This window comes from Hippopotamus amphibius, chromosome 3 (assembly GCF_030028045.1).
Source record: "Hippopotamus amphibius kiboko isolate mHipAmp2 chromosome 3, mHipAmp2.hap2, whole genome shotgun sequence".
NCBI classification, from domain to species: Eukaryota; Metazoa; Chordata; class Mammalia; order Artiodactyla; family Hippopotamidae; genus Hippopotamus; species Hippopotamus amphibius.
The window spans coordinates 154,099,242-154,217,851 of record NC_080188.1 but is presented as its reverse complement, the minus strand read 5'-3'; the positions used below and the strand labels follow the sequence as shown (position 1 = coordinate 154,217,851).

The window sequence follows — 118,610 nt, the reverse complement described above, 5'->3', positions numbered from 1 at the left end:
TCTTTCAGTTTGCTTTAGAGACGGATGGAACATGTTACTCTTCCCCGTGGATGGCTCTCAATCTCTGGGCACTTGACATGACCACTACCAGAGGGTGGGGCCTGGGAATGGGAGGTAGGACAGCGGGGAAGAAGGGGGCAGAGAGGGGTGAGAGCAATTTATTTTTCAGAGCCTCTCCTGGGTTCAAAGCCAGCCATGAAAAGCACAGACTTGCAGCATTCTGAACTTGTGCACAAGCCTAGCTACTCTTTATTACACTGTGAGAGAATTTGGGCATGGGATCCATAATGGGTCTGTCTGCACTTGGACTATTTGAATTTTCTTTTTAGGCTCAGCCTGCTTTTCAGATTTGCTTGCTCAGTAGTGCCTGACTGACACCATCATAGGCCTCTACCAGCAGAGCAGAGCAGGGCAGCACTGTCTGCAGCCACCAGGGCCTGTCAGCACGCAGCATGCCTTCTCCCAGAGGGTGTGCGTAGTTTGGTTTTGGATTACCACATCACACTCATTGCTGCTGCACTTTTTGCTGTAACTGCTTGTGATTTGACTGCAACACAAGTTTGGCCAGGAGATGGCAGCACACCTTAAGTAGTTGATGTGTTTGTGATTGAGTCTTAAAGGAAAAGCTAAAGTTGAATCTCTGGTTCTCAGCCTCCCCTACACAATAGTCATCTAATGTAGATAAGCCTCTTACACTAGTGAAACTCTCCACTAACGCCAGCCATCCTTCACAGCTAAATATATTATCTCATCTTTATGCATGTACCCTATATTCTCCTACCATAAAGTTCAGAATGACTGAGTTCTCTTCCTCTCTTATTATTATTTTGGAGAAAATAGTTTGTGGTATACACATTTTTAGATTGGGTATGCTTTTTCAAGAACACAGTCCTCAGCAGGCTTGTCCTTTAAGCAGAGCAACTGGGGTGGCCTTCCTGGCCTTCCAAACGCCTGTTTGGGGGGTTGCTCAGAGGGGATAGGCCAAGTTTCTGAACGTTATTAAATTCAACTTCAGAGTGTCTATCTTTAACAGGTCTCCAAGGAGTCCACAAAGTGCTAATTGAATAGCCTCCTTTCAGTATGTAGTTATCACAGGTGGCCATGTACTGGTTGAGACCTCTTAGGACACTTCTAGGATGGCCTGTTCCTTAGTATATTCTAAAGGTAGCAGTTCAAATCAGTGGGAAAATAGACTGTTTAATAAAACTGGCTATCCATCTGAGGAAAAATTAGACTCAAATCATCATGCAAAAAAAGGTATACCAAAGATCTAAATGTGAGAAAAAAAGGCGGTAAAGGAACTAGATAACAGCACACACATTATTTACCATTTGCTCGGCGCTATTCTAAATGCTTTATGTAGATTCACTAACTTAATCCTCACTACAACCCCATTTTACTGATGTGAAAACTAAGGCACAGAGAGATTAAGGGTCATGCAACTGATACATGCCAGAACTGCGATTTAAAACTAAGAAGTCCAGCGCTAGAACCTCTGCTTCTACAGAGGACCACCTCCCTGTGCTGTCTCTAGGAGAAAATGTATGTAACTATGTTCATTTATAAGGTGTGAGGCAGGAAGAACTTTCTTGAATGTGATCAGGAACCCAGAAGCCATAAGGAAAAAAAATGATAGAAATTATATAAAGAACATACATAAGAGCCAAAATTGACTAACAACCAATTTGGAGGAAATTGCAATATATAACTGATAAAAAGTGCATATTCCTAATAATATGAAGAAATCAATCAAAAAAATCTAAAAGCAAATTGGTTAATAAATATTTGAAAAAAGATGTTCATCCACAGTAACAGTCAGGGAAATGCATATGAAAACCAAGAAGATATTTCATCTATCAAATTACTAAAAATAAATATTAAAAACCTATTCATAAGTGTGGAGGATGAGCACCGCCTATGTTGTTGGGAAGTGGATACAGCTGCAAAAGGGCAATTTGGCAGTAAATATTATTAAAAAATGTTAGTGTATGTATCCCTTGCTCCAGAAATGACTTTTAGGGAGTCCCTACCTATAGAAATATTTGCACACGTGTGCAAAGCTATGTAAGTATAAGGGTGTTTATTGCATCATTATTTGTAATACTAAAAAGTTGGAGGCAGTGTTAATATCTGACAACAGGGGAAGGTTAAATGCTGGTGCTCATACCATGGAATGCTATGCAGCCACTAAAAGGAATGGTGTAGATTTCTCTGTACTGACAAGAAAAGATATTTATACTATGTCACCAGGTAAAAAAAAAAAAATTTATATAAGAATATATTTAGTATGACCCCTTTTTTGGTAAAAATTCCTTCCATTCTCCAAAAACCCAAAATTATCTAGAGATCTAGTCCATCTCTCCCTACATATGTATGGAAAAAAGTTTGCAAGGGTGTATATCAAAATGATAACAGTGGTTTTCCTAGGGAGAGAACTTCCAACTTTTAGTGTATTGAGTTTCTGTTACTGTATTGTTCATCTGCTATGAACATCTTTTTTTTTTTTGTAATTTAAGAAAATGAATAAAATGGCTAATTTAGGATAAAGGGAATATGTACTGGAAAGACATTAGGGGCTCACAAAATCAACAAGGAACTGTAAGTTCAGGCTCATAGAATCAGCGGGTTGGAACCAGAGCAACTCTTCATCATAGCTGTGAAGAACCATTTTCTCTCCTGACACGTCCACAGCCAGGGAGGATTTTCTCAACCGGCCCAGCACAGGCCCCAGGCCCATCTCCTAGCTAAACTGGTTCTGAACTGGAAGGCTCTCTCCCCTCCAGATTCCATGGTGGGAGGCAAGCGCCTAGATTTGTCTGCTCACTAAAACCCCATTCAATGGAGGAGAAGTAATTCCTGAACGGTAATCAAAGAACAGTTAGAAAAGGGACCTAGATTCAGAACAGGCTCCAGGTGACAGATGTCCACTATAGTTCACCTCTTGGGCTGCTTGACGTCCACATCCACCCTTCTGGTATCCGCATCCACCCTTCTGGTACTACTGGGAGGCAGACGTCTCCTTCCACCACTCCTTGTGGAAAGAGATTTATAGTTTGGAGCCTGTGCCTGGAGGGGAAACAACTGGGTCTCTGGCAAATTCATTTTTAAATCTCTGAACGTTTTTTCATTGTAAAAAGACCCCCTTGGCTTCTATTTCCTTTCTTCCCTCTGCCTTGTTTTCTTAGCATGGCCTCCCAATGGGACCAATCATAAAGACACTCAAATATCTAGCCATGTGCTAAATCAGAGGCTTTTTTTTTTAATTGAAGTATAGTTCATTTACAGTGTTGTGTTATTTTTCTGTTGTACAGCAAAGTGATTCAGTTATACATATGTGTATTCTTTTTTTCATATTCTTTTCCATTATACTTCATTACAAGATATTGAATATAGTTCCCTGTGTTATACAGCAGGACCGTGTTGTTTATTTTATATATAGTAGTTTGTATCTGCTCAGAGGCTATGTGTGGAATCCAGGAACTGAGAAGGTGAAAGGATGAGGCAAGTGCCAGGCTCAATGTGAAGCCACAGGCTCTGAAAATTAAGGGAACTGCACCTGGTTCCAAGCTGGCAACGTAGAGAAACAATGCAGTTAGTCTGAGACATTCTACTGAGCAGGATTTGCTTACAATTTTTAAAAACTATTACTTACTATTTGATACCTGCAAAAAAGCATATGGAGCATCCTTGTAAATTTGTGGATCAGAACGTTACCATGGGCTCAAAGCCCCTCTGTGCTCTTCCCAGATGCCAGTCCCCTGCCTCTCCTACCTCAAGGTTCCTATTGTGCTTATCATTCTCCTGCTTAAAAAAAATTTTTTTTCCCAAATACATATGTACCCTAAACAATATATAATTTGGTTTTGCATGTTCTTGAGCTTTAAAAAAAATGGTATTACCTGTATTTAACCTTCTGTAACTTTTTATTTTCACTCATGTTTTATACAAGCTAATTTACTGTCATTGTAGTACATCCATTTTCACTGAAGTGTATTATTCTGATGTGCAGTTGAGCCATTTGCTTTTTCTCAGAGAGCCAACATTTGGTTTGGTTGTTTTCCCATGTACCTCTGTTTTCTATTTCATTAATTTCTGCTCTTGTCTTAATTATCTTTGTTCTTCTTTTAGGGTTATTCAATTGTCCATTTTACCCCTATCTTCTTAAGTTGGATGCTTAGCTTTTGGATTTTCAGTCTTTCTTCTTTTCTAATGTAAACAGTTATGCTCAGAATTTCCCCTTAAATACAACTATTGCTGCATCCCATAAATTTTAATATGTAACATTTTCGTTATTATTCAGTTTTAAGTGTTTTCTAATTGCCATTGTGATTTCTGCTTTGCCCTGAGTTTTACATAGGCATGTTTTAAATTTCTAAGTGTGAGGATAAATTCCTTTATGTTTTTGTTAATGATTTTTAATAATTACGTTGTGGGTAGAGAGCATGGTCTGCATGATGCCAGTTTTTAAAAGTTTGTGGGAACTTGCTTTATGCAGAAGCTCATGGTGAATTTTTAATAAATGTTTTATGTGAGCATGAAAATGATCAGTATTTTCGTTACTTTTTAATGATGCATTGCTGGAAGTCCATTTTCCCCTTTGAGACTGTAAACAACACGAGGGCGCTGCTGTTCTGTGTTGTTCAGTGTCAGGCACACAACAGGGATTAGCGGAATGCTTTCTCCTTGCCCCTCCAAATCCACTCTTCTGCCTCTCCACCCAGCTCTGTGGATCACATCTTTTTCTTTGGGGTTTCCAGTTGGATTCAGCTACACCAGTGGGAGTTTGGAGGCTGGCAGGAGAGAGAGATTGGGAAATTTTTCACCCTAGCTCACTTCCAGCTGGGCTAGGTTAGCAATGGCGGCCTGCTTCCTGAAGGTCACAGCTCCTGATGGCTCTTGCCAGTAGCTACAGCTCTGGCAGTGTAGCTTCCACTAACCACTCTTCCCTTTACCCCATCAAGCCTAGGAGCTTCCGACTATTATTAGTCTTAGGATGCTTTGCTGGTTTCCCATAACCCTGCTTATATCTTTTAAACAGCCCCTTCATTAAACATTATTACTTCAGTTCCCCCTTTTGAGTATGCCATCTCTTTCCTGACACCATCGTGATTGATAGAATGGCATAATGAATATCTGCTGAATGCATTATGTGAAAACATCATGCACAAATTTGCACGGAGCAAGAGAGAACTTGGCATTTGGGGAAATTGAGAGTTCAATGATGCTGACGAGTAGAGTGCAAAGGGGCACTGGAGAGATAGAAAGCTAGAAAGATCGGCAGGAACCCGATCATGAAGGACCCTGTAGGTCGTGAGTCATGTTTCTATAGGCTTAGTTTCCTGAGAAGCAGACTCTGAGATTGATACTTACATGCAGGAAGTTATTGGGGAGATCTCTAGACTGCTTAGGATTGACACCTTAGGGAAGCGAAGGAAGCAAGAACAAGCAGAGGAGAATCCGAAGTGCAATGAAGCTGCAAAGGAGACGCCAGCCAATCCTTGGGGAGCTGTGGACCTGAAAGAACACTTCAAAACTGTCCTACCAGGACTCCCTTGGTGGTGCAGTTGTTAAGCGTGTGCATGCCATTGTGGGGGACATGGGTTCGATCCCTGGTTCAGGGGGATCCCACATGCCGCAGAGCAACTGAGCCTGCGCTCTAGAGCTTGCAAGCCACAACTACTGAGCCTGAGTGCTGCAACTACTGAAGCCCTTGTGCCTAGAGCCTGTGCTCCACAATGAGAAGCCACTGCACTGAGAGGCCCACACACTGCAACGAAGAGTAGCCCCTGCTCACAGCAACTAAAGAAAGCCGATGTGCAGCAACAAAGATGCAACACAGCCAAAAATAAATAAATAAATAACTTTATTAGAACAAACAAAACAAACAAAAAACTGTCCTACCTTGAGGCTGCAGAGAAGAAGTCCATAGTCTCTGCCACTTTAAATGTCAAACAGCACTTAGGAGAGGGCATAACCCATGTCCCTGGCCCCAACGCTGGAGCCAGAGCTGGCAGACCTTGAAGCCTGGATTCTTCAGCAGACAGTTAAACTTTTTTCTCCTCCAGCTTCTGGTGCTGGAAACAACTCTAGATATGCTTCATCATTTAGCATCATGAAGACCTAGAAAGTAGAATTAGAAGCTGGGAAAAAGATCTCTGCTTTTTCCTCTTTTCTTTCCTAAGAGAGGTTATCCCTGGGTAGCAGCTCAGGAGGCTTTCACAGACAGACTTAGAACTGGAAAGACTTTTTAAAGCACCCCATTTAAGCCCCTCTCTTACAGCAGAGGACACTGTGATCCAGAGAGGAAAGGATGCCACACAGCTAGTTAGAGGCGAGGACAAGACTAACACCCATGTCCCTCATCCCCAGGCCAGTTTTTCTTTCTCAATTATTCCCTTGGCCCTCTGAGCTGAAAGGAGGCTAGCAGATGGGCTCCTTCATCTCTTCCAGCCATGGGGTCTGGTATGGGACCCTCATCCAATGTCAGGCACCAGGAAGGAGTCTGTGGCACTGATGTCATCAGCCCCATAGGCCTGGGATGCTTGGATGTGAGAATAGCTTAAGAAGAGCTTGCTGAACCAGAAGCTGAGGTGAGGGATGCAGGTCAGGGCAGGTAAGGGCAGAGGCAGCCTGAGGATGTTACCAAGTGCTCATGAATCGAGGGCTGGGCGGTGGGGCACCAGCTGGGCCAGGGTTTCCCTGAGGGGCAACTTTTCCCTCCCCAGACACAGGGGAGGAGGACCTTTGGATGGACAACACTGCATGCTGGATCCGGAAAAGCCAACTGCAGCAGGAAGAGAAGGGCCTGGCAGAGCAGAGAATGAGGGCTCTGGGCAGCTGGAGAAGGTATCCATTTGTCTTTGGTGGGCCTGGTGAAATGAGCTAGGTTGGAGACAATCTCAGAAGTAAGGCTGGCCCAAGGAAGTGGAAGATTTGTGTCATTTGTGGCTTTCAGTTGTCAGCTGTTGGCTGCAGGTCTTGGACTTCTTCAGCTTGTAGTCAGGAGAGCTTGTGTTCAGGAGAGCTCTGTGTGCTGTTTCTGGTGTGTGTGGTCCTAACAGATGTTTCTGAGTAATGCAGGAGGATCAGTAAGTCATAGGCGTATTCCATGGGCCAAGCGACTGGATAAGAGAGACAACGATTTTCAGGTCAGCATTCAGATAGAGGAAAAGCGTGGGCAGAGACAAGGTGGATGCTGTCCCTGGTGCTGGAACCCTGGCGGGGAAGAGATTGGGGTAGACGTGAACGTGCAGGTCAAGCCTGTGACGGCCTTTCCTTCCCTCCCCCCTTGAACCCGTTATGGTCTAGACTTGCAGGGCCTGACCCTGGAACCTACCATTGTGTCCTCTGAATACAGAAGCCCCTGACCCTCGTGCTCAAGGATGAGGGGAGGAGAGGGGGAGTGACTGGTGTACTGATGTGATTAAGTGGTGAGTCTAAGTGGTCACTACCTCTTTCCCTTCCCTAAACTGTGAACCTGGTAGGCAGAAAGGGCAGACCGCCAATACTGTGGGAGGATGAGAGCATGGGTGACAGAGCAGTGACACTGCAGGGTAGGAGTGGGCAGATGGGCCGGGAAGGTGTGGTGTCTAGTAGGGAGCTCAAGCCGCTCATTCTTGGAGGCTCAGTGGGACAGTAAGGTGGAGGCTTTCTGAGAGATGCTCATCCCTGTGTTTTACCCCCTCCCTGGCCACATACAACAAGGAACTTGAGCAAGAGGAGTGCGTTCTTTCCACCGGCCCAGGCCTAGCGGCCTACATGCCCTAGTTTGTACTCAAGTATATTACCATCCAGGAAACATGCAGTTCCTGGTGAGGAGCCCCTGGCTGCCTACCCACATTCTAGAATTGGGAGAATATACCTGTCTCCTTGGGGTGAAGTGCTGATTCAGCTGAAAGACATCTAGTGTTCGCCACTGTGCTTGGGGCACAGTGGAATAAGTTGCAGCCCTTATTAGTCTCTAATTTATAGGAAGAGCATGGCCTTGGGGCCAGACACATCTGAATTCAAATTCAAACTCTGCTAATTAGCCAGGCTATGTGTCTGGGCAAGTCATTTCTATTCTTAGAGCCTCAGCACCTCATGTGCTAACAGTGATGTCAGTGGCTATGTTTTGCAGAATTATTGTGAGGTTGTGAGGACTGGTGATATAATATATGAAGAGTTGTTTAGTGGGCATGTGTATGTAGGGAATATATTTATATATAGAGAAAGATAAAGTGGGAGAGGACTTCCCTGGCGCACAGTGATTAAGAATCCGCCTGCCGGGGCTTCGTAGGTGGCACAGTGGTTGAGAATCCACCTGCCAATGCAGGGGACACGGGTTCGATCCCTGCTCCAGGAAGATGCCACATGCCATGGAGCAACTAAGCCGGTGTGCCACAACTACTGAGCCTGTGCTTTAGAGCCCGTGAGCCACAACTATTGAGCCCATGTGCTGCAACTACTGAAGCCCATGCACCTAAAGCTGGTGCTCCGCAACAAGAGAAGCCACAGAAACAAGGAGCCCGTGCACCACAATGAAGAGTAGCCCCCACTCACCGCAACTAAAAAGAAAGCCCGCGCACAGCAAAAAAGACCCAACACAGCGAATAAAATAAATAAATAAATAAATTTATTAAAAAAAGAAAAAAAAAGAATCTGCCTGCCAATCCAGGGGACACAGGTTCGAGCCTTGGTCCGGGAAGATCCCACACACTGCGGAGCAACGAAGCCCGTGTGCCACAACTACTGAGCCTGTGCTCTAGAGCCTGTGAGCCACAAACTACTGAAGCCTGCGCACCTAGAGCCCGTGATCCACAGCAAGAGAAGCCACGGCAATGAGAAGTCTGCACAGCCCAACGAAGAATAGCTCCCACTCGCCACAACTAGAGAGAAGACCCAATGCAGCCAATAAATAAATAAACAAACAAATAAATAAATAAATTTAAAGAAAAGAAAGGATAAAGTGGGAAAGAGATCAAGTGAGCCTGTGGCTGGCCCTGCTTACATTTTTTGCCCTCCTCATCTTTCCTTCACTCTTTTCCCTCTGATCTCTTCTCTTCTCTCACTCTTTCTGTTTCAAGTGATTTTCAAGAAGCCAAAGTAGGAGGAGAAGAAAAATCACAAGGAGGAGAAGGAAGGGTGGTATAGACTGAAAATCTGCTGCATTTCCTTGACTACAACCAAGGCAAGATCGGCTCCAAGGAGCAGAAGCCACTGTGATATTGGTGGGCCTGTTAAAGAAAAAACTATTCAGTGACACTTGTTAAAGACTTCGTTCTGGACCACTGTGACAGACATAGGGCCACTGCAGCGGGATTTTTACAGTAGGGGAGAGAGATTAGGCTCAACTCCAAAGATAGCATGGGCATGGGGGAATTTACAGCCAAGGAGCAAAGTGGGGGTCAGCGGATGGAAAACTGCTAACTGGAAACAAGGGGATAGGAGGAATTCTGGCTAAACTGACCTAACAGGATCCTTGCTAAAAACAAGGCCAGGGTGATGAGACATCACCTGGGGGGTGGTGGAGGGTGAGGAACCTGATCAGGTATCGAGGGTGATCAGATATCGAGGGTGATCAGATATCGAGGGTGTGGATTCTGATTAAACTAAATTAGCAGGGTTCTTGTTAAAACTAGATTTTGCAAGGAAGTGCACAGATGGGTCTAGGAGAAGGTTCAGGAGGCTGACTAATGTTTGGTCAAGCAAAGAATCTTTGTCAGGCCCCATTCAGGTAGATTTGAGGACTGTATCTGTTGAAGGATGGTAGGCTTCCTGGGGAGGCCTCTGTCCCTCACGCTGCAGGCTGGGGCCATCAGGCTAAAGAGAAGTCCCCGTGAGGGAGAAAAGGAGCCTCCCCTTCCCCTATCAGAAGTATGCTTCACAGAGAACACAAACATCTGAAAAAGGTGGGCAGGGCTGGAGGAAGCCAGTGAGGGCAGCAGAAGAGGAGGGAGGAGGCAGCCGAGGGCAGGATGGAGAGGGCAGGTGTGTCAATAGGCAGCCCTGCTGCCCCGTTGATCCCGCGTAGAGACCCTGGAGCAAATCTTCTCACTTCAAGATAACTGAAGGGGAGCTGGGGCTATAGAAACAGCTGGAAAAGGCCTGCAGGCTAAGGCAGCTACAGCAGCTCAAAGACAATGGTGAGAAGGTGACCAGGCACCTCAAGGCTGGACACTGCGCTGGACATTGGTTGGGACACTGAAGGCTAGATGCTTTGTTCACAGGTGTATCTGTGGTACCTTCCAGTATTTGAGCCCACACTGGGCTCATGTGTCATTTGGATTCTTTTCCATTTATTTTATTTATGTCTTGTGGCTTTTGTTTTCCTAGCATCATCTTATTAACAGATTTCCAGGTTTCTATAGCATCTTCACAGTTGAAATCTTAATGTGACCTCTCCTCCCTTCCCCCCTCCCTCCTCCTTTCCCTCTCTCCATCCCATCCCACCCCCCTTCTTTCCTTCCTTCCTTCTTTCTTTTCTCCCATATTAGTGAGTTACTACTACATTCCAGGCCCTGTTCTTGACGCTGGGGATACAATGGAGAATAAGAAAGTCCCTCTTGGAACTTATTTTCCAATGATGGTTGATATAAAATAGCATATAAAAACATAAGAGAATAAGTTAATATCAGAAAAAGGTAAGTGCATGGAAAACAAGATGAAAGACAATAAAATGAGAGGGGACATTTTAAATTAGGTGGTAAGGAAATAACTATGAAGAATAACTCTATGACATTTGAGCAGAAAAATGAATAATAAAATTTAATGAGCTATACAAAGTTGGAGGGCTAGAGAGAGGGCAAGGGAGACTGGATGTTCTAGGCAGTAGGAGCAGCAAAAGCTCTAAATGGGAACAAACTTGGCATGTTTATGAAGCTAGACAGTCAAGGGGGCTGAAGCCCAGAAAGTAAGGGAGAGAGTTTCACGCTGAGATAGGAGAGGAAGTTAGAATTGGTTTATAATGGGCTGTGATGGCCAGGGTAGGGATTTTAGAATTTAGATTTTATTGTTAGTGAGTAAGAAAACACTGGAGCAGAGGAATGATATATTTAACTTATGCAATGAAAAGTAGACAAGTGAGTCATAGAGGAGCCATAGAAGAAACAGAGAGATGTGCTGAAGGATGGTAGTGATACAGCAGAGATGGAGACTAGATGGATTCAGGTTAGATTTTGGAGACAGAGCTAACACAATTTGCTTGTATAATTTGGAAGTGGGCATGTTGAGGAAGGGAGCACTGAGAATGATTCCTAGGTTTTGGCTTGGGCAACTGAGTCCCTGATGGTGCCATTTCCTGAGATGAGAGAGATGGGAAAGGAGCAAGTTTCACAAAGAACTCAAGACTTCTGGTTTCTAGTATGGTTTGTAAGGAGCTTGAAAGTGGCCACTCCATCCGAACAACAAGTAAAACACTGACCAGAGTCAAAAGTCAATAGATCCATCAGAGAAGTGAGCTCACAGAGCAAACCACTGCCCCTAAAGTTGGAGAGACAGGCCAATACAGAGAAGCACAACTTACCGGAGCAGAAATCTGCAGGAACCAGTGCCAGGATATGAAAACCTGAACTGTAATTGATGAATAGCTGGAGGCTCAGTGAGGACAAGAGCTAGAAACTCCAGGGGAACCCGGTCGTAGGGGACCCCCACACTTTTGTGAGTTTTACCTCCAGTAGCTTGGCCATTTGTCACAGTAAATATTGAAGAAAAATTCCCACTTGCTTCCAGCAGGGGGAGAGGAAAAGGAACCACCTCTCTCGCCGGTGTAGACATTCCTGAAGGAAGTGCAGGCCTGGTGTAATCTTCTGTTTGGACAGAGTGAAAGAGAACATGCAGAAGGACTCCGGCCCCCTAGTGCCTTTATACTGGATTGGCTTTGGCCATGCAGCACTGGTTGCTTCCGGTGGGATCACTGGCTATGTAAAAGCAGGCAGTGTCCTGTCCCTGGCTGCCAGGCTCCTCTTTGGTGGATTAGCAGGCCTGGGTGCCTATCAGCTGTCTCAGGATCCAAGGAACATTTGGGTTTTCTTAGTTACATCTGGAACCCTGGCTGGCATTACCGGAACGAGATTCTACCGCTCTGGAAAATTTATGCCTGCAGGCTTAATTGCAGGTGCCAGTTTGCTGATGGTCGCCAAATTTGGAATTAGTACATTGGGTAAACCCCATCAGTAGTAGTCATGGCCCAGCTTGGACTCATGAAGAATTTCTAAATTTCCACTATTTTTAACATATTAAGATAAATAAGTACAGCATTTTCACATATACTGACATTTTACTTAAAACAAAAACAAAAAACCAACACTGAACTTTGCAGAGAAAAAAATCAGTCATTATCATCACAACCCTAAAGAGATGGGTCGAATGTCACACAAGAGCTTCTTCCTACAGTTTGATTCCTGTATGTTGGTGTTATCTGTTCTTTCTGAATTTATAGGTAAAATCTCCAGGAATAAAATGTAAGGTGTCACCACTGGGGGCCCCTGAAACCCCATGCCCTACTCAGAGGAAAAGTGTGAAAAAGATCTCTTAATGAGATTTAGGCTATCTGTTGTTTTGTTTATCTTAGAGCACAGACCTACTTTGAAATTATGTTAAATCAAGTAAAATAAAGTTGACTGTAAGTTAAAAAAAAAAAAAGATCTTCAGAGAGAAGGAAAATGATATAGGTCAGAAGCTCAGACCTATAGCATAAAAAAAAAGAGCACCAGAGGAGGAATAGTGAAGTTAAATAAAAAGCCTTATTTGTCTTATTCTTAACTGATCTCACAATAACAGTTTCTTCAAAATATTAATACCAATAATTTATTCCTATGTACGTATAAATATATGTATGTATAAATATATGTATATATAATTTATATGTTTATGTATAATTGAAATAAATGACAGCAATGGTATAAGGAATGGGAGGAAGGAATAAGGATTATTTTGCTATTATAAGGTACTTGTATTACCCATGAAGCAGTGCAGTTGACCCAAGGGTTAGAGGTGCTGATTCTCCACGCAGTGGAAAATCCGCATATAACTTTACAGTCTGCCCTCCATATATACACAGGTCCCCATCCATGGATTCAATCACTGTGGATCATGTAGTACTGTAGTATGTATTTGTTGAAAAAAATCTCCATATAAATGGACAGTTCAAACCCGTGTTGTTCAAAGGTCAACTGTATAGTGTTATTTGAAGGTGGACTCAGATTAGTTATAAACATAGATTGCAAACTCTAGGAAAACCACTAAAAAATTTTTTTTTAAGAAATATAACTGACATGCTAAAAAAAGGAAGGAAAATGGAATAATATAAAATGTTCATTTAAAGCCACAAAAGGCAGAAAAAAGAGTGAAGACAAAAATAGGAACAAAGAACAAAGGCAACAAATAGAAAACTGTAACAAATTAGGTAGATATTAATCCAACTATACTTTAATAGTATAGTTGGATTAATACACTATAAATATCAGTGATCTAAATATACTTTAGATATCAGTGATCTAAATATACCAATTAAAAGACAGATATTGTCAAAATGGATCCAAAAAAAAAAAAAAACCCAACTACATGTTGTCTACAAGAAACCCACTTTAAGTATAAAGACACATATAGTTTAAAAGTAAATAAATGGAGAAAGATATATACCATGCTAATAATAATTCTTGTCTACAAGAAACCCACTTTAAGTATATATAGACACATATAGTTTTAAAGTAAATAGATGGAGAAAGATATACCATGCTAATACTAATCAGAGAAAGCAAGAGTAGCTATTTTAATTTCAGATAAGCAGATTTCAGAGCAAAGGAAGTTATCAGATATAAAGAGGGACATTCCATAATGACACTAGGGTAAACTCTCCAAGAAAACATAATAAAATACCCAAGGCAAAACCAGATAGAACTGCGAGGAGAAATAGATGAACCTGCTATTATAGTTGGAGACTTCAATACCCCGCTATGAGAAATGGACAGATCCAGCAGGCAGAAAATCAGTAAGAACACAGTTGAACTCAACAGCATATAAATCAACTAGACACAACTGACATCTGTAGACTACTTCATCCAACAACAGCAGAATACATATTCTTCTCAAGCTCACAGGGAACATTTGTCAAGATAGACCACATTCTGGGCCGTAAAACACTCCTTAACAAATTGAAAAGAATAGAAATCATACGTTTACTCTTGGACCACGATGGAATTAAAACTAGAAATCAATAACAGAAAGGTAGCTGGAAAATCCTCAAATACTCAGAGATTAATCAACACACTTCTAAATAACACATGGGTCAAAGAAGAAACCTCAAGGGAAATTTTAAAATATTTTGAACTGAGAAAATATGATTTATCAAAATTTGTGAGATACAGCAATAGCAATTGTCATGGTTGATTTTACATGTCAACTTCACTGGGTCAAGGGGTGCCCAGATAGCTGGTGAAACACTATTCCTGGATGTATCTATTAGGGTGTTTCTGGAATAGATTAGCATTTGAATTGGGAACTGAGTAAAGCAGATGGACCTCCCCAAAGTGGGTGAGCATCATCCAATCTATTGAGGCTCTGAATAGAACAAAAAGGCAGAAGAAGGGTGAATTCACTGTTTAAGCTGGGATAGCCATCTTCTCCTGCCCTCAGACATTGGAGCTCCTGGTTCGCAGGCCTTCAGGCTCAGACCAGGACTTACCCCATGGCCCCCACCCAGTTCTCAGGCCTTTGGACTCAGACTGAATTACACTACCAGCTTTCCTGGTTCTCTAGCTTGCAGATAGCAGACTGTGGGACTTCTTGGTCTCCCTAATCATGTGAACCAATTCCTATAATAAATCTCTCTAAAAATATATGTTCTGTTTGTCTGGAGAACTCTGACTAGTACAGCAGTGCTTAGAGGAAAATTCATAGCATTAAATGCATATATCAGAAAAGAAAGGGGCTTCCTAGGTGGCGCAGTGGTTAAGAATCCGCCTGACAATGCAGAGGTCATGGGTTCGATCCCAGCTCCAGGAAGATCCCACATGCCACAGAGCAACTAAGCCCGTGTGCCAAAAAAAAAAAAAAAAAGAAAAGAAAAGAAAAGAAAAAGGATCTAAAATCAGTCATCTAAGCCACCTTAAGAAGCTAGAAAAAGAAGAGCAAATTAACTTCAAAGTAAGCAGAAGGAAAGAAATATAAAAATAATCAGAAATAAATTACATTGAAAACAGGAAATCAACAAAACCAAAAGCTGGTTCTTTGAAAAAATCAGTAAAATTGATAAGCTTCTAAGAAAAGAAGAGAGAAGGCACAAATTACTAATATCAGAAATGAAAGAGGGGACATAACTACAGATCACATGGACATTAAAAAGATAATAGGGACTTCCCTAGTGGCTAAGTCTCCATGCTCCCAATGCAGGGGGCCTGGCTTTGATCCCTGGCCAGGGAACTAGATCCCACATGCTGCAACTAAAGACCTGGCATAGCCAAATAAATAAATATTTTTAAAAATATATACAAGGACAATAAAGGAATATTATGAACAACTCTATGCCCAGAAATCTAATGCTGATGAAATGGACCAATTCCTTGAAAGACACACTTTGCTAAAGCTCACACAAGAAAAAATAGATAATCTAAATAGGCCTGTATTTATTAAAGAAATTGAATCAATAATCAATAACCTTTCAAAGCAGCAAGCACCGTGCTCAGATTGGTTCACTGGTGAATTCTGTTAGACATTTAAAATGGAAGAAATTATATCAATTTTCTACAGTCTTTTCTCAGAGACAGAAGCAGAGGGAATGCTTCCCAACTTATTCTACAAGGGCATTTCCATAATACCAAAACCAGACAAAGACATTACAAGCAAAGAAGACTACAGATCAATATTTCTCATGGACATAGATGCAAAAATTGTCCACAAAATATTAGCACCAACAATGTCTATAAAGAATTATAGAATTATACCATGATTTGGTGGGGTTTATCCCAGATGTTCAAGGCTGGTTCAACACTCAAAAATCAATTAATGTACAGTCATCCCTCAGTATCCATGGAGTACCAGTGCCAGGATTTACTATGGGCATAAGAACCCTCAGTTGCACAAGTCCCATAGTTGATCCTCTGTATCCATGGGTTCCACATCTGTGGATTCAATCAACAGCATATGGTTGTATTAAGTTTTCAATCTGTGGTTGGTTGAATCCGCAAATGCGGAACCCACGGATATCAAGGGTCAACTGTATATTTATCGAAAAAAATCCGTGTATAAGTGAACCCATGTAGTTTGAAAGCATGTTGTTCAGAAGTCAACTGCAATCTATCACATCAACAGCCTAACAAAGAAAAATCACATGATCATATCAATAGATGTAGGAAAGCATTTGACAAAACCCAACATCCATTTATGATAAAAACTCTCAGCAAACTAAAAGTAGACAGGAACTTCCTCAACTTGATATAGAATAGCTACGAAAATTCTACACTTAACATCATTCTTAATGGTGAGAAACTAGAAGCTTTCTCATTAAGATCAGGAACAAGGCAAAGAAGTGCCCTCTTACCATTCCTTTTCAACATCACACTGGAAGTCCTAGCTAATGCAATAAGAGAAGAATAGGAAGTAAGTATACATATTAGGAAGGAAGAAATAAAACTGTCTCTTTTTGCAGATGACCTGATTGTCTATGTAGAAAATCTGAAAGAATTGCCGAAGACCTCCTGGAACTGATAAGTGACTGTAGCAAGGTTATAGGCTACAAGGTTAATAAACAAAAATCAAATGCTTTCCTATACATCAGCAATGAACAAGTGAAAAATGAAATATATATATCTAACAAAATATGTACAAGTTCTATATGAGGAAAACTATAAAACTCTGATGAAAGAAATCAAAGCAGAACTAAATAAATGGAAAGATACTTTATGTTTATGGGTAGGAAGACTCAATATTATCAAGATGTCAGTTCTTCCCAACTTACTCTACAGATTCAAGGCATTCCCAATCAAAATCCCAGCAAGTTATTTTGTGGATATGGACAAATTGATTCTAAAGTTTATATGGAGAGGCAGAAGACCCAAAACCACCAACACAGTATTGAAGGAAAAGAACAAGGTCAGGGGATTGACACTACCTGACTTCAAGACTTACTATAAAGGTACAATAATCAAGACAGTGTTATGAAAGAAAAGATAAATAGACCCATGTGAATATAGTCAACTGATCTTTGAAAAGAAGCAAAGGCAATACAATGGAGAAAAGATAGTCTTTTCAACAAATGGTACTGGAACATCTGGACATCCACAAGCAAAAAAAAAAAATGAATTTAGATTCAGACCTTATAATTTCACAAAAGTTAACTCAAAATGGATCACAGAACTAAATGTAAAATGTAAAATTATAAAATTCCTGGAATATAACATTTTCATAGGAGAAAATTTAGATGACCTTGGGTGTGGTGATGACTTTTAGATACACCACCAAAGGCATGATCCATGAAAAAAAGAGAACTCTTAAAACTCAACCTGATCACAAAATAGGCAAAAGATCTGAACAGACACCTCACCAAAGAAGATATACAGATGGCAAATAAGCATATGAAAAGATGCACCACATCATACGTCATCAGGGAAATGAAAACTACAACAGTCATAGATACCACTAGGCACCAGAAAACTGACACCACCAAATGCTGATGAGGATATGGAGCAACAGGAACTCTCATCCACTGCTGGTGGGAATGCAAAATGGTATAGTCACTTTGGAAGACAGGTTGGTGGTTTCTGACAAAAATAAAAATATTCTTACCATACAGACCAGTAATCATGCTCCTTGGTATTTATCCAAAGGAACTGAGAACTTAGGTTCACAGAGATGTTTACAGGAGGTTCACTGATAATTGCTAAAACTTGGAAGCAACCAAGATGTCCTTCAGTAGGTGAGTGGATAAATAAATACTGCCTGATACATCCAGACAATGGAATATTATTTAGCACTAAAATGAAATGAGCTGTCAAGCCATGAAAAGACATGGAGGGAACCTAAACACATATTACTAGGTAAAAGAAGCCCACATGAAAAGACTACACACTGTATGATTCCAACTCTGTGATACTCTGGGAAAGGCAAAACTGTGGAGACATTACAAAGATTGTGTTTGCCAGGGGCTGGGAGGAGAGCAAGATGAATGGAGCACAGAGGATTTTTACAGCAAAACTACTCTGATACTATAATGATGCACACACGTCATTATATATTTGTCAAAACCCATAGAATAGTAAGGCCAGACACTATAAAACTCCTAGAACACTCTATGACACACATCAAAGCAAGATCCTTTTTGACCCACCTCCTAGAATGATGGAAATAAAATCAAGAGTAAACAAATGGGACCTAATGAAACAAAAGCTTTTGCACAGCAAAAGAAACAAGACAAGAAGGCAACCCTTAGAATGGGAGAAAATACTTGCCAAAGAAGCAATGGACAAAGGATTAATCTCCAAATTATATAAGCAGCTCATGCAGCTTAATACCAAAAAAGCAAATAACCCAATCCACAAATGCGCAGAAGACCTAAATAGACATTTCTCCAAAGAAGACATGCAGATGGCTAACAAACACAAGAAAAGATGCTCAACATCACTAATCATTAGAGAAATGCAAGTCAAAGCCACAATGAGGTATCACCTCACACCAGTCAGAATGGCCATCATCAAAACATCTAGAAACAATAAATGTTGGAGAGGGTGTGGAGAAAAGGGAACTCTCCTGCACTGTTGGTGGGAATGTAAGCTGATACAGCCACTATGGAAAACAGTTTGGAGATTCCTTAAAAAACTAAAAATGGAACTACCATATGACCCAGTAATCCCACTAATGGGCATATGCACAGAGAAAACCATAATCCAAAAAGAAACATGTACCATAATGTTCATTGCAGCACTATTTACAATAGCCAGGACATGGAAGCAACCTAAATGTCCATCGACAGATGAATGGATAAAGAAGATGTGGCATATATACACAACGGAATATTACTGAGCCATAAAAAGGAATGAAATGGAGCTATATGTAATGAGGTGGATAGACCTAGAGTCTGTCATCCAGAGTGAAGTAAGCCAGAAAGAGAAAAACAAATACAGTATGCTAACTCATATATATGGAATCTGAAGAAATGGTACTGATGAACCCAGTGACAGGGCAAGAGTGGAGATACAGATGTAGAGAATGGACTTGAGGACATGGGGCTGAGGTGGGGGGCAAAGGGGAAGTTGGGACGAAGTGAGAGAGTAGCATAGATATATTTACACTACCAACTGTAAAATAGATAGCTAGTGGGAAGTTGCCGTATAACAAAGGGAGATCAACTTGATGCTGGGTGATGCCTTAGAGGGCCAGGACAGGGAGCGGGGGAGGGAGTCGCGAGAGGGAGGGGATATGGGGATATATGTATAAATACAGCTGATTGACTTTGGTGTACCTCAAAAACTGGTACAAGAGTGTAAAGCAAATATATTCCAATAAAGAGCTTAAAAAAAAAAACCCCTAGAATATACAACCCAGGAGTGAAGCCTAAGGTAAACTATGGACTTTGAGTGATAATGAGGTATCATTGTATGTTTATCAATTATAACAAAAGTTACCACTCTGATGGGGATGTTTATAATGGGGGAGGCTATGCATGTGTCAGGTCAAGGGGTATTTGGGAAATTTCTGTACCTTTTCTTCAATATTGCTGTGAACTTAAAACTGCTTTTTAAAAAGTGTATTAGAAATTAATAAAGAGGGCTTCCTAGGTGGCGCAGTGGTTGAGAATCCACCTGCCAGTGCAGGGGACACAGGTTCGATCCCTGCTCCAGGAAGATCCCACATGCTGCGGATCAACTAAGCCCGTGCGCCACAACTATTGAGCCTGCGCTTTAGAGCCCATGAGCCACAACTATTGAGCCCATGTGCTGCAACTACTGAAGCTCACACGCCTAGAGCCCGTGCTCCACAACAAGAGAAGCCAAGGAATCTGCACACCACAACGAAGAATAGCCCCCACTCACCGCAACTAAAAAAATGAAGAAAGCCTGCGCACAGCAAAAAAGACCCAACACAGCCAATAAAATAAATAAATAAATAAATTTATTAAAAAAAATAATAAAGATATTCACTTCTGACTTAAAAAGAAACTTGGTTCTGGCTTGGTATGAGGTGGACTTCAGATTCTGTTTACAGAGCACTGAGGGTGGAGGTATTGGGGAATAAAATTTCTTCTTCCTCCTATAAAGATTTATTGCCAAACAAAACAGTTGTTCTCTTTTTTGAAGCACCCATAGCTTGAACCCTGACTTCTATGACAAGTTATCTAACTTTCCTTGGAAAAAAAAAAAAGGCCCTGTCAAACTAGGGGGTAGAGAGGGTAAATGGGGAAAAAAACCACATCGAAAACCCCTTCAGATTTTTGTCTAATATTCTTTTTTTTAATTAATTAATTTATTGGCTGTGTTGGGTCTTTGTTGCTGTGCGCGGGCTTTCTTTAGTTGTGGTGAGCAAGGGCTACTCTTCGTTGTGGTGCGTGGGCTCCTCATTGCCATGGCTTCTCTTGTTGTGGAGCACGGGCTCTAGGCTTGTGGGCTTCAGTAGTTGCGGCACATGGGCTCAATAGTTGTGGCTCACAGGCTCTAAAGTGCAGGCTCAATAGTTGTGGTGCACGGGCTTAGTTGCTCTGTGGCATGTGGCATCTTCCTGGAGCAGGGCTCGAACCCGTGTCCCCTACATTGGCAGGCAGATTCTTAACCACTGCGCCACCTAGGAAGTCCCTAAAGACGTTTTTTTGAATTTCACAAGTTTTTCTACTGACGTCTTTTTCTTTTTCTAGGATCCTGCCCAGGATCCCACATTACATTTAGTTATTTCTCCTTGCGCAGTCTGTAAAAGCTTCTTAGTCTTTCCTTGTCTTTCATGACTGACTTTTTTGAAGAGTACCGGTCAGTTATTTTGTCAAATGTCCCTCGATTTGAATTTGTCTGATGTTTTAGCATAACCAGACTGAATATTACAGGTATGATGTGTGTCCTCAGTGAATTACATCACAGGTTCATGATGTTATGTGATGATGCTGACATGTATCACTTAAGGTGATTTCTAGTGGGTTTCTCACTGTAAAATTACTATCTTTTCCTTTGTAGTTAACAAATATCTTGTGGGAGATATTTTGAGACTATGCAAATTGTTTCTTCTCAAACTTCTGCCCACTAATTTTAGCACTCATTAAAGGAACTTGTCTGCAACAATTACTAGTGTTTACCTAATGGTGATATTTTCTATAGTTCTTTTTGTCTTTAGGCTTATGGTATCCAATCAAGATGCTGTTTCCCAGAACTCAGGTTAATTCTTTTCTTCCCATCCTTTTTAGTGTAGTTAAGTTATAGCTTTATAATAGGTTCATTTGTTAGTATTTTTATTCCATTTGGGTTCTCTCCATACCCTACTTGGTTTTAGTCGTTTGTCTATTTTTGGGGTATGTGATACACCACTGTAGTTCTAAGGGTCAGCGTGATACAAAAATGTATGCTATCACTACCTCCTCATTTCCTGTCACCCCATTCTCATTTACCCCCTTTTCCACTCTTTCACACCTGTTCCCTGTAGGTAACCAGTCTCCTTAGTTTCTGATTTATCTTTTCTGTATTTCTTTTGCACAAATGAGCAAATGCAGTATGTTCTCTTACATTCCTTTCTTTCTTAGGGCAGCATTCTATAGAAAAATCTTTTGTGCTTTGCATTTTTCTTTTAGCGGTATGTCTTGGCAACCACTTTATATCAGTTCACAGAGTTCTGCCTCATTTTTTAAAATACTTGCTGAGTATGTCATTGTATAATATACCATAAATGTATGAACACTTAGGTTGTTTCCAATATTTTGCAATGAATACAGTGTATGTGTATTTTTCCATTGTTGGAGGTATATATTCAAGTGAATATCACAGATCTTCCTTCCCTTCCAATTCTTCTTTTCTCCAGGGAACTGAGAGCTGTGCTGGTGTTACTGTCCATAGAATGTGTTCTTTCTTAGCTCTACCTTTGAAGTCTGTAATCTCTGACAATAAGCACAGATTGTGGTCAAGAGTACACTTTCTGATAAAGTCTTCACTCCCTGTCTCAGCCAATAATTTGGGTGGCACCCCCAGCCCTGTACTACAGTAGTGGTTTTCAACCTTGTCTGAACATGAGAATCACCTAGGAGCTTTTAAATATACCACGCTAGGAATGCGCTAGGTAGATTCTGCAATTAACGCAGGATCTCTGGGACTCAGGCACCTATATTATTTTGAAGCATCCCAGAAATTCCAATGTGTGGCTAAAGGTGAGAACCACTGCTTATATCCTTGAAATGTTACAATAATCTCTTGGCCCTCACTTGATTTTTAGTTGGAGAAGAGGTAAATACCTGCTGGCCTAATTTCAGGAGGATCTGTAAAAGTCTGTAAAGAGATGGAAGATCAGCATAGCTAAAAAGAAGTTCTTTCTCACATAGACTCTGAATGACAGGTACAAGCTGCTTCAGGGCGAGAAGGAAGAATATTAAATTTCCCTTTCTCCCCTTCAAAACACAAATCTGGGTACCTTCCTTTGTAGCTGATAGTATTAATAAGACTTTGTAGGGAATTCCCTGGCGGTCCAGCGGCTGTGATGAGGAAGATTTGAAATCTATAGTTTGAGGCCTGCTATGTGAACCCTGCCTGTTAATAATTACATAGAAATGATTGAATAAGTATAAAATGTACTGTTCCTGCCTCTGCTCACCTTTGTCTGAACTCCCGCATGCTGTAACCCCTAGCAATTCCTGCGTCCTGTAACCACCTGTAATTTATAGAAACTGTGTAACTGAACAGTTAGTGCCAACTGTAACTATATGTCTTAATCTATAAAAGGAGAAAACTGGCCTGAAACTGGTGCCCAGAATTTTTGGAGTGTTAGCTCATCTGGGTCTGCTGGCTCAATAAACCTGAGTTCTCCAACTGTCTGAGTGTGGTGCTTGGTTTCTCGTGGGATCAATTTCTGCAACAGTTGGGACTTCGAGTTTCCACTGCAGGGGGCATAGCTTTGATCCCTGGATGGGGAACTAGGATCCTGCAAGCTGCGCAGTGCAGCAAAAAAAGAAAAAAAAAAGAAAAAAAGATTTTGTAAAACTAAAGTCTACCAACAACACTGTTTTTCATCAAATCAAAGCTACCATAAGTTATAAGACACATGACTATCTTATCTTAGTTATTCTTAGAACTAAGAAACAAAGCCACTGCTAACTAATTATGAGATATAATCAATGTAAGATATATCCCTATTTCAGAGATTTTTAAGTGTGGAAAAGAGTACATATTAGAATTGATGAAATATGATAGCTCTTTAGCCTAGACTTCTTCTTTGAACTCCACGCCTGTAGGATCACTTGAATTTCTCACAGGTTCCTTAAAGCTAACGTGCTTCTGTGGAGTACTCTTCATCTATGTTACCAAAGCTATTCCTTTTCCTGCATTCTCTACTGTGGCAAATGGGACCACCAAACCAGAAACACGGAAGTCACACCCGCCTCCTGACCTTCTAATACTTTCCAAGTGCAAAAGGTCTTTTCCAGTTTGTCACTTCTGTCTGGTATCGCTCCCTTGAATGTGTTGCCTTCTCTTTTTTCCCTCTGCTGTGGCTTTGAGTAGGTCTTCCTCATCTCTACAAGATTACTACAGTAATCTCCTAACTGCTTTCCACCCCTCTAATCAATCCCTACTCCACACTGCCCTTGCTTTCTTTCTTAAACATTAATCTGATCATACTATTCCTTGCTTAAAAATCCTACAAGATGAATACTCCATCCAAAACACAGGCAAAAGATATGAACAGGACACCTCACAGAAGAGAAAAACACACATTTATACATATGAAGAGCTGATCATCCTTATCAGGAAATAAATGTAATAATGACATTTTTTCACCTACCCAAATGGCAGGGTTTGAGAGAACTGATAATAACAGAATGATTACAAAGGTGTGCAGAAATACTCCCACACACCATTGTTGGTAGTACAATATTTTGGATGACATTTTGGCAATGTTTTGGATATGTGAAGGAATGCAAACTGCCTTTTAAAAACCAAAATTCAACCGAGCAGATTTGAAGGTCTAATTGGCATTATTAAACGAGATGGACAGCATCCCGTCTAGTAAACAGAAGGGCACTCTGAGGGACTGTACAAAATGGAAGCTTTTTATAGGAAGAAGGGTAGTAAGGGATCTATTAGCAAAAGAAAAGAAAGGATTATTTTTAGGCCTAGAAACCTTCTTTCTGGGAGGAAGGGAATGGCAAAGGCATTATCATGCAGATTGCCCCTTCTGGGGGGTGTTGGGGGTGGGGCAGAGGTGGAGAGGGCCCAGGAGACAGATTACCTCATTGGTGCTGACCAGAAAATTCCAGACTAGCTGATAAAGATTACATTTCTGGTGAAGGTTAAAACTGGATTTAGATCAGGTATGAGATCTAGATTTGGTATCATGGGCTTCAGCACAAGTGCCGCCATTTGGGGCCTGTGGTTTTCTCTTTAACATGCCTAATTTCTCTGAGCCTCAATTACTGCAACTAGATCAAATGGAGCCAATAGTTACCCTGAGGGTCTCAAGGAAGTGAGATAATTTAGGGGAAAATAATAATAACTAACATTTACTGGGCACTTGCTATTCTAAGTATTTCACATGTGTTCACTCATTTAACCTTCACGATAATTCTGTAAACATCGCCCCCAATTTATATATAAGAAAACTGAGATACAGAGGATAAAATACTGTCCATTGGGTGAAGTTAGAACTACGAGAGGAGATGGGATTACTGGCATTAAATCCACATAAGAGAATCTAGCTCCAGTCCTATTTTTTGCAACCAGCCTAAGCCCATCTTTCCTTTTTGTGATAGCTCTTTGCATCCACAGTCAAAACTTATTTATATAGAATTTGTCCATTCGTTAGTTACATCAGCTGGCCTTCTCTAGTTGCTTTGGGTATCTCATCTCAGTTCTGTCTGACTGAGTTCCAGGGAACTCAATCACCTCCCGTTCCAATTCCTTTCCAGTGTCCTGATCAACGCTGGGTACATGGTAAATCCTCAGATAACTGCTATCGGACATTTCTGTGGGATCGATGACGTACCTTTACAAACGTGAAATAATCATCACGAGATTGAGACAGATACACGATAACTAGCCTACGTAAAGCGTGAGTACCGCCTTGACGACAACAGCCGCGCTCCACATCAGAGCTCGCGGGCGGACCTTTCCCGCTGTGCTACTTCAATGGGACTCGGCCGGAACCTTTCCTGCAGCATCTGAGGCAGCCAGCCGGCACAATGCCGCTGAACACACAACACGGAAAGGGTTAGAAGTCTAAGTGTATGCCTAAACTCCCTAGCTCATTTACATGATCCGCTAGGAAACAGCCCCAAATTCTTGCACTCTAAAAAAAACTCAGTAACGACAGCATTTTTATCCCTTAAAAAAATATCACAATCAAATGATTCCGAGAGAGTTTGTTCTTCTTTTTGGTTAGGCATATATGTGGACAGCACACTTGAAACGAACAAGGAAGGGGAGGGAAGAAAGCGGAAGCCGCGGGGTCTTCTAAACCAGAAAGTCTCCGGAGCTTGCGCCAGGCTGTTTGCGGCGTCCCCAACTTAGACGCAGGTTTTGGAAGCGGGCGAGGGAGAGGGTGTTGTTGCTGGAGCTGAGACCAGACGGCCAGAGTCCTCAGGGATGAACCTCGAGTTGCTGGGTGAGAAGGAGTGTGGCTGCGTCTTAGAGAACTCTTTGGTTCTGGAAAGGAGGGAAGCTAGGCGGAGAGGACTCAGGCTGCAACATTAGGGACACAGTTCTAGATGGATCTTTGGGCGCCTTGATTTGGAGCAGCAGCAGGGGGAGGAAGCCTAGCTTCTGCCCGAGCAGAATGCATTGCTTTTCCCGAGACCACTTTGCAGTTCAGTTGTGGAGCGATAGGGACAGATAGTTTGTTTCGATTACAAGGATCACAGGTGCTGAAGTAGCCCAGAGCAAGCAGGACCAGAGTTATTGAGGAAGGAATCTGAGAAAGTGAGGCTTGAGGTAAAGCTTTGAACACTTGTCAGGGTTTTGGGTGAAACATGGGGTTTTGTAGAAACATGGGGTGCCTAAGGAGGAAAACTTGTTTATCTTCTAGTAGAAATCCCTCATTGAATAAATGAAAAAAGACTCAGAGGATACTGACTTGAAGGTTCTAAGAAAGTAAATGGTATAGTTGGCACTGGAATCCAGTTGCCTTGACTCTATTTTAGGTCTTTACCAAGGACGCTGTGTAAAATAATGAGAGGTGAACTACAAGGCAATTTCCTTTTGTCACCTTCTCTTTGATTCATTTCCTCCTTACCCTTTACCCAAGTTGTTTATAAACTGAAGGTCCTTCTGGGTTTTCGTTAGGTAATGTTTAGCATCATAATCTAAGGCTATCTGAGGCTTTAAAGAACTTCTAAGCTACTTGCTGTCTTCAGTGGTTATGCTTCTCTTTAAAAAAAAACTCAGAAGGTATATTGGCAGTCCTAAGGACTATAAAGCTATTTAAGGAATGGTCTTTGCTCTTAAGGAGCTTTTTGTTAAGCATGGAGAATAAAGTGATTGTGTAAGTAGCCATAATATATTGCAGAACATAGGCCAGCCTTAAAGAGTCTTTACTAAGGGCTAAGAACTTTTAGAAGAGGGAGTGAATATCTTTGGGGCAGGGGAAGAAAGGTAATCAGAAAAGACAAAAAATAAAATAAAATAAAAAAACCTGTGGAGGATTTGGAGTTTTGAGCGGATATTTAAGATTGGTAAAGTACTGATAGACTGAGATATGACGATACTGGGAGGAGTGCTTATTAAGAATATGTTTGAGCTGAGACTCCTAAAGATATTTTCCGGCTTGGCCAGGTTGTGAGTATTGTGAATAAAGAGAAGGCCAAGAGGTGGGGTTGGTGCTGTCTGCTCTGTGGAGGTTCTTGAATGCCCAACTGAAAAGTTGTGCTTTTTAAGCAGAGTAGGGCAGATCCATTGAAGGGTTTTGACCTGGTAACTCAATCAGAGCTATGATTTTTTTTTTTTTTTAAAGATTTATCTGAAAATAGTGTGTAGTTGAGTGTTCCAGTTTTGAGGGCTAGAGTAGATGAGGGATAAAGAAGGTCTGAACTAGAATAGGAAGAATAGAAAGAAAAAACATTGAGAAGGTAGAGCTGACAACCTGGAAATTGCATATCATGGTGGTGGTGCTGCTGGTGGCAGGGAAGAGAGTGAAGTGAAAAATGATGGGAACAATAGTGGTGCCATTTATAAATACTTAAGGACATTTGGAAAAGACAGCATTGGGTATGTTGAGTGTGGACCTGTGGTTCAGGAGATGAGTTTGAATTTATGATAGACAGTTGTAATCCTCCTACAGGTGGCCTAATCAAAACCTTGTAAAGAGACTATAAGGCCCAGGGAGAAAGTGGGAGGGGAAGAAAAGAAAACTGCTGAGGACAGAATCCTGGACAATAATCTATATTTAGGGGATAAGAGGAGGAATAAATGATAATATATCAGCTAACAGTTACCTAGTACTTACTATGAGCTAGGCCTGTTTTCAAGTGCTTTTCATGTATTTCTTTTCTGCCATTTTGTAGAGGTAGAGGAGAATACAGGTTCGTGTGGTGTCTTCTATAGAAGCAGTTGTAGAGCAGTTGAGGCCAAGAGCTGAGAAAGGGCTCTTCTACTTAGTCCTTGGGCAACTGGGGGCTCCCTAGCAACTTGAACAGAAGCTGGATTACAGTGATTTTAGGAAGATGTGGGAGATGGAATGGAGGCACAGGGTTGATTCTTATTTTTAAAAACTTCAGGATGAAGGAAAGGTGATAGATAGGCTCATACCTTGAAAGAAAGAGCAGAGTCATGGGAAAGATTTTTCTTATATGATGCAGAAGATTCATGCGGGTAAAACTTAGGAAGGAATATTTGGGATTGGGAGGTTAGACAATTTAAAAGAAGGCTGGCTGGATTCAGAAGATGTAAATCTTTGTGGGAATGACTCTGAGTTTTACAGCAAGAAAGTTAATTATTGCAGATAGAAAGGAGAAAGGAACAGAAGTGATGTAATCGTGGGAGCATACTGTAGTAAAGCATATCTGGCCAGATAAAGGAAAGGAATGATAATGTGTTCTTAATGTGGACACTCAAATACTTTTACCTTTGCAGCCACTTTCTGAGCCCTTGCTGTGTATTAGACAATATGCACTGGAGATAAAAGTTAAATAAGAGTTTTTCAAACTTACTTTTACTACAACTCACAGTAAGAAATATATTTTCTATCACAACCCATTGTATATACATACACATGTAAGTTTCTCAAAATGATAGTAATTGTTGTTAGGCTCCGCATCCTCTGATATCTTCTGATCTATTAAAAAACTTGTATGGCTCGCTGAATGATTTATCCATTTATGGTGGATTGGGCCCTCATGTTTGATAAACACTGAAATAAGATACAGCTTTTGCCCTGGATAAATACCTAGAACTAGGAGGAAAGGGGCATAATCAAATAACTGTATAATATGGAACCACAATAAATGGTGGGAATCCCATTACAGGAATCCAGCTGAAAGAGCAATGAATTCTGCATTGTTGGCGTTGGTAGTAGAATTTGGGGATGGATGATTTTATAGAGACAGTGCCATTTAGCCCAGATAGTAAACTTGGAGTAGGATTTTTCCAGAGGGACAAATGGAGAAGGTAATTACCAGTGCAGAGAACAGTAGGGGCAAATGTTCTGAGGCATTAACATGTGATATATATTCGGGAAATATATGGTTAGTTTACGGCTGGTTAGTTACAGATGGTTAGTTTACAGCTGGTGCTTAGGGTGGATTATGCAAGGTTCTGTCCCAGGTGCTAATGGGGCGTTAGGCAGACATAAAATGGAAAATACTGTTTGGGGCCAGATTATTGCTTTTTAAAATTATCCTTAGGAGTTTAGCATATTGTTTAGCAAGGGAGATTTTTGCGCGGGTAAATGACGTGATGAGATTTGGAGCTTAGAAAGTTGGCTATAGCAGCTTTGTTAAGGATTGATGAGGGAGGCCAAACTGGAGCCAAGGAAATGTAGTAGTTATGGTAGCGATGGCATCAGATTGGGGTGGGGTAGGATCAGTTATCTAGCCACCTGCAAGTTGCATTTCTCTAAAAAGAAATGCTGCTGACTGTGTCATCACCTGTTAGATTGAGGAAGCAGAGTGGAAACTGCTGCTCTGGACCTGTTACGGTAGGGAGGAATTGGATGGCAAGTCAAAATACTTTCACTGGGAGAAAAGGACCATGAAATTTTAGAGCTCATGATAGCCAGGTTTTTAAGGAGGTGGATGTTCAGCAATTTAGAGAATAGATACTATCCCATGTCATCAGACTGGGAGAAAGAGGTTTTCAGAGACCTAGAAAGCTAAAAGGCAGTTTGGAGAAAGAATCCTAACTGGAAAATAAGGAGGAGGCACCTGAGGGAACTGGTGTGCTTGCACTGAAAGCAGTCTAAACTCAGATTACAAAAAGGCACGTACAGAAGAAGGACACATTGCTGAAGGTGAATATGTGAGGGTGGCACCAGCTTTTCAGAATAGTGTCAGGAAAGCTAATGTGATCAAAGGCCAAGGTGGTAAAAATGAGGCGACTAGAAAGGGTTTTTAACATTATATGGAGTGTGAAGAGCAAAGAAGTTTCCTGGTTGGTTGGGCTGGATGGTGTAATACCAAAATTATTCATTCAACACTCAACAAATATCTTTCGTGTGCCTACTCTGGGTTTTTATAATTTATAGGCAGAGGAAGTGGAATGTTTAACTTCTTATTTTTCTTTTGCCTTCTTTGGGGAAAAGGATGTTTTTTTGTTTTTTGGGGTTTTTTCTTGGAACAAAGTGATCATTGGTTATTGCCAAGAAACATCCTCAATAGGTAGAGATTTTAGGTAGGTCATTTAGCTCACTTCTCTCGGTCGAATTTTATTCCTTGGTTTTGAAGGAGCTTGTATGTGAAATAATGTTGGTGATCTGTTAGATCTGGGGAGAGAAAAGACATGCTGAAAGAAAGGAGATGGACAAAACTTGGACTTTTCAATAAAAGGCAGGTGTGTTTTGTAAATCATAGACTGGTAGCCTTGAGGTCAAATTCAGGCAAGGTTATAAAGGCTTTCTAGTGTGATTAGAGTTAAGGGTAGGGTTTCTCGGTCAGGTTCCAGTTTTGCCAGTTTTTAACTGTGTTAGTTTGGGAAATAACTTAACCTTTAATCCTGGCTTTCTTTATCTGTGAAATAGAATGTGATAGTACTCACTTAATGGTGAATCGAGGGGATTGAATGAGTCAATATATGTAGAAGACCTTAGTAAGGAGTCTGACACGTAAGCATTCAGTAAGTGCAAGCTGCTAATGATAAATGCAGATCTGAGCACTTCAAGAAATGATAAGCCAGCATGAGTTTAAGTCTAGAAAACTCAAAGTTCTTTAATTTCATCCTTTTTTTAAAAAAAATAAGTTTATTTATTTATTTATTGGCTGTGTTGGGTCTTCGTTGCTGCACATGGGCTTTCTCTAGTTGAGGCAAGCAGGGGCTACTCTTCATTGTGGTGTGCCTGCTCCTCATTGCAGTGACTTCTCTTGTTGCAGAGCACGGGCTCTAGGCACGTGGGCTTCAGTAGTTGTGGCACACAGGCTCAGTAGTTGTGGCTCACGGGCTTAGTTGCTCCGCAGCATGTGGGATCTTCCTGGAGCAGGGATCGAACCCGTGTCCCCTGCATTGGCAGGCGGATTCTCAACCACTGTACCACCTAGGAAGTCCCTAATTTCATGCTTTTCAGATTAACATATACAGTATGTACTTATCACAACAGTGGAAACAATGCAAATATACTACAGAAGAAATTGCCTTTTTCCCCTCTCCGAATGGTAACTGTCTGGAGTTTATCCTTTTATACCCTTTTCTTGCTCATATGAATATAATTAAATACATTTGTAAAGGCTTTTTTTTTTTGCTTTTTACAGAAACAGAACTTTTTTATACTCGTTTTTTTGCAACTTGCTTTCTTCACTTAATGCTGTGAGATACTATTCCTACACATTAGGAAATAACAGAACAAATGGTTTTTAATGCATTCATGTAGATACACACTCATGATATCAAATTTTAACTATAAATGCTTTTTTATTTTTCATTTTTATTTTTATTATTGACTGTGCCATGTGGCTTATGGGATCTTAGTTCCCTGACCAGGGATTGAACCCATGCCCCCTGCATGGAAGTGCAGAGTCCTAACTACTAGACTGCCAGGGAATTCCCTATAAATGCTTTTTTTTAAAAAGTGGTCTTTTTCCCCTTTCCTCCTCCATTCTTTGTTGATAATTCCGTGTATTGCCTTCCTTATTTTTCTCTGTGCCTGTATGTATGTGTGTATATATGCATGTTAACAAAAAATTGGATTATATTATATATGCTTTGTGTCTTGCTTTTTTACACTTAAATGACACCAATAAAAATTTCTAAGAGAATTAGTGTCATTTATCCGTATTTGAATACAACAATTTATTCACCCATTGCACTAATAATGGGCATTTACCTTGTTTCCAGTTGAGGGGGTGGGGGTTCTTTTGTTTTTTTGCCACCAAAAACAATACTTTAAATACTCTTGTATTTATGTCCCATTGTTGTGTTTACATTTATGGAGATCAGATTTACAATTGTAGGATTACTGAGATGAGGACTGTGTATATTTTTGCTTTTAATAGATGCTGTCAGATTCCTTTTCCAAACAGCTGTAACAGTTCCCATTTTTATAGGCAGTGTGTGAAATACCCCTTTACCCACATTCCCCCCCAGCAGGTGTTCTCTCTCTAAATTTTCCTGTCTGGTGGATGAAAGTGGTATCTCAGTTTTCATCTGATTTACATTTCTGTGAATTTGATGTTTTCCTTTGTCTAGAGGCCATCTGATTTTGTTCTTCTGTGACTTGTTTATTAATATTCTTTATTTTTCTTTTTGATTATTTTTCCTTATCGATGCATGGACTTACTTTATAGTATAGATGTCAATCCTTTTTTTTTAAAAAATAGATTTATTTATTTATCTATTTTTGGCTGTGTTGGGTCTTTATTGCTGGGTGCAGGCTTTTCTCTGGTTGTGGCGAGTGGAGGGGCTACTCTTCATTGTGGTGTATGGGCTTCTTATTGTGGCGGCTTATTTTGTTGTGGAGCACAGGCTCTAGGTGCATGGGCTTCAGTAGTTGTGGCACTCAGGCTCAGTAGTTGTGGCACTTGGGCTCAGTAGTTGTGGCACTTGAGCTCAGTAGTTGTGGCTCGTGGGCTCTAGTGTGCAGGCTCAGTAGTTGTGGCTCTCGGGCTTAGTTGCTCCGCAGCATGTGGGATCTTCCCGGCCCAGGGATGAAACCTCTGTCCCCTGAATTGGCAGACAGATTCTTAACCACTGCGCCACCAGGGAAGCCCTATATTCAGTGTTTAAACCAATTACAGTAAAACCTTGGTTTGCGAGCATAATTCGTTCTGGAAACATGCTTGTAATCTGAAGCACTTGTATATCAAAGCCAATTTCCCCATAAGAAATAATGGAAACTCAGATGATTTGTTCCACAACCCAAAAACAGTCATATAAAGATGATTACAATACAGTAATATAGTACAAAATAGTAAAGAAAACACAAAGTATAAATAAAAGTAAACAAATAACCTGCACTTACCTTTTAAAACCTTCGTAGCTCGTGTGAGAGAGACGAGAGAGAAGGGTTATTGTGTAGGAGGACTTTCACTGTCACTGACAGAATCGCTGCTACCTATTGGCTCAATAAATTTTTTTCCTTTCATGTGACTTTAACAAAGAACCTATCCAATGACACTTGCTTTTGCCTCCTTTTGAGGATTTCGCGGAAATGTGACATTGCATTGTCTTTAAACAGATTCATCGCTTGCACTGCTACAGCCTTATTCGGGTGGTGCTTTTCTACAAAATTTTGCACTGTTTCCCACGTTTTACACATCTCCCTAATCTCATCTGAAGTGAGGGGTTCCTCCACCTTTTTCTCCTCCGGCTCTGCAGACGAGATCTCCTCCCTATCCTCTTGCTGTTGCCTGCGATGCAGATCCATCAGTTCATCGGTGGTCAGCTCCATTGGCTCAGTTGTGATCATGTGATGTTCGGCGTCACGTACTACTGGTATTGCAAGACATCATTCATTTATCAAGTTAAAATTTATTAGAGATGTTTGGTCATCTTTCGGAACACTCACAGAACAAGTTACTTGGAATCCAAGGTTTTACTTGTATTTCATTTTTTTATTCCATTGGCTGGAACCTCCAAGAGTAATATTAACTAATAACAGTGATATGTCCTTTTCTAGTTGCTGATACTAATTGAAAGGGTTTTAATATTTCATCTTTTAGCATGATAATTGTGTTTTTGGTTAAGTTTTTATCATTTATTGTAGTCTTTTATCAGATGTGGCTATTATCAGGATGAGCTATTGAGTTTTAACAAATTTTTTTTCAGCATCTACTCATAGGATTGTATGGCTGTTAAACATTCTTGACCGAGGATATACATTATAGTGCATTGTGCTATTGTTTGTTTCTTTGGAACGAGTCTGGAGTAGGCCTGTTTTTTTTGTTTTGTCCCTCCCCCGCCTTCTATACCTTATGCCTTCTTATATGGTAGAATAATAAACTCCAGATTTTTTGTGTTTAGAATTTGATTATAGTTATTTATCACTGCTGGAAATTACTTTTAATTTCTGCAGAATCTAGAGGTGAAATACCCTGTACTATTTATGTTCTTAAGTGAAAGAGACTCTTGTTTTCTTTTTTGTACCACCTGTATTAGATTTTGGTATCAGCCTTGTTGGCTTTATAAAACACTAATACATATTTATTTGTGTTCAGAAATAGCTTGAATAACATAGTAATTATCTGTGCCTTTAGATTTAGGAGAAATTGCTCATAAAACCATATGGGTCTGCTGTCTTTTTTTTTTTAATTAAACAGTTAAAAAATTTAAATGGTAGATCTTTAATAATAATAATCTTTCAATGTGTTCTTTCCATTGATCCAGTCAAGGATTTTTCTTCTGTAATCAGTTTTGGAAATGTGTCTTTTGCTGTAAAAGTCATTCATGTTTTTTGAATTATCAAGTGTATTATGAAGTTAAATCCAACTAGGGTTTATTTCTCTTTGGCAGCTACTTTTGGGCATCTTTTTCCCCCTTTCGTGGTCTTTAAAATCAAGCCTAAGAATCTAATTGTAACAAAATGTTAAATGGTGGGAGGAGGAGAATGTAAAAGTGGCCTTGAGCATCTGGAGGAAGTGGCCTTGTGCTACTGTAATCCTCCTTGACGGCATTCTTGCTCAGGCTCTTCAGCCAAAGTGGCCCAGCTAAGCTTAGTCTTTTTTATCCTTCACTTTCTCTTTGTGTTCCTTTGAATTCCTTCTTATAATCATTTTAAGTAGGATGACCCTCAAAAAAAGGAAAAAAAAAACCCCCACCTAAAGCATAAAACAAAAATACAAAATCAGGGGTAATCTGTGTTGCAGGATAATCGTGCATTAAAATAGTCCCAGGATTCTGAATTCTCTTAGAATCTTTTGTTGTTGTTTTGGCCGGGCTGCACATCATGCAGGATCTCTCTTCCTCACACTTCCTCAGTGAGGGATCCAGCCCATACCCCCTGCAGTGGAAGCATGGAGCCCTAACCATTGGACTGCCAGGGAATTCCTCTCAGAATCTTAAGTATGGCTTTCCCTTTTCTGAACACAGCAAGTCACACTCTTCTCCTTCCTGAGTACTTCATATTTTTAGGTGGTGGTTTTTTGTTTGTTTTGTTTTTATAATAATTTTTAAATGAATACTCCTTTTCTCTCAATCATGTGAATATAGATCTATATTATTGCTTTGGAAAGATGTGTAGGCTATTTTGTTAATAATACCTATTATTATAATACATATATTAAATATAATAACATGTATTTATTTAGAAAACAAACTAAACCTTAAATATGTTAATGTTTGTATAAACATAGAGAAATATATGGAAGCTTTTACCGTGGTCAGTGGGTTGCAGGGACGAAACTATCATTTTTTAATTACACATATCTGTATTACTTACATGTATTAGTTAAGTAATTTTTAAAAGTTTCTTTCAGAAAAACCTATCTTGATCTGGTTTCAGCTTTTCGTTTCATTCTTATCTGTAATGTTTGAATGCAATCAGACACTGAAGTCTGCTACACATTAGATAAATCAAAATAATTGCCTTTTTTGAAGGGGGCAATTATTCACCTTTATGTTCATCTTTCTTTTAGTTTTCTTAGTTCTAGGGCCTGTGTTTCTTTTGATTGGTTTTAATGTTTTCACTGTTTAGATTTCTATTAATTTTTTTTTCTTTAAGGACTTTTATTGGGATACAGTTGACATACAATAAACTGCACATATTTAAAGTGTACAATTTGATATTTTTTTCTTATTAGTAATGTATATATGGCAATCCCAATCTCCCAGTTCATCCCACCCTAACCCTCCCTGCTTTCCCTGCTTGGTGTCCATATGTTTGTTCTCTACATCTATGTCTCTATTTCTGCCTTGCAAACTGGTTGATTTGTACCATTTTTCTATATTCCGCATATATGTGTTAATATACGATATTTGTTTTCCTCATTCTGACTCACTTCACTCTGTATGACAGTCTCTAGGTCCATCCATGTCTCTACAAAGGTTCATTCTTCTTTACAGCTAAGTAATATTCCATTGTATATATGTACCACATCTTCTTTATCCATTCATCTGTTGATAGACATTTAGGTTGCTTCCTTTGTCCTGGCTATTGTAGATAGTGCTGCAGTGAACATTGGGGTGCATGTGTCTTTTTGAATTATGGTGTTCTCTGGGTATATGCCCAATAGTGGGATTGCTGGGTCATATGGTAACTCTGTGTTTAGTTTTTCAAGGAACCTCCATACCGTTCTCCATAGTGGCTATATCAATTTACATTACCACCAACAGTGCAAGAGAGTTCCTTTTTCTCCACACCCTCTCCAGCATTTACTGTTTGTAGATTTTCTGATGATGCCCATTCTAACTGGTGTGAGGTGGTAGATACCTCATTGTAGTTTTGATTTGCATTTCTGTAATAACTAGTGATGTTGAGCAGCTTTTCATGTGCCTCTTGGCCATCCGTATGTCTTCTTTGGAGAAATGCTTACTTAGATCTTCTGCCCATTTTTTGATTGGGTTGTTTGTTTTTTTGATATTCAGCTGCATGAGCTGTTTATATATTTTGGAGATTAATCCTTTGTTGATTCGTTTCTATTAATTTTTATAAAGGACAAATATAATAAAATTGGTTTTCAGATTTTTAAAAAATCAGACGTCTTTTTTAAAAATTTGAAGTACAGTTGATTTACAATATTCTGTTAGTTTCAGGTGTATGACATAGTGATTCAGTATTTTTATAGATTATACTCCATTTAAAAAAAAAAGATTTATTTATTTATTTATTTATTTATTTATTTATTTATTTATTTACGGCTGTGTTGGGTCTTTGTTGCTGCACAGGGCTCTCTGTAGTTGTGGAGAGCAGGGCTACTTTTTGTTGCAATGCATGGGCTTCTCATTGCAGTGGCTTCTCTTGTTGCAGAGCACAGGCTCTAGGTGTGTGCGGGCTTCAGTAGTTGCAGCTCGTGGGCTTGGTAGTTGTGCTCACAGGCTCTTATTTCACTAAGTATAATACCCTCCAGGTCCATCCATGTCAGTGCAAATTGCAAAATTTTATTCTTTTTTTATGACTGAGAAATATCTTATTATCTATATAAATAGTCATGTGTGTATATATATGTAGTATATATATGTACATACATACATACATAAGCACACAGTCTGTATCTTCTTTACCAATTCACCTGTTGATGGACACTTAGGTTGTTTCCATATCTTGGCTGTTGTAATTAATGCTGCTCTGAATGTTAGGATACATGTATCTTTTTGAGTTAGTATTTTCATTTCATTTTCTTATGTTACAGCCTAAATGTTATTATTAGGAAGGGAAATGAACACTGTTGGCTGCTGTTAATAACAAAGGTTTTAAGAGAGTAGTTAGGATTTAAGATAATTTGATTTGATTTTTTAAAGTTTGCTACATAAAAATAACCATAAAAACACTCATTACATGTTGACATTTATAACATTTTTATGAAGAATAACCATTTTCTAAAATGAAAAATATTTAGTGAGAAGAGTGGCATTGTTTTGCATTTTTAAAAATCTATTTTTTAATATTTATTTATTTGGCTGTACTGGGTCTTAGTTGTGGCATGGGGGAACTGTAGTTGCGGCATGTGGGATCTAGTTCCCTGACCAGGGATTGATCCTGGAACCCCTGCATTGGGAGCAAGGAGTCTTAGCCACTGGACCACCAGGAAAGTACCACAGATCTCTTTACTGTTTGCCTAAATAGAAGTTGGCTGGATTCTGCATTCACACTGTTTCAGTATCACAGCTCATATAGCCTCAGGAGAACTCATCTGTAAACTTATGAGACAATGAGAGTAAAAAGGCAAATACTGTCTTGGTGTGATAATGAAAATAAGTGTGACCTCATGGAGTCCCTGAAAGGGTGCCAGTTCCCCATCCACACTTTGCAAGCCACTGCTCTGCCCTGTCTGTGAACTAGGATTCCTCCTATGTTGCACATGTTCCATCAATTCTTGTTCTTTTCTTTGTTGCAGAGTCCTTTGGGCAGAATTATCCAGAGGTAAGAGTATAGTATTGTGATTTTAGAAACTTGGTAACTCACTAGCTTTTATGTTTGAGTGGGAACCATATTTTCATGTTTTGTTTTGTTTTTTTTCTTGACAATGGAAGTATTTAGTGTGATGATCTTTTGCTATGAAAAGGAACTAAGTGTTTAATTTTGAGCAGGGGGGATGTAGATAGGCAATATTGGCTGGAAATCTCAACATAATGTAAATCTTGCAGTTCATTTCCCTTTAAATTAAAAAAAGACTTTGAAGCGTTTTTTCACGAACAGTACTATCACCTGTACGTAAATTTTTTTTCTGTGTGCTTCTATAATTTTGATCAGTGTTTTTACATAGTAATCATCGATATGTATGCTGTAAGTGTGCTTTACCTTTTTAAATGTAAAAATACTTTGTAATACTTGGAGTGTGTTTAGTGTAGTCGTGATTATTTTAATATTTATGATATTACGTTAATATAAATTTATTTGACTTTCCTAATGTTACACAGGGGTTTTGTTTTAGATTATTTTTCTTGGAATAAATTTCAAGAAACTATGATTACTTGATCAATAAGATGACTCTTTTAGTGAATCCTGTTTTATTTTGCCTAATTGCCTTCCAGAGAGTTTGTATGAAGTTACAATGGTAATGTGAGGGATTGGTCACATCTGTTTCTTAAAAATTGTCTGTTAGGTTTTATAAATATTTCTCCATTTTGGCTAGTTTAATGGATATAAGAGCACACATAGAGATTATTTTGGTATACATCATAATTTAAATTCAAGGGAAGTATCATAGATGTTAGAGAAAGTTTAAGAAATAATTTGGATACCTGGGTATTACTATCTATATTCTTATGTTCATTTTAATCTTTAGGAAGCTGATGGAACTTTGGATTGTATCAGCATGGCCCTGACTTGCACCTTTAACAGGTGGGGCACACTGCTTGCAGTTGGCTGTAATGATGGCCGAATTGTCATCTGGGATTTCTTGACAAGAGGCATTGCTAAAATAATTAGTGCGCACATTCATCCAGTCTGTTCTTTATGGTAAGGAATTTTAAAGTTAATGTATTAAATATGAACTAAATTGGGGGGGGGGGGATGGTGACGGTGTAATTGCCAGTCTCATTAGATAAATTTTAATATTTAGAGTTTTAAATATTCGGCCATTAGAAACATTTCTCATAGCTTACGGAGACCCTGAACCCATGCTGTCTTTGAACACCTTTGTGGGGAGAAATTCATTGAAGTATGGCTCTGTATCAGGCTCTGTCTGAGAATATTTTAGTACTGAAATGAGACATTTACTGATTGTAGCTATAATATATTTGTGATATTGACCTGTCATTTAGAATTAAAAAATCTTGGTTAGGAGGGCAGCTTGGATGTCAAAGTGTCCAGCCTTCTCCATATTCTTGAATTATAGCAGTTTTAGTGATCACACACATGCCTGTTCCTTCATTGAATTGTAGTTATTAAGGCTTTCTATCAAATATACTGAGCTGAAATCTGCTATTATATAAATTCCCATTGATTTCATTCTTATTCTCAGGGACTGTTTGTTTCAGAAAATTTTATTTTGGGGCAGCACTTCTTTTAAATGAACTTGGGACCAAAAACAACTAATCAGATCTAGATTTATTAAACTAGCATATTTCCTTTTGTCTAAATACAAGCAGCAGTGGTATTGTAAAGCACTGGATTGGGAGGAGGCCTGAATCCCAGTCTAGGTTTGGCCACTAATGAACTGCCGGCTTTGGCCAAAACTTTAATATGCAAAATGAGAGAACTGGCCTGTTTGACTTCTTAAGTCCCTTCCAGTACCTTTGCATTCTATTTCTTTTTTATTGTTGTGCTCTTGCAATAAAGATTTAAGTAGATACATAATTTTTATCAGCTTTATTAAGATATATATATAATTCACATACTGAAAAATCCACACAATTAAAATGTACATTTCACTGTTTTTATATATTCAGAGTTGTGCAACAATCATCACAATCTAATTTTAGAACTCCTACCACTAAAAATATACATATATTTTTATTATAAAATAATAATTTAGAAAATTATGGAAAATACAGCAAAGTAGAAAGAAGATAGAAGACTTTCTCCCATAGTCTTCCCACCCAGATATTACTACTGTAAATATTTCAATTTGTTACTACATATCATTTTTAAAAAGCATAGTTTGTAAGTGTGATATGTATTGTTTTATATTTTGCTCTTTTCCTCTGTAACACTGACCAGACATTTTCCTGCTTGTGTAGCCTTTAAAAACTTTTTTTTAAATGGCTAAATATCTTCTGATAGCTAAACCATAATTTACTTAACCATTTATTGTTTCTCTGCTATGTAATGTTGTCATTGTCTTTGCATGTAAAGTTTTTCTCTCATAATCATTCCTTCAGCAAACATTGAACATGAATTATGTACCAGATACTGTATTAGGCATTTAGAATTAGGGTTAGGGTTTGGGGGACACAAAAACAAGGAGAAATTCTTGATTAGTAGGGGGAGGTGCACATGCATGCAGGTACATGTGCTAAAGCTTTGTAGGTCCAATGTAAGAACTGTATTTGAGATTTAGTGGAGGCAAAGGTGCAAAAGAGGAAATGATCAATTGTATTGGAGAAGAATAGTGGTCAGAAAAGGCTTCAAAGATGAGGTAATTTCTAACCTCAAACCTGTAAGATGAGTAGATATTTGCCAGTTGTATTCCAGTTAGGAAGCCCTGCATAGGCAAAAGCACATCAGCCTGAAACAATCATGGTAAGATGAGGAAGTGCAGTAGTTTAGATTAGCTGGATTGTGGTATTGGAGATGTGATATGGCAGCAGCCAAACTAAACGGAGGTCCTCATGGAGCACGTTATGTGCTACACGGTGAATTTGAGCTTTATCCTGTAGGTACTGGAAAGCCATTAAAAGATTTTAGGGAGGAAGGTGACACAATGAGCTTTTTATTTTAGAAAGATCTCTAGAACAGCATGTAGGAGAGATTGAAGGGGACAGTGAATGAAGATAGGAGGATTGCAGTGGCCTAGGCTGGAGATGATGAAGATGGGTGCAGTAGGAATGGAACTGAATGGTACTGATGTGACAAATGGTAGAAATAAGAGCTCTTAGGCATTAATTAGATAAGGGGTATAAGTGAAGTAGAGAAGTTAAGATGATCCTCGGGTTTCCTGCCTGGATGAAGATGTTAATATAAGATCTGAGGGGGATATGGTGAATTTGATATCACGGTTGTGTGTCTCCTGTTGTATTTTATTGCAAATAGTTGTTTTATGAGTATCTTCTCTGGAACATGGTAAGTGCTGTGATACATGAACCTTGTCTGCCGTTTTACAGCTATATTCCCAGCTTCTAGCATTATACGTGGTATGTAGTAGGCATTCAGGTACTTGTTGGATGCCCAGTAGGCGTTTGATCTGTGTTTTTTCATTATTGTAGACTTCCAAAAGTATGTTACTGCTAGGTCAAAGGGTTTGAACAATGAGAGATTTTCCCCCTTTCCCCCAGCATTTTAAACCTTTTTATCACAAAACTTGGTTATTAAGAACTTTAAAACATTCAGACAGTATATGAGTATATAGAGTAAAAAATGAAAACCCTTCGTCTAGTCCTTGAGATAGCTAGCATTAGAATGTGGAATATATCTTTTATCTGTAAGATACATATGTACCTCAGCATATATAAAAATATACATACATATATACACATGTATGTTTTTCTAAAAAATGGAGACATACTATATATTTTATAGCTTGCTTTTCCACTTGATATATAGTGGATGCTCTTCTGTTTTAATATATGTGTGTGCACATATGATATATACAGTATTGTTTAGTATGTATGCATCTTAATTATTTAACTGTTCCCTAATTTGGGGTTTATGTAAGTATACTTATACATGAGAGTTATGATCAGTAGTTACATGCATTTTGCATTTTTCTTTGATCCAGCCTCATTTAGGATACAACTTTATGTATTATTTTAATTGTTTATTTGAACACATTAGGGACTAAGAAAATTTCACCAAAAGTTTTAGGTAGGCATAATTGCTGTCTTCAGCTATTAAAGAACTGACATGTGCAAGACAGAAAAATTGACCTAAGGAGAAGAAGCAGGACTAGTAGGTAGTGAACGGAATTTATAGGGAAACAAATGTGAACTTGGAATAGAGACGAGCTCCCAAGCAGAGGTGCCCATGGATGGGATGGACTGCCCAGGAAGAAGTTACCAGTGGGACTGGCCCTGCTTGGGCTTGCTGCCACTTCATAGGGATGCTGCAGAAGATATTCAAGCACTGGATAGGGGCCATAGGTAGGACAAAATGATGTTTAAGGCTCTGAAATATTAGACTTAGTAAAGATCCGTCTGTCTTTTGGAAAGAACAGTATTGTCGGATGTGAGAATGTATAAGAATCCCTAGTTCTTGAACTTACAGAATTTGGAATTGAAGAATATAGTGTTCATTTTCATGGGAAAACCCCTCTTAGTTTCACCTCTGATTATAATTTAATTTCTAAAAATAGATTTCCCTCTATTATAACAGAAATACAAGTGTGCAATGAAAGAAAAAGTTATTAAAGTGCAGAGGGTTTAAAGGAAACATGGAATCATAGTTAACATTCTATTCTATAGTCAGATTGTGCTAAAATGCTTAGGAGAACAGCAGCAGAAGCTGTCCTTTGTTTCTTCACATTCCCGATATTCCAGTATTGTCCCATTCCCAGTGTACTTCCATTCTTTTGGTTTGTTTCTCTTCATATTTGTCTTCATATTTCTAAAGTACTTATGCATATTACTCCTTAGTTTGTTAATTTCAAGAACTTATCCGTGACTTATTACAGTGTGTCTGAGTTTTACCTCACCCTTTTACCCTCCTATCATCTACTGAAATTGGGTGGACCATAGGCTTTTTTGTTATCAACCCTCAAGTTGCAGCATCTGTAGGCATCTTCTTTTTTAGGTGCACCTTCTCCAGAAGGATCCTCTAATTGACTGGGAGTATTCTAGAGGTGGTGGGAGAGGGGCATCTGAGTCCTTTGTGTGCAGACTTGAGCTTAGTCCCTCCACATTCATTTCCTCAGTTTACTCCTGCCTTCCTCTGCTGTGAGTTCCAAGTCTGGGAATATATTTGTCTTGCCTCTAATATAAAGAATGGTTTTTGAGCACTTACTGTTTTGGACCAAGACTTTTATATGTATCAATTTTAATTCTCTCAACAGTCTGCAGGTAGATACTATTATTATTTCCATATTATACATGAGAAAATTGAAGCTCAGAAAGGCTGTATAACTTGCCCAAGGCCACACAGCTAGAAGGTGGTAATGTCTAGGCTTGAGCATAAATCTGACTTGAGCCTGTGTTCTTAACCATGGAACTATGTTGCTTCTTGTAAGTTCCTCAGTAGCAACTCCTTTTCATTGCAAAATTTGAATAAAGGCTGATTCTAGGTTTCTTTTTCTGTTTGTCTCTTCTGTTTTTCATTTCTCTGTTTTCTTTTTTTGCCTCCTGTGGGTTACTTGAACTATTTTTAGAATTCCATTTTGATTTATCTATAGTATTTTTGAGTGTATTTCTTTGTATAGCTTTTTAATGGTTGTTAGGTATTACATTGTATATACATAACTTAGTCTACTGGTGTTGACATTTTACTAGTTTAAGTGAAGTATAGAAACCTTCCCTTTATATCCCTTTACCCTCCCTTGTTTATAATATAATTGTCTTAAACATTCTTCTATATATATTGATACCTACATAAGACAGTGTTGTAATTTTGCTTCAAATATCAAAACTTGAGGAAAAAGTATTTAATTTTTTAAACTCTTTTCATTATTCTTTCTTCCTGATGTTCTAAGATTCTTTTATTGTTTCCCTTCTGCTTAGAGAACTTCCTTGAGCCATTCTTTTAGGGTAGGTCTGCTAGTGACAAATGTCTTGATTTACCCCTTTGTTCCTGACAGTTATTCTCTTTGAATGTAGAATTGGGGATGACAGTACTTTTCTTCCAGTACTTGAAAAACGTGTCACTTTCTTTTGGCCTTCATAGTTTCTGATGTGAAATCTACTGTCATGTGATTGTTGTTCCCTGTAGGTAAGGTGTCATTCCTCTTGTGCTTTCAAGATTTCTTTTTCTTTAGTTTTCAGAAGTTTGTGTCTTGGAGTGGATTTCTTTGAGCTCATCCTGTTTGAGCTTTGCTCAGCTTCTTGAATCTGTATGTTTTATATTTTTTACCAAATTTGGGAAATTTTCAGCCTTTATTTCTTCAAATACCTTTAAGCCTCACTCTCTTCTCTCCTTCCAGGACTCTGATGCCATGGATATTAGGTATTAGGTGATTTGTTATAGTCCCACAGGTCCCTGAAGCTTTGTTTGTTTTTTTCATTCCATTTTTTCCCTATTGTTCAGAATGGGAATTTTTTATTCTCTCTTCTAGTTTACTGATTCTTTCCTCTTTTCCATTGGCTGCTGAACCTATCTTTTGAGTTTTTTATTTCAGTTTTTATATTTTTCAGTTCTAAAATTCCCATTTAGTTCTTTTTTTCTATATCTTCTTTTCTTTGCTGAGACTTTTTTTTTTCCATTTGTTTCAAGCATGTCTGTAACTGCTTGTTGAAGCATTTTAATGATGGCTGTGTTGGAATCCTTGTTGGGTAATTCTAACACCTGTGTCCTCTGTGTGTTAGTATCTGTTGATTGTCCTTTCCTAGTCCTTTGGCTCTTCTGGAGACTTCTTTTGTGTGTGTGCACGTTGGCGCTGCTGAGGTGTTGGCGTCTCCATCACCTGGTCCAGGATATATGAGGCAAAAAGAAAATCTAAGGACCTTACTGCTGTGTTGTTCCTAAATCCTATCATCCCTAGTCAGTGTGTCTTCTCTTTACCTTTTTATGTTTGTTTTCTGTGTAATGTTCAGGATGTTTAACTGTACTTAGCAGGAGGAATTCATTCCTTTCTTAATTCTTTTCTTAATTATTTTAAATAACAGATATCTATCTGTACTGTTTCATTTATAATATGATGGTGCTACTTCGGGGACAACTTCAGAAAGCTCAACTACTCTTCCTCCTCCCCACAAAGGGAAGAAAACCTTTTTTTTTTTTTGTTAAATCAGCACTTAAGGGGCAGCTGATTTTATACTCTTCTAGAAGGTTGGAGTCTCTCTTTTTCCATTGAGCCACTTGTTCTGTTATCTTGAACTGTTAAGAGCTTCTTTTACTAAATACGAAGGTGTCATGAAAACATTCTTATTTATTGCTTAGTTAGGAAAGCTTGTTGTGGATTTGAGTATATGTTTAAAAAATAAAGAAGAAGAAACATTGGTGACCCATGCAGTTAGGGCAATAAGTGTGACTCATGCATTTTTATCTGTAAGGGTGGTATGATATACTTCACTTAGAATATGTGCTAAGTTACCGTTTTTTCCTTCTCAGCTGGAGTCGAGATGGTCATAAGCTCGTGAGCGCTTCCACTGATAACATAGTGTCACAGTGGGATGTCCTTTCAGGCGACTGCGACCAGAGGTTTCGATTCCCTTCACCCATCTTAAAAGTCCAGTATCACCCGCGAGATCAGTATGTTTAATCTGTGCTATCCTCTCTGGGGAGGGCCTAAATCTCTGTGGATTGTATCCAGGCTCATGCCAATTCCAGTGTAAAGTTTTAGGAGGCAAAAGCACACGTCTCTTCAGACCTCTTCTATATAAAATCATCTTTCTGTTTAGGTTGGGTCTACTAAATAGATTTTAAAGAGACTGTTGTTGTAGTATATAATTAAAAACTGGCCTATATTAAGACTTTAGAAATGGACAAAGGTAGAAATAAATATAATAACTGTTCTTGACCTTGGTTTTCCCCCAATTACTTGAATTTCTTTCGTAGGGGAAACAGTTCATTGTGAAAACTATATTTAAGAAAAAGAGTAACCTATCATTCCGTTACTGAGATATAACTATTTTCATTTCTCTAGGTTCTTTTTCAGTCAAGTTCTCTTTAATTATAAAGCTTATTGTATAGTGCTTTAAAACTCACAAAGCACTTAGTAGCTCACAAAACATTTGTCTCTATTAGATGTACACAAATATGTATTTTTATTGATACATAGTTTTAATTGGTATCTTGCGTTTTCACTTTATTTCATACATATTTTACCAGTTTGCTACATCTTCATATTTATTTTTAATGATTACATTTTATTTTGTCAAGTAGGATCTCATAACTTTACTCAGTCATTTCCCTATTATTAGAAATTTAGAGTTTAAGCTTTTTCACTATTTTAAATATGCTTGGGCTGGGCGTGTTGATGAGGTAGTGGATAGGAATTATGGAAAAGGGCAGAGAGTCAGCCTTCTGATACCATAGCAACAGCCAATGTACTATTCATATTTTTAAACAGGAACAAGGTTCTCGTGTGTCCCATGAAATCTGCTCCTGTCATGTTGACCCTTTCAGATTCCAAACATGTTGTTCTGCCCGTAGACGATGACTCCGATTTGAACGTGGTTGCATCTTTTGATAGGCGAGGAGAATATATCTATACAGGAAATGCAAAAGGCAAGGTAAGCCTAGAAGCTTAGAAGCTGGTGAAATAAGCATCAGTCATCCTGTGCATTAGCTCATTTCATGTTTACTTGTTCTCCTTTCTTTGAAATTTCTTTTATTCCTGGACTGAGCATGCCTCCTACCTGTGGCAAATACAGCCTGTTCTTTTCTCATGCCTTAATAATTTCTGTTCTTTGGATTTAGAGCAGTCGGAGGTTATTTGACCTAGAAAAGGATGGAGCGCCTTTACTGAATGCTAGTAATGAAAGGCCATCGCTAAATTATAAAATTTAAAAATCATATCATCAATGGAATACTGATGATAAAGGGTCTGATATCTTGGTCTGCAAATATTGTATAATTTAGGCTCGCTTAATGGTATAGTTTTGTGTAGTAAGAGGTCGAGTTAGGTGAGCTTTAGGGTCCTTTTCAAGCATGTTAGAGTTGGAGTTCCATTGTACTTTGGTTTCTTTGTTTGTTTTGTTTTGTTTGTTTTGTTTTTTTTGACTGGATCATATAGGCTAGTACAATTTCATGGCTACTTTAGAAAATGGCAGGTTTTTTTTTTTTTATTGTGGTAAAATGTACTCAACGTAAAATTTACCATCTTCACCATTCTTAAGTGTACAATTCAGTGGTATAAAGTACATTCACATTGTTGTGCAATCATCACCACCATTTATCTCCAGAGCTCTTTTCGTCTTGCACTCACTTTGTACTTACTAAATAATAACTTGCTATTTCCTACTCCCTTTCAGCCCCTGGAAACCATCATTCTACTTTCTATCTCTATGAATTTGGCTACTTTAGTACCTATATAAGTGGACTCATCCGGTACTTGTGTTTTTTTTTGTAACTGGCTTGTTTCACTTAGCATAATGTCCTTAAGATTCATTTACGTTGTTGCATGTGTCAGAATTTCCTTCCTTTTCAAGTCTGAATAATATTCCATTGTATGTATGTGTCACATTTTGTTTATCTGTTCATGGATACTTGGGTTGCTTCCACTTTTTGATTCTGTGGATAATGTTAAACATTATCTTTTAAGATTAGGTTAAGACACTGTCCTTTACTTGAAGAGGTAAAAGGCAATAGCAGTTGATCAAGTTGAATACATGGGAATAGAGATTTTTATATTTTCATCCAGCCTTTGCCCAGTTTTAGAAACAGAAACCGGATCTAATTACTGTAAGTGATCAGAATACTTACTATTTTTCTCTTTTGAACTTTAGATTTTGGTCCTAAAAACAGATTCTCAGGATCTTGTTGCTTCCTTCAGAGTAACAACTGGAACAAGTAATACCACGGCCATTAAATCAATAGAGTTTGCCCGGAAGGGGAGGTAAGTGAGACCTGTCTTTTTAGGGAGAGTTTTAAAAGGGAGTAGAATGCAAAAATACATTGGGATTCACAGTTTTTGTGTATGTTAGACTCAAATTTTTAAAAAGTTTACTTAAAAAGTGGTTCTAGAAACTGTCACTATCTGGTTCTTAAGTTTATAAAATTTACTGCGTTGAGCCAGCAGTCATATCTTATCTGGAGGTTAATAGGCAATTCCTTTTCAGAAAAGATGTCTGAGTGGTCTGTGCATAGAACCAAAATGCCTGGCACGTGATAAGCACTGGGTAAAGATGAGCTTTTTATATTATAATCAGAATGGATGTCACAGAATTCACATAGTAACTGAATATGCACTTTACTTACATGAAACCCGTTTATTTACCCTTTTAATTTCAGATGTTTTTCTGATAAGTTTTGTTACCCAGCTAGAAGTAGATTTGCGTATCAGCAGAAACAAGAAGAAAGTAGATTGTCAGTAAGAGAAGTAACAGTCATGCTATTTTGTATGGGAACCACCATGCATACTTAGAGGACATTCATGTTCAAATTCTCTTGAAGTAAAAGAAAGTTAGTGAAGTTTGTAAGAAGGTGGTAGAATAACTTATGTTTTAGACAGGTTTCCAACACTTTCAGTGTTATCACAGTAAAAAATTGGGCAGTCCAAAATGGTATATTTAGTTTATTAACTCATTAAGAAGAATATATTGTATGGAAAACAGGCCAGAGAAATGAAGTATTTATATATATTTAACTGTAAGCTTGTGAATTCAGGAAACTGGTTTCAATTTAGAGGTTTTTGGATTTTAGTCAAATGCTGATGATTAGTTTGTGCATATAGGGTTCCGGGATTACACAGGAAGTATAAAGCATTTTCTCACTTCACATTATATTTTGGCTTGGAAGGTGACAAGTAGACACATAGGTAGTCTAGTCTATTACTTAGATTTTCACTCAGTCTTGGCCTGATTTGTTAGTTGTCTTATGGTACTGTTCTGAGTAAACTGGTAGTCATGGAAAATGTTAACAGGACCAGATTTCTGACCTCTGGTGTTAATATTTTTATCCTTTCTGTAGTTGCTTTTTAATTAACACAGCAGATCGAATAATCAGAGTTTATGATGGTAGAGAAATCTTAACCTGTGGAAGAGATGGAGAGCCTGAACCCATGCAGAAATTGCAGGACTTGGTGAATAGGTATGTATCACAACTGAGAAGAATACGTGCTAATTCATGACCTGGGGTCAGGTTCCAGTTCTCCTTGGGTACTTTCTTTGTCTTTTAGGACCCCATGGAAGAAATGCTGTTTCTCTGGGGATGGGGAATACATAGTGGCAGGGTCAGCCCGGCAGCATGCCCTGTACATCTGGGAGAAGAGCATCGGCAACCTGGTGAAGATTCTCCATGGGACGAGAGGAGAACTTCTCTTGGATGTAGCTGTGAGTAGGATGAGAGGTTGCTATTGTTCCTTATGTAATACAGAAAATCTTCAATTCATTCCTAGACCTGATTTTTCTTTGCTTCATTAAAATTTAGTGGCATCCTGTTCGACCCATCATAGCATCTATTTCTAGTGGAGTGGTATCTATCTGGGCACAAAATCAAGTAGTAAGTATTTTTCTGGTTTACCTGCTTTGAAACTATATAGATACCCTTTCTTTTTATCAAAGAACTTTACAAAGAGTAAGCCCCAAATTACCTTATATACTTTCTTTTCCATATGATTCTTCTAACCTAATTAAATAGTTCAGTGCATCTAGTTTTGCTTTATTTTAGTGGGAAGGTCTTGGTCCAAAGCCAATTTACCAGCCGTTTTCAGGGAGAAAATTTAGTGCACTTCCTGGTACATTTTTCTAATGCTTATCTGAGATAGAGTTTTCGTGTGCTTTTCTTATTTTCAGCACAGTTAGCTTTTGTTTTACATCTTGCTTTTATTTTGAACACCTTTAATTATATTTGTAATCAGTGTGCTCATAAGAAAATTCAACATTTTACCTCAGAATTAAAAAGATTAAAGAAGGCCGTTCTTTATGAAAGAACTACAGTTAATAACATGGAATGTTTAAGATAAGAAATTGGAACTTCCCTGGAGGTCCAGTGGTTAAGACTCCTCACTTCCACTACAGGGGGTGTGGGTTTGATCCCTGGTTGTGGAGCTAAGATCCTGCATGCCTCGTGGTGCAGCCAAAAAGTTAAAAAAAAAAAAGAAAGAAAGAAATGCCTTAAGGTAGTAAAACTGTAGATACCTAGTTTTTATTATCTGCCAGATTTGATCTCAGAATTTTGAGTCTCTTTTATGCTCAAGCCTTTTATTTATATCATTAATGTCTAGGTTACAGACTGTTGCTTTCTCATATGGTTAAGTAGTGTATTTTGTTTGTGGCTTAGGAAAATTGGAGTGCATTTGCACCAGACTTCAAAGAATTGGATGAAAATGTAGAATATGAAGAAAGGGAATCAGAGTTTGATATTGAAGATGAAGATAAGAGTGAGCCTGAACAGACAGGTAATATTTCTCAATTGCGGATAGTATTTCCCAAAGCAAAAAAAAAATGTCTTACTCAGTAGTCATTCTTAATTTGTATTGAAAATCCATTTCAGCGCTTAGTCTGATTTTTTTTCTAAGCTTTCACAGTTTTGACTGTTTTTAGAATCTTTATTTGTAAGGCATTGACTCAGGGCTTACATGAGCATTACTAGGGCCCAAGCAGCTCTCTTAACGTTTCAGTTGCGTTTCCTGACTAATTGCAGATGATAAAATTAGGATTTGCATGCAGCACCTAGCAAAGCCACCCACACATGCTGGGTGCTCAGCTGCTGTTGGGTATTGTCACTCCTTTGTCAGTAAGATGAAGGTAAAGAGCATGGGCTCTGGAGTCAGACGGGCTTGGGCAAAATACTGATTCCCTAAACCTGAACTTCCTTATCTGTAGAATAGGCATAATAATAGTACCTGCCTTTTAGGGTTGTGGGGAATAAATGCAATTCATGTAAAGGGCTCACTGTAGTGTCTGGGCCGTAATGAGCATTCAGATGTTCTCTTCTACGATGATTATGACCATGGTCGCTGTTATTTTTATCTCTTGGCTTCTGACCTTCCAGATAGGAAGCTCCTGGAGAATAAAGGTGTCGCTTTATAACCCCCTAGTGTCCGAACACAGGGCTTTACGTCCAGCTGGGTCTGTGTGTGAATGCTTAGGGAGCCCAGTTGGCACTGGCAGTTGAGTAATTAATGCCATGGGTCATTGACTGCTGGGCTCCTTGATGGTGCCAGGAATCAGGGAATTGGGATTGAAGTTAATTCTCTCAGCTGGAAAGTGCTGGTCCTCACTTTTGTGATATTAGATAACTTACATGCCTCACGTGTCTTAGGAAGACCATCAGGGCTGCAGGATATTCTGGATTGTATTGGTGTTATTGGACTGTGTTGTATGAAGCCTTCCCAGACTTCCGCATTAGTTGTTTCTCCTTCCCATCTCCTTGGTACATTGCACATACCTTTACTGTAGCACTTACTGTATGGAACTGAAATTATCTGTTTGTGTCTGTCTCCCCAATTAGACTTGTGAAGCTTTTACTGAAGAACTGTTCCCAACTTTCTGGGGCATTATTGCTCTATCCCCAGTGCCTAGCATGTGGTGGCAATTCAGCACGTATTTGCTGAATGACTAAGTAAAATGAACTATTTGGTTTTCCTCCTTTGTTTCTCCTGGATGAAAACCATAAGCTGCATGTAAGAAGCAGTTTTCCACTTCTCACACCTCTGCTGTGTTTCCATCCCGCAGGGGCTGATGCTGCAGAGGATGAGGAAGTGGATGTCACCAGTGTGGACCCTATTGCCGCCTTCTGTAGCAGGTGAGCCACCGCTGAAGGTAGGCCTCGGGCAGTCCTCCTCCCCAGCCTCTGGCTGTGCTGCCCAGCTCCCCGGCTGTCCCTTCAGTCCCATCTGCCTTTTAGCTCAGACAGAGAACTCCTTTGGTGTGCGAGAAATCCCTTCCCTTCTCCCTTGATAGAAAATCTTAAAGTGAAATAATTCGTTTATGTCATTTATTTTTACTACTGATTTTGTTCATTGTGTTGACTGATTTCCTCTTATTCATCTTGGTTTTCTTGAAATTTTAGAGCGGTACCTGTTGCTTATGGTTAGATGATTCTGCCCTAGAGGAAGGGTTGATGGTTTAAGCAACTTTCTCCTCTTTTTTCCTATCCCTTTTCTGATCCTGTTCCAAATAGTGATGAAGAGCTGGAAGATTCAAAGGCTCTATTATATTTACCCATTGCCCCTGAGGTAGAAGACCCAGAAGAAAATCCTTATGGCCCCCCACCGGATGCAGTCCAAACCTCCTTGATGGACGAAGGGGCTGGTTCAGAGAAGAAGAGGCAGTCTTCAACAGATGGGTCCCAGCCACCTAAGAAGAAACCCAAAACAACCAATATTGAACTGCAAGGAGTACCAAATGATGGTAAGAGCCGTGCTTTTTTCCTCTCTTGCCTGATAGACACCACTCTCCACCAGTCTGATAATTTCCTGTTTGGGTGATTTTCCCTTAAAGGAATTTTCCTGTGAGTCTTTTTTATAGTGCTTTACAACTGTGTAATAATTTCATCTGCTTTCACTTCTCTTTTAAAATGGGGAGATTCTGCCCTTAGTACTTTGCCTAAGATGACCCACTTTAAGTCTTCTGAGTCTGGCTCAGTTTGTTTAAATACCAGTCTTCTTCCCCTGCCTCTCCCCCCAAATTCTCATTAGGTGGTAAAGTACTAGTCAGACTTGGACAATCTTAATGCTTCCTACCTTAATGCTTTTACAGTTTGACTCTGGAAGCCTTTTTAATCACGTTAGAGTCTGGATTCTTACCCTAGTCTGTTGAGTTCCAAAGCCCATTTCCCTTCTGCTCTCACATGCCAGTGTGCACATGTTCATTCCTCTTCTGGCTTGTGTGACAAAGTATCAGTGATTCTTTGAGTTACCTTTTCCATTTAGAGCTGCTGTGGCTTGTATGAACCACGTAGGCCACGTTTGCCCTTTGGCCAAGCAACTATTTCTCATTTAATGGCCACTTTTTTGTAGTTTTATAATTAATAAACAAAACAAACTTTTCTTCTATCAGACCTGGGACACAAGAGCAAAATTCTTTGCTCATGGATAGGTGGCATGACGTGCTCGGCTGGGGTGATGTGTGGATTCCTTTCCATGCCTATTTGTCCTTTTATAGAAGTCCATCCACTACTGGGTGTGAAGGGGGATGGCAAATCCAAGAAGAAGCAAGCAGGCCGGCCTAAAGGATCAAAAGGTAAAGAGAAAGATTCTCCATTTAAACCGAAACTCTACAAAGGGGACAGAGGTTTACCTCTGGAAGGATCAGCGAAGGGTAAAGTGCAGGCGGAGCTCAGCCAGCCCTTGACAGGTAAGGACACACTGGGAGCGCTGTCTGGCTTGCTTCGTGGCCTTGCTTTGTACAGCCCCTGACTCCGTTTAACTGCAGCATTTTTTCCTTCCTTGCCTCCTTTTCCCCAGGGGCAGATATTCTCTGAGTTTTAAGCAGCTGCCAAGGGCATGCTAAACCAGATTCGGCATAATTCAGTGGCTCTTAACGTTGATCCATACCTACATTTCAGGGGATCTCCATTCCCTTGACCTTTTATTTTATTTTTTTCCTTTCCTCAAAAATTCTTTTTAATAGCATTAACTACTTGCTACACTTGAATAATTTCTAACTGTTGATGCCTAGTCTAGCTCTGTCTCTCTTACATCCCAGGACCCTAATGCCTAACTACTTCCCAAACATCTTCCCTCCTTTTCCCCAGTGGCAGATATTCTCTGAGTTTTAAGCTGCTACCAAGGGCAGGCTAAGCCAGATTCGGCGTAACTCAGTGGCTCTTAACCTTGGGTCCATAACTATGTTTCAGGGGAGCTCCCTTCCCTTGATCTTATGTGCAAAATATTGTGTGACTATTTTTGTGGGGAAGATGCCTATACATGTCACTGGATTCCTATAGAAATCCATGACCTGAAAAAGGGTAAGAACCCCTGGTTAATTCATTTTTTCATCTGTGTTTGCTGCTAGGTTTTTTGTTTTGTCTCAAATGAAAGATCCAGAGAGATAATCAGAAATATGAGCTTCTTTATACAGCCCCTGACTGTTTAACTGTAGTGTCTTTTTTCTCTCTCTTCAAATTGTTCAAATCCCAGAGATGGTGTTTCTCTCTCTCAGTAGTCTAGAAGCAGAGATGGAGTTGTGAGTAGTACCATCATGTTAAGGAAGAAGATGAGGTATTTTGTTTTTTCAAACAGGAGGAGATTACCAAAAAGACAAACTTTGTAGCTTCTTCACACTTCAGCCTCTTGAAACTTATTGAAACTTTTCTCACTTTTATGTGATTGAGGGACTTCTATTGGAGGATGGAGAACAGTTTCAATTCCTTATCAAATAATTGTGAATCTAGGCTAAATGGTCTTTTGTTTGGAAAATAGGAATCAAATGAGAGTTCATTTCTACTCAGACATTGTTGGGTTTTGGAAACGTTTTGTTTTGTTTTGTGTTTAGGTGCTGATTTAGTCAACACAGTAGTCTCAGTTTTCTGTGGCTAGGTCCGTAGCTGCAGAGGCAGGACTAACAAAATATCCGTGGTTGTATTTAGAGGTCCCCCCCCCCCCCCCCCCCCGCTTTAACATTTTAGTTGTGTTAATCCAAATGTGATGATATGCATTGCAATGCAAAACAGAATTCCTAAGCCAGTTAATTGTGACCACGATTGTCTTCTTTAGAGAAACTGAAACAGACTCAGTGACTCATCATTTTGAGTATTCCCCCTCAAGTTCACTAGATGTAGACGTTCACAGTCCAACACCATACCAGGGGAGCACTAGCATTTTTTCCCCCAACAACAATATTTGTGGCACTCCACTTAAAATGTTACCACCTCCACATTCCGTCTACCTAGGGCCATGTCTATATATTTTTAAAAATAGCCTGGAAGATTTATATGGGTATTGCCAACAAAATTGCAAGTCAGTAATTGACTAATGTAAATGAAAACGATCCTTCCATAACCCACTTCTTGCCTAAGCTGATGCCACTGCCAGAAGAAACAATTTAAAGTTTAAATAGATTTCCCTGGCCCCAAGAGCTGAAATGTGGCGAGACATATTGAATTAATTGAAATACTCTAAGACATAGTTTCCCAGCATCTTCAGAATCTGTCTGTAATTAATCATTTGCTTTTTAATACTAAGTGTATGGTAAATGAACCATTTGAAGTTTTTAAAAACGAAATGCTTCTCTCTATAATGCAGTGATTTCAACTTTTAATTATAGCTGATATAGTCACTAACAGTAACTAAATATTTTCAGCATTTCCCAAATTGGGTTTTTGTCAAAGGTACCATGAAGTACTGTTATATTTTACAGCTCAGAGTATAACAGCAGTGGTGTTTTTCAGCTGTGCTTCAAAAATATCTAAATGAGACACAAAATCAAAACGTTGTAAAGTTTACTTAGCCCTAAAAGAATGGGCCTTTTTATTCCCTAAAGATCTCAAAATTCTGCATTGAAATTTTGATCTCTGTGTAAAAATACATAGTGTTTGTACAGGGCTGCATTTCAAAGCTCCTTCTAGCATGAGTGGATATCATTATCAAGGGGCTATTAGAAGTTTATTCCCACTCAGCTGACAAGGTTAAATGAGGTACTGACCTCATTAAAGGCTAGAACTTGTGTCTTGAAATAGGGTGCTTCAGAGTGGATTTTTATTTTCTACATTATTGTTATTAGGTGCTTGAGTTGGTCAGCCTTAAAAAGAGGCAACTATTTGACTGGCTTCACCCTTTAAAAGGACTAGAGGAGACTCTTCCATAACAAGGCCACAGAGTGATGATCCGCTTTCTGATAACACAGACAAAACAACTGCCTAGATGACTGCAAACATTTTACCAGCTTCCCACGACTGTGTGCATTGCATACTCCCCCATGGAATCTATGCTTCCTTCTTCCCATTTTCTCCTTCTCCTGCCTTGGTTCCTTGGCCTTCTCCTGAACGGAAAGCTCCAAAACGGAAATGGCCAGATCAGACTCCAGAGTGTGCTGAGGAGCAGGATCGTTAAAAAGCCTCAAAAGGGGCCTTGTGGTTTAGTCCCAGCACTTCCTCAGAAGGGCTTTCAGCCACTAGCTGCAGTGTGGTGGCTGTGAACCTGGGGGACAGTGCTGACACGGAGGATCATATAACATGCCGTCAGAAGTCTCAGTTTCAGGACAGCCCATCATGAATTTGTGTGGGTTTCTTTGGGCGAGGGTGGGGCTTCGTTTAATACCATTTGTGGTTTGGAGGGCCCAGAACAGGCAGAGGCTGGCTGACACATGCTGTTGATTTTCACGTGGCTCCCCAAGGCCTCCGAGGTAATAAAAACTCTTATGTCTTATGTTCTTCCACACCTTGGAGCTTCTCAATAAAAAGCAGCATGCTGTCATTGTGGATTTTCCACCAGACATTAAGAAATGAATCCAGATCCTCGATGCCTGAAGCTGAACCATCTTCAAAGATCAGTTCAGTCTGATGGGTATATGTTTAGATTCAGTGCTTTGTGGACCTCCCCTCCTCACAAATGCCTGACTTTTGCATTAGAGCCAAATTGTTTGAAGACAGGATTATAGGTGTAGGCCACTTCTCAAGTTAGATAAATGCCAACTATTTGTTAATATCTGCAGTTGATCAGTTATCGAAGAAATGGTTCAGTAAGCCCTGATTAGCCTTGACAAAGTTGCAACAGGAGATTACGCATTTCAGGGGACAATTGGAAGACACATAGACCACCAATAGAAGTAATCTAGACATTCGGAATCTGGGGCTGTAGAAAATTCTTCCCTTTGAAACAGCTCATCAGTATTGAATTGAACAGTACCAGAGGACCCACCTCCGTGAAGACACACTTTCTTCACTGATGAGTGAGGACCCATCAGTGAAGCTTGAGGGTAACCCTGAGCTGGGGCCTTTTCAGAATGTCCAGATGGACATAGCACCATCTATCAGATTCTCACTGGTTATCTTATTAGATACTCTCCAGAAGACTGTTCTCAGGATTGAACCTTGAGATGTGAGCAGAACCACCAGTGTCCCGGCTGCCCTGTGACCACTCAAGGATTGCCCAAGAAGTAGGGCTCCTTGGCAGTAAACACTGTTAGTAGCAAGTGTGACGAAGTTGTGGTCTGTCACGTATGTGGTCTAAAGGCCTGTGGGATGGTGGACATGAAGGGAGGGGTGTGCGCCTGGGTCTGTTGAGGATGGCAGAGGCCACACGGAGCAGAAGTGTCACTTCTGGGGACCACAGGCCCTGCGACGATTTCCCTGCCTTTGGCTGCACCGCTGACCTCCTGGTGCTGGCCCCCCGCCCTGGGCCTCTGAACCCTGTCCTCTTCACATCGTGAACCTGACTGCTTTAAGTGATTGGTAGGGTTCCCCCCCCGCCCCCTGTTCTTCCCTCTTTAAAAAATGATCAGTCTCTCAAAGACTTATGAATTCCTGCTAAAATCAGATTTTTAGATGGCAAATTGGGTATTCTCATTCTTTGTGTCTTAAGAGCTCAGGTAATGTGTGAAAATTAATATCCAGTGTTTTCTTAGGCCACCCTTGTTTGGCTGCTTTGGGGAGGTACCAGTAACAGCTGTCACCATGAGCTGAATTTTAAAAAATTTTATTACTGGAGATTTCTGTCATGTTGCAGCTAAATTATAGCTGGGGCAGATTTTTAAGTGGCCTGGAGGTCTTCTGCTTTGTTGCTGTTTCTGTGTGTCTTACCTTGCTCGTTGGCTTGCTTACTCTGGTATTGGTTTGTTGCTTGATGCCTCAACAAGCGTTGTTTTTGGTCTGTTCACAGCAAGGAGGGCGCTATAGAAAAGAATTAACTGACCTCAGATAATCAGTATAGCGTAGCCCGTTACTCATCCTGAGTGCCCATCATTAATGCAAGCCACTTCTTCCTCTCATGATTTAGGCTTAAAATGTCCTCGTTGTGTCTATTTTTAAACTGTTAAAACTAGATTGGTCAGAGTACATGTGGAAATGATTAGGGAAAGTAGCCTTAAAGTGTTAAAGGCCTGATATGGAGTCCTGTGGAGTAGATTCTTTTATCTTAAGATTTAAAAAAAAAAAATCAATTCAGGAGGTTGATTATTATGTTTCAGGTTGAAAGATCTGAAAAACAGATGCTTAAATACACTTTTTATCTTACTGAACTATATAAAGTTTAAATTTGATTCTTAACATGTAGCATCTAGGAGAGTTTGTATCTCATAATTTCAGTCAGTTCTCGGGCAAATTGGAATTTATTTTTATTGCCAGTTTTCATCTGTGCTTGAACTTTAAAAATCAGGTTAAAGTTTTTTTCATGACTTGGGCTATTGTTTTTAACCATTTTACCTTCAAGTGGCATGTTCTTCCCCATTCCAGATGATACTGGGAGGCCTTTCTTGATGTTGTTCTCTTTTTACACTTCCTAGTTAATAATTCACAGCAGCCCGTTTAAGGATGTCCCTCAGAGATTGAAGAGCTTCTGTGGTGTCCTCAGGGAAGGGTTCATTTGATTGTGCTACTCAGGACCCTATTCACTGATCAGCTGTTGGCGCTTAGAAATGCCGACAGTAGTTTTCATTAACATTTCGCCATGTTAGGGATTCTGAGGAGCTGAGAGGATCACTTACGGAGCAGGGGTGTTTGGAAAAGGGTTTGTTGCTCACCATTAATCATTTAGTGGTGAACCAGTCTAATATAGGAAAGATTGAAAGACACAGTACCCTAGAATTTCCTTTCCTCTACTTCCTGCACTTTTTGGAACATGCAGCATTATCTGTTAACATCTTGGATAATGGTTAGCAGCTGGGAAAAGGTGTAGACGTCTGACCATTTTGCTTTTCTTCTCCCTTTGGGGGCAGTGCTGAGAAAGGTACTGGGGGGAGGGGGTTGGGGGGTTGGATTATTTGTTGCTTCAGTAAAGAGTAATTGGGAGTTGGAGTTGGTTTGAACTTAAAGGGGGGAAGTCAGCCCACGTGTGCTTGTAATGCATCATCCAGCATCCATCAGCATTTCTGTTCTTGAAAGTAACTGGTCTAAGTTGATGCTAAAAGCAGTCTTTTTATTTCTGATCTCTTTAGCAGGGGGAGCAATCTCAGAACTGTTATGAAGACCCTTGAAGTTCTTCGTTCTTCCCTGCTTTGCCATCGTGTGGCCTCTGGACATTGTGGTCAGTCATTTGAGATTGACTTTAATTTAAAACAAAGGCCTCTGTCTTCCACCCAGGAGGTGGAAGGAGTGAATTTTATGTTTGAATGAAGACGTGAATTATGGAAGAAGAGTATACGTCCCTTCCCTTTCAAGCATAAGTCCAAATAGGCTCTCAGGAATGAGGATTTGTGAAGACATCAAACAGGAGTTTTGACTCATTTAAACGTTATTGCTTGTTATGTTGCTGGAGAAGAGATTCCTGTTTTGCTTGTCTGTCTTACCGTACCCAGCATCATTTCGGCCTGTCATTTCCTATCTCTTACTTGCCTTCCCTCCTCAGTGCATGTCCTTGAATGACCCGTTCTTATCTGAAATTTTGCTACCTGTATCCTAGAAAAACTTCTGTTGCACATTCTTTTTTCCGTTTACCAGTTACTTCCTATGTTTCCATATTGTGTTACAAAGGATGGGCAGAAAAAGTGCTTGAAAGAGTTCAGATTTTCCGAAAGGGAAGAAAGATAAGAAAGGCCCCCTCTTTTTAACATACTGTAGTAACATTTTGCTCAAGAAGCTGAGCTGTGAAAGGGTCAGGATTTTTCTTTGTTTCCTTTTCACTGCATATTTCCCTCCAGTATTGGTTCATTCTCACTAATCATGGTTTTTGAAGAGAGCTAGTTCATTTGTCTCCAGCAAGGAATCATCAGTAGTTTGTATTGCTTTACCTGTACTGGCTTCCAGAGAGGGAAACAAACCCAGGTGTCTTTTAGCAAGCTTTTTTTTTTTTAATGGGATGGGGGAATCTATGCAAGGACTAAAATAAAACTGTCCAAAATCAAAGCAGCAACAACACAGTTCAAATAAAAAATCAAGGAACCTTTTTTTTTCCGTCATTGCCTGTGGACATCTGTCCTTCCCATCAGTCATTGCGTTTCTCCTCCTTGTATCCACACTCCTTTTCCTTCCAACCTGTTTCCAGTCACTTCCTTTCTGTGAAAGGTTGCTTAGCTTTTAAAAAAATTTTTGATTTTTGCTTTTGCTGTTCTTTGTATAAAAAGTAGCAGATTGGATGGATATGTACGCTAGGTATTTGAAATTCTCAGAAAACCCAGAGTGAAGAAACCAGGTGTGGAGAGGGCCTTCCAGCCTCTCCGAGTAGAGCTTTGAGCTGACTGGAAGTGCTTAATCTGGATCATCATTTTCACAGGACAGTTAAACACTGTGCTTATTGGGAAATCTCTGTCAGTTGGTGGTTGCTCCGATAGGTAGCCAAATTGATCACCTTTTGGATTGTAGTGTAGAAATCAAAGTAGAGCACATCAGCAAGAGCCTCTTCCATTCCATCTTCAGAACCAAAACACTCGGTAGTTGAAGCAAGAGCTCTCCCTGAGTCAGTGGCAAAATGTTTATATTTTAAGATGCCACTGCTTATTCCTCAGATGCTCGTTTTGTGAATTTCATTTCCTATTTCATATCAGGCCAGCAGTTAAGATTGATAGGTGGGTCACTAGACATGTTTTTGTTTTGCAGACATATATTTCCATTTTGTTTCTCTCTGTACTGTACACTGCAGTAGTATGCAAACTGTGTGATACAAGAGGTTTCTGCCTTATTTCCGCATGCAGAGTAGCTGGGTGTCCTCTGCCTGAGTGTTTGGATGTTCAAGCTCTGTCCACCTCCTAAACTGGCTACTGAGAAAATCAACTGCAGCCCTGTCAGGGTGTCTCTGGCAGCAGCTCCTAATAATTATTTATGCTTTTGGAATTTTTTCAGCTCCTAAAACCTTCTGTCCGTTTCAGTTTGATTTTCTCGATTTGTACAATATATGCATATTCTCTTTTTCTCTTTTGTCACTCCTCCACCCCCCCAGTGTTTTGTTTTTTAATGTTCTGTAGTTTTGTACGAGATGAGACTTAGCCTTGGGTACTTCTTGCTGAAGCTTTAATGCTTTGTAAATAAAATCGGATGTTTATTAAAGAACAGGTGTAGGTGTTTGTTTGTAGACACTGATCACTTCAGAAAGTCACCAGCCACTTCACTCTGTAAAACAGAAAATGCAGCTTACTTTGTTGATGTTAGATCTTTTCTGTGTGGAAATATGAGCTGGAAGGGCTAAGGGGTGGCCAGGTAGTCCAGATACCTGCCTCTGGACAAGATTATAAATAAACAATTCAAGCAAAAAGTTAGTGTTAAAAAGATCATCTAGGAATGATCTCTCTTCAAATTCCTTAGCTCAGTGAGTGTGTGTAACTACTCTATAGAGGCCACAGTGCTAGGAGGCGTTCTGGAGCTTACAAAAACGCTTGCGAAGAGGTTCCTGCCTTCCAAGGATCTTTCTTAAAGTGTAAGTACAGATAAATTCCTCTTCATTAGAACTTTTTCTCCCTAGATTAAATAGCTTTGAAATCCATTGAATACTTATTGTCTTCTAAAGAATAAGATGTTTCATAAAGTCTATTTGTCTTTGATTTTAATCACCTCTTAATCTGAGTGTCTACTTATTCATCTTTCCTATTACGTGACTGAGAATCTTTTTGACATCATAGCTGTTTCATAGCAACCTTGTTGACACAAGTGAATGATGAGCTCCTTCCTCGTTCTGTGGGGTGGGGAGACTAGGCTGAGAGGCAGGGAGAATTATGTATCCTCTCCCCCAGAGTATATCTTTGGTACCCTTGGGAAGGAAGAGTGTCTGGAGTGGGAGAGGAACTGCATTTAACATTGATTCTAAAGGGCCTTTTGGCCCTTCATGAATTTTCATTTCTATTTAAAATTCCTTACACACGAAGAGTGTTTCACACTTTACAAAGTGTTTTCATGTACAGTTTATCATTTGATGCTCAAAGTGACCTTTCTGAAATAGGCAAGGAGGTCTTAATTTACAAAGGAGGATACAGAAATTTAGGAAGGGTAAGTCACTCGCTTCTCAGTCCAGAGTTCTTAATTCTTTTTTTTTCTTTCTGGGTTCTGAAACCTTTTTATAGAAGGTTTAAGAGCATTTAAAGTTAATAATAACTTAATTCAAGTTCATCTTTTTTTTTTTTACACTTGGCATTTGATTTCATATTGGTCAGATTTAACTGGGATTTTGAAACCTTTGAATTCAGATCCCACAATTTGGAGGGGATGGGAAAGGGTGAGGAATGACTCAGCTTCACTATGCATTGAGGTAATCTAGAAATTCGCTTCAGCTTCTGAAGCCTTTTCATCTTGTCTTCCCAAGAGGTGGATTCAGAGTCATTAAAAGGAGGTGAAAAGAATGAAGACTGATGAGGGTTGTTAACAAGCAGAGACAGTAAAGCAGCAGCCTTGTGACTTTCTTCTTCTGCCTTGTGGCCTCACCTGTTCATAAGGACCGGACTGTTATTAAGTTGTGTTGTTCTGTTGACAATGCATGCATCTTACCTTTTGCCTTTGAAGCCTATCTCATGTCGAAGGAATTAAGTTATGATGTCGTGGAGGATTTAGCTGGAACACCTCGTGTGTTGGCTGAGGGTGGTGAAATGCCTACTAAGACATGAAGACTTTAGCTACTAGTTTCATTCTTGGGAGCCTGGTGTTGGCCTTCCATCTACCTTTGGTGGTGACTTTACCTAAAACACTGGCCATCCCTGAGAAACTGCAAGGAGCTGTGGGGAAAGTTGTTGTCAATGCCACAACCTGTACTGTCACCTGTGGCCTTGGCTATAAGGAGGAGACCGTCTGTGAGGTGGGCCCTGATGGAGTGAGAAGGAAATGTAAGTCTCAGCGCTTGGAATGTCTGACCAACTGGATCTGTGGAATGCTACATTTCACCATCCTCATAGGGCAGGACTTTAAGCTGAGCTGTCTGAGTTCAGACATCCTGGAGATTGGGCAAGAAGCTTTCCGATTCACCTGGAGACTTGCTCGGGGTATCATCTCAACTGATGATGAAGTCTTCAAACCCTTCCGAGCCAGTTCCCACTTTATAAAGTTTCAGTCTGCTCAGGAGTATGACTCTGGGACCTACCGATGTGATGTGCAGCTTTTAAAAAACTTGAGACTGGTCAAGAGGCTCTATTTTGGGCTGAGGGTCCTTCCTCCTAACTTGGTGAACCTGAATTTCCATCAGTCCCTTACTGAGGATCAGAAGTTAGTAGATGAGGGCCTGGAAGTGAATCTGGACAACTCCTCTAGGCCTCAGCGCCCACCATGGAAGAAGAAGGTGGCCATAGCCATGGGAATAGGAGCTGCCAGTGGCGTGACTGCTGGTGTGTTGGTGAGCATGGCCCTGTGCGGTGGGCTGAGAGTGATCCACAGCAGTGCCAGCCTGGAGACCTCATGAATCTTGCTGCTGAAGGGCTGGCTGCTCAGGAAGCCAAACTAGCTTTTCACAGGAGTGTTCTGGCTGCGTGATTGTGGATTAGCTAAGAGGGAGGCTTCCGCTGCCAAAGGAGTGAGTGGGGAATGTGGAATGGGGCAACACTGTGGTAGCTGTGGGCAAGTCTCTTAACCCTGGTCCCGGGTGGATCTCTTCCAGATCTTCACTACCCATCAGGTACCCAGGAAACCTGACTGCAGGTATCTCCCTGCTCCTGGGGAGAGTTTTCTCTTCCTAGTTTGCATTCCCTTTACAACTTGTATGCCTCCCTGCCTTGATCTCCCCTCTGAACAGTATAATCATGTAGAAGGATGTAATAGCTTTTCTAGTGAAAGTGTATTTTTCTTCAATAAAAATAATTCACAGTAGCTATATGGAGACCTAATCTTTTCTGCTCTTTAGTTTAAAATTTCTTGCAGTTGTCTAAATTGTCCCATAATCAGTCTGGTTTTGGGATAAACTCACAGCAGAGTTTTTAGACTAAACATTGAACAAACTGCTTTGTCGGGGGCATATGCCCATTTGTGGCAGAGCTGAGAGTGTTAGAGGTGACTTCTGACTCAGGTATGTAAGAGACAGTCACTAAATGTTAATAAATTATTTGCCCCTCTTATACGTCCCAGGTGAAGCCTCTGTGCTCAGTGCTAAATTGAATTTCTGGCGAAACACTGGATTCTTCAGCTGGTAGATTTCCCCTGAACAGTTCCTTGGCTTGCTGCCTGCTCCTGTCCTTCTAGCTCTTTCAATGCCCTGAAGCTTGTGTTGCTGGAAAGGTCAGGTGTATTAGTTTCTTAGAGCAGACAAGGCTCCCTAAGGGAGGATGAGTACCTTCCTTCCTCAATAGGAAATCCAGTCTTAAGACCCCTCAGAGGCCATCCAGACTGAGATAATTGGCTTGGCTTGTGGAACCATCAGGGAAATGGCTCTTGGGCCACCAGCTGAGCTAATTCTATTTGATAGAATTAGCATTTCTTCCCCTCACTTTTCTCTTGATACAGAGGAAGTACCAGAAACAAGACTTGGGACCAGTGGTTATCTTCTCTGGCCGTGTGTCTGAATCACCTAGATGAGCTTTTGAAAAATAAGATTCCTGAGCCCCACCCTGAGGATGCTAATTCAGTTTAAATTATGGCCGATGGATCTCTGTTATTTTTTCCATTTTAAATAAAAAAAAAATCAAACCTATAGAAAAGTTGAAAGAAAGGTGTGATGACACCCATAGACCCTTTAACTGGAGTCACCGATTGCAAACGTTTTCCTCTCTTCCTTTCTAAATGTAGGTTGATTTTACATGAAGCACTTGAAAGCTAGTCACATTGTAACCTTTTTACCCCTAAATCATTTATGCATCTCCTAATAACGATATTCACCTGTATAAGCACAAAGACGTCATCACACTAACAATTCCCTAATTTTACATGTAGTTGATACTTCATTTCTCCCAGTTTCTAAAATCTTAGAGCTTTGAACTTGAATGTTTGATCCAGGATCAAATGAAGCTTCACATATTCTATTTGATTATTTCTCTGCAGTCTTATTTTACAGCAGATCCACTGCGTTTCTTTTTCATGACATTCATATTGAAGAGGCCATTCGTCTTGCACGTCTTGTCACAATCATTTCCACATGATTAGATTCCTGAGGAGTGAATCAAATATTTTTGACAAGAGCCCCATGATAATGATACATACTTACTGCATGACCCCAGGAGGCACGATGTCGGGGTAACCCACTCACTGTTGATAAGCTTGATCATCTGGTTAATGTGGTGACTGCCATCTCTCTCCAGTGGTGTACTTGAAAGTATTTTCCTTTTGTAATCTGTGGGCTGCTGCTTTGTGATTACCTGGTTTCTGACAAACTTTCACAAGTCTTTTGGAACTCATCATGATCTTTGCCTTATTACATGTTGGGGATTGCAAGATGATGGATTCCTTAAATTCACTGGTAAAAATATTTATTATTCATATTTCTTTTTGACTGCGTTGGGTCTTAGTTGTGGCACACGGGATCTTCGTTGAGGCACGCAGGCTCTTTGTTGCGGCGCACGGGCTCTTTCTCTAGTTGTGGCGTGTGGGCTCTAGTTTGTGGCACACAGTTTCTCTAGTTGAGGCGCACGAGCTCAGTAGTTGTGGCATATGGGCTTAGTTGGCCTGTGGCCTGTGGGATCTTAATTCCCTAGCTAGGGATCAAACCCACGTCCCCTGCATTGGAAGGCTGATTCTTTACCACTGGACCACCAGGGAAGTCCCTAAATTCCTTTTTGTGTTTATTACCCTGCATTTTTCTGGAAGGAAGTGCTATTCTTTTTATTCTTTACTTTTGGGGTTTCAATGGATTCTCTTTTTTATTCAGTGAATTATATATAATCCATCACTGTTGTCATATATGTGATGTTCAAATGGTTCCCAGTTTTGGCCAGGAGTCCCTTCAGGCCAGCTCTTTTGTCCTTTTGGTGTGGTCCCATTTGACTTTGAACATGTCCTTGCTACAGCAAGATGTTTCAGATGCACATATGGACTTTCTTTTTTCCAAGCCTGAATCTCCAAGGGACTCTGTTTCTCCAAGGGTCTGTGGTTCCTTTTAATATGGGGAGTAGTATTTAGAAACCATGGTCTGGGTGTTAGATGTGCTCATTGCCACTGCAGAGTCACTGCTTCTAGGCCATTTGAGTGTCCTAGGTATATGTAAATCATGAGTTCAAAAGTATCTTTGTATTCCAGAGGTTTTGTAGATAATTCTGGTATATAGCCAAGGTTGAGAACCACTGGCCTAGACTCATGCATAGAGAGTCTAACTATTGCTGTTATTTTGAAAAGATCTTAAATTTAACATATACCCTTGCACGCATTCTCTCTACCTCAGATGAGATATCGTTCAGAAGACCTAGGTTCTGGCCGCACTTCTGCTATCAGCTGTGTAATGGGGCAGGCTAACTGACCCTTTGAAATGCATGATTGTAAGGATCAAACGAGATCCTGTGAGTGAAACTGCTCTGTAAACTGAACCAGACATGCATGAGTTGGGAATGTCACTCACGAAGCTTATACTTCAGTCCTGGATACTTTGCTGAAGCAGTCAGGAGAGAGCTTGCTCTGCTTTGAAAGAGGACCATAAAACAGTAATATTGCATTGCTGAGGAGGATTGAGGGGTACAGTAATTCCCATTTTACAGATGGAAAGACTGAGACCCGAAAAGAGCTATATAACTTCTCCAGCATTCTGTTGTAAGGCAGTAGTTGAGCACAGGATGGAATATTGTACGACTCTAGATTTACAGCCCTCTGTGCATTGGATTCTTGAATTTTGACTCTGAGGATGAGGGGATTGAACAGGGAAGAGAATAAAAACCCCCTAGAAGTATTAGTGCAGACCAAAACCTAATTTAGTTCTTTGAATTTTATGCACATGGTGTGCCTCTGGAGGATCAAGGAGATGTTGCCTGGACTAAGATTTGGGCTCCAGAGTGGCCAGTGCTCCCGGCAGTTCTTTGGGTGCAAAATAGGAGGGACGAGGCTGTGTGGTAACTACCACTATCTGTGTGGCCCTGCTGGGGGCTCGCCGTCAGCCTGGGCTTCTCATGCTGAGCAGGCCCTGGGCACACAGCTTGGCATCGAGTAGTGGGGCCTCTGCTCACTTTGCTTTCCCTCTTCTTTGAAAAAGCTGTCAGATTCGGTCAGCATGGAGCCCTGGCTGCTTCACACTAAAAGCAGGCAGGGCTCCATGAACACTTATACAGCTGCATACGTGTATCACGTGTCTCAGGCATAACAGAAGTTGTGATACATGTCTAATGCATGAGAAGGTTGCAGCTGGAAAATGTGACTAGAAACTCAAATTCTTTTGGCTGCTGTGAGCAGAGGCTAGAGGCACCTGCTCACCAGGTGGCGACCACTATATCTCTCCAGGGAGAAGACTTCCTTTGGGTACTGTTGAGTCAATACAGGTATCCCCTGCTTTTTGAAGTTCACTTTCCACCACTTTGGTTTTACGGGAAACCTACATTAGTACCTGTTTTTTGCTAACCGAAAGGAATCTAAAGAGGATTTTCACTTTTCAAGAAAAGGTAATTGCTTCCTTGCTTTACACCATTTCGGCTCAAGAAAGATTTGTAGGAACACTCTACTTTTGAGTAGTGGGAGAAACCTATACCTCAAATGTCTTAGAAATGAGGGAAGCTTGGAGTAGTACCATCTCATAAGCACTGTTTACGGCTCATCCGGTTAGGTAAAGCCAGTCAGGCCAGGAGAACACCTGCCCTACTCTGCTGAGGCCTGCCTTAAAGTTGCTTGGCCTAATTTTTCTCCCCTCCCAGGACTGAATGAAGCAATATGGACTGTGTGTTGTGACTTCCTTAGAGTTGACTGTATGAAGGGTGAAGGTACTGGATAAAAGCCTAGGGTTAGAGAACAGGACAAGGATATACTCTTTAGTCTGAGGATAAAAACACCCAAGCTGCTGCCAGCTGCCTCAGCAGGTTGAGAAACCATCTTTATTTAAGAACTGCCCGCTACCAGAGTCAATAAATAACTACCATTACAAGAAGTGTAAGACAGACAGACAGTAGGTCAGTGGGAAGGGGTCCATTTTAACAAAAACTGAGTTGTCAGTGGTCCAATGAAGCCCCAACCCTGGCCCAGCCATGAGCTTTTCTAAGCTATGCGGGCCCTGGAGGGGGTGGGTCAGTTGGAGTCTGGGGTCCAAAGCAGGGTGCACCCCACCTGAGGGCACGAGGCTTCTTAGGGCTCTGGGGAAAGCTATCTAACCCATTTTTTCCCCCTCTCCAGTTTCCCTTTATTGTCCTGCCTTCCCAAAGCCTATAACATATATACAGCTACCAGGCCCCTCTTTCCATGGAGCTCTTTGTTGTTCCTTAAAATTGCCTATCTAATTCCTCATGCTACTCCAGGAGCCTCTCTGGCAACCCTGCTCATCTCCAAGATGAAGCCCAGATGAGGTCTGAGCCAAGGAAATAGGGTACCACATCTGTGCCTCAAACCCAGGTTTGAGGATACTGCTATCCCTCCAATACAGAGGATCCCCAGTAGGCTGTCACATTCTGAGACCAGGAAGAACACAGAGAGTCCTCTAGCTGGGAAAGAGGTGAAACATTCTAGAGCCAGTTCGGGCTCTTGCCCAGACTAGACTAGACTGGCTCCTGGGACTGCCAAGAGGCAGCGGTATATGCTGGGAAAAGGACACCTGGGGTGAGTCTTCCCCCATAGTGACTGTAACTGCAGTCACTCCTCCCACACTCTCATACACAGGGGCCCCAGCGGGTAGGAGCTCCAAGACTCTTCCTGTGCTGAGCACCTTTCTATTCCAAGAATCCCAGCCCTGAAGGACACTTAACAGTGTCCCCTCCAGTCTTCACCTAACCTAGATGCCAGGCCCAACAGCTGTCAAAATTCCTCAAAGGTCCCTAGAAAAGGAAGGAGCCTCTCAATTACTCACTCCTGGGTCTCCTCACAGACATTTTTTCTGATGTCTCTCCTGTCGTTTTATCAAAAAGAGCGCCCGCCCAATGGCCCTCATGTTCCCTGGCACCACCTGTATCATTTGATGCCCTGGATGAAAGTAGGTAACCTGACCACGCTGGGCCCTGAGACTCCCTTTGAAGAGAGCTGCCCTTCCCGAGGGGTGAGGTATACATTGGGACTGTTAGAGCAACCAGGACCCAGGGGCCAGGGCAAAGGGCCCTATAGGTGGAGGCCCAGTGCACGCAGAAGAGAGACTCTCCTGAGCCCTGAAGCACTGCCTGCAGGCTGGCTCTGTCCCTAGTCCGCAGGCACTTACTGGCCGCTGAGCTGCAGGGTGAAGCACTTGTTTGTGGCTGTTTCCCCTTGGTTGTCTGTCTGGGGCTTGGCGTGTGAGAGGGGAGAGATCCGGGATCGAGTTGTGACCGCAGTAGGAGCCAGCCTCAGCTCTGAGCAGAGGAGGTGACAGGGTAGGAAGGGACTCTGGAAGCTGTCTCATCTTGCCCTCTGCCTCCACGCAGGCTCCCGTGCAGCCGCCTCGCCAAGAGGCTGTTCCACTTTACATGCCTGCGTGTCCTCAAGTCACCTACTGTCTTAGTCAGTCTTACTCAGCACTCTACCTGAAGTCTCTGCCTGCAGGAACATCTGTTTTAATCCAGTTCTGTGTCCCCCAAAGATCTCCGTGCACAGGGCTTAGGTTTTCTTGAGGCCAAGTTTTCCTAGTTAAAACACCCCGGGTTTCCCAGAGGGTCTGTCTGCCTCCACAGAATTAAGACGCTTAGTCATATCTCTTGCCTCAAGCGAGCTTAGGGGCTGCAGCCTCCAGCCGCACAGGTGGGGTCCTGTGCCAAACCAGCTCAGCCCTGCTGGCCCAGCATCTAGGCACCTGTCCCTTTGCTTCTCCTGCTGCAGCCAAGACAGGGAGGAAAGAATCAGCTAAACCTTGGAAGAAGGTTTCCTACTTTCAGCATCCCCTTTCTGATAGAGCTGGGTACAGGCCAGATCACAGCCATGGGGGACCATGATGGATGCTAGCCAAGTTTGGGTCCCTGCAATGGAAGAATGGTCACTCAGCTGAGCCCCCAGCACGTGCATGGGGGTGAAGGATGGGAGCAGGTGAGGCGGGTTTGATTGGATAGCTCCAGGGAGGCAGTCCTGGGCCAGGGCAGGGTGGTGGGTACAGTTGTGGCAGGGAGAAGGCATGTGAGCTTAACGTTTTTAAAAAATTGTAGTGGCTAAACATCAACATAAACCTGCCCAGGAAAATAGAGCAGGACTTAAAAATTTTAAAAACCATAACAAAATAGAGCTCTAACTGTAAACTACAGAAACCAGGCTCAGGGGGCCTGTCCCCTACAAGATGCCTGTCCCGCTGCTCCTATACGTGAAGGGCCACCTGTCACAACATAGGCTTTGTTGTGCCTATGTTGTGCCTGGTTGTGCCGCCACTGCTGCCTGGATTCGGGGAATCCCTGTCCTTGCTTTGCCTCTTTTCTTGGAGCAAGGGTAAGGGGAGCAGGGGGCTTCAAGTCAGCACTGCATATTAAGGTCCCAGCAGAAGCTAGGCTCAGAAGGCAAAGAAAGACGAGGTCTCCTGTAGTCTGCATGTGCCCAGCCATGCCAGTCATCCTACCATCACCCACCTGAACCTGTTGAAGCAGAATTTTCATAGCCCACTGCCTTTCTTAACCACCTTCTTAACCAGGTCATAGCCATTCAGCACTAACCCCTTCCTCTGGATAGACAGATAGACAAAGAGCCTGGGACAGGCAGGTGGGAGAAGAGTGCTATCCCAGCCCCGTCACTGACAGGCTGTGTGACCTGAGGAAGGTCCTGCCCCTTCCAACCTCTGTTTCCTCATCTGTAGAGTGGGGGCTTGGGCACAGTGAGGTCTAAAGCCTCCTCCAGCTCTGATGTGCTGTGACTGGTAGTACACCCAGAGCGCAAGCTAGGATGTCCCATTTATTTACCCCTTCGTCTTCTGGGGAAATGCAAAAGAGCATCCAAGGCAGCCTGGGGGACGGGTCGCCAGATGGCCCAGAGTATTCCTGGGAGCAGGTAGGGCCATGTTTATCCTTTGCCCTTCTCAGAAGACTCCTGACTCCAGACACAAAGAATTACTGTTGCATTCTGCTGGAGGAAGATGGTGGGGGCACTCCTGCCTCCTGCCCAAATCCTGGAGGAACTGTGATGGGTCTTGGTGTGGTGGGGGACCTCCCCAAGGCAAGCCCTTTAGTCACCCAGCCACCTCTAGTGGCTTCTGTCACTGAGGTGACAGGGTTGGGTTGGCAGTGTTGGCTAAGAGGGCAATGTCACCTGGATTGTGACTGTGCCTCAGGCCAAGTCTGGTGCCCCTTTCCACCAGGAGTCCCAGCCTCTCAACCCTTCTTGGCTCCCACCCTAGAGCTGCAGGGGCTCAGGCTTCCAGCCTCAGACACCAGGGCACTGGTTCTCAGCCATCTGGGGCCGAGAGGTAGCAGGGGCCTCCAGGGATTCATCAAGGCCGATGTTAGAGTCCAGCCGTGCTGCCCTTTCAAGAAGAGAAAGTAGGAGAGTCCTTGGTCCCCAGGTTTGGCCCTCTCCTTAGACCAAGGGATGCTGCTGTTTATGCTTTGTCCCACCTCAGCCCGTTCCTGTCCAGTATTCCCGGGCTTAGGACTCCGCTCTCTGGGGCAGAGTCCATATGCGGTCCCAGAGTGCCATCTTTGTTGATGTGCAGATACATGTTAAACCCCTTTCTTCCTGTAGGCCTTCCTTCCTTCCAGGCACCCTAGAAGGTCCAGGCATAGGGTTCAGTATCATCATGGAAGTTACTGCCTGGTGCCTCGATTTAAAGGGAAAAAATCCTCACATGGGTTCTATCCTGTGGCAGGATATGAAATATCCTGCCTCCTACAAAAAGGGCACTGTTTTAAAGTAGGTAGTTAAAACCCGCCATTCTCAGGCACAGTGTTGGGCCACCTTGGCATCGGGAAGGGACTGGGGCCAGCTGGCTGTGTCCATCGGAGGTGGGTGTCCAGCTGTGGCAGAGAGGGAGGGGTGCCGAGATCAGAGCTCCAGGTAGCCTATGAGGATCAGCGTTGCCACGGAGTGATAGAGGACGGTGCCAGGATGTGGGGCTGGACAGACTGCCGAGTTCTCCACCATCATGCTTGTGCCTGAAACCAGCAGGCGGAAATGGGCTGAGTGGGCTGGGCCTGGACCTGCTCATCCCTGTCCCACCCTCAGGACAGAATCCAGACTTTTCCTAAAGGAGACTCACAGAGGGCTGGCTTCAGGACTGGGAAGTGTTCTCAGCCCTTGTTCTGCCGCGTTTTGTAGGACCTTTGCTGTTATTCCCGTGAAAGGAGTGCACTCACCTCTCTGCGCTCAGGGATGCTCGGGAGTGGGAAGGAGGGGCAGCGAGGGCAGTTCCGGGGCTACTTTGCATTTGGTTCCTGTCCACCGCCTTTTTCCCCCTTGGGGACTGGCTGAGCTGGGGTTTGGCTTGGGTGGGAATGATTCCTGCCTCAGGCATCTGGATGGACCCTGATACTCCTGAGGGATAAGGAGAGAGACAGCACCTCCATTCTTCACGATGTGGACTTCTGCTGGGACCCCATCTCCTCCTGGCCCTGTGGTCCGAATCTGCACAACGGCATGGCCGATGTCTTCAGGAACTGCAATTTCTATCCAGTTCTTGCTGGTGAGGTGGAGCGTGGGAGTCGGGTGTAAGTCATTCTGGTACAGCATCTGTGGGAAGGGGGTTAGCCAGGCGGAGTTTCCTTACACCAGGACTGATTCTTCTCTTCCCTGGCTCCAGGAATGGGAGGAGCCCATATGGTTCTGGGCGCTTGAGGTCCTGCCTCCTCACCCTTCCCGTTTCCTGTTGACCAGGACCCGGCTCTTGAACAAGCTCCTCACTGGGACAAGAAAAACTTGCAAGCAGCTGAAATGCTTTTGCAGACTCCTTAGACCAGAAGGACCCCCAGACTTCACCCAGTCCATCACTGCCTCCATGAACCCTGCCTTTCTGCAGTCATACCATTTTCTTCTAGTCTCTACTATATGCTCCCTGAAGAACCACTCATGTATTTCAAGCCTCTCACAATCCCAAACTCTTTGCTTGTGTCTAACTCAGATCCTTCTTGCTAGAAACTGCAGCTCCCTTGTGTCTGCTGGAAATACAAATGAGCTGTTCCTCAGCGTTCAATGCCTGGTTGATCCCTTCCTTACCTTATAGCCTGTGACTGCAGACTCATTGCGGAGCGGGACCACAGGGTCCCACTTAATACTAAGACTGGAGCTCGAGAAAGTCCAGGAGATGTTGCCAGGGGGTCGCCGTGGAGCTGCCAGAAGAGGGAAAGAGTTGGGAGACTTCCTGTTTCCCCACCACTCAGCCCTTGCTTTTAGCCAGCCTTTTTTTAGATGTGTGCCCACAGCAGTTGTACCCAGAACATTCTGTCACCACTGCCTGAGAAACAAACTCCAACAAAGGTCGGAGAAGAGAGAGGCACTTCAGAGGCCATGAATTCCATTCCCTTACTATCATTAGATGCGCTGCCTTGTTTCTGTCCAGCCCAGGGCTTGTGGGCTGGAGCATTTGTCTTTCAGGGAAGGAGTGATCCTAGAGGCACTGCCCAAAATACACCCCTCCACCCCCACCCCGGCTGACACACTCACGGGGCTTCATGGTTGTAGCATTGGCAGAAGGGCTGGCAGGCCCAGTGCCAGCCCGGTTGTAGGCCCGCACAGTCACGTGGTACTTGGTGTTGGGGTGCAGGCCAGCGACTAGGGCACTGGTGTCCAGTCCTGCTGTCCTCACTCGGTCAGCGGCTGCTTCTTTGTCCCCGGCTTTCCAGTAGCGGATCTGAAGGGGGTCGGGGCACCCTAGGGTCAGCAGTCGAGCCCAGGACCTCAGGGCTACCCTGACCCTGGCTCTGGACACCTACAGCCTGCTCCTCTCTGGCCCTTGTACCTCAGTCTCAGGTCTCAGAACCCAGACGCTGGGTGGTGAGCTCTAAGAGAGCAGGGACAAGTCTGTGTGAGACACTGCTCCCTTCTCGGTGCCCAACAGAGCGCCCAGTCCAGGGAGAGGGTTTAATCTGTGGGCTGAACGAGAGAGCGGGTGGGTGGGCACAGACTCAACCTAGTGATGGCCTGCTGAAACCAGCCCCATTTAATTAACTCAGGGAATCCTCTGGGGACTCTGTTAAAGGCTATGAAATACATATTTGTACTTGCAAAGCAGTCCCCCAGCCCCGACTCCAGCAGGCTTGTGATGACTGCCCAGTAAATGCAAACCCATTGTCACAGTCCTCGTAACACCAAGACCTTCTAGATATTCTTTCAAATCAAGGGCAGAGTTTGGAGCTATCTCTCAGTGGGGCTTGCCCAACCTGTTGTGCTAAAGCCCAGAGCTGACCCTCCTGAATGGAATCGACATCACTAGCAAGCTGATGCTTCCTTAGACAATGACACTTCCTGCTTGTCCTTCTTTGCCTTCCTCTTCCTCCCTCTCACTCTCCATCTATCCAACGTGTACCCCCAGTGTGGAGTCATCCGTGAGCCCAAGGCTCAGGTGAGAAACTGCTGGGCCCAGAGTTCCTCAGGGACAGGATGATCAGCTGGTACACAGAGGAGGCCATGCTGTCCTCTACAGCCCCGAGGATGCCAGGCTCACTGGGCTCTGGCATGAAAGGGGCAGGCCATGCCCCTTCCAGAACCCGCTCCTCCTCCCTTGGCTCCCACAGAGTCCAGTGCTGGCTCTAGCCAAGCAGTAACTTCAAGGCTGTCCACAGGCATCGGCCGGAGGGGCTTAGCTAAGTTTGCGTCCATGGCGCTGCACAGCCTGTGTGCTGTGTGCCGGGTTAGTGAGTGAGAGATTCTGGGAGGAAGACTGCGAGGTGCCCCCGCACCTTGACCCCCGCACCCCTTCCTCTCCCAGCCCAGGTTGGTGCTCACCTCGTACCCCAGGAGGATACCATTCATGTCCTGCTGCACGGGTTCCCAGGTCACGTTCATCTCTGAGGATGAGACCCCTTTGGCCCAGACCTTGGTAGGGACCACCCTGGGCTCTGAGGACCGACACAGAATGGGTTTGGATTCCCAGGGCCTCCCTGTGTTCTACAGAGCAGCTGCCAACTGGGGCTGCCCTCGCTTAGGACTTTAAGAAGCCCAGGGTGCAGGGTGAAGGCCCTGTGGGGGTCCCTAGAGCATTTCCTGGGGCCCACTTCTCTTCCCAGTGAGCCTCCCTCCTCCAGGCCTGAGGGCAGACAAGGCAACAAGGGCTAGAAAGGAAGCCAATGGCTTAGAAGCCAGGTGTCCTCTCCACTCCACCTTCGGAACCCCGAAGGGCTGTGGGGAACACTCCCCTACCCTACACCCCACGAACAAGTTGCTGCGGTGGGCATGCCTGGTGGGCCCCGGGGGCAGCCCACCTTCCTCAGCCGAGTACACGAGCGCGGTGAGGCTCTCGGGCCCGTCCCCGCGGCGGTTGTAGCTGCGGATCTTCACCTCAAAGGGCGTGTAGGGCCGGATGCTCTCGTTGCTGTAGACGAAGTACTGGGCGTCGGCGCCGGGCACCCGCGCGGTCTGCCAGCTAGTGCTGCCCTGCCTGCGGAAGGACAGCAGGTAGCCGAAGCCGTCTCCGTTCTGGTACTCCCGGGACATGGGCTGAGGGGCAAGAGCGTGGCGTGGGCGAGGGGCCGCGGCTGCGTTTCCCTGCCCATCCTCCAGCCCCGCCCGGCCTTCACCCAGGGGGGCGGCCCCAAGGCTGCCGCGGGTCCATCCTGCAGTGGGTGCAAGGGGAGGGGAGGGACCTTGTGTGCTCTGCAGTCAGGACCGTGCAGTGGCTCTGTCTGGGTCCTCTCCGCACGGTGTCAACTCCGGAGACCAGTCCCGCCGGGTGGGGGTGGGGGTGGGGTAGAAGTTGTCCCCCTCAGAGAACTGCAGGCATATTCCTGCCTCTGTTCTTGCAGCTTACCGTCCAGTTGACAATGAGCTCTCCGGGGGCTCCACCACCTCCACTGAGACCTGAGGGTGCCACCGAGGGGGCTGTCAGGGCCAAGGGACACAGGCAGTTAACAGGCAGTGAGGGAACAAAAGCCCCGAGGCTAAGCCCGAAAAGCATCCTAGGGCAAGCACACCCTTCCAGGGGGCCCTGGCTACATGCCGATAAAATGGACAACCTAGAAGAAACGGACAAATTCTTAGAAAGGTACAATCTCCCAAGACTGAACCACAACCAGGAAGAAATAGAAAATATGAACAGACCAATTACCAGTACTGAAATTGAATCAGTAATCTAAAAACTCCCAATAAACCAAAGTCCAGGACCAGATGGCTTCACAGGTAAGTTCTACCAAACATCTAGAGAGGAGTTAACACCTGTCCTTCTGAAACTATTCCAGTGGGCCCTGGTTTTGTCCTTCAAGAGTCCCACTGGATGTGGGCTTTGGAGTCAGGCAGACCTGAGGTCAGATTCCACCTCTGCCACTTACTAGCTGTGTTTCTCTGGTCAAGTTACTTAACCTCTCTGAGCCTCCGATTCCCCTCTCTGTAAGATAAGGATAATAATGTTTCCTCAAAGGCTGTAAGAAGAATAAAATTAAATGAGACAGTGGCTAGCATGTACATATAGTATACACTCCATAAACGATCCTTATTCTCACTCCTCTTGTTGGTTTAAACTAAGTAACAGAGACCAACTCCAGTTTGCTTAAAATTAAGGGGAATAAATAATACAGAACTGCAGTTAGTCCAAAAAACATTTCTTTTGGGTTACAGGGTGCTTTATTTATTTTTTAAATTTTAGTGGCAGATTTAATTTCTTAGTTGTCTCTAGTATTCAAAAGGTTGATATTAAATTAAGAATGTATCCAATTAGGTTGTGAAGCTTGGCAGAGATACAAAAATATTTCTGCAGATGATCCAGCAACTGGAGACTTATCACTTGGTTCCAGTGATAGTTTAGGGCCTTCTCATTTGCAAAGGGGACTGAAACACACTACCCATTTGATCCTGTGAGGTGGGTGTTAATATTACCCTTTTCGAGACGGAAAGATTGAGGCCCATTGCAGTTAAATGACTCGCCTAAAGTCACATAGCTAATAAATGTCACAGTTTGAATTTGAACTCAGCTCTTCTGATTTAAAAGCTCACCATCTTTCTTCTGCATCATAGCTATCTTTGCTCAACTCCTGCATACTACAGTGAAGGAGACCACTCCTCACCCTTTAACTCTCCAAGAAGTTCAATCAAAGAAAGTGCTCCTTCTGGAATTCTTTATTCAGGAGGGGTACCAGTTAAAAATGTTGAGTGATTCTAGAAAGAGCCTGGAGAGTCAGCCTGGGGCACATGGAGAGCCATGTTTCAGGGACACAAAAAGGCAGACCCTCCTTACACATCCAGTGGGGAAGGCCTGGGGTGGGGATGGGGGGGCGGAGGGGGGGTGCGGCGCGGCGGCAGAGAAGGGGCGGTAGCACCTGATTGCATGCTGCTGGTCTTGGGATCCCAGGGCTCTCATTCTAGGCCTTCACTCTTCCCTTCCTTCCCCACTCAGGTTCTGATACCTACCTGTCTTTCAGGGAGGGTTGTGGGTCCACTCCTCCTGCTCCCAAAGAAACCATCTAAAGAAGGACTTAGAGACACTGGCTGCTTACCTAGTGCCTGCGTAACACACACACACACACACACACACACACACACACAGCGCTTCCTCATTAACTGATTCCTGCTGCTCGTGCACTTCCAGGAAGGATATCTGCCCACCACCCCATGGTCCTGGGTTCAAGTGTGGCTCTGCTCGTGTGACCCTTCCTTCCTCCAAGCTTTGGTTTTTCCACTTTTTTTTTTCAATTAAACCTGTTACTTTGAGATAATTGTAGATTCACATGCAGTTGTAAGGTTGGCCTATTTTTTAAATGAGGGGTTTGGACTGGATGGTTTCCAGCCCTGACAGGCCGTGGCCCAAGAAATAGTACACTGTGCAGTGTAGTGGCCTTGCCCTGACTTGTGTTCCTTTCTGCTCTGTTCTGTTAGCATCCGGAGTCTGGTGAGCAGGGCTGGAGCTCCGTGTAATTGCTGCTTGCTTGGGGCTCCCTTTGAGGAGGGCTAGAGTCTGTGCCCTGACATTACTTCTCACCCAGGGCTCTGACCTGCTTCCTTGGTCCGGATTTTGCTGGAGGGCCCACTGGGCTCTCCAGTGCCCAAGATGTTGCTGGCTAAGACCCGGAACTCATAGTCCATCCAGGGTGTGAGGCCCAGCACCTGGGCAGTCTCGGCGTTGCCCTCGATGTTGGCGGGATCTGCAAGGCACCAGGGAGTCAGTATTCTGCATTCATTTACTGGTCTGGATGGAAAGGGCAGGGACTGGGTATGAATCACTTTTTTATACCCAGCTCTCATGGTGGCGCCTGCTATATACAAAGAGTTCAATACCTTTTTCAGAAATGATTGGGAAACTAGTAGACCTCCTGCCTTGCAGCCTTTGTAAGATGCCGTGTGCACCCCACATCCCCACCAGTGTTTTCACTGCTCCATTAATAATCCTGCCCGTGCTTCAAGGGTGCAGACTGAGTGCCACTCCCTCCAACTCTCTCCCCATTCTTCTGCCTATGTGGCCATCTTCCCTAATGGCCTGGGAACTCCCTGCAGGCAGGGGGCCTACACTTGTCCCTCTTTGAAGCTCCAGGCTCAGTCTTGGCCTCTGACCCCTGGCGCCCCACCTCCAGTACACAGCCAGGCCTAATCAGTACTGACCTGGGTGGGGCCTCACACTTACTAGTCCGAACCTGCTTCCACTTCCCTGCAGGTAGAGTGCGCGCTTGCAGGGTGTACTTGGCAATGGGGCTGTGGTTGTCAAAGCCACGGCTCCAGCTGAGCTGGACAGTGCTGTCACCAATGTCTCTCACCACCACGCCTCCTGGGGGACCTGGTGGACCTGCACCAAGAGGTCAGAGCAAAGTGGGTCAGAATTGGGAAGCTTCAAATTTGAGCCAACCTCCTCCAGACCCGCTTGGGCTGGTGCAGTATCAAGAGGGAGCAGCAGAGGGCGCAGCAAACACACCAGGTGGGAGGCAAGGAATGGGGACAGTCATGGGTGGTGGGTAGGGGGGTTTCAAGGAGGGAGGATACGTCCGAGGTTGGAGGGGTCACAGAGGCCCTCACATAGAGATGTGCACAGGTTTCCCAGCACGAGACTTTGAAACTTCTGGCCTCAACAAATTTCTCCAGTCTTGGGATGTGTTTAGGAGTGGATTTTTATAATTTTGGCTTTGGAGGAAGAATAATCTATACATGTAGGACCTGGGAAGATGCACGGGATGGGTTCAGCTCAACAGACGTGTTAGAAGCGCTTCCCACAGCTTTCAGGGAGAGGTGGGAGTTAGGGAGCGAAGGTTAGAAGGAGTGGCCTCTGAGCTGTGGGGGTGGGGGGGGGGAAGCCCCAGCACCTCGGACCAGGACTGTGGCCTCCTTAGATGCACTGTCCACCACCGTCTGGGCCATGCACGTGTACTTCCCACCGTGGCGCAGCTGGGCATTCAGGATGGTCAGATCGCCAACTGTCTCCTTCTGCACACGGGGGACAGGAAGGGGGGCCGGTCAGAGGAAGAGGCCCTGGCTAGTGCAGTGAGTCAAGGGACAGGAGGCAGAGCTCAGAGTCCCCTGCTCTGTTATGTCCACAGACCCCTTGCACCTCAGGTTCCTCTCTGTTCCATGGGAGGCATCAGCTCCTCTCTACTTGGTACCCCTGGGGCACTGGGGATTAAACAATGGTGTTTTACAGAAGACAGTCAAGGATGGTTCAAGTTAATGATATCATCTCCATTGGGGGTCAGGATAACAAGGACAGTACAGGAGTGAGTCTTGGCGGGTGCCTGGAATTCCAGGTTTGCCCCTAACCCTCTCCTAAATGCATAGACTTCGGGTGGAATCCAGGGAACTGCCCATTTGAGGGAGAGTGCTCATGAACTCAGGGATGAGCTTGCCATCATGGCACTCCTGGGGGACGGGGGGAAGGCTTTGGGGTGGTGATGACTAAGGACATCTTGAGTCCCTTGTCTACCCAGAAGGAGGGAGGAGCTCTGGGTTCTCTGGCCTCACGTCTTACCACATTGGCCCTTCGGTAGTGACCCCCAGGCTTGTCGAAATCGATGGGAAAGTCATCCAGCATCCAGATGAAGGTGAGGTCCATGGTGGGGTCATGGGAGGCATGGCACTGCAGGGTCAGGTTATCTCCCAAGTTGATGTCCGCACTCGAGGGGGCTAGAGTGATCTTGGTTGCATCTGCCAAGACAAAGGGCCCCTGAGTGGAAGGGGAAGAAATAGGCCCAGGCAGGGGCAGCAAGGCAAGGTGGGAGGGTCTGTCGTGAACCCCAGGGAAGAGAACAGGCCAACAGTATCCTGACCTCCTAGCAGCCCTACACGTGTGCGGGAGAGAGGCAGGAGCATATCCTGGATGGTGGCAAGGGGAGCGGTGCCAAGCGAAACCAAATCCTGGGGTAGCCTCAAAACCAAACTAGGAGGAACATGGGAACACGAGAGCCCAATTGTGAGGGGGGATGGCGCCCTGTGGTGGCTGAGCCGCCAACCTCCACCAAACCACAGTCCTTACCTCGCACAGACAGGATGCCGGTGCTGTTGGCTTTGCCCATGAAATTCTCAGCAAAGCAGGTGTATTTGCCTTCATCTGACCGACTGATGTTTCTTATGATCAAGGTGCCATCTGGAGTTACAGTCACTCTGCAGCAAGGACAGAGCAGATCTGGCCAACCCAGTGATAGACTATAGTCATGGGAAGGGGACTCACCTCCAGGGAGAGTGAGGGTGAGCAGGAGTTTCTTGGGTGGGGCGGGGCTTGTACCTGCTGCTGTTGACCAAAATCTCAGTGCCTTTGCTCCAGAGCACCACGGCCTTCGGGGCTGCCCGGGGCTGACAGGGGATAACGATCTCTCCCCCACGGGCTGCAGGGATCAGACGCCTTACAGGATTCAGCCTAAAGTCAGGGGCAAGTGCTGGAAGGAAGGGGGAGCGCCCCACAATCACCCAGGGAATCAAAACAGTACCCGTTGCCCTTGATTAAGACGTCACCTGGTTACATGCTGAACATTTCATGTACCCTCTGTGGCCAAACCATGAGTGGCTCCTAGCAGCACCACTTGCAAAATGTCCAGAATCCAGCCCCTTCCCCATCACCCCCACTGCCACCCCCACTGCTACCAAATCTCCGCTGGACTATTGAAAAGCCCCCTAATTAGCTTTCCTGTTTTTGCATTTTCTTTCTACAATCTCTTCTCCACCAAGCTGCCAGGAATATCTCTTTAAAAACACAAATCAGACACTCAGAATGAAGTCCAACGCCTCCCAAGGGCTCACAGAGGAGTTCCCACCTCTCTGATCACATCTTGCTCCACTCCTTCCCTCACGCATTGTGTTCTAATCACCTGGGCCATTTTTTTTTTTTTTGTCCTGTGAAGATGCCATGATTTTTCCTGCCTCAGGACTTTTGCACTTACTATACATTTTGCTTGGAAAGCCCTCAGATCTTCACATGGTTGGTTCACATCCCAAATGTGACTTCCTCAGAGAGGTCTTCCCTGACCATCCCTTCTAACTGGCCCAACTTATCCCCACCACTCTGTGGGGTTTTCTTTATACTGTATTTTTTATGGCTGTCTGAAATTATCTTATTTGTTTGATTTTGTGTTTATTTGCCTCTCTCTCCCCACTGATACTTGAAGGCAGAGACCTTTCTTAGGAGGTGTTGAAGAAATACTGGTTGAATGAATAAATGTCTTAGTTAAGCCTCACTACAACTCGATGAGGTAGGTACCATTCTGTGCATTTTACAGAGGAGGAAACAGACTATAATCTCAAGTTACACATCTAAGGATACTGGACCAGCTGACAGTTACTGGGCACCTGCTATGTGATGGGCAGATTCTTTACACTTTAGCGCCATCATCTCCTTTAATCCCCAGAGCAACTGTATGAGGGCTGGACTATTATTGCCAACATTTTATTAATCAAGAAACTGAGACACCAAGAGATTAATAACTTGCCAAATGTCACATAGGCAAAGGGGCTGCATTAAACCCAAATCTAGTTGATTTGGTTTCCAGTAACTTTTACCACCTTTTTTTTTTCACGGCAGCAGACATTTACTTTATCCACGTCAGATGCAGGTCAAGCCAGAGACCCTGTCCTCTGGGAGCTCTCTGTCTAGTGTCTCATCTCCTGTCTTAAATCCCTGAGTTCTACTCAGAAGCTGTTGGAAAACTAAGGAAAACTGCCAGGTGAGTGTGTGTTTTTAGAACTGCTGCAACTCAGAACTCCTAACACCCCCACCTGGGTGTCCCTGGAGATATCCTCTCTCTCTGGGCCCTTTACCTTGCACGGCCAGCTCGGCACTGGCGTAGATGGTGCCGTGCTTGTTCTCTGCCACACACTGGTACATGCCCGAGTCCTCCAGGCTCAGCTTGGAGAACCGCAAGTCCCCGGCCAGTGCTTCTACCCGAGCCTATGCAGAAGATCAGGACCACTGGAGGACCAGGGTAGGGGCTTAGGGGTGGGTGCAGTGGAGACTGGGCTGCCTGGAGGCAGCTCCTATGCCCAGTCCTATGCAGGGCTGCTTGGAATCCCAGGATACAGAGATTGACCAGGCCTCCCTGCATGTCAGCACACGGAAGCCAGAGGGGAGAGTGACTCACTCCAGACCACGTAGTGCTTGTGTGGCTGAGTTGTGCCTGGACCCAGGTCCCTGGACCCTCCAGTCAGGATTCTATCCAGTTGACCAGCCCAAGGCCATATGACTCTGGGATGCCGAGAAGCACCTAGAACTGCCCTATGGCACCTTAGTTGGCCCAGAGGGGCTGCCAGGGTGTGGGAGGGGAAGGCGATCTGGAGGGTGAGGGAACCAGGTGAGCAGAGGATGGTGTGCTGGGTGTGTGGGAGGAAGCCCCAGGTCTCCTACCTGGGAGGCCAGAGGCTCCCCGTTCCGCAGCCAGCGCACTGTGGGCCGGGGCTTGCCGGCGGCTGCGCATTCCCAGTGCAGGTTGGAACCGATGTCAGCCTCCATGTCTGAGATCACCTTGAGCCACTCAGGCTGAGCTGCGGGGAGCAAGGAAGAGAAAGGCTGGGAATGAGCTGGGAGGAGCTCAGCTAATTAACTGGACTGGATTTGCAGGACTGCAGCTCCTATGTCAGACAGTAGAGGGCGCCAGCAGCATTCTGGGATGGGGTGTGGGGAGAAGCAGGTTCCAGAAAATTGGCACTTTGTGCCTGTGCCATAACTGTTTTAGCAACTTAAATCATTCTAACGCTTTCCATGTGCTTTCTGCACGCCTGACTGAAGCCCTGAACTGGCCACAGCGCTAGCCTCTTCTGGCCCCATACCCGGTGCAATCTGCGGGCAGGAAGGCTTAAGCAAGGGGCCGCTCAGTCTCCTCCCTGACTTTTGGGTCGGCTTCCTCAGGGACAGGAGAAGGCAGGGGCGAGGGTGTCTGGCTCTGTACCCTGCACGATGATGCGGCCCTGGACGGTGTCGCGGCCCTTGGAGTTCTCCGCCTCACACTCGTAGGTGCCCTCGTCCTCGAAGCCTATGTTGGGGATCTGCAGGGTGGGCTCGGCCGTGGCCCACTGCGGGGACAAGGAGCCGTCCACTTTGCGCCACCTGATCCTGGGGACGGGGCTGGCAGTGGAGACAAAGCCAGAGGGGGTGGGCTGAGCTAGGCAGACTCTCCTGTGCCTGCAACTCCTCCTACCCAACCCAGCCACCCACCTCCCCACCCCCCACCTCCCCACCCCCCCACCCCGAGGTGCAGGTGGAAAAGGGAAGCAAGGTCCAGGAAGAGACAGAGGGAGAGCAGCAAGGAGAGGAGGAGGGGCCTCCCCCAGGGAGGCTCAGAGCACAGGTGGTCTGTCCCAGGAAGCTGGCTTTCCCTCCCTGCCTCCACCCTGCACCCTGCACTGGCCTCTTCTGGGCCTGCCTGCCTCAGCAGAGGCCTGCGACCTGGGTCTTTACTGGTCCGGTTCCCCCTCTCCCCAGCAGGGCCTTGCCTCTACTTTTCAAAGCGGATTTAGTTGTTAGTAATCTGTGTACTAAAATGGACTGAGGCATCAGTGAGTCTTAAAGGGTAATGTGTTGCCCTTCATGTGCTTTAAGTATGGATTTTCTGGAAGCCCAATGACTTTCCACGAAGCAGGGGGCATCCTGGGTAACCACAGGAGATATATGACGGAGGAGGGGACCAATGTACAAATCACATTCTTTCATTCATTCTATAGACAGGTATTGAGCACCTGCTATTTGCTTAGCCCTATCGCAGTGAATCCTTTTTCTGAGTAAGATTTCTATTATAAATTTTCTATTTTAAAAGATAACTGTTAGCATCCGTAGAATACTTACTAAATGCCAGATACTCTTCTAAACACTGTACGTATATTAGTTCATTCAGTCCTCATAACAACCTCATGAGATAGGTACTGTTATTAACACTATGCACAGATAGGGAAACTGAGGCACAGAGAGGTTAAGTGGTTTACCCAAGGTCTCCCAGCCAGCAAATGACAGAGCTGGGATTTGATGAGGCAGGCTTGGTTGGGGTCCATGCACCATGCTACCTGCCTCCAGCCTGCGGTGCTGTGTAACCTGAACCTGTCATGCATGGCTGGGAAGACCAAGTGACCTGACATATGTCAGGCCCCTGGTGTGTGTGATGCCTCACCTAGAGAGTTAGTGCCCAGTGAGTGGTGGTTGCTACCCACTGTGGGTCCAGCACTCTGCTAGACCCTGCAAGGGCACCCAGATGCCTGGGAGCTGGCCCTGCCTGTCCTCTCCCTGAGGGGCTCTGAGAGGCTGTGCCCTGCCAGCCCCCTCCCTCCTCCATCACTCACTTCCCGAAGGCGAAGCACTCCAGGGTGACCTGCTGCCCCACCAGCGCATAGGTCTCTGCTGGGAACCGGGCCTTGATGCTGGGGGCAAAGAGCCTGGTGTCTGGGGAGAGAGGCAGTTCGCACATCAGATGCAAATGATCGAGGTCAGGTGCTCCTGTGCTTACAGTCTCAACACAGCTCAGAGCCCACTCTTCCTTGACTCCCTTTCCCCTTGGGCACGGAGCAAGGGTCTGAGGCCAGGTGGCAGGAGGACCCGGGGGTCCTGCCGGACCCTGTGCCCTTTGAGCTGCTTTTCGCAACTTCGAAGGGAAAACCCCCTTTCCCAACGCCCCTTGACCCCTTCAGCTCCCTCCTCCTGGCCTTCCCCGCCGACCCTTACCTTCCGCAGCCAGGTTGAGCTGAGCAAACTTGCTGAAGACGCTCTTGGTGGAGAAGTCCATGTGGCTGGTGGCCAGGCAGGAGTAGTTGCCCAAGTCTGAGGCATTGGTCCGGGCAATGTACAGGTTCCCTGTGGTCTGGGACACGAAGTGACGCCCATCCGTCGGGATGAAGTTGGGGAACTCGTTGAGGAGCCATCGGTAGGACAAGCCTGGGGATGGGGAGTTTGAGGAAACCGGGGGTGCTGGGCTAACGGGGCCACTCTGGGTGGGGCCCCAACTCACTGCTGGGGATCTGTAGACCCTGTCCTGAGAGCCCCCTTGCTCTGAACTGGGGCTGAGGAGAGACCTAGAGGGAAGATGCAACTTTATTCCTGCACTCAGGGAATGCGGTCTACTGGGGAAACTGCTCCTGCCCTTGGGGAACCCCTAGTCCAGCGGGCACCAGAGGGGCACAGAATCATTTAGAGTTGGGACCCAGGGATCGGTGCTTCCAAGGGTCACTCACCACTCTTATTCCATCCCTCTTCCGCTGAGTGACCAGAAGCCTCTCCTGTGCCCTCTGTCTAACATGGCCCAGGGGCCTGACTCACCTGGGTAGTGGGCTGGTGGGTTACAGGGCAACATCACCCCCCAACCTTCGTGGGTTTTCACTGGGTCTCGCTCCTCCTTGGAAAATTCCTGCAGAACTGGAGGTGGAGACAGGGCACTCAGGCACTGTCCTCCAAGCCTGGGGGCCTCTCCCCAGCTCAGCCTCCATGGGGAAATAGTCTCCCGCCCTTTCTGGACACTTTTTCCAGCCCCCTCTTTCTCGCCCCCAAAGTGTCCTAGCATCCCATGGGGCTCACAGCCAAAGCGGAGGACTGCCTCCCTGCTGACAACGGTGCCCACTGGGTTGGAGGCCAGGCACTGGTAGACGCCGGCATCCTGGGCCTTGGTTGGGTTCATGATGACCAGGTTGCCCCCGACCAGCTGGTGGCGGGAGCCTGGCTCCAGCTTCATCTCGGTGCCATTCATCTTCCACCTGCAGCAGGGGTGGAGGGGGGCTGATGTGAGGAAAAGCTGCCTGCTGCCCAGGGACTCTCAGCACCACCGTGGGGATCTCACCTGTAGGTGGCTGGAGGGCTGGCCCGGGCGCGGCATGCCAGTGTCACCTTCTCCTCTGTGGACTCCTCTGGGAATAGCAGACCGAGGGGCTGGTCTTCAAAGACAGGTCCAAAGGTGGCTGGGGACCCCCAGGCGGAGCTCCAAGCTGCAGATGGGGGATACCACCAGAGGTCTCAGGGCCAAGGGGCCAGCTGGAGCCTGGCCTCCAGGGCAACGCTGTCTAGCAGGATTTTTGCCGTGATGAAGTTTCCATTTTCTGCAGTGTCCAGTATGGTAGCCACTAGCCATTGTGACCCTTAAATATGGCTAGTGTGGCTGAGGAGCCAGATTTTTAATTTTATTTGATTATAATTAATTAAAATTTGAATTTCAATAGGTTGGGCAGACCTCATCTAGTCAAAGTAGTTCAGTCAATCACCCCTCCTACACCCAGGTATTGAGTACCTGATGCATGCTTAGCACTGGGCTAGGGACTGTGCAGCAAAATGAGTAAGCCACAGTTCTTCTTTCTCAAGGAGCTTGCCGTCCAGGGAGCAAGACAGAAAACTGACAGTACAAGGAGGCAAGAGCTGTATAGTGGTTTAGGTTCAAGTGCAGGGGACCCTCGGAGTGGAAGCACTCAGGGGACTCACGGAAAAGCTGACCTGCAGGGCATGAGATGGGCCTTGAGAGATGCATGGAAGCCACAGGCTGAAAAGGGGGAGAGAGGAGATGTGGCCCTGGAACCTAGTGCCCCTTCTGGGAGGGCATCCCGAGAGAACATGCTCGGGCTCGGGGCCTCTATTAGCTGCTGCAGGACCCTTCTGAGCCTCAGCGTCTTCACCTGTGAAATGGAAAGAGGATGGACCCCCCCCCCCCCTACAGGTCTGTAGCAGGGTTCAGCCTGGCACCAGATGTGTACTCAGCCACTGTCTCCTGGACCCAAGTAAAGAGCGGGGTGGGGATCGGGAGAAAGGAAGGCTCAGTGGTGGGTGATACAGGTTGTTTTGGGGCATTTGTATAAAATTCCATTGTGACAATCCAAGAGAGTCCCAGAGAAGGGAACCACATCCCCGTGGTCACAGGGCAAGCCTGTGGCATGCGCAGTTCTAGACCTCGGGCTCCTGAATTTGCTGAACAGATGGGTATCCTACATGCAAAGGCCGTTTTCATGTCTGGTCCCCTCCCAGAGCAGATGCCTTGCTCTTCATGTCTCCTGGTCCAGGCTTACTAGGGCAGGGGCTGTGAGGCACAGGGCAGTGTTTCACACCTGCCTCTATTTGCTGACTGGTACAGCCGGGGATACTTTGCCTTTGTGGTGTCAGGCAGGAGCCAGGCCACCCCTAATTGGCTCCTACCCATCAGTGAAGCTGATTTCAGGCCCTCCTTTATGGGTCGTGGAGGGCAGGATCACCATTAACCAATTAGTGCCTGCTCTCCCGGAGCATCCAGCTGTCAGCCCCGGTCCAGGGGTGGGAGTGGGCCCCATGCCACAGCTGAGGCCCAGCCCTGGACCCCTGGGAGCGAGGGCAGCTGTTAAGCAGCTCTCAGAATGAGGAAGGAGGCAGGGCTCCCTGAAATGGCACCCTCCCTCCCCCCCCCCACGGCCCATCACTATCCCTCATTGCCGCCCCAGGCCTCGGAGATGGCGCGCATCATCTCGGCTGGAGAGCCCAGCTTAATCCCACGTTAATGATGGTGGTGGAAGGTAGGGCCCCCTGCCCCAGCTGGGACGGCTGGGAGGGGAGGGAAAGGAGGGGGAGCCAGAGGCAGCCAGGCTGCTGGAAACAACCTTGCATAATAGCAGCTTCCAGGAACTCTGTCTGGATGGCGGGGGGCGGGGGGTGGCTGAGTGGGCCCGGGACACACTGATGCTTTAAGACTGGCTTTCTTCCAGAAAAAAACGCCTTCTCCTCTGCGCTTAGCCATATGCACACCCTCACCCCAATATCCACACCCTCACCCCAATATCCACATATACACGCTTTCCACACCTCTCACGTACACACGCTTCCTTACATGCACACAGACCTCACACATATATACATACATGATTCTGTAAGCTACTCCAGTAGTCAGATATACACGTTTATACACACATCCCTTCCCATGCACATGCGGCTACAAATGTCTCTATATATACAAATAACATTTGTTATTCATAATAACAAAAATAGATGCTATTTACTGAGGGCTTACTCTTTATCAAATACCATGTTCCACATTTCTTTCTCATAACCTCTTTACAAGGTAGGTAGCCATTTTCTTGTCTGGTTAATGTGAAAACTGAGACTTAGAAGGTTAAATAACTTGCTCCAAATCACACAGTGAGAAGGGGCAGATCTAGGAATGTGGACCCTGGCCAGCCTTCCCCCATAGCCAGCGTCCCTAACCACGGGGCTCAGAATTCCTGACCTCCATTTCCCATCGGAACCATCAGAGATGCTGTTCCATCCAGGAGGTACAGAATCAGAATCTCTAGGAGTGAGGCCCAGGAATTGAGATTTTAAAAGGGCCTCATGGGCTTTCTGAAGGGCAGCTAGAGTTGAGAGCCACGGCACTGTGGGTAAGGCTTTCTATACACATTCGTCATCCCTCCGATCAATAACTCACTCACATCTCTACCCTCTCAAACATCCGCAGACGCACCCTCCCTCACCCACACCTCCCTCTGAAGCTACACACACATCCACCCACACGTGCACTTTCACACACACACACACACACACACACACACACACACACACACACACACTCCCAGGCAAAGCCACCCCCTCTGTGTCCTTGTTTGGCATCCTCTCCTGGTTCCCTGTCCTGACAACTTTGCTCCCCAAACACAGGCATCAGGACCTCGCAGAGGAAGGATTTAGGGAGCTGAGAGCATGGAGGGGAAGCCGCGCTGCCCTTCTTTGCACTGGGGTGCAGGAGTCCAAAGCTGCGGCCCCAGGGTAGGTGAGCAGAGACAGCCGAGAGCTGAGGCCCCTTCCTAGGGAGTGGCAACAGCCATGGGATGTTCCACTCCTGCCTCTGCAGCTCCTGGAAGTGGCCTTCCCACCTCTCTGGTCTAAGGACCTTGGAGGCCACCCATACTGCTTGCCTCAGGTGATGGGGTCCCAGCACTGAGGGTGGGGAATGTGGAGGAGCCCTGCTCCATGCAGCATGGGCTCCCCACCCCAGCAGCTCCTCCAGACCTGGGGGGCCCTGGCACCGGATGCTAGGCTTGGGGCTGGGGGCCTGGGAGACTCCTTTATTTCTCAGCAGCCTCACTGACTGGGGTGCAGGGTTGGGAGGCAGTTAACACCATAATGAGAACATCTGAAAGCATGCCAGTGGAGCCCTTCCCTGGTGAGATGAATTTAAAATGTGCAGGTTGCAGCCTTGCTGGGGCTGTGGGATGGGGACGTGGAGTCTGAGGTAGCTAGAACTCCAGACGGACACCGGAGGATGGGTACTCTTTCTCCCATGGAGATCTTTAAGGAAAAAAGAAATGTGCATTGATCTGGGCTGGGGGTCAGGGCAGAGAGACCAAGCAGTGGTCCCAGCAGGCCCTTCTGAGCAGCAGCAGGCTGCCAGAAACTTCCCCCAGTTCAGACAGGCTGGGGCTCCCATACTGCCTCCCCAGCACACGCTCCAGAATCCAGCCAGCCTGGGCCTCCCGCCCTGCACTGCTCGCTTTTGCATGCCCTCCTTTTCCTTCTGCCAGCTTCCCTCCTCCCCTCTTCCCACCTGGCAGCATCCCTGGCATAAGAACCTTTGCTTGGGTCCCTCTTGCCTTTTTCCTGACCCACTCTCTGCTCCGCCTCATCTCTTCCCAGATCCTGGTTCACGTTTGGTCCATTTGCCAGGGCTTAGCATTGCACTGAGGAACCTTCCCAGAGTTTTGTGGTCAGGGGATCCTAGAGCAGTACTATCCAATAGAACTTTCTGTATGACGGAAATATTCTATAATCTGTGCTATCCAATATGGCTATGAGGCCTTGAAATGCAACTAGTACAACTAAGCAAATAATTTTTAATTTAATCTTGCAACCTTAAGAGGCTGCAACTCTGGGCTGATGTCAGGGAGATCTGGTTGTGCCATGGTCTTGCTGTGTGACCCAGGGCAAGCCCCTCACCCTCTCTGGATCATGCTTTTCTTCATTTACAATATGACAAAGACTCATTCCCTTTCCTCCTGATCTCGAAGGGAAAGTAAAATCCACAAACAGGAAAATTTTATAAGGAAATGGCCTCAAACTGAAGTGCCACAGTGATGCAGAGTCAATGATTTCTGTAGTCATCCCTAATAAAATAGCAATGATATAACGCTATAATCATCCCTGCTAGGCTTTGGCGCCCAATCAAACCCTCTTACCTGGAGCAGAGACAAGGGCCACAGCGACCAGCATTAGCAAGTGTGATTTCCTCCTGGTAGGTGTCCCCATGGTGGGCGTTCCAGGCAGAGGTGGGGAGCGAGAGGAGCCTCAGCCCAGCACAGCGAGAGTCTGGCTGGAGGCTGAGAAGGACCTAGGAAGGCAGAAAGATGGGGGAAGACTCTGAGCTGAGGAGCTCCCCTCCCAGCTCCAGGCACATCTGGGTTGGTGATGCTTTTGCCTCTGCCTGGGGAGAGGCCGGAATTGCTCTCACCCTCCCCAGGGCCCCAGGGGATGGGGCTTGGCTATTACCAAGGAGCTCTTCCCGGGGCTGAGTGCCTCCTGCTTGCCCCCTGGGAGTCTGGCTCTGCCCTGTACCCCCACCCCACCTCCCGGGCAGCCAGCAGGGTGTTGCTCAGGAAGTGAAAGCAGTGGCTAATTGGGAGGCAAGAACCTGCTGCCTGCTCACCCGGTAACAGCTCTCAGTGTTGGGCCAGGAGAGAGCAGGCCCCGTGCCTGGGTTTGGGGAACTGATAACATCTTGTAGGAATTGTGGCCCATTGTCCTCTGCCCCTCCCCCACAGCTGCCTGGGTGTGGGTCATAAGCCCCTCTGGGAGCTGCATCGAGTGTCTGGGAACCGGTCTTGTGTTTCTAACAATGAGGAGGAGTTTCACTGATTCATCCACACCCTCTCACCTGGACCCCAGGTAAGGTACGTAGGTCCTGTGCGATGGAGCTATAACCTTGGCCCCCTTAGCAAGGCTCCCCAACCAGATGCGCTAGGGGGCCCGGATAGGCCTTCTGGGCTGAAAGAGTAAATGCAGCTCCTAGAGGAGCCTTCCTCTTCCCAAGATGAGCAGAGATTTGGTTAAATCCTGGAGCTCTGGAGAACCTGCTCCCTGGGGGGGCACTGAGAGCAAGCCAGAGCCCCCTCCATCAGTCTGAGAGATGGGGGCCTCATCCTGGGGGGATGAGCAGGGCCAGCCTTTCACCAACTCCACATCTCCAGGCAGACTTGCCCAGTTTGGGGCAGGGCGAGTGTGGAATTTCAGGGGCCTGCTTTTCAGTTATCAGAGTGACTCTGGGTCACCAGGCTCCCAGGCTTAGAGAGCCAGATCACCCTGCTGCAGACGCTGCTTCTCTGCCCTGCTACCTGCTGTGCAGAAAACTAAGAGCAGAAGGAGGGGATCTAAGTTTGCGGGGGAGAGCCTGGCTGGTGGCTCTTCCACTGACTGGCTCCAAGACCCATGCCATCTCTGTGCCTCAGTGTCCTCATCTGTAAAATGGGTGCTCTCCAGTATCTCTTCCAGCTCTGAGACTGTGATGCTCCCAGAGAGTGCAGGGTGGCCGAGGGGCTGGGAATGCTGCCCCTGGATGGGGATGGGGAGGTGGAGAAGGCAGGTTGCCGACGACCTGAGTCTGCCTCTGGGGCCAGTGCAGGGTCTGAAGACCGGTGCAAGCTCAGGATCTCCCTGCCTCCCTACAGGCTCTATTCCCTGGGAAATAAAGGGCTCCCAGACCCTTTGAAACCTCAATATTGATCACCACCACCCTTTTCCTATTTCTCAAACAGCCACAACTGGCACTGAAGGAGCTGGTGGGGGAAGGGGTGTGGGGAGAAGTGGTCCCAGGGCCCATCAGCGAGGATGTAGGCTGAGAAACTGGGTGTTTCGGTGGGAATGGGGCGAGGGGGGAGTGGAGAGTAGTGTTTAAACAGATGACACTCCCTCCCCCGCCCCAACTCCAGCCTCATACCCACCTCCCTGCGTCAGAAAGGCAGCCCCGGTGCCACATCTCCACCTGCCTCTCCCTATCCTGGCCACTTTCAGTCCCAGACTTGAACCCAGAAATTTGGCACTTCCAGCCCGTTTGACACTTCCCCAGCACCCCATCTCTGTACCTTTGCTCACATGATTCTGTCCCCAGGGTAATGCTCTTCCTGGGCCAGGCACACCCATCTTCAAGGCCCCCTTCACATCTCACCCCTGCCAGGAAGGCCTAAGCTGCCCCCAGGCGCACATGGAATTCAGCTCTGCTCTTGACCGCACGCTGGTGCCCTGCCCGTACAGGTGTATCCATCAGAAGGTTGTGGGCCCCGCAAGGGGGAGACTATGTCTCCTTCACCCTGGTATCACTTGCCTAGCAATGTGCTGGCACAGAATAGTGTCACTTGTGTGTCACATGTATCTGCTTGAGAACATCTGTGATTGTATGCCTCCATGTCACAGGCTCACACTCACACTCACACTCACACTCACACTGTGGGCTGACCAGTCTTCAGTGCTCTCTGAATGCAACCCAAGACACACACACACACACACACCCTCTCATATTCTCTCTCATACACACCCTCACTCACTCCCTTTTTATCGCACACACATACACTCTCACACATACTCTCAGGTCACTAGGGTCAGCAGGGTGCTTAGCCATGAAAGATTCTAGAAGCAGGGCCCTGGATGGTACACAAATGCAGGGAGATACAAGGGCACTGGGAATCACCGCAGGCTTTGGAATTGACAGACAGGAGTTGGTGACCTTGGCTTCATATCCCAGCAGCGATGTGAGCTTGGACAAGTTATCTCCCCCAGTGGACCTCAGTTTTCTCATCTGCAAAGTGGAGACCATAACATTTCCTTTACAGAGATGTTCTGAGTGTTGCATGAGGCACCGAGGGCCCTGCAGAGGCCGTCTTTGGACTTGCCTTGAGGTAGAGGTGGGGATGGGGCCGTGAAGAAATAATGGGGAACCAGACTGTTCCCCACTTCAGCCAGAGCAACTCCACTTATACCTGCTTTGTCTGCTGGGCTTCCCTCCATGGTTCCCTTTATACAAAGGGTTCCATGGCTTCGAACAGTTTGAAAACGCCCCTTTGGCCCAAGTGTGCCCTGTCTGGAGTCTGGCACAGAGAAGATGCTCAGTCATCACTTGCTTCCTGCCCTTTGTCTGCCTGCCAATCCTGAGGGATCAGCGAGGGAGTAGGGTGTGGGCTGGGGAGACAGGCTCTTATCCTGAGTGTGCCCGAGCAAAGCAGAGACAGATGGGCAGGGACCTGCACCCGGGGCTGGAGATGCCAGGGCAGAAGTCTGCTGCTGCCCACCAGCCGTGCTGGAGAGTGGTGTGGGTGTGCGTGTGTGCGTGCGTGCGCATGTGTGTGATTTTCGTGTGTATCTGTGTGCTCTGCCTATATCTCCCTGCGTGTATGTGTGGTCTGGTCCTGTGGCTTTGTATATATGCATGTGTCTGTGTGTCTGTGTATGGGTACCTCTGGTCTTTTGGGTATATGCCTCCGTGTGCGTGTATCTCTGTGTGTCTGTGTCTGTGTCCCTGCACAGCACAGGGTGTGAGGACCCAGCCCTGCCTTGTTTCCCTGTGATCTACCAGGAGCCCTGCACCCTGCATCATTCATCTCCACCCCACAGTGCTCAGAACTATCTGTTCTCTCTCTTACTGTAAGTAATGACCACACATCACAGATAATACAATCCCTCTGCTCGTCCTAAACTTCAATTTGGTCCAGACTTTTATCAGTCACCTCTGGGCTCGAGGGTCCTGGGCATCCCCTTGGAACTGAGACTTGCAGCCTCAGAGGAGACATGGGTGGAGGAGGGGCTGGGACTGGGGAGCACCTGGAGTTGCCCTTGGGGAGCATTAGGGACTGAGCAACCCAATCAGAGGTACATTGAGCTAAGGCCACTGTGTGTCAAGGCCTTGTGTGAACACACACACCTACACACCCCACACCCCCACAGAGCTTGGGTTAAAGGTTGGAACGGACTGCCTCCCTGACACCAGGCATCTGGCACCCAGTCTTGCCCTGCGTCCATTCGCACTGTGTATTTAACACCGTGTGCCAGGCATTGGGCTAAGTGCTGGGGCGGCAGTGATGACAACACCGCCTTGGCAGAGCTCGCTGCCCAGCTGAGAACAGCCGGGGATATGCTCAGGGGCTGCATGGGCCGGTGGTTTCCCCATACCCTCTGCCCCGTGACACACCCCCACAATGCCCAGAATGGGGGAGGCCTTTTTGTCAGGAGCACGGCTGGAGTGGAGCTATGCCAGGGCCCGATCTGGCCCCTTGGACCCTGAGCCAGCCCCGGCCAGCTGTCCTGGTGCAGGGGTGCAGGCGCAGGCTGGCACAGGCGGGCACAGGCTGTCACCATTCGGGGCTGGTCCTGGGAAAACGTAGGTGTTCATAGGCTGCTTGGGGTTTAGGGAGACCAGGGGGAGCTGGCTGAATTGCTGGGCCCAGGAGACAAAGGGCCTGGGGGACAGCGGGGGGGTGGAAGACTGTAGCCGGCCTCCACCAGGGTTTACTGAGCTGAGGACCCCTGCACGGAGCCCACCAGAAAATGAAAGATGCGCTCCGCCCAAGTGCTTCCTCTTGGGCCACTGAGTTTCTGGCCCCGAACCCGTCGCTCACTCCCCATGGACAATGGAGATTTGAGCACCTTTGGCACGGGTGGTGGTAGGAAAAGAAGGCACCTGGAGCCCAGTTGCGGGTGGAGACTAAGTGACTTACTGTAAGCCGACAGGTACCACAGGAGCCCCTGGGGTCCCCCCCGTGCCCCACCCAGCAGCCCAGCACAGCGTTGCACGGGGTGGGCTCTCGTGCTCACAGACCTGACGCTTACAAGCCCGTGTAACCTCAGGATAACTAACCAGTATAACCCCGGTGATTACGTTCACTACTCAACCTCGCTGGACCTCAGTCTCCATCGGCAAAATGGGGATGAGAAGGGTAGTACCCCCCTCCCAGGACTCCCGCGAGGTCGGCACCATTCCTGGCCCATAGTACGGGCTTGGGAAAGATCAGCGCTTATCACTGAGAACCCTCACAGGCCTCCAGCATGGACGCCAGCACACCAAGGGACACACACGTGTGTCCACAGACACCGTGCCCGGCTGTGAGGCGGGCTCCCTTCCACACAGTCTTGACATCTGGGCTGCACTCACGTGTGTTGAGAACACTGACAGACTCCCACAGTCTCCCTGGGCAGGCGCCTTCCCCCTCTCCCCCCACAGGTGTGGTGGGCCTGGGCACGCGCCGGTGAGCACACCATTTCAGACAGGGCACGGGCATACACAGAGTCGCCTCCAGACGCCCTGTGCTCAGGAGAGCAGCTGGCTTGGACACATACGTGGGCTCCCCCAAGCAGGTGCTTCTTGCGCCACCCCACCTCCTGCCTGTGGGGTCTCAGCTGGGAGGAGGGCTCTGCCTACGGAGGGAATTGCCCCCCGGGACAGGATCACCATCTTCCGGGAAGGTCTGAGCCATCCCCACACCCCCCGGGAGGAAGGCAGTCTTCAGGGGCCTGGGGGGGCTGCGTGACTGGTGGGGCAGAAGCCGCAGGAAGGGGACCGTAGCTGAGAGGCCTCAGTGGGGGAGGCTGGTGCCCTGAGCTGGAGGAGGTCCTGTGGGAATATTTGGGTGGGATAGGGACCTTCTCAGTCCCCAGTGGGGGACAGGGACTGCTTGGTGACAGGGCAGCCTTGCAGCTGGGCCCCTCCCCAGCCTGCTCTGTGTGCTCCCTCTCTTCCCGCCCCTCGGTGTTCTCTGCAGGCTCTTTGTACTTGCAGCTGGTTCCCTGAGGCCCCAGCCCTGGCACTGCTGTGCCCTCTGGGTAGCGTGTGACGCCCAGCCTCATGGATTTGCCTGAGATTTTGGCACTGGGCTGGGGAAGTCCGGCCCTTGATCTGCAGTCTGGAGTTTTTGGCCCTCCTGTCCCCATCCTCTTGACTAAGAGACCCCTCAAAGTGGGGAGTGGACAGAAGGCGAGAGCCTTGCATTCTCCTGGGAGGACCTGGGGGTGGGGCAAGTAGCACCCAGACTCAAGGTTTGCCTACTTGTCTCCCTGCGCCATGTGGGGTCTGGGGGCAGAATGAGTGAGGGCTTTGGGAGGAGGGCCCCTTTTTGAGGCATCAGGAGTAGTAGCAATTGTTTCAGCTTGGTTCAGAAGATCCAAATCGTGAAGAAATGAGTGGAACAATCTTGCATGTCTCCTCATCTCTGCTGAGAGGCGAAACCCGCCCCCCCCCAAGTTCCTGGAGAGGCTGGTTCAGAACCAAGCCTACAAGGTGGGTGTGAACCTGCTCCTCCTCTCAGGCTAGTTTATACTCTGCGGCCCAGATTAACTGCACCTCTCGGGCTGCACTGCAGGAAGGCCACCTTTCCGCTGGAGCCAGGGTGGGGGACCCTTTTGGGCTATGAGGCCGGTGGACATGTGGGCTGGGGCTGGAGAAGACCTAGCAGGTTCCGTCAGGATAGGTGCCCCCCGTGTGGGTTGGGGCTCATCAGATAAAGAAGCTGAGGTGCGCTTTGGTCTGCATGTGTCCTGGGGTGGAGTGTGTTCAGTTTTGGATGAGAATGTCACACACCTTTGCTTTTGTTCGCATCCTCTTTGGGTAAAAAGGAAACATGGGCTCATTTTGTAGCAAGAGAATTCATTAAAGCCATGGAAGGACTTCTTTACTCCAGGAGAGTTACCATCAGGGCATAGAACCCATGGAAACTCCCATGAATGTTCCAAGCTAGCAAAATCCCTGGGGGTTTGGTCTAGATTAGGGAGGTCCAGAAGGGTGAGAGGTGACTAGCATGCAGGAGGGAGAGGAAAGGATGTCTGCCTTCTTATGGATTTCTGAGTCACCTCCCCCTGAACTATTTGTAAGAGGATAACTTGAGGCTGGGAGAAATTTACAGGGTCATCCAGCCCAACCTCCACTTCCAGGCAGGACTGTCTCTAAGTTTGGACGAGTTCTCCACACCCTCATAGAGTCATTGGAAAGAAGGTTGCCCCACCTGCTCGTGGCATGTCTTCCTGGTAAGGAAGTGTCTCCTGCAGTCTAGCCTCAATCCCTCCTGCTTCATTGGCATATCTTTTGCCCTGGTTCTTCTTTCCCTGTGTATCAATCCTCAGCCCCATGGTTCCGACCTCAGGCTTCAAGGTGTCTGGATAAGCTTTCTCACAAACATGTGGCTGAGGACGTTTCTGGGAGGTGGGGCACGGTTCATTCTCCAAACCACCCCAAAATGTATGGCTTCCCTGATGGCCTTAAAGTCAGAGAGGATACCTCGGGGGCACCTCCTTCTCTGTACTTACTCCCAAGGAGCACGTCGGGTCAGTCAGTCAGAGACAGTGTGTGTAACCTTCCCACTGAGCACACGTCCTCAGCGGCCCATCCCACACGTGTCTCTATGTGAACAACTGTTGGCAGAGAAGGTGCTGGAATGGTGTTGCATAAGGAGTGAAATCTGGCAGGGGGAAGGATGTGGGGTAGGTGGAGGAGTGCGTTCGACCAGGAAGGCAGTGTGAGAACAGAGCTTGGCCGGGTGGGGTATAGAAGATGGGCGGGGAATAAGAGAGAGAGCAGGGGACCCCTCTCCTAGGGCAGTGTGCCTCTGCTTCCCTCACCGCTCCTGGTGAGCCCCGGAAGGACAGGTGGACCTTGGTTGATTTGATGCCATGGCCTCAGTGGCCCTGCCCGGTCTGTGTTACCTCCCACCTCCCTCTCGCTGGCTGGGGACTCCTGATAGATCTCATGGGAAATTAGGAAGAACTTTGACCTTGTGGTAAAAGCCTCTCTTGAGTGGTCCTGCAGCCTGGCTAGGAGGGATTAACTGGTGGGCCCCCTGGGGAAAGGCTTGGATGCTGCTGTCTCTAAGAGGAGAACTCCCTCCTCCCAAGGCCAGGAGTCAGGGCACCATCTCCCTGCCTCACTTCCAGCCTGTCCCACAGGTGGCCCACCCTTTGCTGCCCGTGATCTCTGGTGGCTGGTCTGGTCCCTCTGAGTGCAACTGGGAGGCGGGGACTCAGAGGCTAAGTGGACTGAGGGGCTGTCTGGCCAGGAGTTTGGGAGATGAGTCTGAGACTGATGCCCAGAGTGAGATCAGATCACTGACCTCCTGGGTTATTTGGGCTCTTCCTCCTTCTGCTTCCCTTTGAACAGAAGAGAAAGGATGCCAGCTGGGCTGGGAAGGGAGTTTGGGGCCTTGGGGAGTCAGGCTGAAAGGAAAGGGTGATCAGAGTCTGACAAGTTGCAGGCTGGATGTGAAGCGGGGGAAGTTAAGGGCAGAAACCTTAGGGGCTAGAAAACCCGCTCTTCTCCAGGGCAGGGGCCATGGGTACTCACAGCTCACTCCATCCTGGTCTGTCTAGATTCCCAAACCTCCAAACAATCTTGACTGACAGCTTTTTCTCCTGGGACATAGGCTCAGCCCCCAGTGGTCTGTGGCTGAAGGGTCCCTGGCTTTGTCGCTGTGTGGGGCTCGGACTCTCTCCTTCCACAGGCACTGTCTCAGCTCACCCCCTTCCTTGCTTCCCAGACCCGGAAACCCCTCCTAGAGCAAGTGATGGGATTCAGCTCTGGACACTGGCTGGGGCTGCTTCCCCCACCTCTGGCTATTATGTAAGCCCCACAGTGCTGGACAGAAGGAGGGCCCTGCCTTTCTAGACCCCTAAATAGTGCCCTTCCCCCTTCTAGGCCAGCCCCTTTTCCCACTGGGAAGCCAAACTTCTGCAAATCCTTCCCTCCCACCTGTGAGGATGAGGGGGAGGGATCTGAGGGGAAGATAAGGTTGGGGAGGGAGAAGGAATGTGACTCGCTTCAGTTTCTCCTCCCTAAGTCCCCTCTCCTGGACAGGGCTTTGCCCAAACTTGTCTCCCACAGCCTCCTCCTCTGCTGAACAGAAGCAAGACTTTGCAAAGAGGTCACCCTGCACAGACGGAGCCAGGGGGACCTCAAGTCTGGGCAGTCAGGCTCAATTCCATCCAGGGACATCTGGCGGCAGGTCAGGGTCTGCACTTGACTTCATGGACGGTCAAGGCCTGGACCAGGCGTGCAGGGCAGGCCCCGCAGCCGCTGGTAGTTGCTGCTACCAGCCTGTGGCTTGAATTCCTGGACACACCACTGGGTCCAGCTTCCTGACCAGGCTTGGCCTGCCAGGGCTCTGCAGGATGCCACCCACGTAGACAGGGCGGAGGGGATCTCTGGTCCTGGCGGCCCCTGTGGGGCTAGGGTGAGAAGTCAGACGGGCCCCTGCCAGCAGGCTGGGGTTCCTGCCCTGTCCCTGCCCCCTCCCAAGTTGCGAGGAAACTGAGCGCAGAGACCCTGTCCACAGCAGTGCCCTGGGAAGCCCCTGGGCTGGAGAAGACAAAAGCGGTTGGCACCTACCTGGGGTGAAAGAAGGGTGTTGCCTGGGGTAGGTGGAGGCTGCTCGAGCTGGGGAGCGGAGCCAGCCCGGCCGCCAGCCCCCTGGGCCGCCCTCCTCTCCTCCCTGCTCGCCTCAGCCGATCGCTGCTGTCCTGGTGCGGCGGCGGTGGCGGCGGTGGCGGGTGAGGGCGCGTGTGTGTGTGCGCGCCCGGAGCCACTGCAGCATCTCTGCATCAAGATGTGCTCCTCCCTCTCCCCGGCTCCGCTCACTGGCTGGCTCCAGTCCTCAGCCAACGCTCGCTCGGGGCCCTGGAGACGGCTTCCTCCTGCCCCCCCCCCACCCCCTTCCCGTCCCCACCCTCCCAGCTTTACCTCATTTGCTGTCATTTAAGGGCCAGGGAGCGAGCCAGGGCGCTCGCGTCTTCCATAATGCATGGGCAGCTCAGCTCCCGGGCAGCGCTGTCTGGCCTGCCTGCCCCCACCTTCCCTGCCCAGCCCAGAACTGAAGGGCTGGAGAGGGGTGCGGCGAGGAGGCCAAAGAAAGTGGCTCTTGTCCTCAAACCCTAGAGACTCATGGAGGCAAACTCCTTGTTTCCTCCAGACATGCCCTGTTAGAGCAAGGGCTGCAAATCGGAAACTCCCAGCTTGCGGTGCAGGGGAAATAGGGTGGAGGGCTGCCTCCGCGGCTCACCCTACGCGTTCATCTTTATTGTTTCCCTTGCTTATAAAAGTGACACGAGCTCTTGGTCAATATATCCAAACACTAGAGGAAATTGAAACATAGACAGTGAAAGTACCTTAACAAATTTAAATTACATGCCTCCAGGTTATTTTTTTCATCTATATAATTACATGGGTTATTAATATTATTTTATGCGTCACACAATATATCATGATTTGCAAAATATTTTGAAATTGGATAATAGCTCTTGGGCACCTTTTCCCATCAGTACATATGGATCCAAGTTCATTTGCAATGAGCCAGCAGTGTGTTGTCATGAAGAGCTCACTAGTTTGCTGGGATGAGGTGGGTCTGAATGTCTGAAAGGTAGTCTGGGCTCTGCTACTGATTGGCTGTGTGTTCTAGGCTAAGTGCTCTGTCCTCTCTGAGCCTCACAGGTAACCTGAAGGGGTTAATGATGGCAAAGGTCCCTGCCAGCTCTGAGATTCTAGGTGCTCACCCAGGTGAGGGACACATCTCTCCTGCTCCGCTCTTGTCATGTGGCAGGTGTGCCCAGGAAGGCTGCAGCCTGGAGGAGGAGGAACCAGCCATCTGTGGTGGCAGTGGGCCCCGTCAGGCTGTCACTGTTGTCTCACCCGCCTCTGGTCCACCTGCTGTCCAGCTCACACAGACAAGACCGGTGAGTGCTCCAGATGCTGAAGCAGCTGGCAGGGCCAGGCAAGCATCAGAGTTTTCAATGGGCAGACCTGTCAAGTCTGGAGCATGGCTCCATGTCTTCCTGAGTGGAGGGGGAACAGGGGCTTGGGACAGAGCTGGGCACACAGAGAAGGGGCCTGGAAAGGGAGAAGGAGATGTGGTGTGGGGGAGGGTCTGCTGCTCAGCCTCCAAGGCCTGAATGTCTGCCCAGGTCCCATGTGCTCTCCTCTCTAGTCCTTCCGCTGCCCCTCCATAGAGATTTCCCAGCTGGGGAGACAGTCTCCATTGTTCCTGATGGAGACGGTGCAAGCCACATCTCTTGGATAACTTGGACTGCTGCTGTACACACCCCTTCCAGGATGTCCTTCCTTTTTCTGCCTCTGTCCACATCGTCCTTGTCTGTCTGTCTGTCTTCCTGGGGCTGGCACGTTGGCTGCAAGCTCCTGAGGTGAGCCCTGCCCTCTGACACCCTCCGGGTCAGCCCAGTCTCTGAGGAGAGGGCTTCAAGTTCTCTCCAAACAGAAACGGCTGCCAAGAGGAGACGGCTCAGCCGCTGCCCTGGGACTGACGCGCCGGGCATTGGCTGACTCAGGGGCCAAGGGTCTGGAAATGCTTGCAAGGAGGATTGCTTTAGATTGACACTGCTGTCTCTGTGACTCTGTTTTAGGACAGCTACTGCCCTTGTGGTGGGGACTGGGTCCTTGGGGAGGCCACAGTTCCCGTTCCAGTGACACAGGTGACTAGGTTCTCTAAGATGCTCTCCGATCCATCTGCAACCTGCCTGCCCTGCCCAGGTGGGCTCCAGCAGCCATAGTAAGTGAAAACAAGAATGCTAACTAAGCCTAGGACAGGATTTGGGGAGACCTTTCCCAAAGTTTCATCTGAGATGGATTTGGGGGGCTTGGGGAGCTCCTCACTGCTGGCCTCTAAGGTGCTTCTGTTTCTGACAAGAGAGTGGGCTGAACATTTGGGGCTCCAGGCTGAGTTTTGCTTGTGGGACCATTAGTTTGATAATGACAAGAACACTTGATAATATTATTAGTTATTGTATAAATTATTAATAATAACTTGAGTATCTCCAATGTTCCAGGAACTGTACTAAGTGCTTTACCTGAATTATCCACCCGAGGGGGAGTGTGTTCTTACTGTCGTGCTCACTTTACAGATGAGGCTCAGAGAGATTGAGGAAGCTGCTCAAAGTAAACAAGTGGAGAAGCAGGGACTGCTGGTCTGGCTCCAGCATCCACGTACTCCAGCCCCCCATCGCCTGCCCTTCTTGGGTGGGCAAAGCAGGGGACAGGACAGTTTACTCTTTTTTGGTGCCTGTCAGATCCCAGAATCCTCAGCACAGTTGACTGTATGGGGCACCTCTCCTTTCTGTGGCTAATCAGTGGGTCTCATTGTTGTCTAGAGTGGGATACCTCATCTCCAAGTTGAGTTTCCACAGACTTGTGGACGCGGCAGAGAAGGGCTATCTGAAGACGATCAGGCAGCTAACCAGATGGGTCACTTATTGGCTTGTAAACATGTGGTGACCCCAGAGTGGGGATTCCCAGAAGGCATCTTGAGGGCCACCCAACCCTGCCCAGACCATCTGCTCCTTCCTCCGGAGGCCCCACCCGTGGATCTCCGATGGGCAAGGAGGGACCTCAGGCCAGCCCCAGGGGACCAGTGGAGAGGAGCTGAGACCCTGCCAGGCTCCAGGGCCCTGATGATGTTGATGTCCTCCCTTGTCAGTGCCAAGCCTGACATAGGCTTTCCTGGCCCCTCCCACCACCGGTGTCTTTACGTCTGGTTTCAGGCTTCAGACTTTCTCTAGAGCTCCCAGGAGTGTTTATGTGTTTATGGAGCCATGCCTATGCCTAAAACAGGGGGGGATTTAAGAGCCACAGGATGTGGTCTGCCTTCAATGTATCTGTAACCTTTCCAGAAGCAGTCTGACAGTGCTAACAGGATGGTCCATCTGCAGCTTCAGGGAAGAGTGACAGGCAGGTGGGGCAAAGCTCTGAAACCAGACCAGTGTGACACAGAGCCTTGCTACGTCTGGGCTGCGTGGCCCTGGGCAAGCCACTTACCTCCTCAGAGCCCCAGGTTCCCCATCTGGAAAATGGGGATTAAGATACAAAGCTCACTGAGTTGGTGTGAGCATTGACTTAAGCACACAGGAGGTGCTCAGTGAACGTCAGCACTTCCCTTTGGGCCCTTTCAGGATTGAGTTTCCCCGTCTGTAACGAGGGTGTGCGCTATGAGGCCGAGCCCTCCTCTGCTTCGAGGGTCGGATGGCTCTGGGTTCACACTCAAGGGAGCTGGGCTCTGTCCCTGTTCTGTCAGTCCCAGCTGGATGACAGTGGCAGGTCACCGAAGGACACTCAGTTGCTCCGAGAATCCAGTTCCTCATCAGTAAAATGGGAAGAATTCTATTCCTCCTTAGAACAGTTATAAGGACATGTGGATTAAACATGATTTTTAAAAGCACTTTTTGTATGAACTAGTGCCATGCAAAATACTGGTTATTATTCCCCCGACTGTGCAATCTCTGAAAGCAGAGATTATCTCGTTAATGCCTCCCCCTCCCCGCCCCCCGCCTTAACACAGTGCCTAGTGCCTCGTAGAGACTCAAGTAACTATGTGTTGACTGGTGAATGAATGGTGCAGAATAACTGCTGTGACAGTTCAGATGAGGGGAGAAAGGGAGCTAGGAGGTGGGGGAAGGTTTCGGTTGGCGGGGGTGGCGGGGCATCTCGAGTTGGGCCTGGGCGGACAGAGCGGAGGTGGGGAGTGCATCCCTGGCACGGGGGTATTGTGGACTGCAAAGAGCATGTCTTGTGCGGGTCCAGGAGGAGCCAAAATGAACTGAGTAGGGGGCTGGAAGGGAAATCTCACTGCTCCACCCACATTTGCCTTCCTAATTGTGCTTGAGGGCCTGAAGGGGTCTGCAGCCCGGAGGGGTCTAATTATTCTCTTAGCCATTGCAACCCAAGGCTCTCGGAACTTCTTCTCAGGCTTATAATAGACAATGCTAATGTCATTATTAATATTTAATATTAGAGATGCTAATGATGCCCTGCGTTTATGTGGTCTCTCCAAAGAGCTCAGAGAACCCTGAGATCTTTTTTCCTGAACAATTTGGCCCGTGTAGGAGGTGGGAGGGTGGGAGGGCAGGGCAGCAGAGAAGGGACTGAGTCATAGGGAAACTGAAGGCGAGAAAGGTTGGGCCAAGGTCACAGAGCGGTGGAGGTGGAGCTGGGACTAGGATTGGGTGCTTGGGTTCCCCGCCTAGAGCTCCACCCTTGACCTCTCCAGGGCATCTGGGTCTGAGGAAGACATCCTTGGTGGGGGAATCTTCTGGCCAAGCAAAGCTGTGACCCTGGTTATGGTGGGGCTGCAGAGCGGTGGCCTCTGAGTGTTCTTTACAGAGCCTGCCCTGGGTGGCTAGTGCGCAGCCTGGGGATACGGGAACCGGAAGGGGCAGGTGAGGACACTGGGAGTCCCTGGCCAGATTCTGCAGGCTTCCCTGAGCCTCAGGCCAGGTCCATTTTCCAGCATCCTGGGATGGCTGATTATAACCTTGTGGAAGCAGCTTCAATCAACCCACGTCAGTGCACAGACCCTCTCTCTACTCAGCCTTCTTGTGCGAGTTTGCTATCTTGACATTCCTCACTACAATTTGTCAGGGCCAAAAACATACCCCACATAAGTAGTTACAAAAAAGCTAGCACATTAGAGTTTCAAGGCTGCTGTGTAACACTATCGGGGCAACTGCATTTATATAAAACAATGGGTGGTGCCCCTGGAAGGAGACAGTGCAGAGCGGAGTGGATGGCAATGGGCTTCGGTGTCTGACAGCTGTTTATTCCAATCCCACCCACTCCACTGACGGGCTGGTGACCTTAGGCTTCTCTAAGCCTCGATTTCCTCCTCTGTAAAATGGAGGTGAGATTACCTGCCTCAAAGGGCTGTGTGGATCAGAGGAGGTGATATACACGTGTTGGACAGCAGTGGAGGGGGCAGTGGGAATCTCGAGAGTGTCCAGTGTGCGCGACGCCAGGGATGGCATCCTGATCAGGCTGTTCCTGAGATGTGACCTCGATGTGTCTCTGCTGGCCGCTGTTCCTTGGTTTCTGCCCATTTCTGAGTTGGCTTCTATAGCCTCCTCGGATTCTGTGACCCATCTGATAACCTTCTGGTGAATTTCCTTTTCGCTTATGACGGCCACAGTCTGTTTCTGCTGCCTGCAGCCAAGAACCTGGACTGATTCAGGACTTAAAGTTCCTAGCAAAGTGCCTGGAACAAAAGAAGTGCCTGGCCAATGATAGCCCGAAGTTGTTAGAAAATTGTTGTATCCACCCACCCAACCATATCCATCCTTCTATCCATCTATCCATTTAACAAGCAAATATCGAGTACCTCTTGTACCAAGCACTGTACTGAGTGCTGGGTACACTGAAGAGAATAAGACATGGTATGCACTCTTGAGGAGCTCGCAGTGTAATGGTGGGATGACATGGGAAATAATCAGAACACGATTCAGTGAGTGCTGTAATCCAGCTTGCACAAAGGATCATGAAGGGGTAGCTGCCTTGGCCTAGTGAGGCTCAGGAACGGAGAAAGCATTTTAATTGAATCTTGAAGGAAGACTCTGAGCTTCCCAGATAGGCCAGGTGTACGTGGCGTGGGGTGCGAGGGGCAAGGAGGGCATGGCTCCAGGAAGAAGCAATGGTTTGTGCAAAGGTGGTAGCATAGCAGAACAGTGGGTGAGTTTGGGAGGAGAGTTGGTCAGCATGTCTGGAGTTGAGGGAGCAAGGAGCAGATGAGGCTGGAGGGGTGGGCTGCGATCAGTCCTCAAGGAGCCTTATGAGCCCTGTAAGGGCTTTATCTGAGAGCCATGCGGGCTGTCAGAGGGGTCTGAGCCGGCAAGAGATGGGCCAGAGACGTGTGCTTTGGAAAGTCCACTTTGGGGCGGCAGGGAGGGTGGCGTTCACAGAGTAGACGCAGACCTGGAGGCAGGGAGGCGGGCTAGTCAGGAACGGTTAGAGGAAAAGTCACAGGGACCTGGAAGGATCCTTGGGCATGGGGGTCAGATCTGCACCTGCCAGCCAGAAGTCTTCACTTGGGTGCCCACGGGCCTCCCACCCCCTGTCCCCGCCCCCATGATGGTCGGTTTTGTGTGTCATTGTGGCTAGGCTGCGGTACCCAGTTGTCTAACCAAATACTGATCTAGGTGTTGCTGAGAGGTATTTTGTAGATGAGGTTAACATCCACCATCAGTTGACTTTAAGTAAAGAGGTTACCCATAACATGGGAGGGCGTCATCCAATCAGTGGAAGGGCCTGAAAAGCACAACTGAGGTTTTCCAGAGGAAGAAGAAATTCTGCCCTCAAACTGCAGCATCAGCTCTTTCCAGCCTGCCAGCTTGCCTACAGAAGACAGACTTGCCAGCCCCCACAATTATGTAAGTCAGTTCCTCGAAATAAATCCTATATGCGCGTGTATGTGTGTGTATATGCACACACACATGCACACATGTGCACACACATCTTACCTGTTTTGTTTCTCGGGACAATCCTGGTTGATACATCCCCCTCTGCCCTGTCCGCCGGGTTCTCCTCCTTGGGTTCCCTGTCCCGTGAATGGCACCCCCAGACCTTCACATCCTCTACGACTCCTCCTTCCCTCCCCCTTACTCCTGTGTCCTGCTGACTACTCAGTCCTGCCACTTCTGCCTCCCAAGGGCCTCTCCTATACGTGCCCTGCCCCCCAGCCTTCCTCCCACAGTCTTAGCTCTGACCCTTACCTCTTTTCACCTGAATCCTTTACCATCTGTCCTCCCAGGATTTGTGTTTCCAGTCTCACCCTCTCCCATTCACACTCCAAACTGCAGTGAGGAGGGAGCTTCCTAAAGTGCAAATCGGATCATGTCCCTTTCCTGCTAAAAATTCTTCAGCTTTTCTTGCCTCCAGGTTGATGCCAGGCTCCTTCCTGTGACACGCACGCTATTGTCATCTGACCTCTCTTTAGCTCAGCCTTTGTCTTGCATATCCCTAACGCACTCCAGACATATTGACCTGCCTTCCCTTTCTGGAAGGGGCTGGATTCTCTCATTTCACTCTTTTAGTGCTGTTCCTTGTTTGAGATGGTTATCTTCCTCCCTTAGGTATACCTGGCTAAGTCCTCCTTGCTTTGAAGATTTGCCCCAAGGTCATGCCTCCAGGAAACCTAACCTGCCCCAGACTCTCTTGGGCACAAGGTGGCCCTCTTCAGTGCCCTTGTCACTTCATAGGCATCCCTCTCACTAATCAGTATGGGGATGGGGTATCTCACCTCGTGCCTTATAGCTTTGCATCCTCAGCATAGTATCTGGTGCTCAATATATATATGTTAAATGGCTTGATGAGTGGGTCATCGATTCTTCCCTGGGGTTCCAGATGGGGCAGAGGAGACCATGCTGGCCACAGGTGGTCACCTCCCTCCCCATCCTGGGTGTCCTGGTGTTGTGATCCTTCTGAGATCCTCGGGTCCAAGTGCTAAGAGTGTGTGTCAAATATTCATATAACTGAAAAAAAGAAAAAGGAAAATGTTTTGTGACATATGAAAAGAATATGAAATTCAACATTGAAATGTTCATAAATAAAGAGTTATGCGAACACAGCTACACTTGTTCATTTATGTATTTCTGGCCACTTTCATGCTGCACTGGCAATGGAATCGTTGCCACAGAGGCTATATGGTCTGCAAAGTTGAAAATATTTACTATCTGGCCCTTTGCAGAAAATGTTTGCCACTGCCTGGTTTGAGCCATTCCTTTGTCACCTGGAGCCTGGGAATCAGAAATGTGGGGGGGAGGGGAGGTCAGTCCCTGACGGTCAGGTGTCAGTTTTCTTTCTTGCCTTATCTCGGTGGTTCTCAACCAGGGGACACTTGGTGAGGTCCGGAGACGTTTCTGGTTATCACGATGGGGGTGTGTGTGGGGGGGAGGGGCGTGGACTATGTGTTAGGCATCTAGGGGGCAGAGGTCAGGAATGCTGCTCAATAGCTATAAAGCACAGGGTAGCTCCACACCTAAGAATTACGTAGCCCCAAATGTCAGCAGTGCTGAGGCTGGGAACCACTGTGCAGAAGCTCAGGACAGGTCAGGCCAGATTCCTGGTAGGTCTTCTGCGCTGAGGGGTCCGCCAGAAATTCCACTGCCCAAGGACTGTGCGTATAGGGAAGTGGGCAGTGGGCAGCCTAGCTCTTTCCTTGGCCCCCTGAGACTCTTGTACCTGTTAGTGGCCCTGGGTGGGCCTCCAATGGAAGAGTAGCCTCTTCCCCTGTAGCTCCCCAAGGAACAGGACAGGTGCCTACCCTACAGGCAGGTGAACTTGGTTCCAGAAGGGGAGACGGTTATCGAGGCTGCCAGCTGAGGTCATAGGGGAGGGGGTGCCAGGATCAGGGATGTAGAGGAACTGGAGGTGCTCCCCGGGACCAGGTGATTAGGGTGCCCAAACGGGCAGAAGGAGCATGAGGCAGGGGGAGCCCCAGGGAAGGGGCTGGCACTGCTCCCACCCAACCTTCTGGAGAGTGAGAAGAACAGATGCTGTGACTGTCAGATGAGATGCTCCTGGCACTTTGGGAAATTGCAGAATTAACAAAAGGACAGTTGCTTTCAGGGAACACAAGCAGGGGCACAGTGTGTACAGCTGGACTGGCCTCTGGGGACTCACTTTCCTGGAAGGGCAGAGAGCAGGGGTCCTCCTGCCTGGCTTCTGGGCTGCTTGTGGGTTGGGCTTGAGGGGAGGCGGGGCTGAGGCAGAGTGTTGGGCCTGGGGGCAGAGCAGGGTCAGAACAGAGTCGGGGCCAGGCTACATGTAGCTTGAAGTCTGGTAAGTGGCAGGGCTATTTGGAGGTCATCTCATCTATCCTCCTGCCTCTGGGTCCAGCCGCAGCAGACGGTGTCTTGCCGGCTGAGGATCCAAACAGAGGGGCCCTCAGCAGGAATGAGAATTCACCAGCTGTTACCTGCAAAGCCCCCAGAAGCAGCAGCCAGCTCTCTCTGGAAGCTTCACGGACAAAGAGGCATGTGCCTGAGGGTCTGCAGGGAGCCTGCACTTTCTCCTGGTAGAGAGTGAGGGCAGTGGAAGTGATTGAAGCCGGTGTGGCCTCATCCCTGGATGCTTACCTGGGAGAGGGAGGGGCTTGTGACTAACACCATGTGGCTGGGAGTAACTGAGGAAGGGCCAGACTAGAGCAGGTCTGCTGGGTCTGGCTTAGAGGCAGGAGGATTACACTCCATGCTTCTAAACCTATTAAAAGAACAGGAAAAGAGAAGGACAAGAAGCAATTTCCCAAGTGGGGATAATTTTAATTGCAATATGGAGCTAATTTAGACCCAAAGAAAACTCTTTCTTTCTTTTTTTGTTCTTTTTTAAAAAATTGAAGTATAGCTGATTTATAATATTGTGTCAGTTTCAGGTGTACAATATTATGTTAGTTTCAGGTGTACAGTATAGCTGATTTACAGTATTGTGTTAGTTTCAGGTACATATATATATATATATATATATATATATATAGTCCAGATTCTTTTCCATTATAGGTTATTACAGGATACTGAATTCCCTGTGCTATACAGTGAGTCCTTTTGTTTGCCTGTTTTATATATAGTAGTGTGTATCTGTTAATCCCATACTCCTAATTTTATCCCTCCCCACCCTTCTGCTTTGGTAACCATACATTTGTTTTCTATGTCTGAGTCTGTTTCTGTTTTGTAGATAGGTTCATTTGTATTATTTTTCAGATTCCACACATAAGTGATATCACGTCATATTTGTCTTTCTCTGACTTCACTTAGTGTGAGATTCTCTAGGTCCATCCACCTAAAGTTTTCCCACCGAAAGTGATGGGGGAGCGGCGGAATCTCTCTCAGGTGTCAGGGACCCGCCTCGCTTCTCTGGTGGCAAGGCCTGGCTAAAGGTCCCCGGCCAGATGGTCCTGGGGCACAGCTTTGTCCTTGCCTGGCAGACCCACTGCTTCTCTGTTTCTGGAGCTGCAGCAGCTGAAGTATAGGTGGGAGACTGGGGGTGGGAGAGCCAGGTACTCTGACTCTCTGGAGGTCTCTGGGCATTTTGGCCAGGGAGCCCCTCAAAGGAGGCAGTTGCCCTGTCCATCCACTGGGGAAGTGAACTGGCCATCCACTGATGGCCGGTCCTGAGTGGGAGGCCAGCAGGGCCAGAGGGCGAAGGAGCAGCAGACAGATGCGAGGGGTCACGTTCCTCATTTGCTGGAGTGCCATCCCTTTCCTTGTCAAAAATCTCTCCGGGGGGCCAGCCAGCTGACAGATGCGGCTCGGAGGAGGTGGGGGGGCTGCCGGCCTCCTCCCCATTGGCCAGCCGTCCCTGGCTTCTTCCCGCTTCCCTGACGGTTTCCCCAAGCCTGCTTCATTGTTTGCTGGGGCCCCAGGGGACGGACTTCAGATGGAGGGAAGCGGGTGTGTGTTTTGTTTTGCGGGGGGACGTCTCTGAACCAAAAACCTATTTGGCTAATGAAGGCGTAATTACTCCCAGGCTTGCTGATAGGATGAAAGCCGGGGCTCCGTAAAAGCCACTGATGGACCCGCGAGAGTGTGCCTGACAGCTCTGAAGAGGGGCTGGACAGTCGGGAATGCAAAGGGGTGGATGCCATGGGGGTGCTGGGTGGGGGAGGAAAGGGGAGCAGAGGCTCTGCCCTGGTCTGGCGCCTGCCTGCTCCTGGGAGTGAAAGTTGTACCCACATAGTCCTCAGTTTAGGATAAGACGAGATTCCTGAGAATTATCATATTGCGTCTTCTGCCCCCAGATTTCCCAAACCCAGCACAGCTCCCAGCTTTGGTGGGAGGTAGAGGGCCAGGGGGTGTCTAGGGCAGCTGAAAATCCCGAACTATTTCTACCTGTCTTTAGAATAAGTTTGTATATGTATTTTTTCCCCTAGAAAAACCCTCAGCCCTTTCAGGTGCAGTGTGGCTGCTCATAATTTGAAATGTGAGCTTGCTTTCCCCACGGAGGCCTTAGCCAACGCGGAAGGCAGGGGCGGGGCACTCGCTGGGGGGTAGCGGAGCCAGTTTTGGATTTAGTGTTCGACGTGGGGAATCCGTAGAATGAGGGCGTGGACCAGGACTCACACCGGCCCTCACATTCTGCGGGTCCAAGCCACGTGCACATAAGGACCATGCCAACTAAAGACTGCCCGGATGGCCCCTGTGCAGGTCCAGTCTGGCCCATATTCTATGCCCTGAAGTTAGCCTGTGGCCTTGACTACCTCAGCCACACCAGGGCACAGCCCTGTGAAAAACTTGGGAAGGAGGCCCATTTGGTTCAGGAAGAAGCACTTTTTGTTTTTTGCTTCTCATGGAGGTTGCTGGGCCTTGAGATGGAGAACGATGGCAGATTTTAGCTTCTCTGGACCTCAGAGCTGATAGCATCAGTGAGGGTCATTGCCAAACTCCCCTTCCTTGGACAGAGGTGTGTCAGTGTTGAGCAGGGAGAAGCCTTGAGTCTTATACCGGTGGCCTGAAGAGGTGGTTTCTCCTGTGCTGAGCTTGGTCATTGGGCTCCTGAATCTCAGGGGAAATGACCCCAGGGCGGTAACTACACCCAATTCCATCTGGACCAGGGCCGTGAGAGCTCATGGAGGGGGCATTGGCTGAGTTATGTCCTATAGTCATTCTCTCTTGGGACAAACCCAGGCCTTCCGGACGTCTAGCCTCATCCTCTCTTGCCACGTGGGTGTCTGGTGGGTAGAGGGATGTGCTGTGTCCTAACATCCAGGCTGGAGCTAGAAGGGACAGGAGGGAGGGAGGTGAAAGATGGACAGTCATTTCCGATAAATGAGAGTGGGTTCCTGGGCTTTCAAGGGATTCAAGAGCACTTAGGGGACTTTGGGAAAATTAATTAATGGGGCTGTAGAATGAACCTCGAGCTCTCAATATTCATCACCGGCCCTTGCATCCAACCCGTTGGAACCTGGTAAACTTGCTTTTAGGAAGACAAATGCTGCCTGCCCCCATCCACTCCCCGCCTCCACGCCCCCCCCCGCCCCAGGTCGGTGCCGCACAGACTAAACCCCTAGCTGGGCAGTAAATACAGTAATACAGACAGCTTGAGTATAAACAGGGCCTGCTTTCCCTGTGGGGACCACTGGGTCCTAAAGATCAGTGGCCCACCCACTGTGCATGAGGTACCACAAAAGGACAGAGTTATGAGGTCCTGCCCTCCAGAGGCCTGTAGGCTGGCCAGGCATAGAGGAGACAAATGATGCTGAAGGCCAAAGGGCAGGGGAGGCAGGAAGGTCAAGAAAAGCTCCTTGGAAGGAGACAGACCTGTGGGCCAATGTACTTATGAAAGGAGGGGTTTGAGCCTGCCTGGAAGGATGGGAAGGACTTTTGAAAGAAGGAGTCAAGGCCAAGGAGAACATTCTAGAAGGCAGAAGAAGGGGAACGTGTAAGGGGAGTTATTCATTTATTTAAATTTAACAAATTATGACATTGTGCTTACTATGCATCAGGCATCTTTCATAGTTTGACTAATTTGATCCTTACAACAACCTAAAAGGTAGCTACAATTATAACCCCTGTTTTATAGATAAAGAAACGGAGGCAAAGCAAGGTTAGGTCACTTGCCTGAGGTCACACAGCTAGGACCTGACTGGCCTGTCTGCCGAGCCCTGGCTTTTTGTTGGTACTCAAGGCTGACTTGCAGAAGGATGCACTTCTGTGGCTCCTCTGCCCCTCATCGCATGACCAGCGGCTGCTGGTTGGCACCGCATCCCGCTCCTGGGCTCTCTTGGGGTGGAGTCAGGAGCCCACATGTTCTACCACAGCAGAGCAGAGCGGGAAGGGACGCACTGTTGCCAGGTCCGGTGAAGGGCTGGCAGGGGCCGCTCTGGCATGAAGCTTTTGAAGCACGATGCCAGGGCTAATTCTTCACAGTGATGCCCATTCACACCCACGTGTAGCGGTGCAAGCTGAGGTTTCAGAGTCAGACAGACCTGACCGCTGGCCCTGGCTTTGTCATCTACCTTGGGCAAGGTATTCAGCCACGTGGAGCCACGGTTTCCTCACGCGTAACAGGATGTAAAGCTACCTGCTTCAAAGGGCTGGTGTGAGATTAGGAGACCATTTGCATAAAGCACGCAGCCCTCTGCCTCGCACAGTTGGCTGGCATCAACATTATTAGTTACTCTTCTCCTAAGTCACTCAATGTAAATGCACTGTGACCCAAATACCAGCTGGTGCCCTCTTGCCTCTTTGACATCTACATATAAATAAATGGTTTCGTTGCCTGCCAGTTCCATGGTCTGGGGAAGTCAAAGTCTCTCCCATAATTTTTGCTAATTCTTGAGGTCTGATGCATTCTCTACATTCTCCCGTGGTCTCTGCTTCACCCTGTATCAATTTGGATGTAGAATTCACCAACTTGGCTAGTTTTAATAAAACGTCTACTTGCATGAAGCTAATTCATCAACTGGGTGGATTTGACTGACACTTTGGGGGAATCAGGTAGGGCCACATCCCAGAGTGAGTAGCCCTCTCATTGGGGCCCTCTAATCTAGGGGTCCTCAAACTTCAGTCTACCTTAGAATCACCTGGAAGATTTGTTAAAATAGATTCCAGAATTTCTGAGACAGTAGATCAGGGTGGGGCCCAAGAAGCTACGTTTTAATAAATTCCCAGGTGATTCTGATGCTGGTCTATGGACCATACTTTGAAAGCACTGCTCTGATCTTTCTTCTGCCCATCTCTGTGCCTCAGCTGCCTCGAGCCCTGGATGGCTCTGGAGTTCTCAGATCTCTCCCCTCCGCTTGGCAGGATTCTCATGCTGCTATCTGCAACTCCCGACCCAGATCAATTCCGGACCCTCCATTTAATAGGATTCAGCCCTGTTCGAGGGCCATTGTGATTTTAAATATATACTAAGTAATTTTGTTTGTCTGTTTCAGAGTGAACTACTCCCCTGCCCCCCAGCCACAGCTCGCTCTCTGCTGTGGTCTCCTGCTTGAGGTTGAAAGGGCAGAGCTCCTGTTTAGGGTGGGTAAGATGAGTTCCTACGGAGCCCGGGCCAGGACTGAGACTCTGTTTGTGGACCCTACCAGACTATTCCCTGTCTGCACAAAGCCGTGCTTCTCTGTCGTGGGGTCTGGGGCTAGTCGGCAGCAAGGTCTGGGGAGGAGGGTGGGGTTGGGGGTTGCGAGCTGGGCCTCTGGGACGCAGCTGTGGCTCCAAATTGCTCTGAGGCCCACTGCCGGGTTCGCGCTCCAGCAGGAACCGACATCAAACAAATGGGCTCTGATGCATTAAGTGGGGAGGGGGAGGCTGCAACGGGCCCTCCCCCGCCTGCATCCACCTAATGTGGTGTTGAGCCTCAGAGGCTGCCTTAATGAGAGGGACCGTAACGAATGCTCAGATTCCATCCCTTTGGGGGCAGCTGGGCAAGAGGGGGTATAGCCTTCTCTCTTAATAAAGATTGGAAGATGCCTTGCCCCCTCCCACTGGGTCCGTTAATCCAACTCCATGCTGGAGATTAGCATTTCTAATGGGCTGGGAGGCGCAGCCTTCAGAAGACAGGGATGAGGGATGACAGGTATTCTGGGGGTCCCTGGGGCTCTGCAGGGAGGCGGGCCTCTCTTTGTTTGGCCTCAGTTGAATTGAGGTCGACGTTCTTCAAATAAGATGGTAGCTTCATCTCTCTACTTCTATCCCCTTGAGTGGGGGCTCCTGCTGTAAAAATGGGCCAGTGGACCCCCCAAATGTCATATCCAAGTCCAAAATCTAAATATCCAAAGAGGATGACACAAAAGTCTCGAATTCACCTGGCCACTTCTTTCCTTCAAAGGCACAGCTGTCTCTGTCATTCGTTCATCCCCTCATTCACTCATATACTTTCATTTTGTCCTTGCTGTGTGCCAGGCCGGCCTGTGGATACAGAGGTGAAAAAACGGCCTCTTACACTTAGGAGGTTCACAATTTAGGGAAAGAAACAGACAATAAATGTCATATGACAAGCCCCGGGAGAGACAAAAATAGGTGTTCTGGGGGCATAGCGAGGGGACCTCAACCAGACTGTGCTGCCTGTGCGTGTGTGTGTACTTGTGTATTTGTGTGGCCATATCAGGATCAGGGAGGACTTCCTGAGACAGTGTCACCTGCGCTTCCTGTTAAAGATGTGTGACCCAACACAGAGGGCACAGCCTGCCTTCCTGGAGCCCGCGAGATGATGTGTAAGGAGAAAGGTGATGAGAGAGGTCAGAGAAACAGGAGAACCTGGAACCAATGCTTGGCTCTGAGCATCAACTCCAGTGATTAGCAGTTATCCAGAGGGAGGGGGCTCTGGGAGGTTGAGAGGAGAATATTCCAAGCTGACTCACCTTTGGGCCATAATTCATTTGTTGAACCCACAGTTGTTGAGCCCAATGTCCTGGACACTATAACATTGCCTTTGTTTACCTGACTGTCTCCGATGACAGTCCGAGTTTCCTGAGGATTGGAACGCCATCCTACTTACTTTATGTCATTAATTGGCCCAGAGTAGGCTATTAATAGGTGCTTTTTCAGCTCAGTTGAATTTCCAAAGTTGAGAAGTCTGACAAATCACTGCACGTCAGGTGAGCTGGAAATAGCTTGGAATGGCTAGAATTTAGGGTATATGTGAAGAGCAGTAAAAAAAAAGAAAAAGAGGCTGCAGATGTAAGGGTCAAATCATGAAAGGTCTAACATGCCAAACCAAGGAGTTTAGATTTTATCTTATTGTAGCAAACTGAAGGCATTGTAGCAAATTTGAAGGTTTCAAGTAAAGGAGTGACATGACCAGATTTGTAGTTTAGAAGATCATTTTGGCTGCAGTTTCAAGGGAGAGTAGGCAACGTGGGAGGCAAGGACACTGTCGATTCAGGAGCAGGCCTGGGACTAACGGAGGACAGTGCAAACCGACACAAGGAGCAAATTTCTGAGACAGTCTGTGAACCTGAGAATGATAAGCTCTTTCTCATATTCCAACAAGTGAAATAGGCTCAGAGGTGGTGTGTGATAAACCCAAAGAGTTATTCAGAAGGAGCCAGACCTGGAAAGAAGGTCTTATTTTAATCTCACGAAGCAATAACCCCTCAAGTCCATGATCTTTTCTGAGTGGAGAATAAGCACAGGTGGCTTGGACAGTTCCTTGGTGGTTCTTTGTCCAAGAGATTTGGGTCTGCATTTGCAGGGGAATCTTTTTGCCCTTATTTCCCGCTACTGCCTATAAACCACTAATTATCTTTCTGCACTAGCAGAACCACTCTATTCCCCACGCTGCCCTGATGAGAGGGCGGGGGCTTACATTGTCCGGGGGCACGCCCACCACTCACCCTGCCTGGGAAATGGTCTGCAGCCACTCCTAGGGGCATGTGCACAGGTAGAGGCTGAAGCATCAGGAGAGGAGGCGAGGTGAAACTTGAGCCGTGTCCCTAACCTACACACCCTCTCTCTTTCCTTCCCTTCCCTATTTGCTTGTTGATTGAGATTCCTTTGAGTCTATTAAGAGGAGTTTTTGTTTTGTTGTAAGCAGTTTTATTCATCCTTTTGACAATATTAAATGTCTGTTCTGTACCAGGCACAAGGCAAGGCATATGCCCATCTCAGGGCAGGGCTGCAAAGGAGGAGCGGCCAGGAGCCAGAGCTTCTCTGCACACTCCTTTCCTTCTCCCAGCATCCCAACATGGCACTTTAAAAAAATATATTTATTTATTTTTATTTTTGGCTGCATTGGGTCTTTGTTGCTGCATACAGGCTTTCTCTAGTTGTGGCTAGTGGGGGCTACTCTTTTGTTGCGGTGTGCAGGCTCCTCATTGCGGTGGATTCTCTTGTTGCGGAGCATAGGCTCTAGGTATGCAGGCTTCAGTAGTTGTGGCATGTGGGCCCAACAGTTGTGGCCCATGGGCTCAATAGTTGTGGCCCACAGGCTCAATAGTTGTGGCCCACAGGCTTAGTTGCTCCATGGCATGTGGAATCTTCCCAGACCAGGGATTGACCCCGTGTCCCCTGCGTTGGCAGGCAGATTCTTAACCACTGTGCCACCTGGGAAGTCCCCAACATGGCACTTTATAAGAGGTGGTGGTGTGCAAGCACACATGCAGTTGTGTTGAATCAGGGGTGTCTCCACGGCTGAGCACATTCCTATACCACTCGTTCTACGCTGAAAACACAAATTGAGCCAGTGAGTTTTCCAATATAAGACCAACTTCAAGATGGGGGCTGCTATCACAGAATTCTGTGTATGCTGTCTGGTGCCCATGAAAAACCCTACGATTCACTTCTGTCATTAACCCCTGGACCTCCCTCTTCTACCCACTAAGGAAAATGAACAAATTACATGGCCAGAGTCCATTTTGAACAACTTTTATTATACGTTTAGTGTTCTCTATACAAAAGAAATCAGTCTTTTTTTACAGTGATTCAAAAAAAAATCTGAATAATTTGGCCTTTTCATTGCTCATGCAGTCAGTTTATAAGTCCACATATTAGATGGTCCTCCACGGCCCAGGAGCCTTCCCTGCTGAAGGTCGAGCGTGACACCCTCAGATACTCATCTGTCGCTGACAACGTTGGTTAATGCAATATAACTCACAAAAAGGAAAGAACACGATGTGAGAGGGGTTAAAACAAGGTGTGCCATGGTGAGTTAAATATTTAACCAATGAAAAAAAGATCAGACCAATTTGTGGGTGTGTGGGTACGTGTGAAGGGATAGAGACATTTGGAAAAGATTTCCCCACTGGAAGGAACAAACTGGAAAATGTGTGGTGGAGGGGGGGTGCTGCGGTGCAGGGTAAGAGGTCATCTGGGGCCCAGTATGGGTGAGGGTGGGATCAGGACAGAAGGCGGCCACGTCACAGGCGACTGATGCTCAGTGCAGGAGGATGTGAGGTTGGCAAAGAGCTGGGAGCCGGGCAGAGGGACAACACTGACTGAGGACGGCAAATCTGGGAATCAGAAAGGAGAGCAGGGCAGGGTCATCTGATCTGCATCCTTTTTGAAAAAGAAACAGAGAAGTGCACAAAATTCTGGATTTTGTCTCCCAGAGTTTGTGTTTATTGCTTCACTGAAGTCTTTGCGTGTGCTGAACTCCAGCCCAGCAGATCCTTGGGGACTGACCCTAGGGGACAGTCTAGGCTTCATGGTGACAAACACCAATCAGCTCATCCCTCTCTTCCGACTTGGGTCTCCCCTTAACAGCACGTCTGGGTTCACCACAGGCTGGCACAGATTGACTAATCTGGGACTCGGAAAAATCCTCTGATTTTATTTGCGGAGGTATATGGGGCTGTGGGAGAAGTGGGAAAAGATGTAGGAGACAGTGAACCAGCGGGCCAGATCTTAAGTAATATCGCTGTTTCCAAGGCGGCAGCTGAGGTGAGATGAAAAAACACTGGACAAGGAGTCAGAAGGCCTGAGTTCAAACCCTACGCCACCTTGATTTACTAGCCGTGTGACCTCGGGCAAGTCCCTTCACCTCCCCGGATTTTAGTGTACGATGAGTCCTTTCAGTCAGATCAGCTCTGTGATTCTCCTGCATGCCGAGATCTGATCCTATCTTAAGCTAGACAGCTTTGCACCCATTTCACTTCCATCCTTATCATTATGAAACATCCATTTAATACTAACATACTGATAGAGGGGCACTGGTTTCGGGTGTGGCTTG

At 46.0% G+C, this 118,610-nt stretch overlaps 4 protein-coding genes across 6 annotated transcripts; 3 read left to right on the top strand and 1 right to left on the bottom strand.

Annotated features, from left to right (window-relative positions):
- Positions 1–11,811: 11,811 nt before the first annotated feature.
- On the top strand, positions 11,812–12,156 carry LOC130850109 (transmembrane protein 14C-like). The gene has a single exon (XM_057729455.1). The coding sequence runs from the start codon at positions 11,812–11,814 to the stop codon at positions 12,154–12,156; it is 345 nt and encodes a 114-aa protein (XP_057585438.1).
- Positions 12,157–25,610: 13,454 nt separating this feature from the next.
- Positions 25,611–59,764, top strand: RBBP5 (RB binding protein 5, histone lysine methyltransferase complex subunit). Of its 3 annotated transcripts, none has more exons than XM_057728085.1 (14): positions 25,611–25,749; positions 37,772–37,797; positions 38,663–38,835; positions 45,232–45,372; positions 46,193–46,355; positions 47,571–47,680; positions 48,754–48,873; positions 48,962–49,115; positions 49,213–49,284; positions 50,065–50,182; positions 51,462–51,531; positions 51,910–52,139; positions 52,893–52,970; positions 58,821–59,764. In XM_057728085.1, the coding sequence occupies exons 1-14, from the start codon at positions 25,731–25,733 to the stop codon at positions 58,847–58,849; spliced, it is 1,503 nt and encodes a 500-aa protein (XP_057584068.1). In that variant the 5' UTR covers positions 25,611–25,730; the 3' UTR covers positions 58,850–59,764. The 3 variants fall into 3 exon arrangements, with proteins under 3 accessions (XP_057584068.1, XP_057584067.1, XP_057584069.1); XM_057728084.1 differs by having other exon boundaries at positions 52,893–53,084; XM_057728086.1 differs by lacking the exons at positions 37,772–37,797; positions 38,663–38,835 and having other exon boundaries at positions 25,621–25,749; positions 52,893–53,084.
- A 138-nt stretch (positions 59,765–59,902) lies between these two features.
- TMEM81 (transmembrane protein 81) lies at positions 59,903–63,579 on the top strand. The gene is made up of 2 exons (XM_057728087.1): positions 59,903–61,231; positions 62,111–63,579. Exon 2 carries the CDS (start codon positions 62,405–62,407, stop codon positions 63,191–63,193), a length of 789 nt encoding a protein of 262 aa, XP_057584070.1. The 5' UTR covers positions 59,903–61,231; positions 62,111–62,404; the 3' UTR covers positions 63,194–63,579.
- A 7,494-nt stretch (positions 63,580–71,073) lies between these two features.
- Positions 71,074–99,697, bottom strand: CNTN2 (contactin 2). Its single transcript, XM_057729908.1, has 23 exons — positions 99,570–99,697; positions 90,400–90,551; positions 86,067–86,211; positions 85,808–85,983; positions 85,553–85,648; positions 84,962–85,171; positions 84,583–84,682; positions 83,202–83,377; positions 82,661–82,797; positions 82,078–82,207; positions 80,552–80,702; positions 80,303–80,430; positions 79,799–79,974; positions 79,140–79,260; positions 78,470–78,628; positions 77,844–77,993; positions 75,671–75,741; positions 75,126–75,360; positions 74,650–74,762; positions 73,369–73,555; positions 72,922–73,034; positions 72,270–72,438; positions 71,074–71,864 (listed from the first exon to the last, which is right to left on the bottom strand). The coding sequence occupies exons 2-23, from the start codon at positions 90,467–90,469 to the stop codon at positions 71,755–71,757; spliced, it is 3,123 nt and encodes a 1,040-aa protein (XP_057585891.1). The 5' UTR covers positions 90,470–90,551; positions 99,570–99,697; the 3' UTR covers positions 71,074–71,754.
- Between the last annotated feature and the right edge of the window lie 18,913 nt (positions 99,698–118,610).

What these genes read in the sequence shown, in the direction of transcription:
- LOC130850109 (XM_057729455.1), top strand. Translation starts at nt 11,812, where the DNA reads ATGCAGAAGGACTCCGGCCCCCTAGTGCCTTTATACTGGATTGGCTTT.
- RBBP5 (XM_057728084.1), top strand. An exon ending in CATCCAGTCTGTTCTTTATG is followed by an intron (nt 38,836 to 45,231) that starts GTAAGGAATTTT and finishes TTTCCTTCTCAG; the next exon opens with CTGGAGTCGAGATGGTCATA. An exon ending in GCTCAGCCAGCCCTTGACAG is followed by an intron (nt 53,085 to 58,820) that starts GTAAGGACACAC and finishes TGATCTCTTTAG; the next exon opens with CAGGGGGAGCAATCTCAGAA.
- TMEM81 (XM_057728087.1), top strand. Translation starts at nt 62,405, where the DNA reads ATGAAGACTTTAGCTACTAGTTTCATTCTTGGGAGCCTGGTGTTGGCC.
- CNTN2 (XM_057729908.1), bottom strand. Translation starts at nt 90,469, where the DNA reads ATGGGGACACCTACCAGGAGGAAATCACACTTGCTAATGCTGGTCGCT. An exon ending in AGCCCTCCAGCCACCTACAG is followed by an intron (nt 85,984 to 86,066) that starts GTGAGATCCCCA and finishes CCCCTGCTGCAG; the next exon opens with GTGGAAGATGAATGGCACCG. An exon ending in CGGCATCCTGTCTGTGCGAG is followed by an intron (nt 79,975 to 80,302) that starts GTAAGGACTGTG and finishes TTGTCTTGGCAG; the next exon opens with ATGCAACCAAGATCACTCTA.